At 43.3% G+C, this 130,124-nt stretch overlaps 1 protein-coding gene across 1 annotated transcript; it reads left to right on the plus strand.

The window, feature by feature from the left end:
- Positions 1-8,979: 8,979 nt before the first annotated feature.
- LOC117363669 (sodium- and chloride-dependent betaine transporter-like) lies at positions 8,980-117,403 on the plus strand. The gene is made up of 15 exons (XM_033951775.1): positions 8,980-9,082; positions 9,613-9,809; positions 33,898-34,032; positions 39,141-39,281; positions 56,484-56,556; positions 60,706-60,838; positions 63,330-63,464; positions 64,946-65,049; positions 81,348-81,472; positions 89,866-89,978; positions 92,810-92,947; positions 100,825-100,927; positions 104,113-104,213; positions 114,021-114,191; positions 116,026-117,403. The coding sequence occupies exons 2-15, from the start codon at positions 9,617-9,619 to the stop codon at positions 116,176-116,178; spliced, it is 1,818 nt and encodes a 605-aa protein (XP_033807666.1). The 5' UTR covers positions 8,980-9,082; positions 9,613-9,616; the 3' UTR covers positions 116,179-117,403.
- Positions 117,404-130,124: the final 12,721 nt, after the last annotated feature.

Here is a 130,124-nt window from a genome sequence, read left to right on the forward strand (position 1 = left end):
TATAGTATTGTCATCAAAGATGATTAACTCTTAAGCTCTCAGACGCCTGCGTTAGCTACCATATTGTATATTAGCCAACTTAAGCAGGAAAGTGGTATCTTTCATCGAGCTATAGAGTGTTCTAAAACTTTTTTTTAAAGAATTTTATAATGCAATGTGCACTGTGCAATAAACTTAATGTGCAACTTAAAATAATGTTGAGACGCAACTAAAACCGGCACTTAGCTTAATTGGTGTCTGTTGTCGGTATAGTATATAGTTGCGAATTCCAACCCAACGGGCCCTGTTTCACCCTATTAGGGGCTTCATCAGGGGTAAGTATTGCGCTGTTAAAGCTCTATCTTTAAAGTTGAAAAATGAAGCCCCTAATAGGGTGAAACGGGGCCCGTTGGGTTGGAATTCGCAACTATATACTATACCAACAACAGACACCAATTAAGCTAAGTGCTGGTTTTAGTTGCGTCTCAACATTATTTTAAGTTGCACATTAAGTTTATTGCACAGTGCACATTGCATTATAAAATTCTTTAAAAAAAAGTTTTAGAACACTCTATAGCTCGATGAAAGATACCACTTTCCTGCTTAAGTTGGCTAATATACAATATGGTAGCTAACGCAGGCGTCTGAGAGCTTAAGAGTTAATCATCTTTGATGACAATACTATAAGTCCTAGTTTTGTTCCATATGACAAAAAAACAGGGACATGAATGTCTGGCATCATTTTCAAAACTATAGCCACAGAGTTATCCCTGCAGAATAAATAAGTAGCCTAGTGGTTAGTACTGTATATTGGGCTGTAAACTAAGGGACACATGGTCAAACCCCACTAATTTATTTTTTTTTATGTGATCCCTTCAGAACCTGAAAATATCTGAATGTACACCACTTCAATAGCCTTCAGGACTGCAGGTAGCTTATATTTTTAGTTACAGTAGGTATTTTTTCTATTTCTGGAAAGCTCAGAATTATTTAAAACAAAAGAGTTGAAAGAGGATTTGGACCAGGGTCCCTGGGGTTACTACTTTGCTCAGAATAACCATAATACCTGCAGCTGGCATAGACCCTGGTTTTTCTTTCTAGTTTCACTTTCAGGAGAGAGACAGCAGGTCATAACCTTAATCCCTCTAGTGGTCAGTTGCTCAATTAAGGCACCTTTTGTGCACCTTGACTGTGACTGAACAGGTCTAGATCAGTGGTCTCAAACTCAAACCCTTTGCAGGGCCACATTTTGGATTTGTAGGTACTTGGAGGGCCGCAAAAAAATGATTAATGTCTTATTAGAGAAATTACAATTTTGCATGAGGTAAATTTCCTTATAGTTTATAAATCTTTCTTTTTGGCTAAGTCTTAATAATAATAATAATAATATAATTTATAGCTAAAGAGACATATGATCAAGAAACTGTTTTATTTTGTGATTATGATAAACATAACGAGGGCCTCAAAATAGTTCCTGGCGGGCCGCATGTGGCCCCCGGGCCACAAGTTTGAGACCACTGGTCTAGATAAAAGTGTCCCTTTTAGACAGGGACGTTTCTTCTCATTTGAAAATCCCTGTTGGATATCCAATATTTGGGTCCTCCCTAGTCTCCCCAAAAAATGCCCACAACAGGCCCCGATGCTATTTAGACGAACTGCAGTATGAAATATCCAAATACTGACTTTCCATAAACAGGATTTGAATATGGGGTTTGTTTGGTTTTTTTTTGGCTTTTTAAGACATTTATCTGCTTTGAAAATGAGCATCATATATAAAGTTAGACCAGTATAATAGTCTCACCTACAACTTGCTTTATGACTTTTCTTCCTAAAAGTACAGTGGTACCTCGGTTTGCGAGTGCACCGGTTTGCGAGTGTTTTGCAAGATGAGCAAAACATTCGCAAAATCGGTGTCTCGGAAACCAAGCGTGCCTCGATTTATGAGCGCCCCCCCCCCCCCACGATCCGGCAACCCCCACTCGCATCGCACCCCCTCCCCGCCGCGATCCGGCATCCCCCAGGCATCTACCCACCCACCCGATCACATTTCTTACCCCCATTTGGCACCAGCACCGGCACCAACGCACAGGACATGCTGGTACCGGTGCCCGAAGATCTGCCTGTTTCACGCTGGGCCTTGAGCATCTGTGCATGCTCAAGGCCTTCGGGTTCCCATTCTCTCTGAGAATCTCGGGTGGGTGGGTGGATCCTGGGGGATGCTGGATCGCGGCGGGGGGGGGTGCGACGCGAGCGGGGGGGTCACCGGATCGCAGGAGGGGTCGCCAGATCATGGGGGGGGGGCGAAATGAGCGGAGGATGGCGGATCATACAGGGGGGGCCTTCATGAGCGGGGGGAGCAATGCCAGTTCTTGGGGGGGTAGAGCAGAACCTCTGGCCTCGGGGGATGGGGGTGGGTGGGAACGAATCAAGCGAGTTTCCCTCAGTTCCTATGGGGAAACTCGCTTTGATATACGAGTATTTTGGTTTACGAGCATGCTTCTGGAACGAATTATGCTCGTAAACCAAGGTACCACTGTACCAAAAAAATATAAGCCATTGAGAAAAGGGCCCAATATTCAAAGGCAGGGGTGCCCAACGCTTCGATCGCGATCTACCAGTAGCTCAGGAAGGTAACGTGAGTCGATCGCAGAGCCCATCCCGGGCTCTGTGATAGACTCGTGTTGCCGTCCCGATCTACCGGGCCTATCAGCCTTCCTCTCCCCGACGTCAAAGACGCCGACGCCGGGTATTAGGCTGTTTTTGTCATTTGGGGGGGGGGGGGTTGTGTGGTGGCGTGGCGGCGGCAGCAACAGCCTGAAAAAGAAATCATCCTGGCCCGGGTCGGTGTCATACTCCGGAACTTCTACCTCTTCCAGCAGCCCTCTCCCTTCTACCTGTTTCCAGCCACACTCCCTGCTCCGCGGCTCTCTTCGGCAACTCAGCAGCAGCGATGACACAAGCTTCTGACGTCGGGGCCTACCCTCTGCAAGTCCCGCTTGTTTCAACTTCCTTTTTCCACAAAGGCGGGACTCGTAGAGGGAAGGCCTCGATGTCGGCAGCTTGTCTTCATCACCGCTGCTGACGAGTTGCTTAAGAGAGCCGCGGAGCAGGGGGATTTTGCCAGGTGCAGGTAGAAGGGAGAGGGCCAGATGCAGGACTCGTGGGTGAGGGAGGAGAAGAGAGAGAGAAAGAGAGAGGGGAGGGAAACAAAAGGAAATATTTCATATTGGGCTGGGCCGGAGTGGAGGGAGGGTAGAAAGATTCTGGCTACAGGGTGCATTAACAAAGGAAAAGGGGGGAAAGCTGAAAATGGAGATAGTGACACAAAGAAGAGAAAGAGTAAGCAGGACCTACTGAATAAGGATAGAGATACAGAGGGGACATGAAGAGGAGGTGAAATAGAGACATAGAAGTAATGCTGAAAAAGTGTGTGTGTGTGTGGGGGGGAGATAAAGACATTGAAAGGGCAAATGGTGAACATGGGGTAAAGACTAGGACAGAGACAAATGAAGATTCTGAAAAAGTGGTGAGATAGGGATATAGGTGAGATGGACACAAAGAAGGGTGATGCTGGAAAATAGGTGGAATGGTAATTCTGACAGACACAGAAGGGAAATGCTGGATCAAGGAAGAGATGGGGCTCAGGCTGGATGGAATGAGGAGAAATGCCTTGTTGGCCCGGAACTTCCTCTCCTATGTCAGAATTGATGTCAGGGAGCGGAATGCTGGTCAGCGCAACGCTTCTGCAGGGAAAGCTTGGGATGGCGGTGGCTTGGGGGCTGTTCCCCGATGGCGGTGGCAGCAAACCGAGTGGCTTGGGGAGGGCACGGAGAAAGAAAGAAAGGGGGCAGACAGGGAGACAGAAAGAAAAAGTTGGGGGAGAGAATGAGGTCTGGAGGAGAGGAAACATACAGGAGGCTGAAAGAAAGGAAGAAACATTGGATGCACAGTCAGAAGAAGAAAGTGCAACCAGAGACTCATGAAATCACCAAACAGCAAAGGTAGGAAAAATGATTTTATTTTCAATTTAGTGATCAAAATGTGTCAGTTTTGAGAATTTATATCTGCTGTCTATATTTTGCACTATGGCTCCCTTTTACTAAACCGCAATAGCGTTTTTTAGCGCAGGGAGCCTATGAGCATTGAGAGCAGCACGAGGCATTCAGCGTAACTCCCTGTGCTAAAACCTACTATTGTGGTTTAGTAAAAAGGGAGGGGGTGTATTTGTCTATTTTTGTATTTTGTTACTGAGGTGACATTGCATAGAGTCATCTGCCGTGAGCTCTTTGAAAAAACCCGGAATATGAATAATTAACATTTTCTCTGCCTTTCAGTGTGCTTTGTGTTTTTTTAAAATTTTATTGTTGGTAGATCATTTTGACTTAGTCATTATAAAAGTAGCTCGCAAGCCCATAAAGTGTGGGCACCCCTGTTCAAAGGGATTAAGAACATAAGGACATAACATAAAAATAGTTATACTGTGTCAGATCCATCTAGCCTAGACTCCTGTTTCCACAGTAACCAATCCAGATTACAAGTACCTAGCAAATACCCAAATAGTAACAACATTCTATGTTACTGATCACAGGGCAAGCAATGGCTTCTCCCATGTATGTCTCAATAGCAGATTGTGGACTTTTCCTCCATGAACTTGTCCAAACCTTTTTTAAACCCATCTACATTAACATCCTTCGGCAACATGCTCCAGAGTTTAATTATTCTCTAAGTGAAAAAATATTTCCTCCTATTGGTTTTAAAAGTATTTTCCTGTAACTTCAAGTGTCCCCTAGTTTTGTGCAGTGGTTAAAGGGGAGAGAGAGTGTGGTGCAGTGGTTAAAGCTACAGCCCCCAGCACCCTGAGGTTGTGGGTTCAAACCCACACTGCTCCTTGTGATCTTGAGCATATCACTTAATCCACCATTGCCCCAGCTACATTAGATAAATTGTGAACCTGCAGGGACAGACAGGAGAAATGCTTGAGTACCTGAATAAATTCATATAAACCATTCTGAGCTCCTTTGGGAGAACAGTATAAATAAATAAATTGATTCACTTGTACCTGTTTAATATCACTCATTATTCTATGGACACCAATCATATTTCCTCTTAGCCATCTCTCTTTCTTTTTTTTTTTAATATCTTTATTCATTTTGAAGCCAAAAATAAGTGCAACAATATTATACAATTATATTACACTATAATAGTACCTAAATTCAATCAAAATTGTAATCCATGACAAATACATATATCACCAGCCCCCCCCATCTTCATATTCAAAAATTACACTCAAATTAAAAATATTTTCCAGCCACCCACCCTAGACGTGCATGATCAAAGACCAAATTCAACAATCACTCTTTGCAAAATTTTGTCAATGGCTCCCAAATATCCAGAAACTTCTTATAATGCCCCCGTTGTATAGCCATAATACGTTCCATTTTAAAGACGTGACACAGAGACTCCCACCAAAAGGTATAGTTTAACCGATCCCAGTTTTTCCAGTTCCTTAAAATAAGTTGTATGGCAACCCCTGTCATAATAAAGAGAGGTTTGTTATTGTGAGATGATATTTCACTTTTAACTCTCACTAAAGTGCCAAATAGCACAGTGTCGTATGTTAGTGCCACTGGATTTTCCAGTACTTTGTTAACCTGATCCCTAATGGATCTCCAAAATCGAAGTATCAAGGGACAATAGTATAATAGATGATCTAATGTCCCAGGTTCAAGATGACAGTGCCAGCATCTATTAGACTTGGAACTATCTAATTTCTGTAATCTAACCGGAGTCCAAAATGTTCTATGTAATAAGAAAAACCAAGTTTGTCTCATAGATGCAGACACCGTACATCTCATCCTCCAAGTCCAGATTTGTGGCCATTGAGATGCAGTAATCTGATGCTTTATCTCAATGCACCAAATGTCACGAAGACCAGTTTTTGGTTTCTTATTCAAAAATCCAGATATTAATTTATAACACTGAGCGGCCTGGTGTCCCAGGAAATCCTTCTGGAAGCACAGGATTGGCAAACTATACTGATTTTTAAGAATTTTCCAATCAGGGAACCCCTCCTGAATGGCCTGCTTCAACTGCAACCACCTATAACTTTGAGTTTTAGTAATACCAAATGTTTGTTGCAATCGTGAAAATCAAGCAGCTTTCCATCAGAAATTACATCATCCAGTGCTTCCGGATAATCTTAAACACGCCAATTTGAATCTTGGAGTTCAGCCAAAGGGACTGACAGGTGGATTTATGAATTGGAATAGATGTTAAATTATTAATAAATTTTAATGTCTCCCAAGTGTCCAATAAAATTCTATTGTCCTTATACAACCTAGGCATCTTGATACTCAAAACGTGACACATGCAAATGAGGGAAAATGCTATGCATAAGTAGAAAGGCAGCAATCACTAAAACAGAAGAAGGAACACCGATTGGGGTTGCCAATCCAAATTGAAGCGACTGCTGAGGACCAGTTGCTCACACCCTTGCCAACTATCCTGCTCTCTGCCGCCCTGAAATCCCAGTATCAAAATAAAACCATCAAAATAAAAAACTGAAATCCCTGAAATCTCCCTGTTCTCTGCCTCTCTGCTCTCTGCCACCCTGCTCTTTGCGAGTCTGTGGTTTTAACCCGCGGGTTTAAAGCATGTTGTATTCTGTATCTCTTCCTGTTTTTTATTTATTTTCTGTCCTATGGGAGACTGCAGCTAAGCTTGAGAGAGAGGGAGGAGGAGTTAACTGAAGTGGGCCAGAGCCACAGGTAGCGTCTAACATGATTGGTTGCACAACGTTCTGTGGTGGAGGAACTCCTTCCCTCTGTAGCGCTGATTGGGTGGACATTCTATTCCAGTCTGCACAAATGGAAATGATTCCTGCACATGCATCTCGATCGCATGTCAAAGCTCGACTTTAGTGCAGGAAGAGGCAGTCGGAGCATACCTCGAGTGATTTCCTTCACTCGCTGGCGCTCTGGCTGCTCTCTCCTGCCTCTCCCACTGCCCTCTCCTTGTCAGCGGTTCGCGGTTGGAAAATACCACAAATGACCGGGATCGCGACCCACAGACCATGAACGACCGGGGGAACACTGTATAGGCATTTAGGTCAGCTAAAACCAGGCCTAAATTTCTCCATCTAGTTTGGGAATATTCTATAACAATGTGCATAACTTTTAGGAATGCCAGTGATCTATGTACAGTATATCTGCCTCGGCCATATCTCCTTTTCAAATTCATGCACTGCAACTGGTGTATACTTTTTATAGAATCACACATTCCGAGTTGTGTGCATAACTTAGTGTCAATTAGCATCACTTAGGAGATGTTAATTGTCGACTATTGGTGACAATTAGGCCCATTAACCTACTACAACGGCTTATCATTTCTAAAGCACTGCTAGGCGTATGCAGCAGAGATAATCCCTAATCAAGTTGTCTGCGCAAAACAGATGTGTGCACCGACTTCCACACGCAAAATAAGGCTCCATAGACAGAATTTAAGGGTAAGTACTAAATGTTCATTCAAAATTATAGAATGAGGGAGAATATGTGTTGAAAATTACCATTAACATATTAATATCAAAATGTTACAGGGTTTAATACAGGTCTCCTCTCCTCATTGTACTGACCTTGCCCCCTAAAATGTCTCCTCTGAATATAAGTAACCATATATGCGTTGTGGAACCTCGTGTTTAATTATATGCCTGGTTTGTAAATAGACTTTCACTTGTATAAGTATCCATGTTTATGGTTAAACTAGTGTTTAAGCCCGTTACATTAATGGGTGCTAGAATATATGCCTGTCTGTCTTTCTTTATTTATGTCTCTCTCCCTGCTCCTGTCTCTTTCTTCCTTTCTTTCTGTCTCTCTCCCTCCTGCTATTTTTCTCTCTCTCTCCCTGGCACCCTTTGTCTGTTTGTCTGTCTCTCTGGTCCCCTGTCTGTCTTTCTGTCTCTCTCCCTGGCCTCTTTGTCTGTCTGTATTTCTTTCTGTCTCTTCTCCCCCCCCCCCCCCCACTTTCCTTTGCAGAAGCAGCAGCGGTATTTCCCTTCCCTTCCAGGTCCCTGTGAAGTAGTAGCAGCATTTCCCCCCCCCACTCCCTTCTCCCCTCCCCCCACTTTCCTTTGCCGTAGCAGCAGCGGTATTTCCTTTCCCCTCCAGGTCCCTTTGAAGCAATTCCCTTCTCTTACCATGAGCTGTCCTGCTCCGTTCAGCCCCTTCCTTCTCTTAATGCGATCTGGCCTGCTCCGTTTGGCCCCTCCCCCTTCCCTTCCTGCTGGCCTGCTGCGGCTGAAGGTTTTTGTTTCAAGTTGTAAAAGTGCCGGCGGCGGCTCCTCTCACGCTGCTGATCCTCCTGTAAAGAGCAGCCTGCGATGGTGGCCGGCTTTAGCGAACCTCGCAGGCCGCTCTCCAGCCTCGGTAGCACGTTCCCTCTGACGCACGAGATCGCGTCAGAGGGAACGTGCTACCGAGTTGGAGAGCGGCCTGCGAGGTTCGCTAAAGCCGGCCACCATCGCAGGCTGCTCTTTACAGGAGGATCAGCATCAGCAGCGGTGGCAGCAGCGGCGAGTGAGGGCCGAGGTGTTCCCTGCCGAGGACGCGGGCAGGGAGAGAGCTTGCCTGGCTTCCAGGGTGAGTGAGGGCGGAAGGAGGGGAGTGGCCAGAATGTTCCCTGCCGCTGGGTTGGCTGCCACAGATCACACACCACAGCGGCAGGGAACACAAAATCCTAAGTGCGCATGTGCGCTTAGGGTTTAATTATATAGGATGGTTTACAAAATTGATCCCCTCTTTGCCCAATAATGATGTATTTCAATTATGAAATTTCTAATGCATATTTTATCAGGTGACATGGAATTTCATTCTAAAATATTGGGTTTGCACAACAAAAGAATATTTTATCTAATTCATTGTTTTAGTTTCATTTTCCTTTCATGTGCCAGGTATAATTTGGCAGAGAGAGGTTAATAAATGTTCAATTGTATTCCATTTTCCAAACAGGTATAGCACAGGCTTCGGCAGTTCCTGCCAGTTTCAAGTGCTATATTAAACCAGTTTGTCAAATAACTACAGTGAAAAATAGACTCATTACCAGTTGATGTGTAAGTATCAGTTGTAGATTTTGTTTTAGGAGCAGTTATAGGCTTTAGAAGTGAGTTGCAATGTTAACATTATTAGTGGCTAAGGGAAAAAAAATAAGGGTCTGCTATTCAAAGGGAACTATCTAAATAACTGTAGTATTTATCCAGAAGTTTCCTTTAGCTGTGGATTTCTGGAGCTATTCTGTATCACTATCCAGGTATAGTGCCAGGGTAATCTGTAGGCAGAGCTAGGAATAAGCGATCTGTTATCTAGTCAGTGACAATATTCAGCCTGCTATCTAGATTATTCTAGGACAGCAAAACTAATTTTGTAACTTTAACAAGATATGTGCTGCCATTTGGAATGAACAGATTTTTAAAAATAATAATTTTTATGTTAAACTGTATCTGCTGTACATAGCCTTGGGTAAATCTATTTAGAAAGACAGTTAATAAAGCTCAATAAATAAATGCCTGTAACTCAGCACTGGCACATTTGATAGATTTCACATATTCTATTCTTCCTTTCTCTCTATTTTTCTTTCCCACAGTGTCATGGAGACTATGGAGATTTCAGAGGTTCCCAATGATAATGTGAAGGACCAAAGGACAGAATCAGTTCAAGAGGATGAGAATGACAGAGGCCAATGGAACAACAGAGTGGAATTTCTGCTGGCAATGCTTGGGTCAATTGTTGGACTAGGAAATATCTGGAGGTTTCCTTACCTTTGCTACAAAAATGGTGGTGGTATGTTATATATGACTTTTTCTTTTCTTTTCTTTTTTATATCTTTATTCATTTTTAATACTTTCATTAAGTGAATATATGACTTTTTCAAATTTTAAAATTTCATTGATAGTATTTCTAACCTTCATAATAATAATAATGCATGTTATAAAACATATTACAGATTGAGGATATGGATTCATTTGAAACTACCCATGAAATATAAACATGTTGTTTCGTATTATTCCTACCTAAAATTTGAGGGGGGTTTCCCTAGTGTTACTAGCATTTCTTAGCAGTAGTTGACCTGAAATCAGTACTCTGTGTGGTTTGAAAGACGTCTTCTAAGAGGAACTATTCTGCTTCTTGGGAAGTGGGGCTCTAATAAACCCATTTCTGGTAATTAATCTCAGCTCCTACTTCCTGACTGAACTACTGAGACCAGCCCAATAGAGGTTTGGGCATTTATGTCCTACCTCTCAACTCATTCCCTGTTGGATCAATGTTCAGTCATGTTTTCTTGTCCGGCCCTGTATTTGGTTCCTGGTGTTTTGTTTTTCATTTGCTTCCTCAGGCCTCAACACTCCGGCTTTCTGTCAAGCACTTTGTTTCCTCTAATCATTGTTTACCCTTTTGTATTGGATCCAGTGACCTTAATACCTACCTTGACTAAACCTAATTCTGATCTTGTTCTTGTTTGGATTTTAAGTCAGGGAATTCCTTGTCTAGTTAGCCACTCATGCCCTGCTAGGGATTATCACTTCCACAGGAGTTTCTTACAAAAGAAGCCTAGATAGGTTTAATTTGCCTCCTCCTCAATGGAATAGCCTTAAACTGTTCAAAAGGATTTAATCTATAATATAGATAAAGCTTATCCATCACACCAATATACTTTTGGAATATAACTGTCTGCTGAACTTATAATTTTATATGAAGGAAAAGACTTCAAGTGCTCTAAAGTCTAAAGAAACAAGTTATAGATCTTATCTTGCTTTGTTCCTTGCTTATAGAGCCATCATTTGTCATAAAAACCTCCCTTTTCTTTGTGGCTTTATTTTTTTTGTATATATTTTTCCCAACATTCTTTGGTAAAATTCAAAAGTTTAATTATGCATTGAGCAAACAAATATTTTCTCTGATTTGTTTTAAATCTACTTTAGCAGCTTCATTGCAAGCCACCTAGTCCTTGTATTTTTGAAGCATAAACAAGTGATTTCCATATACATCTTCCACTCCATTTAGTATTTTATAGAGCTCTATCATATCTTCCCTCCACTGTATCTTCTCCAAGCTGAAGAGCCCTAGCCTCTTTAACCTTTCTTCATAGTGAAGTTGTCCCATCCCCCTTATCATTCTCAGCACCCTTCACTGTACCTTTTTTAATTCTGCTATATTTTTTAAATATATAAATGTCTGTATCCTATCCTCTTTATCCCTCCTTTCCTCTAGGGAATAGATATTGAGATCTTGTAGTCTCTTCTCATACATCTTTTGGCACAATCCCCTTATCATTTTGTAGGCTTCCTCTGAACTGTCTCAAGATTTTGGATGTCCAATATGCCTCTCTCTATGCAGCCTAGCATGTTTTTGTCTACAGCCACCTCCTTGTCGCATTGTTTCGCCTCCTTAAGATCTTCCAACACTATCATTCCAAGGTTCTTCTCCAGGTCTGTGCTTATCATCCTCACATCCCTTATCAAATATGACTCTTTTGGGTTTCTATATTCCACAGGCATTACTCAATACTTCCTTGCATTACATTTTAACTGCCAAACATTAGACCATTCTAATCTTTTTAAACTACTTCTCATGTTGTCCGCTCCCATTATTACTGTGTTAGCCAGTTTATTCACTTCCCTAGTTTCTGCTAAGATTTCTACATCTGTCTGTTCATCCTGGCTAGGTGGCGGTAGTATACTCCTATCACTACCCTTTTTCTCTTTCTAAATGGAATTTCTGTCCATAAAAATTTCAACATATATTTTGTGTCCTACAGAACTTGTAGTCTACAGATTATGAACGTCCAACTTATGTTGGACTCGTTCTTACGAACGGAGGTCCTGCCAACATGCCCCTATCCCTCCATTCTGTGTCCCAAGTTCATGCCTCCCTCCTGCAGGTGTTTACCTTCTTCTGGCTGGCTCCCTCTTCCTCCTCCTTCCAGCCACACTCATTCCTCTTCACAAAGCTACAGGCAGTGGCTTATATACATGGCCTGTGGCTGACTTGGAAGCCTTCCCCCTGACATCGGAGGGAGCTTCCTCTGATTTCCAAAGTGAAGGATTCTGGGTCAGCCACGGGCTGTGTGTAGGAGCTGCTGCCCATAGCTTTGTGAAGAGAAATGATTGCAGCTGGAAGGAGGAGAAGGAGGGAGCCAGCCAGAAGAAGGTAAACAACTGTGGGTGGGAGGCATGAACTTGGGACACAGAATGGAGGGAACGAGGGAGAGGGATGGGATAAGACATGGCAGGGAGGGAGAGGTGTGTGTTGAGACACAGAAGGAAGGGAAGAAGCACAAACTTTAGACATAGAATGAAAGGAAGAAAGAACATAAGAACATAAGAATTGCTGCTGCTGGGTCAGACCAGTGGTTCATCATGCCCAGCAGTCCGCTCACGCGGCAGCCCTCAAGTCAAAGACCAGCACCCTAACCGAGACTAGCCCTACCCGCGCCCGTTCTTGTTCAGCAGGAACTTGTCTAACTTTGTCTTGAATCCCTGGAGGGTGAACAACCTGTCCTTATCTACTAAGCCTATCCCCTGGAGAGTGTTTTCCCCTATAACAACCTCCGGAAGAGCGTTCCAGCTTTCTACCACTCTCTGGGTGAAGAAGAACTTCCTTAAATTTGTACGGAATCTATCCCCTTTCAACTTTAGAGAGTGCCCTCTCGTTCTCCCTACCTTGGAGAGTGTGAACAACCTGTCCTTATCTACTAAGTCTATCCCCTTCAGTACCTTGAAGGTTTCGATCATGTCCCCTCTCAATGTTCGAGGGAGAAAAGGCCCAGTTTCTCTAATCTTTTGCTTTACGGCAGCTCCTCCAACCCCTTAACCATATTAGTTGCTCTTCTCTGGACCCTTTCGAGTAGTACCGTGTCCTTCTTCATGTATGGCGACCAATTTTGGATGCAGTACTCCAGATGAGGGTGTACCATGGCCCGGTACAGCAGCACGATTACCTTCTCTGATCTGTTCGTGATCCCCTTCTTTATCATTCCCAGCATTCTGTTTGCCCTTTTTGCCGCCGCCGCGTGGACGGCTTCATCGACTTGTCAATCAGAACTCCCAAGTCTCTTTCCTGGGAGGTCTTTCCAAGTACTGCCCCGGACATCCTGTATTCATGCATAAGATTTTTGTTACTGACATGCATCATTTTACACTTATGCACGTTGAACCTCATCTGCCATGTCGATGCCCATTCCTCGAGCCTGATTATGTCACGTTGCAGATCTTCGCAATCCCCCTGCATCTTCACTACTCTGAATAACTTCATATTGTCCGCAAATTTAAACACCTCGCTCATCGTACCTATGTCCAGATCGTTTATAAAGATGTTAAAGAGCACGGGTCCAAGCACCGAGCCCTGCGGCACCCCACTGGTGACGCTCTTCCAGTCCGAGTATTGTCCATTTACCCCCACTCTCTGTTTCCTATGCTCCAGCCAATTTTTAATCCATGTGAGTATTTCACCCTCAATTCCATGGCTCGCAATTTTCCGAAGTAGTCGTTCATGCAGAACCTTGTCAAATGCCTTCTGAAAATCCAGATATACAATGTCGACCGGATCGCCCTTGTCTATCTGTCTGTTTACTCCCTCAAAGAAGTGCAGCAAGTTCGTCAAACATGATCTGCCTTTGCTGAATCTGTGCTGACTGGTCCTCATCAGCCTGTGTCCGTCAAGGTGATCAATGATGCTGTCCTTTATCAGTGACTCTACCATCTTTCTCGCATGAATTTGGGACACAGAATGGAGGAAGGGAGGGGAGTATGAATTTGGTACATAGGATGGAAGAATGGAGGGAGTGAGGAAAAGATGCTGAGGTGAGGAAGGAAATAGGGAGAACTGTTGGGCATGGGTATCTGAGTGAGAGAGAAAGAGATGATGCACATGAGGAAATGAAGAAAGAGGAGAATTGTTGGGCATAGGGAGGGAGAGAGAATTATTGGACATGGTGGTGGGAGAGGAGTGAGGTAGAAATGCAAGGAGAAGAGAAAGATGAGAGGGGAAAATGGGTGTGGTAGTGGCGAGGGAACAGTGGGATAGATGGAAAGGGATGCAAGAGGAGCCTCAAGGAGGTGGAGAAGGTGGGAAGAATACTAGGATCAGACTTTGGAAGGAAAAATGAATGTTTTCCACTACCCTATGCTCAGAGGTCAGCTGTGTGCAGAATGTAGGAAACGCTACCTACGGCTTTGTGAAGAGAAACAAGATCTGAGTTACATATTGTGGCCGGGTGTGGCTGGTGAAAGCCTGGCCCGGACCGCAGGCAAGATTTTTGCGCCTTTTTTATGGCTGGTTGGAAGGAAACCCAGGAAACTGGAATTGGTTCCAAAATGAGTCACTGGATTTTATTAAATCACATTCCAACTGAAACACTGTTTCATGCTGCAATCCTTTTTTACAGCCTAGTTCAAGATGTCATCATATTTATACAGTTCATAGGCAATGTATCACAGTTCCAAAAGTCAGGCAAAACACACACACAAAAAAAACTCTAGCATGTGACTTATTTGTTCAAAAAAATTGTAACTTGATCAGTGACTATGTCATAGTTTTTATACTGTAGTTTTATAAATGGAATATTGTATTGTGCCTTCTTAATGTGTTCTGTTTTATCACTGAAATGTTCAGTCCTCTTATTTTGTGAACCACCTAGAACTCTTTGGGTGTTGGCGGTATAGAAAAATAAAGTTATTATTATTATTATTTTTATGGAGGCTTCTAGCCCAGTAGGCCCCTGGCCTGCTGGCTGGTTCAAACCACAGTTCCTGCCAGCTGTGCTCTCACATTTCTCCAACTGAACAGGAAACTTTTCCTCCAAAAACCTTATTTTTGGCCAACTCTCTTTTCCTCTCAGGACACTCACAGAACTGCCTCCCAAACAAGCCTCCCAAATACAGTGTCCAGCTGATCTGTGACTGGGAAAGGCAGTCCCCTAGGACTCCTGGTGCCCCAAATCCTTAATTTTCTGGGCAGGTTTAAATCCAAATGTACCTCTGCCCTTCTCTCTCAGCACAGCTGTCACACACACTCATGTACTTTTCAACTTGTAACTCAGGATCAAAACTTAAACTCAAAATACAGCAAATTATGTTCCCATTACTTTTCCATACATTCTGCTTGCATAAAGAAGCCTGGCTCAGGAGTCTAGACCCCCCTCCCCCAAAGTATCACTGGGGCTGAAATCATAGGTCTCTGTTTCCATACACTCCCCGTTCACACTCTCTGCTTCTCCACCCCCTCCCTGGGAGTTAAAGGAATGTTTAGGGCTGGCTTCTATTGCCCTTTCAGAGAAGTACTCATTTTCCTTTTGAAAATGGTCAAATGGTCAATTTCCATACCTTTTTTTCATGCAGCTTTCTCCCTGTCCTGTCCTGTCCTGTGAGGCCCCCCTGTACAAGCCTCTGCCTGAAGTAAGAGCTTGTCTCCTGTGTGTCAGGGAAGCTGCATAGCCCTGGAGTCTGTGTTGCTTCTGATCTCTCCTGCTGGGATCAGCTGATGCTAATTTATCCACTTCAAAGATTGCTTCTGATCTCTTCTGCTAGAATCAGCTGAGGTTAATTTATTCACTTCAAGCTCTGGCTCTTTCACACCAGGTAGCTCAGCTCTGCTGGGGAAACAGACTCAGTTCTCTCCCTAGAGCTGGGGAAGGAATAATAATGCCTATTGTTAGCTTTGGGAGCCCCCACACACACACACACACACACCTGGATTCCTGGTTGTTGTAGTTTCTGAATCCCTTCCTTTTCCCCAGGCTGCTTTAAAGTCCTGTTTCCTGCTTTTAGCAAAGGCTGATTTTTGGTTTGTTCTGGCTTCAGAGCTTGACTTTTAACCGTGGTAGGTGCCTGACTGCCACAATACAAATTCATCTTAAGAACGGTTTTAAAAACGTAACTTGTTCTTAACCCGGGTCTGCCTATATTTGATTCAAGGCCCACTTTAATGTATAATGCTACCCCTCTACCAATTTGATCCACCCTATCACTGTGATATAATTTATAACTTGGTATGACAGTGTCTCATTGGTTTATTCCTTCCACCAGATGCCTATTTAGTCCAAAATATTCTCTCTCATCTTATTTTTTAGGCTTCTAACATTTTTATTCAGATCCTTCAATGTTTTTTTTTAACTCAACAAAGGTTTCCTTTGACTATTAGCTGTGCTCAACACTGATGCTGTAGTAAACATGGTCTAAAAGCAGAGGAGGGGCAATCCTGGAAACTATGCTACTGCCCACCTAGTTATCTGGCAACACAATAAAAAAAAAACCCCAATGTTTTGACATTTTAGGAGAATATTTAGATAGTGAGACAACATCTCAAATTCACTTACATAGAACTCTAGTCTCTATTTTAGGTATTCTGCTCTATTTAGGTACTCTGCTCAATTACATCACAAAAATGTATCATATATTTATATAATTAAATTACATTATATTACATTAGTGATTTCTATTTCCGCCAATACCTTGCGGTTCAAGGCGGATTACAAAAGAAGTTATCTGGCCATTTCCAGAGGAATTGAAGAGAAGAGCGAGTTGTTTCAGAGAATTGGGAAGAGTCTTGTGGTGTTAGTTTGTCTTCAAGGATTTCTTGAATAGTATGGTTTTTATTTCTTTTCTGAACGATTTGTAGTCTGGGGTCGTTATCAGTAAATTGGAGAGTTGGTGGTCCAGTTTTCCTGCTTGTGTGGCTAGAAGGCCATCGTACAGTTTTTTCTTTTGACGTCTCTGATTGGGGAATACGTGAACGGTTTGTGGGTTCTCCTATGTCTGGTTGAGGTAGTTTGGATTAGACGGTTGTTAAGGTAGGCTGGGCTGTCTCCGTTTATGGTTTTAAATAGCAGGCAGTAGAATTTGAATTGTACTCTTGCTTATATTGGGAGCCAGTGTGAGTCGAGGTATTCCGCCGTGATGTGGTCATGCTTCCTCAGTGAATAGATAAGTCTTAGTGCTGTGTTTTGAACTGTTTGTAGTTGTTTTATCATGGTTGCAGGGCAGGGGAGATAGAGTATGTTGCAGTAATCTAGAAGACCTAGGACTAGGGACTGGACCAATATTTAGAATATATTTAACTAAAAAGGAGGACCCATTGCCTTGCTGACATTGGCCATGTTTCAAAAGAACCACTTCCTGCTACAGGATGTGGTCCTAAAACAAACAGAAAAACTTATGGGTGAAAAACCTTCCATGCCTTCCATCCTTGATTACGTTCATCTATAATGTTGCCCACCTCCCTATCAGAACAATCCAGCATTATTTCATTCCATTCAGTATGCATTTGCTCATAAAATGACATCTCAGCACCTAGGGACACCTTTAAAGTGGTCATACTAAACTAAACTAAAACTTAAGTTTATAGACCGGGTCATCTCCATGGAAATGGAGCTCAACTTGGTTAACAATCATAAACTAATAATAGCAATAAACCAGCCAATAATATGACTGCACCCTCCCGTCCCATAAGAATGTAATATGATATCAGTCACACTATGGTCTTTCTCTATTCAATGTGACACACCAGAGGCAGAGATTGTAATTTTTCAGCAATGCACAATTTTTGTTCAGTCAGTCTGTTTTCAAGTTCAAGTTTAATATGGGCTTGCTACCCTGCACAATGGTCGATGCCTTCTAGATGGCTTAGATTCTAATATATGAGGGATATTGTGTACAAATTACATATACATGAAAGTGAGGGATGGATAGGATAGGAAGAGAGGGCATAAGAACATAAGCACATAAGAACATAAGCAATGCCTCTGTTGGGTTAGACCTGAGGTCCATCGTGCCCAGCAGTCCGCTCTCGTGGCGGCCCAACAGAGGCCTCTGAATAAGAAGGATTTTTGTTCTGATTTGAATTTTCCACAGGATATCTGATTCTTAAGTGGGATAGGTAATGTGTTCCAGAGGCTAGGCCCCTGGACAGAAAATATAGCACAGCAGATGTGTTCATGTATCAGTTCTTGGTAGGAGGGGATGACAAGTTGACTCTGGTTACTAGACCAAAGGTATCGAGAAGGTGTGTAGGGTGTGAGTAGGTGCATGAGATAAGCTGGTTCACCAGAATTTTGTCTTATATGTCAGTAATACTATCGTGTAAGTGATCCAGTGACTGATAGGTAGCCAATGTGCTTCTTGCAATAAAGGGGTAATGTGATCATATGTTTTGCCATTTTTAATTAATCTGATAGCTATGTTCTAGAGCAGTGGTCTTAAACTTGCGGCCCAGGGGCCACATGCGGCCCACCAGGTACTATTTTGAGGCCCTCAGTATGTCTCTTTAGCTATAAATTACACTATTATTATTAAGACTTAGCCAAAAGGAAAGATTTATAAACTATAAAGAGTTTTACCTCATGCAAAATTGTCATTTCTTTAGTAAGACATTAACTATTCTTTCTGAGGCCCTCCAAGTACCTACAAATCCAAAATATGACCCTACAAAGGGTTTGAGTTTGAGACCACTGCTCTAGAGTAACTGAGATCAACAGAGGTCCTTTTGTCATAGTCCTCCATAAAGGGTGCTACAAAAGTCAAGCTGTTGAATAATTAGTCAGTGTATTAGTATATTTAATGCTGAGGGGGAAGTAATTAACACATTTATTGTATCAGTCATAATTTTTAAAAGGAGTATTTAATTACTTGGGATAATTGCACACTAAAGGTAAGCTGGTTATCAAGTATAACGCCCAAAATGTGAACAGATGTAATTGAGATGCCCTGTAAGAGAATTGGTGTCATTAGAATAACCTGGCTTTGATTGGAGAAGAGAATATATTTGGATTTGTCTGGGTTGAGCTTTAATTTATGTTGGGTTAGCCATGTAGTGATGTGTGTCAAGTTATTATTTATTGTGGCAATTTCCTGTGATGTGCATAAATCAGTTGCATACAGTATCTGAATGTCATCCACATATATGATCATGGTAATCTAAGCGACTGCTAATGTAAGGAGTGGTGAAAGGAATATATTGAATAAAAGGAGTGATTGGATGGACCCCTGAGGTACACTCAAGCCTATGTTGAAGGGTATAGAACATGAGTCCCTGATGCCTATCTGTTGTAGGCAATTATCCCAAGTAATTAAATGCTCCTTTTTAAAATTATGACTGATACAATAAATATGTTCATTACTTCCCCCCTCAGCATTAAATATACTAATACACAACAGTTTGACTTTTGTAGCACCCTTTATGGAGGACTAAGACAAAAGGACCTCTGTCGACCTCAGTTACTATGTTTCAGTAAGGGTGGTAGATGCATGGAACAGTCTCCCAGAAGAGGTGGTGGAGACAGAGACTGTGTCTGAATTCAAAAGGGCCTGGGGTAGGCACATGATATTTCTCGTAGAGAGAAAGAGATAATGGTTACTGCGGATGGGCAGACTAGATGGGCCATTTGGCCTTTATCTGCCATCATGTTTCTATGTTTCTATGCGGTTGAAAGATCAAGTGATAGTGGTTATTAGCGCAGGGAGCCTATGAGTGTCAGGAGCTGCGAGGGTCATTCAGCGCAGCTCCCGGCACTAAAAACCACTATCGCCGTTTAGTAAAAGGGGAGGGGGTATATTTGTCTATTTTTGTATAGTTGTTGCTGAGGTGACATTGCATATTTTAAAGTCATCTGCCTTGAACTCTGAAAAAAAACGAATACAAATGATAATTAACATTTTCTCTGCGTACAGTATGCTATGTGTTTTTTAAAATTTTATTGTTGGTAGATCATTTTGACTTGGTCATTGTAAAAGTAGCTCACAAGCCAAAAAAGTGTGGGCACCCCTGCATTACAGCAAGGAGAGCATATGTTAAGATTATTGGGAATTTAAATGATAGAGAAGATTGATTGTGCGATTAAGGGAGATCGATACAACTCTAAAGTGTGGCAGGAGGTACATTAAAGGAACATAAGGGAAAGAGCACATACAACAGGAGAGCTAGCATAGTTAGAAGAAGCAGGTCATAAGATAGGTAGGGTGTGTTTTAGTCATTATTCAGCGTTAGCAGAGTACTTGGTTCCCTGGGGTAATAAGATGAAGAGTAGTGCCATACATGAGTCACTGAGCTGTGTTCCTTGTGTTAAAAGAGTCACTGCTGATGTCTTCAAAAAAATATTTTCAATTATGTAAGTGGATATTATGACAGACAAGACCCTGTCTCATTCAGTCTCTGCTGCTAACCCTATTCCTGGCAAACCAGTGCCTATTCCTAGAATAAGAAAGAAAACTGTAAGGTCTGGCAAGTAAACAGCTCACACATCAGAAAGGCAGAGAATAGATCAGAGTGCAGCAGCAGCTCAGAATTCCTTCATTTTACCTTATTATTCCTTATTCAAAACTGCAGAAGTAAAAACACCTTTTAAAACCTGCAGCTTTACAAGCTGACACACAGAGGGTTAAAGAAAGGGGAGGAGTCAGCAGGGCTGACGTGCATCAAGCAGGGCTAGAGACAAGGAAGAATAAAGCTTCCACAGCTGAGAGCTGGAGGGGGGAGTGGCAGGAACAGGAAGAGCCCTACTTCATTGTAAACTGCAGTCAGGAACTCCCAGGGAAGGCAAGAGTCCATTTCCCAGAGCAATGTTAGCATGGGAAAGAGAGGATTCTGAAGAGAAGTTTGAACAGGCTGGCTTTGAGAAACGAGGGCTTTTATAGAGTGGGGGAAGGGAGCCACATTGCAGAGAAGTAGCTCCTATGGAGGTGAATGAGCCAGGTTTTGATTATAATGCCTTAGACCAGGGGTATCCAACACACGGGCCGCATGCAGCCCAACAAGGAGTTTTGTGTGGTCCAGCTTCTCCCTCCCTCCCTTCTGTGCCAGCTTCCTTGCTGCAGTCATCCGTGGTAGGCGTCGTCTCCTCATGTGTGATCTGTGGCTGTGTCAGAAGCGTTCCCTCTGACATCACAATGTTAGAGAGAAGGCTTCCGAAGCAGCCATGAATCGAGCGTGAGGAGCTGACACCGACCACAGATGACTGTAGCAAGGGAGCTGGTCATAAAATAAACACTTGCCGGGAGACACAGAAGAAAGAGAATGCACAGGCGCGGATTGCTGACGGCCATAAAATAAACGTTTCCAGCACAGCCGTGGATCACGTGAGCAGCCAGCCACCGCTGCCTGCAACTTTCACCAGAATAACGATTGCAGCAAGGGAGCCAGCCAGAAGGTAAATACCCGCCGGAGGGAGATACAGAAGGGAGAGAGGGACTCATGAGGGAGGGAGCACAAATGATGGAAAGAAGGAGGTAGGGGCATGAACTTAGGACACAGAATGAAGGGAAAGAGGGAGGGGAGTATGAGCCATAGGATGGAATAATGGAGGGAGTGATGGAAAGAGATGCTGAGGCAAGGGAGAGAATAGAAAGAGAGAATTAGGTGTCTGAGAAATGAAGAGGAGAACTGTTGGGCAGAGAGAGGACGGAGGGAGAGAGAGAAAATTATTGGACATGGTGGTAGGAGAGGAGTGAGGTAGAGATGCATGGGCACAGAGAGAAGGGGAGAATATGCTGGGCTGAGGAAGCCTGCTGGAGTGGTTTGTTTGGTTGTTGTTTTTAAGTACAGAGGGGGAGGGTATTAAAAGAAATGCCAGATTAAGCATGGGGGGGAGCTTATGGGGCCAGAAACAGAGGACAGAGAGAGAGAGATGGTGGACAATGGTCTGAAGGGAGAGAAGTTGGACTTGGGGTGGTGTGGAGAAGGAGGGAAAGAGATACTTGAGGGACAACTGTTGGGAAGAGGAAGGGAGAAATGGTGGCCTGGGGGGAGGAAGGCAGGCAGGCAGGGGGAGAGATGTGATGGGGGGTGTTTGGGAAGAGAAAGGGAGAGAAGTTGGATCTGGGGATGGAAGGGAGGGAGGGTGAAATGTTAGGCCTGTGGATGGAAGGCAGAGAGATGCAGCATTTCTCTTTTTTTCCTCCATTTCATTGTTCAGCATCAAGTGGGGAGGGAAGAAGGAAAACAGAAAAGAGAGGGAGCAAAATATTGGCCCATGGGGTTAGAGAAGGAGAGATGGACCCATGGGAGGGCAGGAGGGAAGAGAGCTGGGCTAAGAAGATGCTAGGGGATAGAAAGAAAGGGACAGGGAGTTATAGCCTGACCAGTGGAGAGAGGGAGGGGGATTCTGAAAGTGGTGAGCCATGTGGATGAGGTCAAAAGGGAGATGACAAGATGAGTGAGAGAGCAGTGAGTACAGTGGTAGAAATGTGGCAATGGGGAGTAGATAGAAAGAAATAGGAGACTGGGAAAGGAGTGAGATGGGAAATGGGAGAGCTAGGGACTAAGAGAAGATGGAGAACATTTAAAAAGCTGAACATTTAAAAAGATGAAGGGTGAGAAAGAAGGCAAGATTTGAGTGGACAGAGGCAAAAAAGAAAAGAAAAAGTTAAGAAAGCTGAAAGGGAAAAAAATCAATACGTTGGAGACAGGGATAAGAAAGAAATGGAACAAGAGAGAAGAGGAGAAAAAAATGAACAGTAGACACTGGAAAGAGAATTAGTTGAAGATAAGACAAACAGCAGAAAGAGAAACTGGGACCAAGATGATGGAAAAACAAAATAACCAGACAACAAGGTAGAAAAAATTGTTTAATTTTGAATTTATTAACTGTAATATGTTAGCTTTGGGATATGTGCATCACAATTATTTTTGTATTCAGTGGCGTAGTCGTATACAGCTGATTTGGGGGAGGGATTGGAGCCCATAATTAGTGGATGGGCACCAAAGTTTCTCCCTGCCTGAGTGCAGTTTATAAATACTTGAGCCAGGGTGGGATTCCCAAGCCCTGCCAACTGAAGATATCTTCCTTCTGGCAACCCAAAATCTGCAAGCTTTGCAGCCAATGGCCAATATCCTCAAGCTGCCACTGCTTTCATGCATGCATGAAACCCGAGAAGGGAAGGCAGCAGCTTTGCAATATTGCTGTCAGCTGTAGAACTTGGGAAGTTGGAAGGGGAGGAGGTGGCTGTCAGGATAGGAGGTGATACAAACCTGAAGGAGCCTATTGAAGGTTTGTTTTCATTTTTTTTGTTCAATAAAGTATTCTTGAGAAATTGCACCTCTGACTCTGAACTGGTTGCTTTTTCATTATTCCAATACCAAGCTACCATTAGAACCTCGCATAACTGCTCGGCTGAGGTTTATGTGCTCCGGGTGAGGCCACTTGCTGAGCCCAGCTTGGCCGCGCCCGGTCACAATATGTACATCTTCTATATTAGTGATTACAAATTTGGGACCTGCTCAACCTTTTTTTATGTTCAGCAGCTAGTGTTAGTGTTTGTGTGGCCCCAGAAAATTTTTATTCATCCAATGCGGCACAGGGAAGCCATAATACACATAATACACATTCCTTCTGGATCACAACTGTAATCCATGTCATAGTCTAAGGCAAGGGTGTCCAACCTTTTGTTGGATCTTTTCTTGCTCTCTTTGTTCCTTTTATGGTTACCTTGTTGTTTGTAACTTCTTGTCTGGACCGTTTGCCATTTTCAATAAAAATATATTAAAAAAAAAAAAAAAGAAGGAATGTGTGATGAAATCATGTGTGAATAAACCTGATAAACCTGTTTGGAAAGTAAAGAGAGGATCCTGTGATTAAGGGATTTTGAAACAGAGATTTGACTGGTGTGTGCATGAGCTTTGGTCCAGTGGGGGAAGGAGAGCCCAGTACTCCTGAAGAATAAAGCCAGGTTTAAAACTACAGCCCAAAGTCTGCCCTGTCCTGAGACACTGATTAATTGGGAACACAGGAGGTGTACAGGGTCCATTTTCTGTATTTGGGTGGAGCATGTTCCCACACCTACTGGCCCCAGCTAGAGAATGTCAAGGCAGAACGGTGAGCGAGCTCTTTGGGAGCTAGGCCCGAAGGAGTGTCCATAATTTGACTGTGGATAGTAGTAGCAGTCTGAGAATTAGGTGCAGGCAGGAGCATTGCCTGGAGTTGCCTGTGGTCCCAGTTGCAAAGGCTGCTTGGACTGTGTTAAAGCTGTAAAATACGTTTGATGTTTTGAATGAAGAATATTGAAATCCTGAACTGTGGCCAATATTTGAAAAGTTTGCTGTATTTTTGAAGCATGGACTGTGTTGAAAGCAACAAAGGGGATTTTGCTGCCAGTTTCACCGCATAAAGAAATTTCAAGGAAAATAAATCTTTTGGTTTTAAAAGTGCAAAAAGAAAAACAACAAAAAAAAAGACTTTATTTTGTGAAACCTGCACACCTCATTGGCACTCTGTGGGAACTAGATCCAAGCATGCGTGGTGGGGCTTGACTCTGCCACAAAATCTTGAATAAGGAGCTCCATATATAATTGAATCTAAATATTCTCATAGAATGTCAAAACATTAGGTTTTGTTTGTGTTTTCTAATATACTCTCATTTTGTGGAAACACAAAGATAATTGGGCAAGTAAGACCTTTCAAAAGGCAGTACCCCTATAACTTTTTTTAAAAATTCATTCCATTTTGAAAATTATATGAAATAGCAGGAAATTTGTTGACCGCACATGACTGCACATCGCTAAAATAGTATGGGTAGACTTCCCCCCTCTACAGATACCAGTGAATCTTCAAAATAAAAGGGTGTGTATAAATCTACATTGAAAGCTACACCAGAGGACTTGTATGCTTACATTTACACTCCAGTCTTTGATATACACACATTTTATTGGTCAGTCAGCACATAGGCGTGTATGTTTTTTAAAAGTATGCACATAAATTCAAACTCATACCCCAGAGCACACTACTAATCTGTCTACATAAATAAAACCAGACAGACCTACAATGCATTCTGTAAATCTATCAAAACCACTCTGTTTGATAAATTCATCATCTAAACAGACCAATCCGCGCTCTCTACGCTTTTTCCCCCCACAAACCCTAAGCAATCTTCAGGCAATTCCTACCCCTCTCACTCCCGCCCCCCTTTCACCCCCCCCCTCTTACTTTCCCTCCCCTACAACCCTTTTCTTCTGTAACATTCCCCTCATGCATTTGTAATTTGCTGAATGTCCAGCCTTCTTTCGATGTGAACCGCCTAGAAGTCGACTGACTATGGCGGTATAGAAAAATTAAGTTATTATTATTATTATTCTAGGTAGTGTTTTATGCAATACAGCTTTTACACATGTAACTTCATGCACAGAACTGTATAAGAACCTACTTCTGCAAGTAAAACACTGCTTTATATGTGATAATTACTTTTAAAATTGCTCTCTCCATAACTCTTCAGTGTACAGTACATCTCACTTAAAGGAACTAAACCTGGCTTCTTCCTATGACCTCTAAGAGCAGCCCCTGCTCACCTTGCCTAAATTTATTTATTTATTGGGATTTATTATCCACCTTTATGAACATTTTCTCTCAAGGCAGGTATAATTCTACATAAAATAATTTTGTTACCAGCATAACAGTAATAAAAAGAACAAATATACTGTACTAGTGTTTTAGCCCGTTACATTAACGGGTGCTAGAGTAGATGTCTGTCTGTCTGTTTTGTTTTTTTTAATTTGTCTCTCTCTCCTTGGACGCTGTCATTCTTTCTGTCTGTGTCTTTCCCTGGCCCCCTGTCTGTCTATCTTTATTTCTAACTCTATCCTCTTCCCTCAATCCTGCATGTGGCCTTTTTTCTTTCTCCTCCCCACTTCCTTCCAACGTCTGCTCCCCCTGTCCTCCACACTTCCATTCGGTGTGTCTCCCTCTCTCTACCCCTTCCATCTACTGTTCACCCTCTGTCTTGCCCCTCTCTTCTCTTTCCATCCAGTGTCCGCCCTCTCTCTCTCTGTTCCATATGGCCTCTCTCCATCTCCTCCTTCCTTTTCCCTTGGTCTGGCATACCTTCCTCCTTCCCTCCAAGCCATTCTCTCCCCCTCTGCTCCCTTTCCTCATTTAACTACTTCATTGGGCAGCAGCAGCATTCACAATTCATTGCTGTTGCTGGCTTCAGGTCTTTCTCTCTGGCCGGTCCTGTCTTCATGAAAACAGGAAGTAGGCAGGACCGGCCAGAGAGGAAGGCCTGAAGCCAGCAACAGCAGCGAATTGTAAACGCTGCTGCTGCCTGAAGCATCCGAGGCAGACGCTTCTCTCCCCTCCCAGCCCAATCCCCGCTGACTCTGCAACCCTCCCAGCAAGATGACTTTAATATCAAACCTCCCTCCAGCGTTGGCAGCCGCAGCACGCTAAACAAGCTGCTTTGCGGCTTTCTTCTGCCGTTGAGTCCCTCTATCATCAGTGACGCGGCAGAGGGACTCAACTGCAGGAGAAAGCCCGAAGCAGCCTGTTTAGCGTGCTGCGGCTGCCAACGCTGGAGGGAGGTTTGTGCCGGTATGTGCAGAACTGGTATGTCCCTCCCCCTCCAGTACGTGTGCAGCACTTTGCGTGGCGCATCCTCCCACGATCCTGGGTCGGCCACAGCGCTCCAGTGTGGGCCCTAACCGCGCATCTGCTCTACTGCCTGCCACAGACCTACGGATCATGGAAGCATGCAGGCAGGAGTGCGCATGCGCGGCTAGCGTTTTATTATATAGGATACATAAATACAATGACTGAGGTAAAGTCAAAATCAGTAAACTGAAACTTAGGAGTCCTTTTATCAAGCCGCGCTAGCGGGGTTAGCGCGTTGGACATTTCATCATGCACTAACCCCTGCGGCAAGCAAAAAAACTAAAGCCTGATCAATGGAGGCATTAGCGACTAGTGCAGCAGGAGTTTAATGCGTGGTATTCCGCGTATTAAACCTCTACTGCGCCTTGATAAAAGGACCCCTTAATAATAGGACTACCATGAAACAGTTTCAAAAATATATTTATTAAAAACTCTGAAATTCAAATCAGAGAGCTATAATAAATACTAAAAGGGAGACAAATTACTTATGCAGCATCTAATAAGCACAAATCAGAACATTCAAATAGCATAAATATGACAGTAATACTTTTCTATAATATAACTTGTCCTATAGCTGAGGGCAGGCCCAGATTAAAGGGTAGGCCCAGTAGGTATGTACCTCGAGCCCAAAAACATCAGGGGGCCCACCGTTGGCGTGGTGCTTTGACTAGGGTTGTTGTTAGGGGAGGGCAAACAGGACAGCTGCCCTGGGTCCCACAGTTCCAGGAGGTCCCGCGATCCAGGCATTTCTTCCCCTAGTTGGCCAATCTTCCTCCCTTCCCCTCACCTTCGTGGGCGCCTTTCTATTTCAAATTCAATGTTTTCTTTTACAGACGGGCCTGGCGTCAGTAACCGTTGCAAGCGGCTATTCAGTCTAAAGCTTCCCCTCTGACGCTGCTTCCTGTTTCTACCTAGCTGGCTCAAATCAAAGGGGAAGCTTTGGGCCGAGCAGCTGCTTGCAAGAGAAACAGCTGCCAATGCCACTTGCAAGAGAAACAGCTGCCAATGCCCATCTGAAAAAGAAAATGTTTTGATTTTGAAATGGAAATGTGATTGCGAAGGTGAGGGGAAGGTGGGAGATAGACAAATAAGTGGAAGAGGTTAAGCGGTGCTTGAGGTTTGTCTTCTGCCATCAAGAGCGTGTGGGAAAGCAGTAAGTGATGGAGGTGTGGAGGTGATGGGGCAGGAAAACTCAATGGAATTGGGCTGGAGGGAGAGAGAGAGAGAGAGAGAGAGAAGGGGGGGCCGGATATTCAATTGAATTGGATTGGAGGGAGAGAAAGAGAGAAGGGGGCAGATGATGGAAGTGGGGTGAAGTGAGAGAGAGAAGAGGACAGACATTAGATGTCAGTTGGGAGGGGAGAGAGGGGGAAGAAAATGCTGAATGGAAGTGGAGAAAGAGAACATATACTAGATGGAATGAGGGGATAAAGAAAAAGGGCATATGATGGATAGGGGAAGAGAATAGAGTTAGTGAGATACTGGAGGGGGTGAAGGAAAGAGGTGGCAAGCTGTAGGTAGACACAGTGAAAAGAAGGAAATGGAGGACTGGAAAATAAGAAAGAATTTAATTTAGACAGAGGCAGGCCAGGGAAGACCAGGGAAGAAAAGGAAAGGGAAGAGAGAGGAAGGAGAGATGCCAGCAGTGGCGTACCAAGGGGAGGGCGGAGGGTGCGGTCCGCCCTGGGTGCCAGCCCTGAGGGGGTGCTCCCGGCCTTGCCGTTCAGTCCCCCCCCACCCCCGAAGGACTGCTCGCCCCACTGACCTTCCTGCACCACCTGTGAAGCAACCCGCAGCAGGATCGCGACGTCAGCGATCCCTGAGCTGCTTGGGCGCTGCTTCCTGCGCCGCAGTCCCACCCCTCCTCTGACGTCAGAGGAGGGGCGGGACCGCGGCGCAAGAAGCAGCGCCTAATCAGCGCAGGGATTGCTGATGTCGCGATCCTGCTGCGGCTGCTTCATAGGTGGTGCGGGGAGGCCAGGGGGGCGAGCGGTCCTTTGGGGTGGGTTGGGGCATCAGGCTTTCAGGGTGGGGTGGGCGGGCAGGCAGGCAGGCTTTCAAGGGGGAGGGGGTGACAGGCAGGCAGGCAGGCCTTCAAGGGGGGACAGGCCTTCAAGGGGGGGGACAGGCAGGCCTTCAAGGGGTGCAGGCCTTCAAGGGTGGGACAGGCCTACAAGGGGGTGGGGCAGGCCTTCAAGGGGGGGACAGGCCTTCGGGGGGGTGCAGGACTTCGGGGGGGGGTGCAGGCCTTCGGGAGGGGGTGCAGGCCTTCAAGGGGGGGACAGGCCTTCAAGGGGGGGACAGGCCTTCAAGGGGGGGAGAGGCCTTCAAGGGGGGAAAGGCAGGCAGGCCTTCAAGGGGGGGACAGGCCTACAAGGGGGGGACAGGCCTACAAGGGGGTGGGACAGGCCTTCGGGGGGGTGCAGCCCTTCGGGGGGGTGCAGGCCTTCAAGGGGGGGTGCAGGCCTTCGGGGGGGTGCAGGCCTTCAGGGGCTGCAGACCTTCAAGGGGGGGACAGGCCTTCAAGGGGGGACAGGCAGGCAGGCCTACAAGGGGGGGACAGGCTACAAGGGGGTGGGACAGGCCTTCAAGGGGGGGACAGGCCTTTGGGGGGGTGCAGGCCTTCGGGGGGGGTGCAGACCTTCAAGGGGGTGCAGGCCTTCAAGGGGGGGGGACAGGCCTTCAAGGGGGGGACAGGCAGGCAGGCCTTCAAGGGGGGTCAGGCCTACAAGGGGGGGGGGACAGGCCTCCAAGGGGGGGGGACAGGCCTTCAAGGGGGGTGCAGGCCTTCAAGGGGGGACAGGCAGATCTTTAAGGGGGTACAGGCCTTTGGGGGGGACCCTGTTTTAGAAGTACACGGAGGGAAGGGGGTGTTCAAAGATACGTGCATATGCCAAACTTTGGGGGGGGGAAAGAAATAATGGGTCTGAAAATAGAGGAGAGGCGGAGAGATGATGGACCATGGGATTTAGGGAGGGAAGGAACAGAAAGGGAGAGAAATTGGACACAAGGGATGGTGTGGAGAAGGGATAGAGATACTGGATAGGAGGGTAGTTAAGAAAAGGTGGATGAAAAAAAGGAAAGATACCTGACTTCCTGGAGAGGGAAGGGAAATGGAAAGAGAGGACAGAGTTGGCAGATGGATGGTTAGCATGAAGAAAGAAGGAGACCCTGGCAAGCAAGTTTTCAGAAGAAAACCAGAGCCTTGGACCAACAAGATTTGAAATATAACCAGACAACAAAAGGTAGAAAAATTAATTTTATTTTCTGTTTTGTGATTATAATATGTCAGATTTGAAATGTGTATCCTGACAGAGCTGGTGTTGGACTGCAAACGTGAGCTAGGATTTAACAGAGAGAGGAAAAGTCCTTTTTGTTTCTTTATTTTATTTACACCACAGCGCCAGTGTGGTTAGGAGAAGCCAAAGGGGGTGAAAAAGCTATAAAACCCACCAGGAGTTTTGAAAAAAATCACCCAACTGGGCAGGAAAATCGAATTGAAAAACCAATTCAATAGGCTAAATCGAATCGAAATTTTTTTTCCTGAATCTGGCAGCATTAGTTTGCGCTACTGTCTTAGACTTTAGGACCTGGGATTGGGGAGAGATGGCATCCATAGTATTTTATAATGCAAGTGAAACGAGGATTTGGTCAGACTTTTGAAGGGTCTGCAGAAAAAAAATATTGTATAGGCCGGGGACATAAAACAGCAGGAAATGGGAACTTTTCTTCCTTCTATTTTTGTGAATGGAAAGGCTGAGGATGTCAGAGAGTTCAGTTAAAATATGTGCTTTATAAGAAAATATAATAATGTGTTTTATAAAGTTTATAGCATAGCTGGCCTACCCAGTGAGGTGTTCCTAGTGGTGGTAGTGGCAGCGTGTCAATGTGTTGAGAGGAAGAGGTGGTCTGGGAAATTCTGCTGAGCAAACTCCGGGCCCATTTCCACCCCCCAGTTAGTCCACTCCACTCAACTGGTTCACACACTGAGTGGGTCTTTGGTTGTTGTTTTGGGATCTCTTCCAGTGGTTTATCAGTATCTCCTTCTGGTCCAAGGAAGGAAACTTTGTTATCCATAGCATTGACCTACAGAATATGTTTGTAACAGCGCTGCTTGTGTGGCATTAGGCTATGTAGTGATCGAAAGAAAAAAACAGACCTTTGCACATTTTTGCACTAAATGGTGGGTGTATGAGGAGATTCACATTTCCTGCACAGCTAAGTCCATGTGAAGTTACCTTGTGCCGTATTTGACATCTAGCAAGGTCTCTGTTTGAAAGGAAAGATCTAAACTTAAAAATGAAGTGGCCAGAAGTTATGGTAAAAGCAGATAGTGTAGCTGGTTTTAAGAAAGATTTGGACAAATTCCTGGAGGAAAAGTCCATAATCTGTTATTAAGACATGGGGTAAGTGTCTGCTTGCCCTGGATCGGTAGCATGGAATGTTGCTACTCTTTGTGTTTTGAACAGGTATTAGTGTCCTGGATTGGCTACCATGAGAATGGGCTACTGGGCATGATGGACCATTGGTCTGACCCAGTTAGGCTATTCTTATGTTATGTAGAGGCCTTTGTTTTCACTTCTTATTTTAATGTATTTTTTTTCTGGGAACTTATCAGTGTTTTTTATAATGGGAACAAAAATGGAAGAGAATTAATGTGTGTGGGATGAGGGGGTAACTAATTTCTTCAGCTAAATAATTCAATCCACTTCAAACAGACATAGGAGAACTCACGCACCATTCACACACCCTCCAACCAAAAACGTCAAAAGGAAAAAAGTGTTCGGCAACCTCCTAGCCATTCGAGCTGCAACACTCGACCCCCAACTCTACAACCAATTGACATCGACCACAGACTACAAAACCTTCAAAAAGAAATAAAAACTCTTCTATTGAAAAAACACATAAAACCGAACTAACACAATCAGAACTGTCCCAAGCATCACCTGTAACTACTCCATATGTACTTCTGATGTCATGACAATTCAGACATAATTTATGTTATGTTATGTTTGGAATATTAGAAAATTTTCACTGCCTGTTTCTATTCTGACTATTTATTCCGTTTCATGGTCATTACAAAAAATATTTTTTTACATGGGGGGTGTCAAAAAATGATGGGCCCCGGGTGCCACATACCCTAGGTACACCACTGGATGCCAGTGCATGGGGGAAGGGTCGAAGGAGACAGAGATATCAGATCTGAGTGGAGGAAATGAGAAGAGAGAAATGCTAAAAAGGGGGGGGAAGGAGAGAGATGCCAGGCCATGGCCCAATGCTGCTTAGTGAGGTAAGTAAGGCTTGCGGCGGGTTTCTGATGCGTGGGTGGAAAGGATTGGGATTCGGCTGCGTGGCGGGTGCAGGTGCTAGGTGGGGCAGTGCTTGCTCAAGGGTTCTGCTGCACAAGGGATGGGAGGGAAGGGAAGCTGGGTAAGGGTCCTGCTGCACAAGGGATGGGAGGGAGGGAAGGGAAGCTGGGCAAGGGTCCTGCTGCATGAGGGATGGGAGGGAGAGTATGATAGAAGCTGGACAAGGGTTCTGCTGCACAAGGGATGGGAGGGAGGGTAGGATAAAAGCTGCATGTGGGGGAGAGAAAGGAAAGAGGAAGAATTGGGTGAAGGAGAGGAAGGGAGAGATGATCATGTACATACCACGAAAATAAGACCTAGTGCCTTTTTTGGTGATGGGACAAAAGCACGCGTCGACAATCGAGCGCCGACAATTCAGCGCATAGACTTCAGTGCGCCACAGGAAAACCTTCCCCTTACTTCTCTGACCTCCGAGATAAAGATTCATCTATCATCCATTCTACATGAAATCGAAAGATGGATGACCGAATTCAAATTGAAGCTCAACACCAACAAAACTAAATTTTTCCTGGCATGCCCTAATGACAAAATCAAAGACTCCTTGATCTCCCTGAATGGTCAGGACTTCCCTATTGTCCACTCCATTAAAATCCTGGGAGGCACCTTGGACTGCCACCTCACTCTAAATGCACACACAGACTTACTAGTTAAAAAATGCTTTTCGGTTCTATGGAAACTCAGAACCATCAGAAAATACTTTGATGCACCATCCTTCCGCTTACTGGTTCAATCATCCATCCTGAGCTTGCTCGATTATTGCAATATTATTTACTTGGGTTCCTTCAAAAAAACCATTCTAAGACTCAGAATTATTCAAAATTCAGCAGTTCGACTGATCTTTAGGCTGAAAAAATGGGAACACATAAGCCCCTACTATCAAAGACTCCATTGGCTGCCCCTAGAGGCGCGAATCCTGTTTAAGTTCGCTTGTCTATGTTATAAATCAATATTTGGTCTGGCTCCCACTTACCTGGTTTCCCACTTCAATCTGGCAAATTATCTTAGGCCCACACGAAGAATTCATCTGTTCACCTATCCGACAATAAAAGCCTGCCACTACAAAAGATTCTTGGACAGAACTCTTGCCTTCCAGGCAGGCAAATGGAACGACTGGCTTAGTAACATTTTCGCGCACTCTTCATCCTACTTCAATTTTAGAAAACTATTAAAAACAAGTCTGTTTAATCGATTTGTTAACTAAGAATCTACTCACCACTTCTTACTCAATCCTGTAACCCTATGAACCTTTTAGCTTTCATATTCTTTATTATGTAAGATTGTATTGCTGACTTTGATTGTAACCTCTTCGCTGATTGTCCAGCGCCTCTTGCTGTAAACCGCCTCAAACTTATATGACTTTGGCGGTATATAAGAATAAAATTATTATTATTATTATTCTTTTAAAGGGCTCCGATGGGGGGTGTGGGGGAAATCCCCCACTCTACTTAATAGGGATCGCGCTGCCTCACGCTGCCATGTTGGGGGTGTGAGGGGGGTGTAACCCCCCACATTATACTGAAAACTTAACTTTTTCCCTAAAAAATAGGGAAAAGTTAAGTTTCCAGTATAATGTGGGGTTACAATCCTCCAACCCCCCCAACGCCAGCACAATCACTATTGCGTAAAGTGGAGGATTCCCCACCAACACCCCATGTCGGAGCCCTTTAAAAGAAGATTTTCCTGCGGCGCAATGAAATCTTGCACTGAATTGTCGGTGCATGTTTGTCTCGCACGCTTAAGACTATGAACCCCTTTTTTGGGCCTAAAATTAATATAATCCACTGTCTTATTTTCGGGGAAACACAGTATGTATGTGTTTCAGATAGTATTGCTGCTTTACAGTGCATTTGAACAATGTGAAAAATTCTAGTTATAGACCTGATTGATGTCCAGAATGACTTTGACATGTAAGCGTGGGGGGGGGGGGGGGGGCTCTCTAAGAATTAATCCTGCCCTGGCTGAGGGGTCAAATGTAGATATTAGATGGGAACAAGACGGGTGGTACAGAGTACGTTGGGATAAACAGATGGGAGGTTAAGCTCAAATGAAGTTCTTTATATAGTTAAGCAATGTATATGGAATTGATTTAATTAGTGTGTGTGGCAAGCTAATCCTGGAGCAGAATGAGTGTTTCTCACTTTCTTATTTTCCTCAGGTGCTTTCCTGATCCCCTTCATCATCTTCATGTGTGCCTGTGGAATACCACTGTTTTTTCTGGAGACAGTACTTGGGCAGTATACCAACCAGGGTGGGGTCACAGCGTGGGTGAAAATTTGCCCTGTCTTTAAAGGTGAGGCCTTAATGCTGGTGGAAAGCATGAAGGTAATTTTTTTATATATTTAGAATTTGTCTACATAATTCACAAATTAATATCAATATATCTACCATTTTCCATTTCTGTTTTCCATGTCTTTATTTTTCTATCAGAAAAATACAATACTGTACAATCAGATGTCAGTATCACTTTGAAAGTAAGATATTCTCTCCTTAAGAAAGTTTCATGTTCAACAGTGGATCAAAAAGCATAATAAAAGTTGTAAAGCACTCATGCATGTTAATATTATCAGAAGTAGCTTCTAAAGTAGTTTTTATTCTATAGTCTAGATGACCTAAGTTTCAAACCCCTCTAAAGCTGTTCAATGTAGACTCATGTAAATGTCAAATAGAGGTTCTCAGCTTCATTCATAACTACTCAAGGATTTACCATCAATTTTTCTCACTCTTTTCTACAACGTACCTTCTGTAGGTACTGCTATGACAGTCCTGCAGCTAGGATCCATGAAACAGAAGTCTTTTTGTCACTCTGCATTTATAGGCCTTAAATCCAGCTAGTAGGTTAGGACTGTAAACCAGATGTGGATGTTATAATAAAAATACTGTAGTGGAAACCCAGACCAGTTGCATTCCACCTAATAGCAAAGGTAGAAAGAAAAGGGAATGAGAGCCGGCGTGGTTAAATGATGAAGTGAAAGAGGCTAGTAGAGCCAAAAAAAAACCATACTTTAAAGAATGGGAAAAAAATCTGAATGAAGAAAATAGGAAGAAACACAAACACTGGCAAGTTACATGCAAAGCATTGATAGAGACAGCTAACAAAGAATATAAAGAGAAACTTGCAAAAGAGGCAAAAACCCATAGCAAATTTTTTTAGGTACATCAGAAGCAGAAAACCTGTGAGGGAATCTGTGGGACTGTTGAATGATCAAGGAGTGAAAGGGGCACTCAAGGAGGATAAGGCCATAGTGGAAAGGCTGAATGAATTCTTTGCTTCAGTCTTCAGTCCTGAACCGGAAATGGTTTTCAAGGGTGATGATGCGGAGGAACTGAAAGAAATCTCGATGAACCTGGAAGATGTACTAAGCCAAATCGACAAGTTAAAAAGTGATAAAATTCCAGGACCAGATGGTATACTTCCCAGGGTATTAAAAGAACTCAGAAATAAAATTGCTGACCTGCTGTTAGTGATCTGTAACCTGTCACTAAAATAGTCTATAGTACCTGAAGATTGGAGGATGGCTACTGTTATGCCAATTTTTAAAAAGGGCTCCAGGGGAGATCCGGGAAATTACAGATCGGTAAGATTCACTTCGGTGCCAGGCAAAATGGTAGAAACAATTATAAAAAAAATAAAATTGTGGAACACGCAGTCAAACATGATTTAATGAGATGGAGTCAGCATGGGTTCAGCCAAGGGAGATCTTGCCTCCCAAATTTACTCGACTTCTTTGAAGGTGAACATAGCATAAGAACATAAGAATTGCCACTGCTGAGTCAGACCACTGGTCCATCAGTCCGCTCACGTGGCGGCCCTCTGGTCTAAGACCAGCACCCTAACTGAGACTAGCCCTACCAGCGCACGTTCTTGTTCAGCAGAAACTTGTCTAACTTTGTCTTGAATTCTTGGAGGGTGTTTTCCCTTATAACAGTTTCTGGAAGAGCGTTCCAGCTTTCTACCACTCTCTGGGTGAAGAAGAACTTCCTTAGATTTGTACGGAATCTATCCCCTTTCAACTTTAGAGAGTGCCCTCTTGTTCTCCCTACCTTGGAGAGGGTGAACAACCTGTCCTTATCTACTAAGTTTATCCCCTTCAGTACCTTGAATGTTTCGATCATGTCCCCTCTCAATCTCCTCTGTTCGAAGGAGAAGAGGCCCAGTTTCTCTAATCTTTCGCTGTACGGCAGCTCCTCCAGCCCCTTAACCATCTTAGTCGCTCTTCTCTGGACCCTGTGGATAAAGCTCAGCCGGTTGATATAGTATATCTAGATTTTCAGAAAGCTTTTGATAAAGTTCCTCACGAGAGGCTCCTGAGAAAATTAAAGTGTCATGGGATAGGTGGCAAAATTCAATTGTGGATTAGGAATTGGTTATCGGATAGAAAACAGATGGTAGGGTTAAATGGTTATTTTTCTCAATGGAGGAGAGTAAACAGTGGACTGCCGCAGGGATCTGTACTAGGACCGGTGCTATTTAACTTATTTATAAATGATCTGGAAATTGGAACGACAAGTGAGGTGATTAAATTTGCAGATGACACTAAACTGTTCAAAGTTGTTAAAACGCATGCGGATTGTGAAAAATTGCAGGAGGACCTTAGGAAATTTGAAGACTGGGCGTCCAAATGGCAGATGAAATTTAGTGTGGACAAATACAAAGTGATGCAGATTGGGAAAAATAACCTGAATCACAGTTACCGGATGATAGGGTCCACCTTGGGGGTTAGCACCCAAGAAAAGGATCTGGGTATTATCGTAGACAATCTTCTGCCCAATGTGCGGTGGCAGCTAAATAAACAAATAGGGTGCTAGGAATTATTAAAAAAGAGATGGTTAACAAGACTAAGAATGTTATAATGCCCCTTTATCGCTCCATGGTGCGACTTCAATTGGAGTATTGCGTTCAATTCTGTTCTCCTTATCTCAAGAAAGATATAGTGGCGCTAGAAAAGGTTCAAAGAAGAGCAACCAAGATAGTAAAGGGGATGGAACTCCTCTTGTATGAGGAAAGACTAAAACAGTTAGGGCTCTTCAGCTTGGAAAATAGATGGCTGAGAGGAGATATGATTGAAGTCTATAAAATCCTGTTTGGAGTAGAACGGGTACAAGTGGATCGATTTTCACTCCGTCAAAAATTACAAAGACTAGGGGACACTCAATGAAGTTACAGAGAAATACTTTTAAAACCAATAGAAGGAAAAAAATGTTTCACTCAGAGAATAGTTAAGCTCTGGAACGCGTTGCTATAGGATGTGGTAAGAGAGGATAGCGTAGCTGGTTTTAAAAAAGGTTTGGACAAGTTCCTGGAGAAAAAGTCCATAGTCTGTCAAAGGAAAGATTTATAAACTATAAAGAGTTTTACCTCATGCAAAATTGTCATTTCTTTAATAAGACATTAACTATTTTTTCTGCGGCTCTCCAAGTACCTACAATCCAAAATGTGGCCTCACAAAGGGTTGAGTTTGAGACTACTGGTTTAATACAACAGCAACAAAGATTGCATTACAACAAGCCTGAAAAGAGAGATGAAACCTGTCTGCCTGTGTGGAGCCAAGTTCCATTGCCTGCAGCAATCACAACCTGAAATTTCCAAAATATAGTCACTATTTGATCAGAATTTGGCTGATCAGAACATTCTATACTTAGTGCACTTCTCTATTAGAGCTAATCCAAAAATATAACTTTTGAATTTATTTTTAATTTTTAAACAAAATGCACCATTTGTTCATTATTTGGTCTGACAGGACATTTTATTAAATACGGGTTATAGCAAAGTTGACTATTAGGGCCTAATTTAGCTGGTGGCAGTCAGTGTTTAATAAAATTCTAACTGCCATCAGCTGAATATTGACCAGGTAATCTCTTAGACATATTTATATTTTATGTTGGTGTTTGTTTTTGTATATCATTTTGATTGGTCTCTGACTACAGAGAGGGTATATAAAGTTTTTATTTATTTTTGGATGAATAAATGAGTCAGTTATGTGACTGGAAGAGAAAGAGGGAATGGGTGGGGCACATTGGAGACCGAATGTAGGGAGAAGGAAAGATAGCAAATGGCTGGGTTAGATAGCAAGTGGCTGGGGAAAGAGAGGGAGTGGGAGGGAGAGGGAAAGAGTGAGTGGCTGGTTCAGGTTGGGGACCAGGAGGGATGAAGAGGTAAAAAGAGTGATTGGCAGAGGGAAAGAGAGCAAGTGACTGGATTGGTTTGGGGGACCGGGAGGAGCTAGGAGAGGGAAGAAAGCAAGTAATGTAGCTGGTTGGGGACCTGAATGGAGTGAGAGAGAAAAAAGTGAGTGAATGAGTGAATTGGGTTGGTGGGAAACTTTGAGGGAGAGAAAGGGAATGAGAGTGGGTTGGGTTAGGTTGATAAAATTGTCTCTTTAGTATGGAAAATGCTCTTATGTTTGAGTTATAGTGTTTCTAGTCCTAGCTGTGTAAACTACAGGCATCTACCTAGGGCAGCATGCTTCAGAGGTCAATACTGTAGTCCTTCTGTAAAGCAAGCAGCCACTAGACACATCCTTCAAGCCCAGAAACAGCCTCCCCCATGTCCCTCGCCTTACCCTGCCCTTGGTACCATATGACCACTGTGGCCACATTTTCTGTGATGCTCCAGTCCCCCCCATTCAGAGTACCCAATGCATGCCACAAATTCACAGCCTATGCCTTAGCACTGCAAGGTTCAACTTCCTACTCAAGGTTACTCTAAGAATTGCCTGGGTAAGAAGAGGCCCCACCCTGGGTTGCCCTGAACAAAATCTAAAGAGGGTATAGCATTGTGTTTCTACAGGCAGAAGTAAATGATTCCAGTTTCTCTCTAAGGTATTCAGATGGACACAAAGGGGTAGGGAACAAAGGGGAATGGTTGGCCACTTAGTGGTAGGGAGAGAAGGAAAGATAGCCATCTGGAGGGTAGGATGCAAGAGGAGGTGTTGGACTATTAAGAGGGTAATTCTGGGGGGATGAGAAAGGAAAGAGAAAGGGAAATGCTGGGTCATGGGAGGAGGATAAGGCCTTGAACTACTCTTGTTGGGGGGGGGGGATGCATGGCTGAAGGTTCACCTAAGGTGACAGATACCCATTGGCTGGTCTTGTAGCTGACATTCTTAGACATATTTTACATAAGGTTTCATATTCAGCAGAGGCCTTTGTAAAATATTGAGGAAATGGGAATGTCCTGACCTGAACAACCCATTTCCCATGTTCAGTCCCTATTAAAAATGGGGGAATTTAAACTAAAAAAATGGTGGCACATGTCTTTGATCATGACTTTTGAATTCAGAAGTCTCTCCAAAGTGACCTCCAAACTTACCCTTTTTATGGCTGTGTCAATAGCTATAAACTTAAGGTCAATTTAAGGTTAAATCCTTTGATGAAATAATATCTCTTTCTCTCTCACAGGTATTGGATTTGCCTCATATATTGTCGCATTTTACACTGCCATCTATTATATTGTTATCCTGGCCTGGTCCTTACTTTACCTGTTCAGCTCGTTTACTGCTGTGCTCCCTTGGTCCCACTGTAATAACACTTGGAACACAGGTAAGACACAATATCTACAGCATATTCAACAGATTTGGAAGGGAAATGTGTTTGTTTGTTTTTTGGTTCATTCGTTGTCTTACTCATTTTTCATCTAGAATATTCTGAATTTCCTCCCACTGCCTTCATAATATATTTCATTTTTCTACTGGCACATCACTTCTTGTACAATGAAGCATGAACTCTGCATTTATTCACTTGTTCGATTATCGCTCTTTATAATCTGCCTTTCCAAACAAAGTATGAAGTGTTCACATTTCCAATGACTCCCCTCATTCTACCATACACAAAGTGGGATTTGACGCCACAATATCAGGATAAAAACAAACAATTTTAATGTAGGAACAAATCTTTTTTTTTTTTTTTTAATTCTTTATTCATTTTTATAACTTACATCAAGTGCATCAAAAAGTAACATCATTTTGACTTAAATACATCACTTGAAACTCTACAATTCTTTAAATTACATAGAATTATCCCTTTCCCTCCCTTCAATACCTCATAACGCATACACCATATAATAAAGTCCCCCCTCCCCCCACCCCATTCTTTCATTTGTACATATCAGGGAAAATAATACATATTCATTACAATAATTTGTTAATGGCCCCCACACATCTTGAAAGTTATTAAAATTTCCTTTCTGAATAGCTAACGTTCTTTCCATTTTATAAATATGACACACTGAATTCCACTAAAAACTGTAGTTTAATCTATTCCAATTTTTCCAATTACAAGTTATTTGATGTATGGCGACATCTGTTAAAATAAGTAAGAGTTTATTATTTTTGGAAGATATTTGGCTCTTAACCCTCATAGACATACCAAATAATACTGTATCATACGATAATGCCACATGATTTTCTAATAAACAAATCTAAGGAACAAATCTTGATTGCAGTAATTCCAAGACAATTCTCAGGTGTGAATGGTGGTCAAAGATGTGACAGAAGGACTCAACATAGTCATTGTTTTGGCACTGGCTGCCTTCCTCAGGAGTCCAATAAAGTCACTGTTCAATCAGACATAATTGAGATATAGGGCTCCTTTTACTAAGCAGCGGTAGCGTGATTAGCGCCCGCTAATCCCCGCACTATGAGAAAAAATTAACACCAGCTTTATGGAGGCGTTAGCATCAGCACACGCTAAACATTCGCTAAAACCGCTAGCACAGCTTAGTAAAAGGAGCCCAAAGTGTTGGTGTGTTTCTCTCTCATCATGGCTGTGTGATCCCAAGAATCGTGACTTGGAAAGTTCAAATTGTTATTTCACAAGATAAGTGGTGTTTATATTTTCACAAAGCATTTAAAGTTGGGAGGTTCTTCAGTGGGCCTATTAGGCATTTGTCCTTTTCAAATCATCGACAAGTTTGATCATTTTGACTTGGTCTCTGAAGTCGTTTTCCTTCCTTATGTTTATGGAATATTTACAGAAAGTTATAGGGCACTCAATTTGTTTACGTGGGATTCTATTGTTGAATAGACACAAAGAATCCCTAAATAGAAAAATGAAAGTTTCAAATCAAACCAAACCTTAACATATCAACTAGGAATCACAGGACATGTCCTACAATAGTTCCAAGATGTAATCTACTCTGACTACCACAATGATCCCTCATTTCACTGCTACTATACAACTTCTTCATGACCACCCTAAATACAATTATACTAAAACCCGGGGAATGGATGTTGTCATGTGCATGTTGCTTGTAATTCCTGTGGATTCAGATTTAACTAACCTCACTACCAAACTATCCTGAGCCTTAATTAGAGTACAAGAATGGGCAACAAAACACTACCTTAAAGTAAACGCTGGAAAAACTAAACTACTATGGTAACGGTAACAGACACATCTGATTCTATCCTCTATCACAGTGACAAATGGCATTCACCTCATTACTGAGAATTTTTCCAAGGTCCTGAGAGCCATCCTAGACAGGTCATTGGCATTCGGAAATCATGTCAATAACCTAGTTCGGACATCATTTGCCACACTACAACAGCTGAGAAGGGTTAGATCATATTTTCTTTGCCAACACCTATCTTATCATTACTAGACTTGAAGGACTATCGGGGTCACCAATGAAGGACTGGCTGCTTAGCCCTTCACAGTTTTTAAATAACCTCACTGACAAACACTTTTGCTGTGGTTATAGAATATAAGTTTAATAAGAAGTAAAGCAAAAAGGCAGCATACAAGATTGGCAGTGAAATAGTGATACAGCAAACATGCTAGCTGAGGGAACTCTTAGATGCTAGCTTGTCTGGAAGAGAACATAAGAACATAAGAAGTTGCCTCCGCTGAGGCAGACCAGAGGTCCATCTCGCCCAGCGGTCCGCTCCCGCGGCGGCCCATCAGGCCCATTGCCTGATCAGTGGTCCCTGATTATTCCTATACTTGCCTCTCACTCCTATCCCTGTACCTAACTCTACTCTTATCTGTACCCCTCAATCCCTTTGTCCTCTAGGAACCTATCTAAACCTTCTTTGAAGCCCTGCAACGTGCTCCTGCTTATCACAGCCTCCGGAAGCGCGTTCCATGTATCCACCACTCTGAGTGAAAAAGAACTTCCTAGCGTTTGTTCTAAACCTGTCCACTTTCAACTTCTCCGAGTGCCCCCTTGTACTTGTGGTTCCCCATAATTTGAAAAATCTGTCCCTGTCTACGTTTTCTATGCCCTTCATGATCTTGAAGGTTTCTTTCATGTCTCCTCTAAGTCTCCGCTTTTCCAGAGAGAACAGCCCCAGCTCTTTCAGCCTGTCAATATATGAGAGGTTTTCCATACCCTTTATTAGCTTTGTTGCTCTTCTTTGGACTCCTTCAAGTACTGCCATGTCCTTCTTGAGATACGGCGACCAGTACTGGACACAGTACTCCAGATGCGGGCGCACTATTGCACGATATAGTGGCAAGAGCTCCAAATCTGCTCTAAAATACTTCCTCATTTTACAGTTTCTTTTATCCTTTTTTCATATTTGCTTGTAAAATTTACTAAGTTTAATTTGATTGGCAAGAGGCATTGGCATTTTATTTGATTGGCTACTGTTACATACATGGAGGGGCATAATCGAAAGGAATGTCTAAGTCTGTTTTTGTCCAAGTCACAAGTCGTCCAGAGTAAAACACAGGTTAGGACACATTTTCGAAAAGTACATCCAGATTATTTTCCGTTTCGAAAATCGTATAACTATACGTCCTGCCAATCTAATCGTCCAAGCTGCTAAATCATCCATCTTTATATCACATTTTCGTCCAACTTTTCATCCAAGGCAAAAACGCCTAGAAACAGACCTTTTGGATGTGGGAGGGATCTACAAAGTGATGGACTGGACAACCAGACATGGCATCTAAATAGTGGGGTACCTTACAGGGTACTTCTGTGAACTTCACAAAAAGGATGCCATGTCTTCATCTCACAACAGCTCCCTTATAGCTCATGGTGAGCCCCCCAAACCACCTCCAGAATGCCCTAGACCCACTTATCTACCACCCCAATTGCCCTTATGGCTGCAGGAGCCACCATCATGCCAGTACAAAAGGGTTTTGGGGGTGTATAGGGCAGTGCACATGTTTCAGTATCAATGCAGTGATTACAGGGGCTTATGGACATGGGTCCTCCTCTCCATGGGTCCCTAACACACCCCCAAGATGGCTTAAGACGCCTCTGTGCAGCACGACTAGGCTTTCCTATGCCAGGCTGCCAGGTGATGATGTTCTGGAGGCACAATTTTCATGTTGTGATTAATATTTTTATGGGGGGGGGGGTCAGTGATCACTGGGGTAGTGTGTGGGGGACTTTATTATGTGTTTGCAGTGCTTATCTGGTCACTTTAGGTGGGCTTTTGTGACTTAGACCATGTTTTACATGGTCTAAGTCACAACGTCCAAGTTCCGTCGATCTTGGGCAGTATAACTTTCGGTTATACATGCTGTACGACTAAGTCTAAGCTGGCCCACATCCCATCCAACTTCCTCCCTTGACACTCCTCCTGAAATGCCCCGTTTAGCTTTGGTTGTTTAGTTGCACAATGAAGGCCTAGGTCGTTTAGAAATACGTCCAAACCCCGTTTTCATTATCGGCACTTGGACTTATTTTGACTTAGGCCGGTTTTTGGATGTTTTTCTCTTTCAATTATGAGCCCCTTACTCTCTAATTGGTCACTTATCATATTACCTTAATTCATTTCAAGACTTTGGGTGTTGTCCAAAGAACAGGTCTTATCTACCATGACAGCTTGTCCCCTAGAGCTGGCCACAAACCCCTTGAGCATGACCTTCACCTTTCTCAGTGGTCCCCACTCTCTTCTCTTTCCTCTTTCTTCATTTTCTTAAGTGCTGCGGTCAGTGGATACGTGCTCAAGTATTTCTCTGGGGCATTGCCCTGCAACTGGCTTTTCCATGGAATTATAGTACAACAACTTTCTTCTGCTTTTTAGTGTGCTGCTTCTAGTTCTTATCTGATGGCAAGTACAGCACCTCTCTGTAGAAATGTCCTTAGCCCTGTAGAAATGTTCTCAGCCCTTGCAAAGCTGACAGGCTGTAGTATCACAGTATCCATCTTGTCTTATGCCTCCCTTTTTTCCTTGTAGGCAGTTCTTCGGCCCTGTATCTCAGGGCTAATTGCTGAAGGGTCTCCTTGAGGGTATCTCAGACTATAGTAATGCATTTCTCTCAGGACTCTTGAAGAAGTTAATAAAAAAAACTTCAACTAATACAAAACACAGTGGCAAGACTTATATTCAACAAATCGAGATTCAGCCACGTCACACCACTACTAATAGGGTTACACTGGCTCCCAGTTGACAAATGGGTCAAATTCAAACTATACTGTTTAACTTCCAAGATCTTACATGGAAAATTTCCCAATAATTCCTCAGATTTGCAGAGTTACTAGGAAGATCTGTCAAACATCGCCACACCAACCATCTGATATTATCTTTTCCATCCCTGAAAGGAGTAAAATATAAGAGGATTCACTATAACTCTTTCAAACAAGAAACCACTAAAACATGAAATGCATTATCCATGGAGATTCACACTTCCATCATGAATGCTCTATTTCAAAAAAACCTGAAAACATGGGTCTTCCAAACTCATGGCTGGGAGTTTAGTTTTCAACCTTAATTTTGCACTGTGTGCTTATTATGAAGAAACTAGTCGTTAAGCCCTATACATTAACGGGTGCTAGAATATATGTCTGTCTGTCTTTTTCTTTCTGTCTCTCTCCCCCTCCATTTCCCTGTGTAGCGCTGTCTCTGCTTTTTTCCTCACTCTGCACTCTCCAGCTGTAACATTACTGCCTCGCTTTTTCTCCCTGCTCCTGATCCTGTGTTTCCTTGTAGGTGTCTCTTCCTTTTTTTTTATTCCTTCTTCAGTCTCAGTTCTTTATCTGAACATTCCCTTCCTCATTCTCTCCAACTGCAGCTCTCTTGCCCTCTAAGCCCCTGCTGTGCATGTAGCTCCTGATCCCCTTTCATTGGCCCTTGCCACTGCATAATTTTTGTTATGCTGGCTGGGTTTCCATGGCAACCCTGCTCGCTAATGCCCTGAACGCTTGCTCACAGTGATCATGGTCTCTTTGCCACCTTGGGGGTCTGTGAGTGTGGGGCCATCTTCTTATTTCCTCGTGGGCAGCTGTTTTGCAGGCTAGTGGGTGTGAGCGGCCGGGATCGTGAGCAATGCCCAATGTTCTGTTGCCGACCGTTACAATTGGGGCCTTTGGAGCCATGACTCCCTTAGTTCTGGCCGAAGTTCTTTTTAAGTTCTAAGCCGCGGCAGTGGCTTCTCTCACGATCCCTGCCTGCGTCGGAAGCCTTCTCCGACGCAGGTGCGGCTCGTGAGAGGAGCCGCAGCCGCGGCTTAGAACTTAAAAAGAACTTCGGTCAGAACATTACCTTGGGTTCCGCGAGTGTGGTACAATTTTTCCTGGTCTCTGATCGGTTCCTGTTTGGTCTGCCACTGCCTGGAGGAGCTGAAGAGCAGGGAGGCCCACGTACAGATTCTCTGCCAGCCACTGTCATAGCTAGGTGCACATGCGCACTCCTGCGGCCACAGACCATGGAAGCACGCAGTTAAGAGTGCGCATGCGCGGCTAGGGTTTTATTATATAGGATATGCTATCCACAAACTCACTGTACCAGAAGTCTATGTTAGGAGCACAACTGGGACTCTCCTACACTATGGGGCTCATTTTCAAAGGAGACACATATCCAAAAATGGCGTAAACTGGCACTTGGACATTTTAATTACCAAAATGTCCAAGTGCTGATTTTCAAAAAATAATTTTTTTAGAAGTATTGCAGGGCAGTCACCCATTTCTAAATATTAAGGAGGCATGTAATAGGTGTGATTTGGGCAGGATATAGGTGGGCTTAGCACTTGGACATCTTGCAGGGATAATTAGACCTTTTCAAGACGTCCAGGATGTCATTTAGACGTTCAGAGATAGACCTGTTTTAAAAGCGAGTAAGGACCAAAAAAAGTACCCAAACTGACCAGATGATCATAAGTTAGATGAAAGTATGGTCTTCCCATCCTCCCTGAGTGGTCACTGATCCCCCCTCCCACCCCTCAAAAATGTAAACAAAACAATACATACCTGTCTCTAGAACGCACCTAGTATGGGAAAGCCTAGCAGAGCAGCACACAGGTGTCTTAAGTAGACTGGTGGGTGGGCTAGTGAACCATAGAGAGGAGGACCCAGGCCCATAAACCAAAGTATGAGCCTACCAAAGCTCATCAAAATCCTACTATACTGCCATATAGGTGTCACCTGCAGCCATAATGGCTATTGGAGTGGTAGACAGATGGGTACAGTAAGTTTTGGGGGAGTTTGGGAGGGTTCACCATACATTAGAAGGGGGTTATGGTGAAATATACTTCTGGTACCCATTATGTGACATTCACAGCAGTGTCCTTTAAGGTGCCCCACTGCTCTCTTGGTATGTCTATATGGCCAGTCCATTATAATGCTGACCCCTCCCACATCTAAATGGACTGGATTTGGATGCTTTGAACTTGGATGGTTTTATGACTGAAAATAGCAAATAAAGTTAAAAATCCTGGTAGTCAAATTGTCTTAAGTAGGTGATTTTTTTTTTTTTTTAAAGTGGATGTCTTACAGAGTTGCCAGTTTTGAAAATAGCCGTTTCTCTGCCTCTGACTTTGGACATTTTGCTGGAAATGTCCAAAGTCAGACTTAGACATCCTATCAAATATACCCCTCCATGGCTGATCAAGTTAATACACTGCCCAGGGAGAGTCGGGAGGCAGGAGAACCCAGGGCAGAGGAGAGCCATGAGGCAGAGGGAGAAGGCAGGAGACAGTGAGGGGCAGCGGCGAGAGTTAGCTCCGCCCACCCCTCCGACGTCACCAGAGCAGGATCGGAGCTCCTCCTTAAAAGGGGAGGTACCTCAAGACAATCACTGCAGGGAGAGCAGGGCAGCAGGAGAGAAGCCAGGAGTGAACAATGCCCAGGGAGTGGGGAGGCAGGAGAACCCAGGGCAGAGGAGAGCCGCGAGGCAGAGGGAGAAGGCAGGAGACAGTGAGGGGCAGTGGCGAGAGTTAGCTCCGCCCACCCCTCCGACGTCACCAGAGCAGGATCGGAGCTCCTCCTTAAAAGGGGAGGGGCCAACGGCGCACAGCCGTTCGGCGCACATCGAAGGCGAGCGTCAAAGGCGCTCACCTTAGCGAGAGCGCCTTCGCGAAGGAGCCTTGTGAAGGAGCCCAGGCAGCCCAGCAGCAAATCTAACTTCTAACTACTAAAAAAAAAAAAAAATAAATTTAAAACCAAGGTACTTTTCTTATCTTCTCATTCTTTTCTCTCTCTGCTTTTTCAGCCAGCTGCAAGCCAGGCACCACTCCCAATCACCGAGGAGCAAGGATAAAGAAATGGAGGCTACAGGAACCCAGGGGAGCTACCCAGTATACTGCATCGAATGTCATATGTATGACTACCTCCCCTCCGGGAGGCAGGCGTACATATGCAGTCGATGTCAGGAACTGGATAGCCTGAAGAAGGAGGTCGGGAGACTGCAGGCTCGAGTACAGGAACTGGAGGGACTTTGCACCATGGAGGAACAGTGCTGGGCAATTGAGGACACCGCCAGAGAGGACCACATCACGGAACAAGTTAGAGAGCTCGAGAAATTCATCGAGGAGGCCTGCAGGATGGTGGAGGCACAGGACCACCAGCACATCAGGGGAGAACTAACAGTCGGACGACAAAATCCACCAGACACCACGGGAGTGGGACCTTGCAGAGAATCTGGACAGGCAGATGAGGAGGAGACCCAACAGAACCCGGAGGAAAGACTAGAGGACACAGACCTGAGACCAAAGAGACAGCTGAGGAAGGGGAAATCTGCTATCTTAGTGGGAGACTCAATCCTGAGAGGATTGGACAGTCACATAGCTGGAGGGAGAGAGGACCGACTAGTGACATGTCTCCCGGGGGCAAGAACGAAGGATGTCATCGACAGAATTGAGAGGATCCTGGAAGAGGCCGAGACGGAGGAGACAGCTGTAGTAATCCATGTTGGAACCAATGACGTCAGCAGGAGGAGCTACAACAGGACTGCACTAACTGATCAGTTCAGGACCCTGGGGAGGAAACTGAAACTGAGGGCAAGGAAGATAGCCTTCTCAGAGATCCTGCCAGTACCGAGAGCGGATGCAAGGAGGCAGAGTGAACTACAAGCAATAAACGGTTGGCTCAGGAGATTCAAGTTTCAAGTTTATTAGGATTTTTATATACCGCCTATCAAGGTTATCTAAGCGGTTTTTACAATCAGGTACTCAAGTATTTTCCCTCTCTGTCCCGGTGGCTCACAATCTATCTAATGTACCTGGGGCTATGGAGGATTAAGTGACTTGCCCAGGGTCACAAGGAGCCCAGGGTGCTGAGGCTGTAGATCCAACCACTGCGCCACAGTGCGAGGAGGAGGGTTTCCTTTTTGTTCGGAACTGGACAACTTTCTTGGGAAAGAATAAGCTCTACAGGAGAGACGAACTGCACCTGAGCACGACTGGGATGAGGATGCTGTCACGCAACGTCCAGAGCGTCATAGATTTGGCTTTAAACTAAGGAAGAGGTGAAAGCCGACAGTCGATCTGACACATCGGACAAAAGTATCCAATGAGGATACTGGGAAAGGACATTGTAAAAGTGGGCTCAGTACTGAGAAAGGACATTGTAAAGGAGGGCTTGCGATTAAGTGGGAAATTTTGGAAAAAGGACCTAAGGATGCAATACAGGGGCCCAGGGCCAAGGACAATGAGCAAGGACATTGTAAAAAAGGGATCGGGACTGAGTGGGAAGTTTTGGGACAAGGACCTAAGGACGCAATGCAGATGCCCAGGGCCAAGGACATTGAACAAGGACACTGTAAAGGAGGGCTCAGGACTGAGTGGGAATTTTTTGAAGAAGGACCTAAGGACAAATTGCAGGGGTCTAGAGCACAAATGAAATTGGCAAACAGGACTAACAGAGAACAACAGAACCCAGAAGGACAACCAAAAATGGGGAAACAGGCTGAGGACGAAACAGACACACCACAGGAGGAGGATGACCGAGACGAGGCTTGGGGACTGGCAACTCACGAGGGGGGTCGCCAGGAGCGCCAAATCACGAGGAAAACCAGCAAGAAAGGAGAACAACCGGGACTTACATTGCCTATACACAAATGCTAGGAGCCTAAGGGCTAAAATGGGAGAGTTGGAAGTCCTAGCCAACAAAAAGGGCCTGGACATAATCGGAGTCACAGAAATGTGGTGGACCGATGACAGTAAATGGGATGTGGCTTTACCAGGGTTCAAACTCTACAGGAGAGATAGGCCATGCAAAAAAGGTGGAGGAATAGCACTATATATAAAGGATTCCATACCTTCAACCAAGATGGAAACAACAGCAAGGGCGGATGACTTGGAATCACTATGGGTTAAGCTATCCATAGGAACTGGAGCAGGCATAAAATTGGGTCTGTACTATTGCCCACCGGGACAAACGGAAGAAATCGACCAGGATCTGGAGGCTGAACTGGGGCAGATATGCAAAAGCGGAAATGTGGTGGTGATGGGAGACTTCAACTACCCGGGAATAGACTGGAGTATAGGACACTCAAACTGCATGAGGGAGACCAAATTCCTGGAGGTCACGAGGGACTGTTTCATGGAACAACTGGCCACGGAGCCAACACGGGGAGATGCCACTCTTGACCTAATCTTCACCGGACATGGGGGACCCGCTAAAGAGGTTGCGGTACTAGCCCCACTAGGAAACAGCGATCACAACACGATCCAGTACAGGCTAGAAATTGGATCATCAAAGGTGAAAAGAACTACAACGACAGCACTGAACTTCAAAAAAGGGAATTATGATGCCATGAGGAAAATGGTGGGAAAGAAACTCATGGACATCGCAAGGAAGATGGAGTCCATAGAAAAAGCCTGGACCTTACTCAAGGGCACGGTGCACGAAGCACAAAACCTGTGCGTCCCCAAGTTCAGGAAAGGGTGCAAAAAAAAATAGAACAAAAAACCCAGTGTGGATAACAAATGCAGTGAAAAAGGCGATAAGTGACAAGAAGGCATCATTCAAAAAATGGAAAAAGGACAAATCAGAGGTCAACCAAAAGGAGCACAAAAAACACCAAAAGGAATGTCACCGAGTGGTTAGGAAAGCAAAAAGAGATTATGAAGAGAGACTGGCGGGGGAAGCAACAAACTTCAAATCATTCTTCAGGTACGTTAAGGGGAAGCAACCAGCTAGGGAGGAAGTGGGACCCTTGGATGATGGAGACAGAAAAGGAGTAGTAAAAGAAGAAAAGGAGATAGCTGACAGGCTAAATGAGTTCTTCACTTCAGTTTTCACAAAGGAGGACACAACCAACATTCCGGAACCCGAGGAGATCGTAAAAGGAGATCAGGATGAAAATCTGGTCCAACTAGAGGTGAGCAAAGTGGATGTCCTCAGGCAGATAGACAGGCTAAAGAGCAACAAATCATCAGGTCCGGACAGCATTCACCCAAGGGTACTCAAGGAACTAAGGAACGAAATAGCTGAGCCACTTAGACAAATATGCAACCTATCCTTAAAAACTGGAGAGATTCCGGAAGACTGGAAAATAGCAAATGTCACGCCCATCTTCAAGAAAGGCTCAAGGGGAGACCCAGGAAACTACAGGCCGGTGAGCTTGACCTCGGTCCCGGGAAAGATGATGGAAGCGCTGATTAAAGACAGCGTCTGGGAACACATGGAAAACACTGGGCAGCTAAAGCCGAGCCAGCATGGCTTCTGCAAGGGCAGGTCATGCCTCACTAACTTATTATACTTCTTTGAGGGGGTAAATAGCCAGGTGGATAAAGGGGAATCAATAGACATCATTTACCTTGACTTCCAAAAAGCCTTTGACAAGGTACCACATGAAAGACTGCTAAGGAAGCTATGGAACCACGGGGTGCAAGGGGAGGTCCACCGATGGATCAAAAACTGGCTAGCGGACAGGAAACAGAGGGTTGGAATAAAGGGCCATTACTCAGACTGGTAATGGGTCACGAGCGGAGTTCCGCAGGGGTCGGTGCTGGGACCACTCCTGTTCAATATATTTATTAACAACCTGGAGGCAGGAACCAAATGTGAGGTTATTAAATTTGCGGATGACACCAAACTATACAGCAGGGTTGAAAACAAGGAAGACTGCATAAATCTCCAAAAAAATCTGACAGCGCTGGAAGAATGGGCCAAAAAGTGGCAAATGAGCTTCAACATAGGGAAATGCAAGGTCATGCATGTAGGGAAAAAGAACCCGATGTTCACTTACAAAATGGGGGGATCACCGCTAGGGGTAAGTAACCTTGAAAGAGACCTGGGAGTGATGGTAGACACATCATTGAAGGCGTCGGCGCAGTGCGCCACAGCCTCAAGGAAGGCAAACAGAATGTTGGGTATCATTAAGAAGGGTATCACGACCAGGACGAAGGAAGTCATCCTGCCACTGTATCGTGCAATGGTGCGCCCGCACCTGGAGTACTGTGTTCAGTACTGGTCGCCGTACCTCAAGAAGGACATGGCGGTACTTGAGAGAGTCCAGAGAAGAGCAACTAAGCTAATAAAGGGTATGGAAGACCTCTCATATACTGACAGACTGAAGAAGCTGGGGCTTTTCTCCCTGGAAAAGCGGAGGCTTAGAGGAGACATGATAGAAACCTTCAAGATCATGAAGGGCATAGAAAGAGTAGACAGGGACAGATTTTTCAAATTATGGGGAACCACAAGTACAAGGGGACACTCAGAGAAATTGAAAGGAGAAAGGTTTAGAACAAACGCCAGGAAGTTCTTTTTCACCCAGAGGGTGGTGGATACATGGAACGCGCTACCGGAGGATGTGATAAGCAGAAGCACGCTACAGGGCTTCAAAGAAGGTCTGGACAGGTACCTGGAGGACAAAGGGATTGAGGGGTACAGATAGGAGTAGAGGTAGGTACAGATAGGAGTAGAGGTAGGAAATAGGGATAGGATTAGAGGCAGTTACAAAATTAGTCAGGGACACTGTTCAGGCAATTATGGCCTGAGGGGCTGCCACGGGAGCAGACCGCTGGGCAGGTTGGACCTCTGGTCTGACTCAGCGGAGGCAACTTCTTATGTTCTTAAGAAGAGTTCGTAAGTATATACAAATTGGTCAGTTTAGATTGGTTGTACAGTCATTTATATGAAGGGCTCCTTTTATCAAGCCACGCTAGCGGGGTTAACGCGCGTGACTTTTAATCATGCGTTACCCCCCGCGCTGGCCTAAAAACTACCACCTGCTCAAGAGGAGGCGGTAAGCGGCTAGCACGGCCAGCGGTTTAGCACGCGGTATTACGGGCATTAAACCACCAACGCACCTTTGTAAAAGGAGCCCTAAATAAATGTGATTACTGTAATGTGGTGTACTGGAGCATATCTAAAGATCTTTAGAAATGGATGCTGTTCATTTAATCTATTCTTTAAGATTTTCTGATCTTGTTACTCCATATTACAGTATATAATTTTGCACTGGCTACCAATAAAAGCCCATGTTTTGTTTAAGCTGGCATGTTTGCCTTTTAGGACATTATGTGGTTTAAGTTTGATATAAACAGAGCAGATCAGCAGGCCAATTGTTATTAGATTACATTTTATCTGCCATTGGAACTTAATATTTATTTATTTATTTCTAAAAATTCTAGACCGCCTATACCTAAGCGGTTAGCCATAAAACATTCATAATAGTTCAAGACAGCATACATGATCAATATGTTCAGTTACATAGACTAACATAGCCCCCTCAAAGTTATCTCCAAAACTAGAGGAAGTGAAAATCAATCTTCCCTAAGTCAGATCACAATGATCACAATTAAAGGTATAATAACCAACTCTACAAAGTTCAGAGGAAGGCCTCAACATATAGTTCCATCTTTAACATTTTCCTGAACTTTAACTGGTCACAACAGGTCCTCAGGATGCCAGGGAGGTAATTCCACAGTTTTACTCCCGCCACGGACATCATTGCTATTCTAGATTTAACATACCGAACAGTATTCTCCTTCATAGAGGTCAGCCTCATAGTACCTTCTGACCTCAAGGCCCTCCTCGACTGGTACCCAAGTTTTAGGAATGTGTGACTTCAGAAAAAATTTCAATCCTCTTTTCATTATACAGCTCCCTCTTTTTGGTCATCACTCGCTATAGAGAGAAGAGGAGACAGCTCAGGGGTAATATGATAGAGGTCTATAAAATATTCAGTGGAGTGAAAAGGGTAGATGTGAATCACTTGTTCACTCTTTCCAAAAATACTCGGACTAGGGGGCATGCAATGAAGGTACTTAGTAGTAGATTTAAAACAAACCGGAGAAAATACAAGTATTTCTTCACACAATATGTAATTAAACTCTGGAGTTTGCTGCCAAAGAATGTGGTGTGATCACTTAGTTTGGCAAGGTTTAAAAAAGGCTTGGATAATTTCCTAAGAGAAGTTAATAGGCCATTATTGAGATGGCTTGGGGAAATCCATTGCTTATTCCTAGGATAAGCAGCATAAAATCTGTTTTACTACTTGGGATCTAGCTAGGTACTTGGGACCAGTGGCGTAGTAAGGAGGGTGCGGTCCTCCCCTGGCGTGGTCTTCCTCGGACTGGCATCTCCTGCTTTCTGCCCCCCTGATGCGCATGCCCCTTCCCTTCCGTACCTTCTTATTTTCGGTGTGAGCAACCACAGGCCTAGGAAGTGACATCAGACAGCACTGAAGCTGACGCGAGCAGCAACTTTGTAGCTCTATGCGCCGAAGATAAAAAGGTACAGGGAAGGGGCACCCGCGCACATGGTGGGGAGGGCGGGGAAGAGGGTGGAAGAGGGGCACCATCGCTCCGGGTGCTACTCATCCCTCTATACTGGTGGTTCTCAACCCTGTCCTGGAGGACCACCAGGCCAATCGGGTTTTCAGGCTAGCTCTAATGAATATGCATGAGAGATATTTGCATATAATGGAACTGACAGGCATGAAAATCTGCTCCATGCATATTCAATAGGGCTATCCTGAAAACTCGATTGGCCTGGTGGTCCTCCAGGAAAGGATTGGGAACCACTACTCTATACCACTGCTTGGAATCTGGATTGGCCAATGTTGGAAACAGGATACTGGGCTTGATGGCCCTTCGGTCTGCCCAGTACTGCAATCCTTATCTTATGTCTATCTTTGACTGCTATAAGAAGGCAGTTCAAATTTATTTATTTAAGATATTTGTTTTGTCTTAAAAAGTTGCTCTATATTGTATTTATACTTAAGAATATATGACTGTAACTAATCAGCTCCCTACATGATTTTCAGTGACACTGAAGTAGGTAGTGCCATTGTGTATCATGTGTGACTACCAAAGCACTATGGTCCATATTCCTTAAATGGTACCCCCTGGTAGGTGCCTAGATCAGGGGTGCCTACTGAATTAGATGCCTAACTTAATTTTTTAATTGGATCAATTGGTGCTGTTAATTGAACCATAAAACAAATAAGAGAAGAACTGTTTACATAAACAAACTCTAAAGTCCAACTGCTGAGAGTAAACGCATATAATACAGGCCTCATATGCTATTTATATGTTTGAACAAGTACAATGGACCTCATATACTCGGTACACTAATTAGGTATTTTCATATCCTTAATGGGGTAGTGTATTCATCATTGATCCTTCATGTACCGTCTGAAATTTTTCCATATTTATTTACTGTATGCATGTGCGAAGGCAGCTTAACTGTTTCGCAGCGCTGTTTCCTCAGGGGCAGCACTGCTTTCTCTGTGCTCGATTCTGTAACATGACACTAACAACAGCCATCTGCTGATTTTCTTTTCAAAGTGAAAGCGTTGCCTAAAAAAGAAGCCATATTATAAAAACATTTTTAAACCAAAATATTGCAAAGATTGAAAGTACTGTATAGCATAAACATTATTTTTTTTCCCTTTGGTTCATATACGTCCAGGGTGGGGTGGGGGATGGGATTATTTTTTTTTCTTTGGTTTCTTTTAATTATGAATAAATATAGGATACAAGGGAGAGGGATTATTCGATATAGTTTAAAATTTGATGATATGTTAAGTGTGATTTAAATATAAATGATTGTATTATATGTTACACTTAGTGGGAGCTTTAAAAATGAATAAAGAATAATTAATATAATAAGCTATAAGGAGGGGGGGAAATGATTGTTTTTATGTATTAATTGTGTATTTAAAGTGCCTTCTTTGTAGTGTTTATATCTAAATTAATTGTATGGCACTGTCAAAGTTTGAAAACCAATAAAGATTAATTTAAAAAAAAAACTCAACATTTTTAAATGGGAAAAACTTTGCGAAACTGTCTACCTGCTTCTTAATTGAAACAGGATGGCACTTCTTTTTAAATAGAACGCTTTCATTAATAACCAATGAAAAAGCTGGGCTGAAGAATGTAAGTTTTACATCTGCAATTTGGCTGTATTATATGTGTTTACTCTCAGCAGTTGGATGTTAATAGAACAGTGCCATTAAAAGCCAATTTAAAAAAGATTCATTTTCAGGTAGGCTACCTGAAAAGGCCCCCTACCTGAAAGTGGGCGTGGTTATAGGTGGAGTTTGGGTGTGGATTGCCATATGGAATATGCCAGCAAAATCCTAGCCTAATATATCAGTACCTAAGTTAGAGATATCTAGACGCGTCAAATTAGAGTTAGGTGCCGCTAGGCGTGATAAACGGTGCCCTATCCAATTAGTGTCAGAACAGTTCAGATGCAGAGCAGAAGTTTCCTGGGCACCACTAATATTCAGTATTGGTTGTCCAGATAGCTATCTGGGCTAGCAGGTCCACATACCTACAAAGTTGTCCTAATTTGCCTGGATAGCTATCCAGATACTGCACTGAATATCAGCAGTGCCTGGATAATTTCCAAGAGCCGCCAATGACCTAGTCTAAAATAATACTGCCCGTGGCAAGATGCTTATGGCCTGCATTCTTAAGATGAGGCTTTCCTTCATAAATGTGATTCGATAATGTGCTATTTTCATGTGACTCTTGCTATTTCTCCTGAATAGGGAGAAAATCTCATGTATATAGTTCTCACTGATACAGAATTCCTGTTTTGGAAATCCATATGGGGTCAAATAAATAATTTACTGTACTTGAAAACCCAGTAGCGTTATCATATGATACGATATTATTTGGAACAGCAATGAGGGCTAAGAGTCAAATTTCCTCTAATAATAATAAACTTTTACTCATAGTGATAGGAGTTGCAATTCAATATATCACGAATAATTGGAAAAACTATGATCGATTAAGTTATAGTTTTTGGTGGAATTCATTGTGCCACATTTTTAAAATGGAAAGAGTAATAGCTATTCAGCAAGGAAGCTTTAAAAAATTTAATGATGTTTGGGAGCCATTAACAAAATATTGTGTTGATTGAATAATTAATAATTATATTTTCCCCTTTTTTATATATTAAAGTCCAGGGTGGGGGGGAAGGGAGAGGTTATTCTAATGTTATATGATGGTTATAAAGAAGGGAGGGTAATTGATGTTGTTTAATCTCTGATGGATTAGTAAGTGATGTTAATTGTATATGATTGTATATTTTTTGCACTTAATGAAAGTTTTAAAATGAATAAAGATTATGGAAAAAAAAAAAAAAAGAATTCCTGTTTTTCTTTCCCACAGAGCACTGTATGGATTTTACAAGAAACTGGACGAATGTAATGAACGGCACATCACCTGTCACTGAGTTCTGGGAGTAAGTTTGCTGACTTCAAATTCTTGTCTAGTATAATTTCTCTGATCTGAATCAGAAAAGGGCATATGCAACTGTCTAATACAGATGCACATTAAACACATATTGAATGGATGCAGAGAATTAATTTTTAGATATCTGTGAGTCTAATCTAATCTAATCTAAACCTTAAGTTTATATACCGCACCATCTCCGTATCTGAATATTGACCAGCTGGTACATGTGTATAGGCCTTCATGGAGGATAATTTTATAAGAGAGCACCTAAGTTAATTGGACATGACAATGTCTATTTTGACACTATTTTATATAGATTCATGGATGTCTTTATAAAATACTAGCACAAATCATGCAGAAATAATGCCTAGCTTGAAGGGTTGGACTTTTACAAGTGCTCTGAAGCAGGTGTAAATACCGTGTTTCCCCAAAAATAAGAGTGTCTTATATTCATTTGGGGCCCTAAAAAAGGGTATGCACATGACCATCTCTCCCTACCTCTCCTTCACCCCAATTCTTCCTCTTTCCTTTCTCTCCCCCAAGTGTGCAGCATCTTTCCTACCCTCCCTCCCTCTGTCATCAGTAATGCGGCAGCATAAAATTCCTGACGGACAAGGACAAGCAGCCCGTTTAGAGTGCTGCCAGACCGATGCTGCTTTGGCTGAAGGTAGGGCTCGCTCGTGGTCAGCAGAGAGGAAGGATGGAGGGTTAGCAGGGGTTTAGCTGCGGGGGAGGGTGCAGCGGCAGTGGGGGGCTTGGTTGAAGAGTTGCCAGTGAATCCCGGGACTAGGGCTTATTTTTGGAGTAGGTCTTATTTTCAGGGAAACATGGTAATAGCACGTAAAATAAAAATACAATCTCATAAAGATGGTTAATACAATCTATCACTGCTGCAGTCCCGTAATGTGTGTTCCAACGGGAACCCGTTTCGCCGCCGTGAAACGGCTTCCTCAGGGTTTTTTGTACGGGTTGTAGCAATGACTGTCAGGTTGTTATTTTCAGGGAAACACGGTAATAGCACGTAAAGTATACACACTCTCATAAAGATGGTTAATAAACACTAATAAATAAATTGAGTATATTTTATAAAATAAGGGAGAAATTCTAAAAGTAGGTGCATGCTTATAGGCATACCAGTTCTGCATAAGGACTGCCTGTTCTATAACAGTATCCGGGCACCTTAATTCCTTTATAGGATACTAGCGTAATCTGATAGTGGCACGCCTAAATGGAGACACACCCATTTATGCCAGGTCAATGAAAGCCATAAGTGGGTGTGCCTAAACGCAGTATTTAATGGGCCCCATATATTCAGCCCATGGGAGGCAATCCAGCTACTTCCTGCAGGCCACTGCACTCCTGGATATTCAATGCTGGGGTCCTATCTGGTCCTGGCATTGAACATCCAGGGCAAAGTTTAGCAGCTCACACTTAGCCGACTAAGTTGATTTTCATTCGCTGGCTGGCTAAGGCAAAACGACTAAAGATTGACCTGCTTTGTAGGCGGCTCTATCTGGTCGTGTGTCTTAGAAGGCCAGCTGATGAAAATTGATGATGACTGGCTATGTCACTAGGCTAGCTGGCGAGCCTGATATTCAGTGGGAGATATTTCCGGATAGTAAAGGGGAGCGGGGGGAGGGTGCTGGCAGTTCTCCACCCCCTCACACCATGCTCGCGCCCTCCCTCCCTCCCTCACCTCTTTAAAGCTTCACCAGCGCAAGCAACTTTTCCAGCCTGTTGCTTGTGCCAGCCTGGGTTGTGGGGCCAGGAAGTGGCGTCAGAGGGAAAGCCAATGCCAGCGCGAGCAGCAGGCAGAAGCTTCTCATGTGGGCAAAGATTTAAAAGAGGTACAGGGGAAAGGAGGGCGCGAGTATGGTGTGAGGGGCAGGGGTGGGGACGGGGAAGGAGCAGTGAGGCAGAGAGGAGGATGTGGGGGTGCCGGTGCTTCCTACCCTCACTAAGCCTCTGGCTGGCCAGGAGCCGTTGCCAGCCAGCTATGTCCTGCTGAATATTGGGGGGTATGTGTGTAAGTTAAAGCGTTCTATAAGTTCTGCACATAAGCGGCAGCCCTGTCCATGCCCTGCCAATTCATCATCTATGTGTGCAGCCCTTGCAGCTATGCACTATAGTATTTACATGCACCCTTATCGAAAAGTGCATAATGCACTTAAGCATGTAATTGAACATAAGAACATAAGAATAGCCTTACTGGGTCAGACCAATGGTCCATCAAGCCCAGTAGCCCATTCTCACGGTGGCCAAACCAGGTCTCTAGTACCTGGCCAAAACCCAAGGTGTAGCAACATTCCAGCATCTCAAAGAATAGCAACAACCCCAATGAGAGCAACATTCCAGAGCTGAGATTGTGATGTCATAATGCCTCAGTCCACAGTGCCTCAGAGCCAACCTCATCAGTGATGTTACAATGGCTTAATCCTATATAATAAAACCCTAAGCGCGCATGTGCACTTAGGGTTTTGTGTTCCCTGCCGCCATGTTTTCTGATAATCGTCCTATACTTGGCTCACGTAAGACCATAAGAATAGCCTTACTGAGTCAGACCAGTGGTCCATCAAGCCCAGTAGCCCGTTCTCACGGTGGCCAATCCAGGTCCCTAGTACCTGGCCAAAACCCAAACAGTAGCAACATTCCAGCATCTCAAAGAATAGTAAGATTCCAGAACCCCAATGAGAGCAACATTCCAGAGCTGAGATTGTGATGTCATAATGCCTCAGTCCACAGTGCCTCAGAGTCAACCTCATCAGTGATGGTACAATGGCTTAATTGTCCTATACTTGGCTCACGTAAGACCATAAGAATAGCCTTACTGAGTCAGACCAATGGTCCATCAAGCCCAGTAGCCCGTTCTCATGGTGGCCAATCCAGGTCACTAGTACCTGGATTGACACTTTTCTGTGCACTTACATGCACAAAGAGCACATAAGTGCAAGCGCTCAGTTATAGAACTGCCTTTGCATCACTTGTATTTTTGTAAAAGCGCATTTACATGAGAAAATGGTTTATAAAATTATCCTCATTATGTCGCACATTCATTCCTTAGGGCACAAGGTAACAGGATAGACAAAACTACTATGGGAAGCAGAGAAATGGGTTCAAAATTTAGATAACACAACTATCAGCACAATTTTGGTTTAATTAATTTTTTAAGCTTCAGTAAAAGTCTGTAATGACACCCAAAACATATACTGAGGCTTATGTAGGTCTTAATTAGTAGACAAGAAGGAAATACAACCATGGAGTCTGTAAAGGAGGTAGGACAAGAACAGGAGCAACTGGAAAAGGGGGACTTGATTAGGGATCAGAGTAGCTATTCTCTGCTCAGCTCCAGGTTCACTCCCTCCTCTCTCCCCTGCAGACGGCCTGGAAGGGAGAGGCTAGAACACAATACTCCTGCCACTCTGGCTTTGGAATCTGAGAAGAAATGGCGAAACTGTGCTCAAGAACATTTCCCAGAAATTAAGAGCTGGACTTAAATAAAATTTCCTTCAATTATCCTTCATCTAGGCATCTTCATTTGTAAAAACTCTTCAGGCATGATTAACTGCTCAAATAGTGCTTTCCTTAGGAAATAATAACCTAGAATCTTTGAAATTTTGAGAAAGCAAGCAAGGAATGTTTTGTATTCTATGTATTAATTGAACTTTGCAGTATTTCTACAAATATGCTATCGGCTTAAATATATATATTTTTTTTACTTCTTTATTCATTTTTTATATCAAATACAAATTGCAAACACATGAATATTCAAGTAAAACTAGCCTGTCTATATGGGAAGCTTAAAGAGCCCCTATTAGACACTGAGGTCTTTTCTCCCTTTTTGTAAAGAAAGGTGACTTTTTTGTCCTGTATTTTGGAGGGTGCAATTTCTTGTGATTTATTCAAGTAACGTACCATATTGCACTCTATTCCAACAATAAAATATAAAACTGTTTTATCCCCCCTTCCCACCCAAACCCCCCCCAACCTGGATATGTATAATGTTCATTCATGAAACAAAGGGAAATAATAGTAGTAATAATAATGATATTAGTTCATATTCATATCATACAATATTTTGTTAACGGGCCCCAAATTTCCTTAAATTTACTATGATGTTCCAACTGTAAAGAATTAATATTTTCCTTACAATTGATAGACGTCGGATCCTGAAAATCACAGATGGCATTCACAATCTGGGTACTGTGAGATGGGAACTGGCTCTGTGTCTCCTGCTGGCCTGGATTATGTGCTACTTTTGTGTCTGGAAAGGAGTCAGTTCAACAGGCAAGGTGAGTAAGATTCATTTAAACTAATAAAAGCATAGGTCATATTAGATCAGACATTAAAGTCTATTAGACCCAGCATTCTGTCTTCAGCAGTAGACAATCCAGATCACAAGTACCCAGAAGGATCCAAAACAGTAGATTCATTCTTTTTGCTTATTTCCTAGGATAAGCAGTGGCTTTCTTAAATCCCTTCCTTTAGTTTCCTTTTCAGGTCACCATGGGTCCAGTTTTCAAAGTCTTTATTTATTCATCTGTGTTTAGCTGCCATCATCATAGTGATTAATTCAGGTTCTACTATTATTGGCGTTTCCTTGTCTTCAGATGGCTTATAATCTAATTTTGTGCCTGAAGCAATGGAGAGTTAAATGACAAGCCCAAAATCACAAGGAATGGGATTGTTTGATTCATTCACAAAGTCTAGTCCAACAACCCAGTTTTCATATCATCTGTGACACCTATCACACCTGTAAATTCCAGGAATTCTTCAACAAAACTTTGGCTTCCTTGGTTGTTAACACATTGCTCTAACTACTAGGCTGCTCTTTTCGGAGTTAGTCATCTAAATTAACTTATTTGAATATTGCCCAGATATATTCAGTGGCACTTTTACCATTCTGAATAACTAGGTAAAATCTCTGTCTCCTTGTTCTGTAAGGGAGATCTTGAGACAGCTGTGCAATTTCCTTTGTAGCGCTGGAGACTGAGCCTTGCTGGAAGCTTTCAGAGTCATCACATCATACCAAATCACACCGTTCAGAGTGTGGCAAGCATTTGCTGTTCTCACATAAACTCCCTGGCTGTCTGATCTGTAATCATGCTGAGGGTGATGTCAACATCCTGTACTCAGAGCTCTTTTTTGGTGACTTTTTGCGAACATCTTTGGTTTCCAGTACTTAATGGTTCTCCCTACAAATATGTCAATGATGTGGAGGTACGTGCCAGTAGAACAACAAAAAAATAAAAACAAAAACGTACCCAAAAACCTATGCCTTACATTGTGTGTCTTCTTTTTGAACCAAAAGCAGAGCTAAAGTTTCCCAAGTTCTTCCAATAGGTGATCATTTAAAGGCAGAGATATGAAATTAGCAGGAAAGAGGGAAAAAAGTAATGGGACAACAGAGGGATCAGAATGGCAACTGTCATGGAACAACTGAGAAGTTAGAGTGAGGAAGAAGGAGTTGGGATACTGAGAGAATAAAAGAGTAGCCAGACGATGAAGCAGGTAAGGAAGAGAAATTAGATAAGGAGAGGTTGTCGGAATTACAGTAAAGGACAAGATTGAGAATGTGACCCACTATATGGGTCGGGAAATGAATATGTTGGTAAAGTTCAAGATCTTCAAGTAATGAAAGAAAGTCTCTATCCTGAGGCCTAGTGGGATTATCAAGGTGAAAACTGAAGTCTTCAAATATGAGAACGTTTGTGAAGAGAGCCACAGTGTCAGACAGAGTCTGAGTTAAGGAATCAAGAAAGGCAGTGCCATTGGCAGGGTGAAAATAAAATAGAAGGGGAGAGTAGAATTAGAAAGAAGGAGAGAGGATTTGGGCTAAATTCAGTTAAGAGAAGTAAGGTAAGTGCATACAAAGCTACACCTCTCCATTTTTGGAGGCATGATAAGCAAGGAAACCATATAGTTTGTGGGGAGGCATTGGGAGAGGAATGCTTCCTTACCGCTCCCAAGAGGGAAGGGGGATTGGTCTCAATAAAATCTTGGATAAGGGTGGTTTGGGAGCATAAATATTTACAGTATAAGAAAAAAAAAGAGAGGATGGTTAAATCCCGCAGGTTAGCAGTAGAAGAGGAACTGGAATTTTGCAGAAGTGCAGAGGTACGGCAGAGAACAAGATATCGGGGCCTAGAAGGAATGAAAGATAGAAAGGACAAAGAGGACCAAGGCCATAAACTACTGCAGGGGTAGGGAACTCCGGTCCTCGAGAGCCGTATTTCAGTCGGGTTTTCAGGATTTCCCCAATGAATATGCATGAGATCTATTTGCATATACTGCATGTCTTTTTTGACTCCTATTTATCATTTGAGTATAGAAACATAGAAAATGACGGCAGAAAAGGGCTATAGCCCACCAAGTCTGCCCATTCCAATTATCCGCCCCCCAGAGTTCACTCCCCTAGAGATCCCACGTGAATATCCCATTTCCTCTTAAAATCCATATGTCTGCTAGCTCAGTAGTTCAGGGGTAGGGAACTCCGGTCCTCGAGAGCCGTATTCCAGTTGGGTTTTTAGGATCTCCCCAATGAATAAGCATGAGATCTATTTGCATACACTGCTTTCAATGCATAGTCATTGGGGAAATCCTGAAAACGGAGGTGGAACAGATAGACAGATAAGATGGAGTAACAGGAGCTAGATACAAAATGTGGGAACTAGCTTAAAGAAAATAGCATGTGAAGTCAGAAAGATGCATGAATATGATCTCCGAGATGATGTTCCACAATGTGAGATTTTCAACTTCTGAAAGAGTTTCTTCTGGCTGTAGGTTGTCTATTTCACGGCCACTTTCCCTTATGTGATGCTTGTTATCCTACTGGTCAGAGGAGTCACATTGCCTGGGGCCTATGAAGGAATTATGTTCTACCTGAAACCTGATATCTCAAGGCTCAAAGACCCAGAGGTAGGCTCAGTAACTGACAAATGCAAGAATATTGATAAAGTGAAATGCATTAATCAAGTAACTATGCCATAGATCGCAAATGACCCAGTTTCTGAAGGGATACTTTGGGCCATTTGCTAGGTTTCTTTTTCTACTCTGATATCCATTGTCCTACATCTTCCATTTTAGCATTAAAGATACTAAAACATATCAAGGGGCCCTTCCACTAAAGTGAGTTACCCAGTTAACACATAAGCGTGGACTACAGCATTACCACAGTGGCATGACAGCATGTGCTAATTTATATGTTAATTGCATGTTGTGTTAGGGGGGTAGAAAATAGGTAAGTTATGGGTGAATGTCACTTGTGCAGTTAGTTTAGGTGCACTTAATGCTTCCTCAAGAGGAGAAGTTAAGTGCATCCACACTAATTGCAATCTTAATGCATGGGTAAAGAATTTCAGTGTGGTAACTGGAAAGGACATGCTCAGCATGCCTACAACAATTATCAAAAATCTAAAACCCTCCCTCACCCCAAGAAGGAAAAATGATTAAGGGAAAGAGATGAGGACTACTAATTGCTCGAACTAGCCAACTGTGTATTAGACTTTAATTTTTAACGGGAGAACCCTCAGTCACACAGCAACCCCTGGAACATCCAGGGACAAGCTGCCGCGGGTTTACACTCAAAAGGTGTTAACTGCGAAACATCCCCGGGCTCTCTCCGTGTGAATAACTAATGTGCACAACAAAAAGTGCTATGTGTGAAAAACAATATATGAAAAAACACACATCAAATATAAATAAAGATAGAATTCATCTCTTTCCCCTAATCTGGGGGCCAAAAGGAAAATTAGTGTCCAAATCTAACCAAGCAAAAAAACACAACTGGAAGAACTTAGCTTCTCCGTGTGTGTGCAGTCAGCAGGCAGTATCTTCGTCCAACGGGACTCCGTTTCGGGGGTGTACACCCCCTTCCTCAGGAACTGGACTGCGCTGGATAATTCAAGTTTGTTGATAAAGCTGGTAAGGCAAGGAGGAAATGGCCAGGGGTTGCTGTGTGACTGAGGGTTCTCCCGTTAAAAATTAAAGTCTAATACACAGTTGGCTAGTTCGAGCAATTAGTAGTCCTCATCTCTTTCCCTTAATCATTTTTCCTTCTTGGGGTGAGGGAGGGTTTTAGATTTTTGCGTATTTACACCTCCACTCTTTACAGTTTTTGTTCCAACAATTATCACACAGCCATTGCACTTACCATGCATTATTTTTTGCAATAGCGGCCTTAGGACCCGCCTTGGCGCATCATCTGATGCACGGGGAGAGGCCTAAGGCCCTGATTGACTGAGGCGCCTCAGGCTCCTCCCTTTGGAGGGGCCTGGAGCACCTCAGCCAATCAGGGACTTCCTTAGGGAGTAGTCTAGGGAAGTCCCTGATTGACCAAAACTTTTTCCTAATTTCTTCATGTATTCATTTTTAGAAATATTTTTCTATTTTTTTTCCAGGTCTGGTTGGATGCTGGATCCCAGATATTTTATTCCTATAGTATTTGCATGGGGATCAATGTAGCATTTGGCAGCTATAACAAGTACCATTACAGGTGTTACAGGTATGATCTACAATGACCTCTTAAAGGTATGATCCATGTTATAGGTATGATCCATGTAAATGACCTCTTATAAAATACTGATTGTGCAAATTGTGCACTTTGAAATGATGGCATGTACTTTGCCGATGATGAGTGTGCACAGTGGTGGAGTATTGGAGAGGATGAATGGAGTATGAAAGTGTCTGCTCAGGTTATAAAATACTGTACTATATAATTCACTCATGCACTTGACATATATTAATGCAGACATTTGCCCCAGCTTTAGGGTCCCCACCTGCCACTTATACTAGTGTTTCATAAAGACAAGTACTGTAGGTGTGTGCAATTCTGGTTACTGCATCTCAAAGAAGATATAGTGGAATTAGAAAAGGTACAGAGAAGGGTGACGAAAATGATAAAGAGGATAGGATGACTTTCCTATGAGGAAAAGCAAAAGTGGCTAGGGCTCTTCACCATGGAAAAAAAGATAGCATAGGGGAGATATGATAGAGGTATATAAAATACTGAGTGGAATGGAATGGGTAGACATGAAATGCTTGTTTATTTTTTCCCAAAATACAAGGACTAGGGGCATGCAATGAACCTACTAAGCAGGAAAATTAAAACAAACCAGAGAAAATATTTCTTCACGCAACATGTAATTAAATCTGGAATTCACTGCCAATAATATGGTGAAAGCAGTTAGCTTAGCAGGATTTGAAAAAGGTATGGATAATTTCCTAAAAGAAAATTCCATAAGCCATTATTAAGATGGACTTGGGAAAATCTACCGCTTATTTCTAGGATAAGCAGTACAAAATTTTGGGATCTTGCCAGGCACTTGTGATCTGGATCAGCCACTGTTGGAAAGTCTGTCCAGCTGGCAATTCTTACGCTCTTATATCTCTATAAAGCAGACTTCATTTAGGTGACTTGAAAATTTGCTTTAACTAGGCATCACCTCCTAAGAACATAACAATAGTCGCTTCTGGGTCAGAGCAGTGATCCATCGTGCTCACGTAGCAGCCCTTAGGTCAAAGACCAGTGCCCTAACTAAGTCTAGCATTACCTGCGTAAGTTCTGGTTCAGCAGGAACTTGTATAACTTTGTCTTGAATCCCTGGAGGGTGCTTTCCCCTATAACAGCCTCCGGAAGAGTGTTCAAGTTTTCTGGGTGAAGAAAAACTTCCTTACGTTTGTACGGAATCTATCCCCTTATAACTTTAGAGAGAGCCCTCTCGTTCTCTCTGCCTTGGAGAGGATGAACAACCTGTCTTTATCTACTAAGTCTATTCTCTTCATTATCTTGAATGTTTCGATCATGTCCCCTCTCAGTCCTCTTTTCAAGGGAGAAGAGGCCCTGTTTCTCTAATCAAGCACTGTAGGGCAACTCCTCCAGCCCCTTAACCATTTTAGTCACTCTTCTCTGGACCCTTTCAAGTAGTACTGTGTCCTTCTTCATGTATGGTGATCAGTATTCCAGGTGGGGGCATACCATGGCTCAGTACAGCAGCATGATAACCTTCTCCGATCTGTTCATGGTCCCCTTCTTAATCATTCCTAGCATTCTGTTTGCCCTTTTTGCCGCCGCCACACATTGCACGGACAGCTTCATTGATTTGTCAACCAGTACTCCCAAGTCTCTTTCCTGGGGGGTCTCTCCAAGTGCTGCACCGGACATCCTGTATTCGTGTATAAGATTTTTGTTATCGACATGCATCACCTTACACTTATCCATGTTAAACCTCATTTGCCATGTCACAGCTCATTTCTCGAGCGTGTTTATGTCACATTGCAGGTCTTCGCAATCCTTCTGTGTCTTCACTACTCTGAATAACTTTGTATCATTTACAAATTTAATCACCTCGCTTGTCATACCAATTGCCAGGTCATTTATAAATTATGTTGAAGAGTACGGGTCCAAGCACCGAACCCTGCGGCACTCCACTCATGACGCTTTTCCAGTCTGAGTATTGTCCATTTACCCCCACTCTCTGTTTCCTATCCACCAACCAGTTTTTAATCCACGTGAGTATTTCACCCTCGATTTCATGGCTCGCAATTTTTCGAAGTATCATTCATGCGGGACCTTGTTGAACGCCTTCTGAAAATCCAGATATATAATGTCGACCGGGTCACCCTTATCTATCTGCCTATTTACTCCCTCGAAGAAGTACAGCAAGTTCGTCAAGCAAGATCTTCCTTTGCTGAAGTCATGCTGGCTGGTCCTCATCAGATTGTGTCCATCAAGTTGATCAATGATGCGGTCCTTTATCAGTGCCTCTACTATCTTTCCTGATACCGAGGTCAGACTCACCGGTCTGTAGTTTCCTGGATCTCCCCTTCAACCTTTCTTGAAGATCGGAGTAACATTTGCCACTTTCCAATCTTCCGGAATCCTTCCTGGTTTGATTGATAGATTGGCTATTAGTTGAAGCAGTTCAGCTATAATCCATTTCAGTTCCTTGATTACCTTCGGATGGATGCCATCCAGTCCTGGAGATTTATCATTTTTAAGCCTAGCAATCTGCCTGCATACCTCTTCTAGACACAGTGACCCTGTAAAATAAGAAAACACGAGCCACAGTGAGAGAAGGCATGAAGTTTAGAACTGAGTCTAGCGCAGAGCGTCGAAAACACAACTTCTTGGCTCCACGGAAAACAGAGAACTGAGGAGATGTGCGCCCTTGCGTGGGCGGGAAAGCACTCATGCATGTGCGGTGCGGCAGTCGCAAACTTTCTAAGTTCTGCAAGCAAATCAGCTTGGGAAGCTGTCCGCATCAGGGCTCCGTGGATGACGTCACTCACAGGTTGAGAATAGGCTGCCTGCTTGTCCTGGGATAAAAAATTTACCCACATTTATACAAACATAAATTCATTCACTTTATAGTTTAGGATGCACATTCATGCACTTTCTACCAATACTCCCATTCAAACTCCAGCCCTGTGCACACCTATCAGCAAAGTACATTACATTACATTAGTGACTTCTATTCTGCCAGTACTTTGCAGTTCTAGGCAGATTACAAAAGAAGTTAACTGGACATTTCCAGGAAAATTACAATTTAGGGTTCTGTTTACATGGTTGAGTCTTTGAAGTGAAAGTTAGGGTGCTGTTTACGTGATTGAGTCTTTGAAGTGGAAGTTAGGGTGCTGTTTACGTGATTGAGTCTTTGAAGTGAAAGTTAGGGTTCTGTTTACTTGGTTGAGTCTTTGAAGTGGAAGTTAGGGTGCTGTTTACATGGTTGAGTCTTTGGAGTGAAAATACAATAGTTGTAGAGACTTTGGAGGGAAATTTACAAGAAAGGGGAAGGACAAGGGGATGAGAATTATTATGTCGATGCTCATATTTTTAGGCTAGCTGGTATTTTATAAGAGGTCATTTATGACCACATATGTAAAAAAAATGACTATAAAAGTATTATCTAAAAGGTAAATGTTAACAGTGGCCCAATATCTGGTTTATTTTTTCAAAAATACTAGGACTAGGGTCATGCAATGAACCTACTAAGTAGGAAAATTAAAATAGATTGGAGAAAATATTTCTTCACGCAACATGTAATTAAATCTGGAATTCACTGCTGATAATATGGTGAAATCCAGTAGAATAATCACGGTTCACGGAAGTTTCGCCCCCCACATTTCGCCCCCAGCAATTCGCCCCTCACATTTCGCCCCCCACATTTCGCCCCCAGACACATTTCGCCCCCACACATTTCGCCCCCCGGATGTTTTGCCCCCACACATTTCGCCCCCGCACATTTCGCCCCCACACATTTCGCCCCTGCATTCAACTAATATTTATACTTTGTTTAAAAAACAAAGTCCAACACCGAAGCCCTGCTGCCGGCCCTCAAAACATGCTGCTCTTGACGAGTGCCGTCTTGGGGATGCCGGGTCTCTGCAGCGAGGACAGCACGCTGGCAAAGGGGCCTCCCAGCGAGTCCGGGATGGATGTGATGCTGGCCCCGGGGCCCCCGGCCCAACCCTGGCTGCCACCGCCGCCAGCTCCTACTGCTGCCACAGCCGCTGCCGTCAAGCCGCCTGGTCCCGGAGCTACCTTGACCTGCTCGAGGGGTGAGCGGAAGGGAGGTCGCCCTTTCGTTATGGCGATCCCAAGAGAGAGGCAGCTTCCCTTCCTCCCCCCTCGACTGTTACTTCACCTTTGCGGCCGCCGGCTCCCGCGGCGATCAGGTCCTGTGTCCTCTCCTACGGCTGCTCGCTGGAGTGTGGGACCGCCGCCCGCGGGATGCCTGCATGGGGGAGTTGGGCCGCTGCCGGGTAGGAAGTCGCCGGCCGGTGCAGGCTGTGCCGTGGGCCGCTGGCCCCGACGTGGTCGGGGGGTGGGTTGCGCCTTGGGGGCTGTGGGTGGGTCCTGGTCCTCCCTGTGGATCCTGCTGGATCTGGAGCGCTCCGTTGGTAGAATGGGTGGTCCCTGGTCCTCCCGTTAGATCCAAAGGGGCGAAATGTGCGGGGGCGAAATGTGCGGGGGCGAAATGTGTGGGGGCGAAACATCCGGGGGGCGAAATGTGCGGGGGCGAAATGTGTGGGGGCGAAACATCCGGGGGGCGAAATGTGCGGGGGCGAAATGTGAGGGGCGAATTGCTGGGGGCGAAATGTGGGGGGCGAACCTTCCGGATCCCAATAATCACTCCTATTCAATTCAAAATTTGCTATTTCAGAAGTGCATCAATTGCTAATAGAACTTATGCTGAGACTTGGAGGCAATAACAGGGGAAGAACCCCAACACTACTGCCTCACCACCCAATCATCGCATGTTCAAAAGACTTTTGTTGGTTATAAAGTTGTTGGATGTTTAACATAATATGCCACTCAGGCTATACTGTTTGCTCTATGCACTTGTAAATTTGAAACTTAAACAGCAAACTTATCTTTTAGTTTGCGGGTTCCAACATGACACATTTCATTCCTGCTTCAGGGAACCAACAGTGCATTGCAAAAAGTTTTATAATTTGGGGCGATGTAGTCTCAATGAAGTTAGACACGTCTTACACAGTAGCAAAAAAAATTTTTAAGCTTCCTCCTATCGTTTCGCTATGGTGAAAGCAGTTAGCTTAGCAGGGTTTGAAAAAGGTATGGATAATAAGTTATCTAGTTAACTTTATCTGGACATTCTTTTTTATCTAGTAATGTTGCCACTGAATATACTCACCTAAAATTAACAGAATATTGTCATATGCTACATAGATCAGTGCCTAGGATGACACATTTTGAAGATGCCGGATATCTGGGTGTCTGCTCTCCTTTGCTATAGGGCCATTCACTTCAAAGTAGTGATCTTTTCAGGGGGCTTTATTTTCCCTAGCCCTTAAAGCCTGCCTGCTCACCCAGCACTCCTTTTCCCCCACTCCTCTTTTAATGCACTCTGCCCAACATACCTTTCTCCTTTTCCTCATCTTAGTCTATTAAATGCCCCTGCCCAGAATCCTTGATTTCTCTCTTACCTCAAAGCTCTCTGCCCAGTACCAAATTCTACCTACTACCACTAACCATGGAAACTACATACCCAGAATTCCTACGATTAGGAATGTAAGTCGAGGGGGGCGTGGCTTGACGATCATGGCGGACGTATGTGCCGACTAAACTCTCCCCACAATAGTGCGTGTATCTGATTGAATCTAATCTACATTGCGGTTTTAAAATTGCCTCTGCTGTTTACTTGAACTGCTAGATCACATCTACATCGTGCAATGTCTGCTAACAAGACAAACAAAACTGAGCAGTCCGGCGCGGGCCCTACGAGCGGCAAGAGGCCTAAACATGAGGTAGCCTCACCAGAGAAGTTGCCGCTGAAGTCAGTAGAATTGCAACTTGAGCTGTTGCTTATCGAAATGCGGGCCTTCAAAGGTCTTTTATCTAAACAAGTTGAAGAGTCTCAGCTTATAAGAACCGAAATTGAGGCTTTGAATGCTCAATTCACCGACGTAAGACACAGAATTGATGCTCTAGAAGTTTTTAAGACGCAGCACGTGGCGAATGTCTCTCTCATACCACAACATAGTAAAGACATCGCGGCTCTGCGCCTAGAGCTCGAAGATTTGGCGAACAGAAGTCGTCGCTGTAATGTGCGTGTTTTGGGAATCCCAGAATCTTCAGAAGGCTCAGATACCATCGCCTTTCTGCAAACCCTGATTCCTTCCTTGCTGGGCATAACTTTTGATCCACCATTAGAACTGGAGCGTGCACATCGAGTCCCCTCCAGGCCCATCTCGAGCCAAAAACCACCACGGCCTATAGTAGCAAAATTGCTACGATACCAGCACGCCTTGAAAATTCTGACCGCAGCTAAAGAAAAGAAGCAACTTCTTTACCAAGGAAAGAGGATCCTTTTTGTCCCTGATTTGGCAAAAAGCACAGCGGCTAAACGGAAGCTTTTTCTACAACAAAGGCAGGACTTAAAAGATATCGGAGCCAGATTTGGCCTGCTTTACCCTGCTAAGATGCTCATCACTCACAACAACAAAACCATAATGTATCTTGAACCAGCTGAATTGCAACTTTACATAGAATCCATTAAAATGCACTGATTTTGCTTCATTTCATTACCTTGATGCACTATTTGCAATATCCTAGACAATGCAACTGCACTGACACTCTCATAATTATCTATATTCATTGAAATGTTTTTCTGTTCCCTTGAACGCGCACTGTAGGGGCAACATAGTCGTCAACGGACGTCTGCTGTTGGAGTTTCAATCCCACCCGAGAGCTTTTTTTCTTGCTTTACCTTGTCATTCCCCTGGCACAGTTTGCCTTTTATGGGTCTGACATTGTGTTGTTATTTACAGGTTCAGAATTGGCGTGATTTCTTGAGAACATCCAAGCTCAGGTTTATATTTGTATATTTTCTGCATTATACTACTTTTTTCAATATGACACTTTTTTGTTATGACTAGACAACACATATTAACTTTCAATGTCAATGGGCTTAATCACTGTATTAAGAGGAAGAAAGTATCCAATTATCTGAGATCCTTAAATCCAGATATTGCTTTAGTCCAAGAAACCCATCTTTCTAATGCTGACACACTGAAAACCAAAATACTGGGTTATAATGTTCCTATATTCTCTCCAGCAAAAAATAAAAAAATAGTGTTTCCATCTATATTAGATCCTCTTTACCCGTAATTGTACATTTCAACAGTGCTGATCTAGATGGAAGGTGGTGTTTATTGCATATCTCAGTATATGATACTCGCTTTACTTTATTGAATGTGTATGCTCCGGTATCTGATTCTCCTGAGTTTTATCGCTCTCTCCAATCAGTACTCTTACCTTTCTCTCAGTATCCCCTCATTGTTGGAGGTGATCATAACCAACCGCTAGATTATATAATGGATAGAACTTCCACCTGTAGGCCTACGAAATCCAAAACTCTTGCAGAAATTAAATCTTTGATTATTAATTTCGCCCTTCTAGATCCCTGGAGACTCCTACATCCCACTCAGAGAGAATACACACATTTTTCAGTTCCACACAACTCCTACACAAGACTGGATTATTTCTTACTCTCCTCCTCCCTTGCTCCAAATATAACAAAGGTTAAGATACACCCTATTCTAATATCAGACCATGCTCCTGTATTTTTATATATAAATCTGGTGGGTCCCGAAAAACCCTCAAACACTTGGAGACTAAATAACGGCATCCTCACTGACGAAGAAGTCATATGCAAAATTAACACGTTTACTGAAGAATTTTTTTTTGCACAATTCCACTCCGGATATCTCCCCCACCACGCTATGGGAAGCATATAAAGCTACCCTGCGGGCCAAATTATCAGCTTGATGGCTTGGAAAAAGAAACAATTAACTCAACGTCTTAACACCCTAGAATCCGTTAACAAATCCCTGGAATTGCAACATGCTACTGACATCTCTAACAACATCATACGCACACACTTGATAAAGCACAAATATGAATACAATTCCATAACATCTAGCCTTGCTAATAGGGACATTTTCCTTATGAAATAAGGCCAATATATTGGGGGGAATAAAACGGGGAGACCTTTAGCTCAGTACCTTAAAGGTAAAAACAAAAAACGTACGCATATCTCCTCAATTTCACACCAAATGGCACCTCACTAACAGACAAACGAGCGATAGCAGCTGAATTTGAGAAATTCTACCTTCAACTTTTTAAATCAGAAGTTTCCTATACAGCTGCAGAAATATCTGAATATCTGAACACTATTCGCCATCCGAAACTGTCCCCTAATTTGCAAGGGCTTCTAAATGACCCGATTACTACTCAAGAAATCCAAGCTACTATTAAAATAATAATAATAATAATAATTTTATTCTTATATACCGCCATACCCAGCGAGTTCTAGGCGGTTTACAATAAATTAGATTAGGATCCGCATAGACTTGTAGATTTACAACAAATTTATCGGATTTATATAAAACGCTAGCCCCCAACAAATCACTGGGCCCAGACGGCATCACTAGCGAGTTTTATAAAATCTTTTCCTTGATTCTCTCTCCCCATCTAAATAATTATTTTAATTTTATTCAAAAATCATCCTGATCTCCAAAGAAATTTTGCAGAAGCCCATATTGTAATTTTCCCTAAACCGGGTAGGATCCCACCCCACCCAAAAATTACAGACCAATTTCACTGCTTAATTCTGATTATAAAATATTAACCAAAATCTTATCCAACAGATTAAATAAAGTAATAGAACATCTCATATCCCCAGATCAAGTGGGATTTATGAAGCACAGATACATTGGAGACAACTTATGCATCTTTCATACTGTTAATGATTTTGCCAAGACCACCTCGGACCCTGTGATAGGTCTTGCTATAGATGCAGAAAAAGCCTTTGATAGAGTCGAATGGAAATTCTTGCTCCAGGTTCTGCGATGGTTTGATTTAGGAGAATCCTTTATCTCCTGGATTCGGGTCATATACTGGGCGCCATCATCCAGAATTCTCATCAATGGATCTCTTACTGCACCTATAGCACTAAAACATGGCATGAGACAGGGCTGCTCTCTCTCCCCGCTTCTATTTAATCTATTCCTGGAACCTCTCCTTCTAGCGATCAATCAGGGTTCTGCATTACAAGGTATACCGTTACTCTCTAGAGAACTAAAGGTGGCGGCTTATGCTGATGATATCATGCTTTTTGTTCGAAATCCTTTGACTTCCCTCCCATCCTTTGTACAATTAGCTGACACCTACTCCAATTATTCAGGATATAGAGTCAATTGGGAAAAATCAGTCATAATTCCTCTTAATAATCAGGTCTCGCAGACGGAACTTTCTTCTTTTCAATTTGCATGGTCCACTTCCCCAATTAAATATCTAGGGGTGCACATACATAAAGACCGAGATGTTATTATGGATACTAATATTGCCAAAATTAAAGAATTAATTATATTTTCTACAACTAAATGGTAACCTCTATTTTTGTCTTGGTGGGGACGTGTATCCTCTCTCAAAATGACATTAGCCCCACAGATCACGTACATCTTAACTCTCCTACCTTGTTTGGGCAAACCCTCTCTTTATAAATGGATCGACAAGCACATTTCCGAATTCATTTGGAAAAATAAGAAACCGAAAATAGCCTTGCACACTTTAAAGACTCCCAGAACGTCCGGTGGAGTCAATCTCCCTGATTTCCGCAGCTATCATATTGCATCACTGGCAAAATATGGAGCAAGATGGATCACACATACTTATTCTCATCTCTCCTCCAATACTCCCACTTGGCTAGATTTAGAAATTTCAATGTGTAACCCCATCCCCATCAACATCATTCCCACCATGTCCATTCCTCCCAGACTTAAGCCATATTCTCTTTTCTCTGCAACGAAATCAGCACTTTGCGCACTAGATCACACTGCTACGCACTCAATTTTTACACAGAGAGAAATGGCCCTTTGGAATAATCCAGTCATAAAACACAAATAAAGATCTTTCCATTGGACATCCTGGAGTAAACTGGGCATTTGGCAGGTTCATCAGCTTTTTCATAATGATATTATATACTCTTTCTCAGAACTAGTTGCACAATATCCATCCTTCTCTGGCAAACGAGCTCAATGGGAATTATTAACCTCCTTACTTTCTTCCATGCAACTCTCTGACACCTCTTGCATTAAGCAATGGAGCTCACTAATTGAGTCACAAGGCAAAGCAATCTCATATTTTTACAAAATATTGCTGAAACCTCAATCCGTATCTGACATTGTAATTCATCGCAAATGGTCACAAGATTTAAATATCCAATTATCAGATAATGATTGGATGCGATTCTGGACAAAAGTAAACAGACCTCTCCTTTCTGCAAGTATGATTCAGTCCTTATATTTCCTGATGTGGAGAGTGGTGTGGACCCCTTGTAGAATGAAACTTGCCCATTTGAAAACTGATGATCTGTGTTGGCACTGTTTACAATGTACTGGTACCTTAGCTCATATGATGTATGAATGTCCCAAAGTTTTACCTTTTTGGACACAAATATGGTCTCTTATTTGTTCTATTACGCACTGTACTGCTGACCTGTCATTTGAAATTATTATAATGAGATCTCTCCATCCTTGCTTTGACACTTGCTCAAGTGAACCCCAACTTTTTGACATCCTTCTATCAGTATACAGCAAGTTTTGCAAAATTGGAAATCCACTTCCTTGTTAAACTTTACTTTTTGGTGGAATTACGTTTGCCTGTATAAGAGATATGAGCAACATGCTCTTGATAAAAGGAGATCTACCCTCTTAATGCCAGCATGTGATATTTGGATGCCCGTTGACAACTACTTGCAGTCTATTTGATTCAACGACTCTTGTATCATCCTATTACTGTACCTTTGGATGTTTATATTCTGTAATGATATGCTATCTAATGCCAATCTTCTGTACACTGTTTTCGTTGTATGATGTTCTTTGTTCCTTTTTTTCCTTACTCCAATAAACAAATTGAACTTTAAAAAAAAAAAAAGGAATGTAAGTCGCTTTGAGTTTAAATTTGGAAAGGCAAATAATTAAATGTTAAAAATCTCATGCACCCCCTCCCCTCCCCATTAAAGCTTACTCCCTGATATTTATTTTAATTATACATTTATTTGGCATTTCTATTCCATCTAGCAACTTAGCAGATTTACAATTCACATACATAAAAATACAAAATAAAACACAAATACAAGCCCATCACAATCATCAATTGTACTCACCATTTACATTTCAGTGGCATACCAAGGGGGGCGGTCCGCCCCGGGTGCAGCCTTAGGAGGGGTGCACAGCCAGCCCGGTCCGGAAAATTCCCGGGCTGCAACGGCGATGGCACTTAGTGGCATCGGCAACGGCACTCGGCGGCATCAGCGCCCCCACTCCGCAACGGCACTCAGCAGCATCGGCGCCCGCCCCCCGCGACAGCACTCAAGTTTGGCCTCCTTCTCCCAGCATCAACAGAACTTCAGATCAGCAACAGATGCTCAGTCAAAAGCTTCCCCTGACTCAGCTTCCTGTTTCTGCCCAGGCAGTTCAGTCAGAGGGAAGCTTTTGACTGAGCACCTATTGCTGATCTGAAGTTCTGTTGATGCCGGGTGAAGGAGGCTGAACTTGAGTGATGTCGCGGGGGGGGGGGGCGCCGATGCCGCTGAGGGGGGGCCTTGCCAATCTTGTTGCCAAAATTGGAAAGGTGAGGAAGGAAGAAAGATGGGCCTGTGGTGGATGGAGAAATTGAGAGGAGGACAGATGATGGAAGTGGGGGGAAAGAGAGAGAAGGGGCAGATGATGGAAGTGGGGAGAAGGGGCAGATGATGGAAGTGGGGAGAAGGGAGATCAAATGCTGAATGGAAGTGGAGAAAGAGAACACATACTGGATGGAAGGAGGGATAAAGAAAAAGGACATATGCTGGATGGGGGAAAAGATAGAGTTAGTGAGATAGTGGATGGGTGAAGGAAAGGGGTGGCATGCTGTGGGTAGACAGTGAAAAGAGGGAATTTGAGGACTGCATAGTAAGAACGAATTTAATTTAGATGGACGCAGAAAATAAAGAAGGAAGACCAGAGAAGGAAAGGGAACAGAGAGAGAAGAGAGAGATGCCAGAGGACGGGGAAGGAGCAGAGACATCAGATCTGAGCTGAGGAAATGAGAAGAGAGAGATGCTAAAAACCACAGGGGGAGGGAAAGAGAGATGAAAGGAGAAAGATGATAGATGCCAGACCAAACGGGGGGGGGTCTAGAGATGGCAGGGGGAGACAGACAGTTTCTGGAAGGGGCAGACAGTGGATGGAATGGGCAGATGCTGGATTGAAGAGACAGGGCAGATGCTGGAAGAAAAAGAGTGAAAAGAAGATAAAAGCAGAAACCAGAGACAACAAAAGGTAGAAAAAAATCATTTTATTTCTATTTTATCATTAGAATATATCAGATTTGAAATATGTATCTTGCTAGAGACATAACCGGGGACTGCAAAGCCCAGGCAGTGATTCTTTAGCTTCCAGCTGGCTTAGGGCTCTCTCGGACCAGGGGGCATTTCCCTAACACTATTCCTAACACTATGTGTGACTGCAGTATTCTGTTAGCATGATATTTTTGTGTAGCATTCTATACTAATTTGGCTTGTTCAGTTTTCTTGATAGTAGAGGGGATATATGTGAAGGGGAGGGGAGACAGGGGTTTTGTTGGTCCTTGATCTGTATATTTATATTTATAAAATGACAATTGTACAGAATATTGTTTCTTTTTTTACTTTAATAAAATATGTACAATATAAAATCATAACTGAGACTTATGCGGATGAGATCAGATGGTTTGCGGGGACTGAGCTTGCGGAAATTGTTTTTTTAATTTCAGTCTTAGTAGTTTTCCGGTCCACAAAATAATTCTTTTATTTCTGCCGGTCCATGGGTGTAAAAAGGTTGAAAAACACTGCTCTAGAGCAGAGTCGGCAGCTGCGCTGAGGTGCAGGAAGATCCCCCGATGACTCATCTGCCGGCTTTGCTATGGAAGAAGTAAGTTATGTTAGAGGGAGTGGACCCGGCAGACGCAGTCATCACGGGTCCTTGCTGCAACTCCCTGCGTCTGCCGGGTCAACCCCATCCAATGTAACTTACTTCTTCCAGAGCAAAGCCTGGAGTCATCGCGGGACCTTCCAGCACGCGGTTGCTGACTCTGCTCCAGAACTAGTACGTCAGAGTGGGGTGGACCGGCAGCCGGCATCTACAGTCATCGTGAGAAAGGAGAAGGACTGCTGGAATGAAAGAGTGATGCAGGGAGAGAAAGGGGGCAGGGTGGAATGGAAGAGTGGTGCTGTTGGAATTGATATACAGGGAAATGGAAGAGAGACATAAGGGGGAAGGATACTGGATGGAATTGGATTGGAGGGAAAGAAAGGGGGCAGATGCTGATTGAAGAAGGATGGATGGAGAGAGAAAGGGCAGACATTGGATGGTAGTGTGGCGGGTAGAAGGGGAGCCTATGCTGAATGGAAGTGCAGATGGGAAAGATAAGGGAGCAAATGCAGGAAGGAAATGGGAGGAGAGAAAGAGGGGAGCAGACGATGGAAGTGGACAGAGAGATGAGAAGGTACTAGATGAAAGGGGTAGAGAAAGAGGGCACATGATGGAAGGAGGGAATAAATAAAAGGAGGGCACATGATGGGGAAAAGGACTGAGTTAGGGAAATACTGGAGGGGGTGAGGGAAAGAGGTGGCGAGCTGTAGGTAGACAGTAAAAAAGGAAATTGATGAGAGGGTAGTAAGAACATAATCTAGATGGATGCAGAAAATAAATTGAAAAGGAAAATGAGAGAAGAAAGGGATTGCAGAAGAGAAGAGTGGGATAGGGAAGGAGAGGAGAGAGATGCCAGACCAATGGGGGTGAAAGGAGAGATGGAAAGGGGAGGCATACAGTTTCTGGAAGGGGCATAGAAGGAGAGAAGATGCCATATAGGGGCAGAGATATGGCAGACAGTGGATGGAAGGAAGAGAGTAACAAGAAGATGAGGAAAGCAGAAACCAGAAAAGACAAAGGTAGAAAAATTTTTCTATTTATTTATTGCTTTAGGAGACATGTGTCACTGTTTCTGTGGTGTTGCATTGTATGGAGAGTCCAGCTTCTTGCTGGTTCAATTTAACCTTTGTCTATGTATTTCTATTTTATCCCCCCTTTTACAAAACTGTGGAGTGTTTTTTAACGCCAGCTGTGGTGGTAGCAGCTCTGATGCTCAGAATTCTCTGAGCGTCAGAACTGTTACCACTGTGGCTAAAATCCACACTACAGTTTTGTAAAAGGGGGAGGGGTTAGTTTGTGATGACATATTCCATACTAGGCGAAGGTGTTTTCTGTGTTCTGTGTGTTCGAAAGACATGGTTTTCTGTTAGGATTGACAGTGTAGGATTGATCTGTACTAGTCTGGCTTGTTTAGTTTTACAATGGGTATATTGATGTTGTACTGCTCACTGCATATGTAAGATGCTGCGTTTTCCTAGGTACTCATGTGTGACGTGTGGCTTGTTATTAAAAATCATGTTTTTTCGTACAGATGGGAGGGTGCCAAAAAATGATGGGCCCTGGGTGTCACATATGCTAGGTACGCCACTGCCTGGGTTTACAATAGTTTATAACTTGTTTTTTATTTTTAACATGTATTATCTTTAGTATTCCTTAACATCATGCAATTTAAAAAAAATGCTCACTTTCTAGCCTTCATTAAAGTATCCTTCCTGGTAGCTCTCTCTATCTTCTCTTTCCTTAAAGCCCCTTCTCCACTCAGGATTTCAACTTTTCTTTCTCCTGGACCCTCTCACACATTTTTGTCTTTTTCTTTCCCATTTATTCTCTTTTCTATCGCATCTCATCCAAATCTTCCCCCTCCTGCCACCATCCCATAATCCTGCTCTTTCTATTCTTTCTTCTCCCATAGTCCCATCAATCAATTTCTTTCTTTCCTCCACTTACCAGTGATTTTTCAGTCTCAATCTATTGTATGAAATTGGCTAACATGGATAGGGACACGAGTGTTCCTTTAGGTAAAGCAAGCAGGGACTGCACTAACAGAACTCTGTGGACTTCTTCTTGGAGTCCTGTATTTGTCCATTCTATAGAGCAGGGCTGCCCAAGTCCAGTCCTAGAGATCTACTGGCAGGCTAGATTTTCAGGATATCCACAATGAATATGCATGAGAGAGATTTGCCTGCACTGCCTTCTTGGTATGCAAATCTCTCTCATGCAAGTTCATTGTGGATATCCTGAAAACCTGGCCTGCCAGTAGATCTCGAGGACCAGACTTGGGCAGCCCTGCTGGTAGAGTTTTGCTGTAATTGCACTCCTTTTCTGTGTCACTACTATGATGGCATGGCTTACAAGCTACAGCACAGGTGGAGCCATATTTGGCTCCATAGCCCTCCCCTCACCCACCCTCATTCTCTTGAGTCTGACAGTAGTCACACACAAAAAAGATGACAATGGTAGTGCTGCAGGAAGCAAGCTGAAAATGATGCTGGGGAAATGTGGAAGAGGATGTGTATGAAGAATAGACATGTTTGTATCAGGACTCGAGGTATTAATCATCATGCCACATACTGCAGAGACAGAAAATAATTAGCTTTGTCATTAAGATGCTACCACTCAGCACCATCTTGATGTTGGTCCTGGAGCAAACTGCTTTGGTATTGATGTTGGTCCTGTTCATATCAAAGCTGCTCTGATACAACTGCTGCTTCTTCTGGCTCCACATGGCAGTTGATGAGTTATGGAGTACCCATAATCCTATGCTCTTCTCACAGTCTCAGAAGAAGAGCATGAGATGTATGGACGATATCAGTCAAGATTACTGAGTTGCATAGGTTCAAAAGTGGCATCAGCTACAGAAAGGCATCATCAGTGGCAGGAGATCAAGCAGTGGAGCAAGGGGTAAGACAGAGTGAACAAGAATGGGAATTGAGAAGTTGGTGGAGCTAGACTTGAAAGAAGGGGATTGGGGCAGGAAAGGGGAGGGAGTGATGGAGAAGGACTAGAGAGATGATTATGAAAACATGTTGAGGAGAGATAATAGTAGAAACAGACTAGGCTGGAGGGGGGTTTATTGAGAAGTCACTTTAAGTATAGAAGAAGCTGAAAATCAGTGAACACTATCTTCCATACACTTATCAAATGTGCTCAATCAATGCTTAAACTATTATATGAAATGTCTCTTCAGCCTCCCTGCCCAACCCACTCCCCCCCCCAATATTTTTTTTCTTTCTAGGAACTTGGCATTTGGTAATCTTAATTGTGATTGTGGTTATGCATCATTGCAGTGCATAATCTTCTCTTCTGATCTTTTTTTGACCATAGAGATTGTGTTGGCCTCTGTGTGGTTAACAGCTTGACAAGCTTTGGTGCTGGGTTTGCCATCTTTTCGGTACTGGGCTTCATGGCCAAAGAGCAAGGAGTTTCTATTGACTCTGTGGTAGAGTCAGGTAAGTTCCTTGTGACTAAATGTCTAGATATTTAAAGTTACACAATTTTATTTATTTGGCCTTTGTACTAAGGGTGATATCCAACTCTCCTTTAGTTTCCCCTTATATACCTCCAATTCAATAAGTTCAAATTATCTTTAAAATTAAATTTAGTCATATATTTTCATCCATTCAATATAATAATCATATTTCGATTATTATCTGCTTCAATGATGAACAGTATATGATTTACTTTAGTCCACATTCCAATTTTTTATTCCTTTTGAATGATCCTACTAAAATGTACATATTACATTTTCGCTCAGCAAATTGTATTTCTATACTATTGCCTCCTGAGGTCTCTGATCTCTGTATTTCCTCTGAATATCTACTTATTGTATTTCGCTGAATGTCCAGCACTCTTGATTGTAAACCGCCTAGAAGTCGCAAGATTGTGGCGGTATAGAAGAATAAAATTATTATTATTATTATTATTATCCATGGTAGTTTTACATTTTAGATATTTAAAAGGGTGGTGAATATGTGGAATATGAGCCTCTTAGTGGAGGTGATGGATATGAAGATAGTATCTAAATTCAAGAAAACTTTGGACAAGTACATAGGATCTCTAATGGAGACAAAGAGATAGTAGATGGTTTGGATGGGCAGACTAGATAGGTTATATGGTCTTTGTCTTCATTTTTCTAGTTCTATGTTTCCCACCTATGTTTACAGGAACTTGCTTTCTTTGCCTCTTCATTCACGGGGTAATTTTACAAATTATTACACCAATCCTCAGAAAACCTTCGTTGGCCCTTACCCAGTCTTCTATCTCCCTCCTCCTATTCTTAATTCTTATATAGCTACTTGAAAATGCAGTTCACCATCACTGTCTTTAATTTCAGTCTATTCATGATCCACTTCAATCTGGCTTTCACCCTCTACATTCTAAAGAAACAGTTCTTACCAAAGTCTCCAGTACTCTGTTCCTGGCCAGATCCAAGGGCCGTTATTCAATTCTCATCCTATGTTGACCCCATCTACTACTTTTGACCGTGTTGATTGCCCTCTGCTCCTTGATACACTGTCATGGAATAGAAGGGGATATACTAAGATGGATAGGCGGATGGCTGGAAAACAGATTGCAGAGAGTGGGCATAAATGGGAAGTTCTCGGACTGGGAGAAGGTAACAAGCGGTGTGCCCCAGTGTTCGGTTCTTGGGCCAATCTTGTTCAATATCTTCATAAACGACTTAGAAGAAGAAACAACAAGTAATTTAATCAAGTTTACAGACGACACAAAACTATGTAGGGCAGTTGGGTCACAAAAGGACAGAGAAGAACTCCAGAGAGATTTGAACCAGCTAGAGAAATGGGCGGAAAAGTGGCAGATGAAGTTTAATATAGAAAAATGCAAAGTGATGCACCTGGGTAAGAAAAACAAGGAACATGAATACAAAATGTTAGGTGCAACATTGGGCAAGAGCGAACAAGAAAGGGATCTGGGGGTACTGATAGACAAGACCCTGAAGACGTCGGCTCAATGTGCAGCGGCGGCAAAGAAAGCAAACAGGATGTTGGGCATGATAAAGAAGGGAATCATGAGTAGATCGGAGGACGTCATAATGCCGCTTTACAGAGCAATGGTCAGACCACACTTGGAATACTGTATCCAACACTGGTCTCCCTACCTAAAGAAGGATATAACCCTGCTGGAGAGGGTGCAGAGGCGAGCCACGAAGCTAGTAAAAGGCATCGAGAATTTGAGCTACAAAGAACGCCTTGGAAAACTGGGATTGTTCACCCTCGAGGGGATATGATAGAGATTTTCAAAATACTAAAAGGATTCGACAAAATAGAGCAAGAAACATCGTTATTCACATTATCAAATGTGACTCGGACAAGGGGTCATGGACTGAACTGAGGGGCAACAGGCCCAGGACAAATATCAGGAAGTTCTGTTTCACACAGCGAGTGGTGGACGCTTGGAATGCTCTCCCGGAGGAGGTTGTGTCGGAGACCACCATTCCAGGATTCAAGGGCAAGTTGGATGCACACCTTCTTGCAAAACACATTGAGAGATACGGTTAAACAAGGTCTTCAGCAGGGAACACCTGGATTGGCCTCTGCGTGTGCGGGTCGCCGGACTAGATGGACCTGGGGTCTGATCCGGTAAAGGCATTTCTTATGTTATGTTCTTATGTCATTTGGGGGCTATGTTCTGTCTTGGATTTCTTATTTCTCTCTTCCCACTCCAATCAACATAAGAGTAGAGAATGACACGGGGACAAATTTGTGTCCAGCCCCATGGGATCTGTCTCCATCCCCATCCCGCAAGCTCTGTTTCTGTCCCTGTCCCCAGAGCAGGATTAATTCTTCGAGGGCCTCTACTACTACTACTACTATTAATTATTTCTATAGCACTACCAGTGGTTCTCTGCAGAGATCTCAGACCTTGTAAAAAAGAAGAAAAGAGCATTTATCTCCTGCAAACAATCAGGAAAATGAGAGACTAAGGAAGAATATCTGGCCAAATCTAAAGTTGTCAAAACAGCAGTCAGAGAGGCCAAACTCCGAATGGAAGAGAATCTGGCAAAGAACATTAAGAAGGGGGATAAATCCTTTTTCAGGTACATTAGTGACAGAAAAAGAAACACAGATGGGATAGTACGCCTTACGAAACCAGACGGGAATTATGTAGTATTGGATCCCAATAAAGCCGAACTACTACGAGGGTTGAGTTAAGGAACTAGGTCACTAGCACTCATATTTAATGGGGTGGGTCAGTAGAGTGGGCAGACTTGATGGGCTATAGCCCTTTTCTGCCGTCATCTTTCTATGTTTCTATGTTTCTATACTAAATGAATACTTCTGCTCAGTCTTTACCTGCGAGGCGCCGGGGTCCGGTCCACAGTTGCAGACAAGGAAAAGCTCGGAAGATCCATTTCAAAATTTTGAGTTTACGCCCAGCAGCGTCTACTGTGAACTATCTAGACTCAAAATGAACAAAGCCATGGGACCAGACAATCTACACCTCAGGGTGCTTAGGGAGTTGAGTGATGTCCTGGCAGAACCATTATCCGCGCTCTTCAATCTCTCCCTAAGTACAGGAAGAGTCCCGTTGGACTGGAAAACAGCTAATGTCATTCCACTCCACAAAAAGGGAAGCAGGACGGAGGCTGCGAATTATAGGCCGGTGAGTCTCACCTTGATAGTGAGTAAACTTATGGAAACACTAATCAAACACAAGTTAGATACGATCCTGAACGAGGAGAATCTGCGAGATCCCCATCAACATAGATTTACAAAGGGAAGGTCCTGCCAATCCAATCTAATTAGCTTCTTTGATTGGGTAACAAGAAAGCTGGATATGGGGGAGTCCCTGGATGTCGTGTACTTGGACTTCAGTAAAGCTTTTGATAGCGTCCCACACCACAGATTATTGAGCAAAATGAGTTCGATGGGATTAGGTGAAACATTAACTGCTTGGGTTAAAGACTGGCTTAGAGGTAGACTTCAGAGAGTGGTGGTGAACAGTACCCTCTCCGAAACGTCGGAGGTGATCAGTGGAGTGCCACAGGGCTCAGTCTTGGGCCCGATCCTATTTAACATCTTCGTAAGCGACCTGGCTCAGGGGCTTCGAGGTAAAATTACATTATTCGCCGATGATGCCAAACTATGCAACATAGTGGGCGAAAGCACAGTGCCAGACAGTATGACACAGGACCTACTCTTACTGGAACATTGGTCCACGACTTGGCAACTAAGCTTCAATGCCAAAAAGTGTAAGGTCATGCACCTTGGCAGCAGAAATCCATGCAGATCTTACACCCTAAATGATGAGACCTTAGCAAGGACTACAGCAGAACGATACTTGGGGGAAATCATTAGTGAAGACATGAAGACGGCCAATCAAGTGGAGAAAGCTTCATCCAAGGCTAGGTGAGTCAGTTCAGCGAATGGCAACCAGGATGGTCTCAGGACTCAAGAATCTCCCGTATAAGGAACGGCTGGGTAAGTTGCAGCTATACTCACTCGAGGAGCGCAGAGAGAGGGGAAACATGATTGAGACGTTCAAATATGTCACGGGCCGTATTGAGGTAGAAGAAGATATCTTTTTACTTAAAGGATCCACGGCAACAAGAGGGCATCCGTTGAAAATCAGGGGTGGGGAACTTCAAGGCGACACCAGGAAGTATTTCTTCACCGAAAGAGTGGCTGATCATTGGAATGATCTTCCACTGCAGGTAATCGAGGCCAGCAGCGTGCCAGATTTTAAGAAAAAATGGGATAAGCATGTGGGATCTCTTCATGGAAGAAATTAGGGGGGTGGGTCATTAGAGTGGGCAGACTTGGTGGGTGAAATTGAAAGAAGCCAAGAGAGAAATACGTTTGGCGAAGGCACAGGCGGAAGAACAAATGGCTAAAAATGTAAAAAAGGGAGATAAAAATTTTTTCAGATATATTAGTGAAAGGAGGAAGATAAAAAATGGAATTGCTAGGCTAAAAGATGCTGGGAACAAATATGTGGAGAGTGATGAGGAGAAAGCAAATGTGCTAAACAAATACTTCTGTTCTGTGTTCACAGAAGAAAATCCTGGAGAAGGACCGAGATTGTCCGGCAAAGTTACACGAGAAAATGGAGTAGATTCTGCGCCGTTCACGGAGGAGGGTGTTTATGAGCAACTTGAAAAACTGAAGGTGGACAAAGCGATGGGACCAGACGGGATCCATCCCAGGATACTAAGGGAACTCAGAGAGGTTCTGGCGAGTCCTATTAAAAACTTGTTCAACAAATCTCTGGAGACCGGAGTGATTCCTGGGGATTGGAGGAGAGCGGATGTGGTTCCTATTCATAAAAGTGGTCACAAGGATGAAGCAGGAAACTACAGGCCGGTGAGCCTCACTTCAGTTGTTGGAAAAATAATGGAAGTGTTGCTGAAAGAAAGGATAGTATATTTTCTTGAATCTAATGGGTTACAGGATCCGAGGCAACATGGCTTTACAAAAGGTAAATCGTGCCAAACGAACCTGATTGAATTTTTTGATTGGGTGACCAGAGAGCTGGATCGAGGACATATGCTAGATGTAATTTACTTGGATTTCAGCAAAGCCTTTGATACAGTTCCTCATAGGAGGCTGTTGAACAAACTTGAAGGGCTGAAGTTAGGACCCAAAGTGGTGAACTGGGTCAGAAACTGGCTGTCGGACAGACGCCAGAGGGTGGTGGTTAATGGAAGTCGCTCGAAGGAAGGAAAGGTGACTAGTGGAGTCCCTCAGGGTTCGGTGCTGGGGCCAATCCTGTTCAATATGTATGTAAGTGACATTGCTGAAGGGTTAGAAGGAAAAGTGTGCCTTTTTGCAGATGATGCCAAGATTTGTAACAGAGTAGACACCGTAGAGGGAGTGGAAAATATGAAAAAGGATCTGCAAAAGTTAGAGGAATGGTCTAATGCCTGGCAACTAAAATTCAATGCAAAGAAATGCAGAGTAATGCATTTGGGGATTAATAATAGGAAGGAACCGTATATGCTGGGAGGAGAGAAGCTGATATGCACGGACGGGGAGAGGGACCTTGGGGTGATAGTGTCCGAAGATCTAAAGGCGAAAAAACAATGTGACAAGGCAGTGGCTGCTGCCAGAAGGATTCTGGGCTGTATAAAGAGAGGCGTAGTCAGTAGAAGGAAGAAGGTGTTGATGCCCCTGTACAGGTCATTGGTGAGGCCCCACTTGGAGTATTGTGTTCAGTTTTGGAGACCGTATCTGGCGAAAGACGTAAGAAGACTTGAGGCGGTCCAGAGGAGGGCGACGAAAATGATAGGAGGCTTGCGCCAGAAGACGTATGAGGAGAGACTGGAAGCCCTGAATATGTATACCCTAGAGCGGGGGTCGGCAACCTGCGGCTCTTTTCCACCTTTGCTGCGGCTCCGCAGGACTCAAGCGGGACTCGCAGAGGGTAGGCCCCGACGTCAGAAGCTTGTGTCGATCGCTGCTGCTGAGTTGCCGAAGAGAGCCGCGGAGCAGGGGATGTGGCCGGAAGCAGGTAGAAGGGAGAGGGAGATAGGAAGGCTGTAGATCTCCGGAGCATGACACCGACCCCAGCCAGGATGATTTCTTTTTCAGGCACCTTACAAGTCCAGCGTCGCGGCGGGAAATAGCCATGCTGAGCAGTGAGCTCAGCACTACACAGATGAAAGCCTTGCTTGCTGATTGGTCCGGCGGCCCCGCCCCGCCGTGCCGCCGGACCAATCAGCAAGCAAGGCTTTCATCTGTGTAGTGCTGAGCTCACTGCTCAGCATGGCTATTTCCCGCCGCGACGCTGGACTTGTAAGGTGCCTGAAAAAGAAATCATCCTGGCCGGGGTCGGTGTCATGCTCCGGAGATCTACAGCCTTCCTATCTCCCTCTCCCTTCTACCTGCTTCCGGCCACATCCCCTGCTCTGCGGCTCTCTTCGGCAACTCAGCAGCAGCGATCGACACAAGCTTCTGACGTCGGAGCCTACCCTCTGCGAGTCCCGCTTGTTTCAACTTCCTTTTTCCACAAAGGCGGGACTCGTAGAGGGAAGGCCTCGATGTCGGCAGCTTGTCTTGATCACTGCTGCTGACGAGTTGCTGAAGAGAGCCGCGGAGCAGGGGGGTGTTGCCAGGTGCAGGTAGAAGGGAGAGGGCCAGATGCAGGACTCGTGGGTGAGGGAGGAGAAGAGAGAGAGAAAGAGAGAGGGGAGGGAAACAAAAGGAAATCTTTCATACTGGGCTGGGCCGGAGTGGAGGGAGGGTGGAAAGATTCTAGCTACAGGGTGCAGTAACAAAGGAAAAGGGGGGGAAAGCTGAAAATGGAGATAGTGACACAAAGAAGAGAAAGGGTAAGCAGGACCTACTGAATAAGGATAGAGATACAGAGGGGACATGAAGAGGAGGTGAAATAGAGACATAGAAGTAATGCTGAAAAAGTGGGGAGGGGGGGAGATAAAGACATTGAAAGGGCAAATGGTGAACATGGCGTAAAGATAAGGACAGAGACAAATGAAGATTCTGAAAAAGTGGTGAGATAGGGATATAGGTGAGATGGACACAAAGAAGGGTGATGCTGGAAAATAGGTGGAATGGTAATTCTGACAGACACAGAAGGGAAATGCTGGATCAAGGAGAGATGGGGCTCAGGCTGGATGGAATGAGGAGAAATGCCTTGTTGGCCCAGAACTTCCTCTCCTACGTCAGAATTGACGTCAGGGAGCGGAATGCTGGTCAGCGCAACACTTCTGCAGGGAAAGCTTGGGACGGCGGTGGCTTGGGGGCTGTTCCCCGATTGCGGTGGCAGCAAACTGAGTGGCTTGGGGGAGGGCACGGAGACAGAAAGAAGGGGGAACAGGGAGACAGAAAGAAAAAGTTGGGGGAGAGAATGAGGTCTGGAGGAGAGGAAACATACAGGAGGCTGAAAGAAAGGAAGAAAGATTGGATGCATAGTCAGAAGAAGAAAGTGCAACCAGAGACTCATGAAATCACCAAATAGCAAAGGTAGGAAAAATGATTTTATTTTCAATTTAGTGATCCTGTATATAGCATTAAGATAAGAAACAATATATGCAGTGTTAGATTTGTTTTATAATGGTTTTGCGGCTCCAAGTTTTTTTTTCTTTTTGAAAACGGGTCCAAGTGGCTCTTTATGTCTTAAAGGTTGCAGACCCCTGCCCTAGAGGAAAGGAGAGACAGGGGAGATATGATTCAGACGTTCAAATACTTAAAGGGTATTAACGTAGAACAAAATCTTTTCCAGAGAAAGGAAAATGGTAAAACCAGAGGACATAATTTGAGGTTGAGGGGTGGTAGATTCAGGGGCAATGTTAGGAAATTCTACTTTACGGAGAGGGTGGTGGATGCCTGGAATGCGCTCCCGAGAGAGGTGGTGGAGAGTAAAACTGTGACTGAGTTCAAAGAAGCGTGGGATGAACACAGAAGATTTAGAATCAGAAAATAATATTAAAGATTGAACTAGGCCAGTTACTGGGCAGACTTGTATGGTCTGTGTCTGTGCATGGCCGTTTGGAGGAGGATGGGCAGGGGAGGGCTTCAATGGCTGGGAGGGTGTAGATGGGCTGGAGTAAGTCTTAACAGAGATTTCGGCAGTTGGAACCCAAGCACAGTACCGGGAAAAGCTTTGGATTCTCGCCCAGAAATAGCTAAGAAGAAAAAAAAAAAAAAAATTTAAATTGAATCAGGTTGGGCAGACTGGATGGACCATTCGGGTCTTTATCTGCCGTCATCTACTATGTTACTATGTTACTATTTTCTATGTTTCTGTTACCAGACACATGCAGTGCTGCACAGAGTCACAGTCCAAAACCTCAGAGTACCTTAGTAAACAGGGGTCTCAGTATTTTAAAAAAATCAATTTCTATGTCTCTTCTTATGTGCAGGTCCTGGCTTAGCATTTATTGTTTACCCAAGGTCTGTAACGATGATGCCGATACCTCCGCTCTGGTCCTGCTTCTTTTTCCTTATGTTGATCATCATAGGACTGGATAGTGAGGTGAGCAAATATTTCACTGGAAATAAAAACTGTGGGGCTGACATTCAGACTGCGAGAAATAGCCGGGCTGAGCCCAGATATTCAAAGCCAGGTCATTTCCAGTGACCGGAATTGAATACCTGGTCTATTTTTAGTTGCTATAAACTTAGCCGGATAAGTCGATATTCTGCGCTAGCTGGCTAAGTTTATAGTTTAAGCAGCTTGATTTGAATGCTAAACATAGCTGGCTAGCGCTTTAAATTTCACAGATAACTGGCTAAATCACGTGATATAGCAGGTTTATCATCTTCTAGCCTCTAAGCGTTAATATTTAGTGGCTATCTTGCTCTGAATATTAGCGCTTTAATTTAATTTTTTTTAAAAAAATTCTTATATACTGCAAATCTACAAATCTAAGCCAAGTCAAAGCGATTTGCAAAATAAATAAAATCAATAAGAGCTTAGAAAAGAACTCCAATGGTAACAGAAAAGAAAAAAATTGCTCATTCAGGGAAGGGGAAGATTAGAAAAAGACATTTATGTAGCGATTGTTGCCATTTTCTCATTTATTTAAGAAGAAAATGCTTTGGAAAATAAAAGGTGTTTATGTAATTATTAAAAAAACACCTATGTGTGTTATAGCTAGACTGCTCACTAAAAACTCAGTGGTAGACATGCCTCGGGCCTGATTCTCTAATCATGTGTCCCAATTTTAGGTGGCGGTAGGTGTCCTACCACCCGCTGTTTGGCAGCCAAACAGGATGCACGTTTAAAAAACAAACAAACTTGGGCGAGAAAGGACACCTACATTGTAGGTATCTGTCATGGGTCTATGGCACTTAAGCATGCCCAAAGCGGGGCATGGGCATGGTTTCACCCAGAGGTGGCCTTCAGGGTGTTTAAGCTTCCCTATGCATCCCCATAGACCCACTTCAGATGCCTGAAATGTAGGTCTGTAAAATGCTGGCCTACATTTTCCAGTTGTGAAAGTAGATGCCACAGCCAGCTGAGCTGATCGCGGCATGGGAAACCCCGATCAGCTGAGCCAATAGGACTCCCCAAAACTGTGGCTCTGCTGATTGGTAGGCAGAGAACTACTTGACAACCCCCCCCCCCCCGATATTGGCAGGAGGGATGCCTGAAACCCCACCAAAACCCCCACCCTCAAGATCAGCAGGAGGAATGCCCACTCCCTCCTGCCTGACACCCCCCAACAACAACCCTCAAGATTGGCAGGAGGGATGTCCACTCCCTCCTGCCACCAGGCCCCCTTGAACCCCCAACACCCCACCACAACCCCTCAACATCCTCCTCTCCCCTATATCCCCCCATACCTGTAGAGGAAGACTGTCAAAAAGGTTTGGATAATTTCCTAAAAAAGAAGTCCTTAGGCCATTTTTGAGATGGCTTGGGGAAATCCACTGCTTATTCCTAGGATAAGCATCATATAAACTGTTTTGCTACTTGGGATCTAGTTAGGTATTTGGGACCTGGGTTAGCCACTATTGGAAACAGGATACTGGGCTTGATGGATCTTCGGTCTGTCACAGTATGGCAATTCTTATGTTCTAAGGATGCCTACTCCCTCCTGCCAGAAGGCCCGCCTCTTCAAAATGGCGGGCCTTCCCTTTCCCAGTGTATCCTGGGATGCACTGGGAGGAGTCTAAGACTCCAATTGGTTCAGATATAAAAGGCCCCTCCTATGGGTGGGGCCTTAGGTATCTGGGCCTATCATGGCCTTTGGCCCCTTCCCAGTATATCCCAGGATGCATCAGGAAGGGAAAAGCCCATTTTGAAGAGGCAGGCCCTCTTGGGCAGGCTCATACAGCTTGCCTAGTTGTTCATCATACTACTGTTTCCAGTTGTTATCCATAAGATTTCCTTGTATATGATATACTTTTGGACCCCTGAGGAAGGAGTGTTTCTTCGAAACATGGACTGTGTCGGGTCCCGGTTCACCAATCCTTTTGGATACAAACTGTTTTATGACCATATTTATGTTTAGGTTTGTTCATTAAAGACTTGGCATCATGTACACCATTCATGCAGTTTTTGCTTTTGTTCTTCGATTCAATATTTTTACTGCAGTTTTGTTGCATTCTTTGTTTGTTGTAGACACATCTTTCTTCCCACTTCCCTGGGGTGTTCCACTGGGGCCCATTCTCTCCCCTACTTTATTGAATCTGTCCTCAGCCTGCTTGCTTCTCATGTCCAGTTTGGGATTTTTGCAGCTATTGGAAGTTATCTAGAACCAGCTGATATTCAGCACTGGTACTCAGATTACTATCTGTCCAAGTTGGGACTGTTCTTTATGTAGTCCTACTTGCCTGAATAGATATTGAAGCATCGGCAGTGAATATTGACTGGGCCCTGACAACTTCCAGGTGCACCCTGACGGTAATCTTTCCTGCCTGTTAAACCATGCTGAATATCGGCATCATAGTTGTTTCCAGGGTTGAAATTAGGAGCTTTGGCTTTTGCAGTACCATACTCTAAGCACCGGAGGTAACCAACTATCCTATCTTTATGAAAAAGATAGGAAGATAGGAGAAAAGTGAGGGATCAAATATACTTTTTTATTAGATTGCCAAGAAAGCAAAAAGTATACATATTCTTAACAACATCTAACAAACTATGTGATACGTTAAAGAATGGAATATGTAATGTACATGAAGTATAGTGGCAAATCTGTGCAACGGTGTCCAAATATGATTACATCTTTGCAAACAGCTGTCTTTCTCAGCAGCCTCAATTTCATATTTATATGAATTAGCTATCATCCACTGAAGAAAGTGAGAGATCCCAACAGATGTAAAATCCTGGATTATAAATGTGATTTTTTTTTCCTGCAGTTTGTCTCTGTCGAGACCCTGGCTACAGCTACGTTGGACTTGTTCCCAAGTCTTTCCCAAAAACGTTATAGCCGAGAGATCCTGATCTTGGTATTCTGTATCATATGTTTTCTGCTAGGATTGCTCTTAATCACAGAGGTAAGAAGCTTATGTCTTCTATTATTCTTTTTTTCTCAATATAGAAATGTCTTGATAATGTCTACATTATTGAAGGGTTTGAGAGTAAATTAGGCACTAACATTTATTCCTGCATTATGAAATCAAATATTTAGAATAGTATATGATAGCATATCACCTGCAAATATCCTCATAGCTTCCATAGCATGTATTTGCAAGGAAGGCATATACAGGGGTAGAGAAAGAGTGGAGAGGTGGCCTAGTGGTTAGAGCTACTGGCTCAACACCCTGAGGTTGTGAGTTCAAGCCCAGCCTGCTTCTTGTGACTCTGGGCAAGTCACTTAGCACTCAGTTGCCCCAAGTACCATACTTAGTGTGTGAACCTGCTGACACAGATAGGGAAAAATACTTAAGAATCCCTGATTACTATTCAATATATTGAAAACCACTTTGGGTGCAGTGGCATAGCTAGGGAGGTTGGCACCCAGCATTGCTGCCCCATGCGCCTACCCTGCTCTTCCCCATTGCATGAGTACTCCCTGCCCTTCATCGCTTGAGTGCGCACCCCCACACACCTTTGCAATAAGTTCGCTGTTTTTCTTCAATTTGACCTTTCTTTGGCTTTTGATATTGTCCATCATGATATACTAATTCTCCAACTTTCTGAAATTGGCATAAACTCAACAGTCCTAGATTGGTTCTCAAAATTCTTACGTTACCGCTCCTACTTCGTTAACATGAATGGCTCCTCATCCCTTCCTTGGAAACCGATTTGTGGAGTTCCCCAGGGTTCACCTCTATCTCCAATTCTTTTCAATGTTTATATGTCCTCCCTGAAACTCCTCCAACTCTCCCACTTGGAAACACTTTACACTTACGCTGATGACATCCTTGTCCTCCTCGAGACCGACTCTAACCTCACCAATCTCTCTGAGAACATCTCTTCATGTATATCAAACCTCCAATCCTGGGCCCTCACCGTACAAATGAAACTAAACGAGACCAAAACAAAACTACTATGACTCGGCCCAAAATTAGATCAGCTACCCACCCTCATCCCACTTTCCTCTGGCACCACTTTGCAGCTTGAACATTCAAGCAAAGTTCTGGGCATCATCATTGATTCTACACTGTCCTTTAACGACCACCTTAACTCCCTAGTAAAAAAAAATGCTTTTTCAATCTTCACATGTTAAGGAAAATGAGATCCTGCTTCCATCAACAACACTTTGCTGTCTTCGTTCAATCCATCATTCTTTCCAGACTGGATTACTGTAACTCCATCTACCTAAGCCTAACAAAAAAAAGCCTTCATAGACTCCAGCGGATTCAGAACACCGCGGTTAAACTAATCATAGCAAAAAGCAAATTCGACCACGTCTCCCCGCTTCTGTCTAAGCTTCACTGGCTCCCAGTAATACTTAGAGTTCACTACAAATGTGCCTACCTAACCTTCAAGTCTCTACATGGCATCCTTCCTCCCCTTTTTCCACTATTTTGGAACTCCTCGAATCCCAACACCACCACATCTACTCAAAAATTCAAACTATCCTTCCCCTCTTTAAAGGGCATATCCCATGCAGGAAAATTAGGGACATCCCTCTTCTTCAGGATCACCGAACTCTGGAACAGCTTTACTATCCCGCTTCGGAGTCTGACCTCCCTCCAACTCTTCCGAAAACATTTAAAAACATGGCTTTTCTCTAAAATGTAACGACCTCTCCCTCTTCGATATACTAAGTTTCTCTAAACTTCTCTGTACCAAGTTCTTCTACTTTTCTTTGGAGTTCCTTTCTATATCAATTCCTGTAAACCATGCCGAGCTCCACTTCTGTGGAGATGATGCGATATACAAACTTAAGGTTTAGTTTAGTTTAGTTTGAAACATTCACTGGTGCGAGCAACATCTTCCACCTGCTGCATGTGCGGGCCTCGGCTCCCTTCTGACATCACATCATGGTTCCATGACCAGGAAGTGGCGTCAGAAGGAAACCAAGGCTAGTGCGAGCAGCAGGTAGAAGATGCTGCTCACTATAGTGAACATTTGAAGTGGAGTGGGGAGGGGGAGCAGAGAGGAGAGTCGCCAGTGTCCCCATTTTCCATTATTCCCATTAATAGCCACACACTAAATTCCTCATTAGTGTGTGAACTCTTATCGACTCCTATTCTCTAGGTGGAAAGGGCTCACGTGCTAACCAAACGCTAATTCGTTAGTGCATGGTAACGTCACCGCCCTAACCAATTAGCACAAAACACACCTACTCTCCACCCTCAGTGCTAAAAAATGAATTCTTTTTTGTAGCACGCAAAAACTGCACGCCAATCCCAAAACTACCATAGGATGACTGAGTGTGCCCCGCTGCAGTACTTTTTAAACGGCGATAAGCACGCATTAATGCTTACTGCAGCTTAGTAAAGGGCCCCAGAGTTAGAACCTTTTTGCTATTAGAGGACTGAACATCGCCACTAACCAGATAACTCAAAGGACTGCCCATAGACCACTCTGGTGCGATGCAGATGGTGCTGCGGTGGTCTATAAGGATATTCAATGACACAATCCAGAATGATTGTTGCAGTTTTCCGTGTCGCGCCATGTCTGGGCAGGTAGAACCAATGTTTCAGCCATCATGCTGTGGCTTTCTTCAGAGTATGCTGGGAGGTCTGCAGTTTGTCTTTATATAAACAGCAGAAGAAAGCCTCAGCATGAAGGCTGATATGTCGGCTCTACTTGCTCAGATGCGGCAAGACCCAGAAGACTGTACTTGTGACTTGGATTTTGTCAGATACTTGTGACTTGGATTCTCCTCCGTGAAGACGGGATACTGGGCTGGATGGACCATTGGTCTGACCCAGTAAGGCTATTCTTATGACACCAGCCGTAGAAGCCTAAAAACCGTGCTACAGTTTTGAAAAGGGGGGGGTGGCAGGGTAAATTATTTTAAATTATTCTTCATTATAATAATTTTAACAAAAAGAATATAAATTACAATGATCTCGGTGCAAGATATGTTACATTTTAACATGATTCATAACCTTGATAGATAGTAAAATAACATGTCTTGTCATACAAACAATTAAAAGAATCCCACTCCCTCCCCTCCCCCCCCCCCACCCCCTCAGGAGGCCTGGACTCTCTCTTCATAAGGGTAGGATAATATACAATTTATATCTTTCAAAAATCCTCTTTTTCAAAATTCAATATGTTCAAATCTATTTTATTAAGCAACAGTAAATATTTCTCCCATATATCTTTAAACTTCGCCCATTGATTTGATAGAAGGGCCGACAATCTATATTTTTCACATACTATTCCTTAATGATCTCTCATATCTCTTATTGTGGGTATATGTGGAGTACGCCATTGCTGAGCCAATATTAATCGAGCAGCTAGAAATGCCAAATCTACAAGTTTAAATTGGGAGGATGATAGGTCCTCTACTCAAATTCCCAACAATGCCCTTTCAGCACTCATAGCAGGAGGAATCTGGATTAACTTATTCACATAATGAAATACTTGCTCCCAATATTTCTGAACCTTATGACATTCCCGCCACATATGAAAGAATGTACCTCTTTCCCCATATCCTTTTCCAACAAGCATCATTTCTCTCCTTAGTACATGTACTAATTAGAACCGGAGTAATATACCATCGTACTAAAAGTTTAATAGCATTTTCCACCAAAGTGGCTGCTCTGGCTGTATGGAAAAGATGTGATGCAATTGCCTCCTACTCATCAGTTGACCATGCCTTCCCCAAATCTTTTTCCCATGCTTTCATATATACTTCTCCCTCTGAATCCGCGGTTTCAGCATCCGTGGATTCAGTTATTCGTGATTTATCTTTTTTTTAATCCATTTTAATTTGGGGGGCTATTTTTAAGCCCTCTTAGACCCCCTGGATCCTTATCTGGTGGTTTAGCGGGTTTTCAGGGCAGGAGCCCTGCCCTGTGCAGATCACTCATAGGAAATGGCTGCCGTGAGCTCCCGTCATAGTCTCGAGAAACTACAGGAGCTCACGGCAGCCATTTCCCATGAATGATCTGCACGGGGCAGGAGTGTAGGAAGATCGCTCCTGCCCCAAAAACCAGCTAGACCACCAGGTAAGGCTTAAGGGATGCCAGGGGAAGCAGGGGATGGGTCAGAACCGGCCTGAATATTATTCGCAGTTTTTTCATATTCGCGGGCCGGCTCTTCCCCTAACCCCCGTGGATTCGGAGGGAGAAGTGTAAGATATTTTCATATTCTTATCATCATTTATAATTTTATATAACCAAGAAATATATCCTTTAGCAACTGGATTCCCTAACCCCTTTTCAAATTCAGATTTCTTTAAAATTTCTTTTCCCATCCCCTTACATGTCATAATATAATTTTTCACCTGTAAATAGGGGAAAAAATCTCTCGCTTCCAGTTGATATTGATCCTGAAGATCTACAAATGCTTTAACCTCCCCTTCCTCAATAAGTTGACCAAAACACCTCAAACCTTTTTCCTCCCACTTCTTAAAAATTCCCCCCTCCCTACCTGGTATAAAATCTTGTACATACAATACAGTATAGGAGAAAAATAAATATTTTTTTCTTTTCCCAGAAGTTCTTTTTCCCATACTTTTCCATATTCCTATAGAACATCTACTAAAAGGATTACTTTTATTAATTAATTCTTCCCCCAAGATAAATATTTCAAATCCTTAATACCCTCTAGCCCTTCCAACATTTCTTGGTCTACCCTTACTCATAATTTGAGTGGATATGATTGCCATTCAACTATCGCTCTCAACTGAGCAGTTCTATAGTAATTCTCTAAAGAAGGTAAACCTAATCCTCCTTCCGCCTTAGACTTAAACATTGCATATCGTCCAACCCTTGGCTATGCTGCGATCCACCCCCCACCTCCCAACAAGATCGGGCAGGAGGGAGCTCAACATCTCCTGCCCCGACGCAGCCCCGCAATTGGCTGGGGCAGGAGGGAGCCCAACCCCTCCTGCCCGACGACCCCCCCCCCCCCCGACACGATATGGGCAGGAGGGAGCCCAACCCCTCCTGCCCGGCGACCCCCCCCTGACTTGACATGGGCAAGATGGAGCCCAATCCATCCTAACCCAATGACCCCCCCAATCAGATCGGACAAGAGGGAACCTAACCCTTCCTGCCCTGATGACCCCCCTACCCCCCACCCCCACTAAGATATGGGCAGGAGGGATCCCAGGCCCTCCTGCCCCAATGCAGCCCCCCCAACTGCCCACCTGAACTCCTGATCAGCCCCCGAATACCCTCCACCTGCCGACCCGCAAGACCCCCTGCCAATCCTATGACACCCCACCCCCACCTGCGACACCCCCCTTACCTTAAAAATGTTAGACGGATGGATGGGTCCTAAGCCTGTCCATCCGGCAGGTCTGCCATCCGCAGAATGGCAGGCCTTAGGGCCTGATTGGCTCAGGTGCCTCAAACCCAACCTACAGGAGGGGCCTTAGGTACCTGGGCCAACCGGAATTGGCCCATTTGCCTTAGGACCCTCCTGTGGGCGGCACTTATACCTGTTTTGACTTGGTCTAAGATGGTTTTAGATACATCTAAAACCAGCTTTGGTTATGGGTACTTGGATGATCAGGCTTTTTGATCATCCAAGAACCCATTTAGGCCACTTTGTAGACTTTTTATTATTATTATTATTACTAGTGTTTAAGCCCGTTAGATTAACGGGTGTTAGAATATATGTGAAAATTACTGAAAACTTAATGTGAGAGCTTTAATATCCATCATATGGTTGATTTATTTAAAGTTTTTATATTTTTCCTATTTGTTGCATACTTTGTGCTTAATAAATTGTTTTTTTGTCCATTTTTTCTGCAAATCTGTATAAGTCTGAGTGTCTGTGTGTCTCTCTCTCCTTGTCCAGTGTTTCTTGTGGTTTTTTTTTTCAATGTCTCTTTAGATCCCTGTCCAGAAATTCTGAGTGTCTTTGTTTCTCTCTCTCCTTGTCCACTGTATTTTTTTTTTTTTTTTTCAATCTGTCTCTTTAGCCCCCTGTCCTTCTGTGAGTGTCTGTGTGTCTCTCTGTCCTTGTCCTCTGTGGTGTTTGTTTGTTTTTTTTAAATCTGTCTCTTTAGCCCCCTGTCCTTCTGTGAGTGTCTGTGTGTCTCTCTCTCCTTGTCCAGTGTTCCTGTCCTTCTGTGAGTGTCTGAAATTTGTTTTGACAACTGTGGAAGCAAAGAAGAACGTACATACCTCTTTACTTCCATTCAGGTTAGGTTGAGCTGCCACATTTGTTCTGGGAACATCACAAAGCTGTCTGCCTGTATTTCTCCCCAGCCAATTTCCCTCCCTCTCAAGTCCCTGTGCACCACTTGCCAGGGCGCATCCTCCCACGACCCTGCATGTTTAGGTGTGGCTGTGAGTTCGGGCTCTTCAAATGAGCTGACAATTAGGTGTGTGTGGAGTTTGGGCAAGTTCGGGAGGACCTGGCGCTTAGTTGTGCCTGTGATTTCGAGCAAGGTCGGTGCATAGTCGGCCTGGAGGAGTCGATCGGGCTGGGGCTCCCGTGTGCGATTGTAAGGTGGCCTGCGTGGGAGTTTGGCTTGTGTGAACAGCGGGCGTAGGGCTTTGTGTGGGGAAGAGTCCCGCCTCCTTTTTCAGTTTTTGTATCGCTGGTACTGTCGGCTTGGGCCAAGTGCAGGAAGAGTTAAAAGCAGCGCTGGGGGCTCGGTAGGTGTTGGAAGAAGGCTGTGGAGCCTCTCGATGGATCGCTAAAAAAGGAGGTGGGGTGGGCACTGTGAGAATATCTGTTGGGAGACTGTCGCCGCAAGGGAGCCGTTTTCAAAGCCGCCGCCACCGCGGTTCCTCTCATGAGCTGCACTTGCGTCGGAAGATGAGAGAGGAGCTGCGGTGGCTTTGGGGGTCCATAGTCCGAAGCTTTAGAGGGACTGAAGGGGACGGAGAAAAACAAATCGCGGATGCTGGGAAGTAAGGCTGGCGAGTCGCGCATGCGCACTCCTGCGGCCACGGAACTACTGATCATGGAAGCACGCAAATAGGAGTGCGCATGCGCGAATTAGCCTTTTATTATATAGGATGAGCTCCATAATGTTTAAGTCTAAAGCGGTTTAGATTAAATTGAATAGCTTCATCTTCCATTTTTCCAAAGCCATACGAATCTCTTTTATTTGAGTCCTAAGCTGTTCCCCCCCCCCCACCTCCTTCTTATGTTGTGTTACTAAACCCATCAATTTCTCTCAATTTTTTTTCTCCCTTTTTCAAGTCTTTTTCTTATATGAGGCTGTAGAGATTAATTCTCCCCTTAAAACAGTTTTTAGGAATTCCCAAATTGTAACAGGTGAATAATGATCGATACTGTTATTATCCCAAACATTTCTGATAGTCTGTTTTATCTTCTGAACTACTTTAAAATCTTTTTAATAAATTATCATTTAATTTCCAGTACCGTATCCCAATCTTAAAATGTCCCCATGCTCTACACAATAAAACATTACTCTATCACGCAGAGCTCGCAAGCAGGACTTTGATCCATGTTCTTTGACTTAGGACTCTTAGGGACCCCTGAGGAAGACAGGGTCGTTGAAACACGGACCGTGTTGGGTCCACAGTTCCCATCTTATGGGTCCTAGACATTTTATTATGTGAATTTTATGACTGTATCTTCAATAAAGCCTGCATCTTGGACATCTTTTCCACAGTGTTTTTATTTTACAGACATTGTACTTCATTTTTAAACATTCAGCTACTGGAGCTCTTCAATACCCTCATTAAATTTACCTCCATGATTTCTATAGGAAAATAATGTCATTTCCTTCCATAATAAAATAATTTTATCAAGACATTTAAATTTAATCTATGGTTAATTTCAGTTCACAGCCTTTATTTTCTACCCATTACAGGGTGGAATGTATATCTTCCAACTCATTGACTCTTACGCAGTCAGTGGTTTTTGTCTATTCTTTGTGGGAACATTTGAAACTGTCTGTATTGGCTGGGTATATGGTAAGTAGAATTTACTGATTGTGGTTGACAAGATTTGGGGCAATTTTATAAGGTACTAAAGCTTGTAGAGTTGTCTTTTGTATACTCAAGTAAGCTCTTATGAAATTACTGTATTTTTCACTCTATAAGACATACTTTTTTCCCCAAAAAAATTGGTTGGAAATAAGGGTGCGTCTTATAGAGAGAGAAGACAAAGGTAGAAAAACTTTTTATTTTTTTTATTTTTTACTTTAGGGGACATGAATCAATTTAACCTTTGTCTGCATCTTTCTATTTTATCCCCCTCCTCCCCCTTTTACAAAACTGTAGAGCGTTTTTTTAGCGCCAGCTTTGGTGGTAACAGCTCTGATGCTCAGAATTCTATGAGCATCTGAGCTGTTACCACTGAGGCTATAAACCACATTACAATTTTGTAAAAGGGGGAGGGGTTAGTTTGTGATTACATATTCCATGCTAGGCAAAGGTGTTTTCTGTGTTCTGTGTGTTCGAAAGACATGGTTTTCTGTTAGGATTGACTGTGCAGGATTGATCTGTACTAGTCTGGCTTGTTTAGTTTTACAATGTGGTATTGATGTTGTACTGCTCACTGCAGTTTGTAAGATGCTGCCTTTTCCTAAGTACACTCTTGTGTGACGTGTAGATTCTTGCTAAAAATCAAGTTTTTCATGGGCCCTGAGTGTCACATATGTGTGAAGAAGTCATTTAAAATAGTTTTATATGTATACGGTGGGTGTGGAAATTGGGAGAGGGGCCCCTCCTTTATTTCTGCCCTGGGCCCTGGGCAGGATTAACCAATAGGCCAAGTAGCAAGTGCCTAGGGCCTGAAATGGTCAGGGAGGCCTGATGAAGGAGGGCATCAACATTGTTTTTTCCAAACGGCGATGGGCCCCTCCAGCATCGATTGGCAACACGGGCCCCTCCAGCATCGATTGGCAACACGGGCCCCCCGGACCCCTCCCCCCGGGCCAGCCCCCCCCCCCCCGGAATCCCCCCCCAATCGATGGAAAGTAAGACAAGCAAGCAACGCGGGTAAGAAAGGCAACGGGAACTGTAATTGTGTAAGCGGTGCTGCTTGCCCAAAGCTTCCCTCTAACGCAGCTTCCTGTTTCCGCCTGGGCGCATGGTGGAGTGGGGCGGGGCAGGGGGCCCAGTGTACTTGTGTGCCTAGGGGCCCTCGATGAATTAATCCTGCTCTGCCTGGGCCCCAACATGTCTAAAACCAGCCCTGATTATTGGGGGTAGTGTTGTAGCAGAAATAGATGACCTGGTAAGCTCACAACAGACATCAGACCTCAGACCTTTCAGCCATGCAAAAGGGAGACATAGGGCTTAACTTGGCTTGACAAGGTGGGCTCTTAATGGAATCCTGGTGAATGTTTACTCCCAACTAAAATACAGTGCAGTGAACATATGCCTAGATTCACTAACCTGCCCGATTCTGTCCGATCAGAGGCATGCCCCCCACCGACCACACGGATTGCTGGAGGGCGATCCTTGAGCATGCGCAGACCATCTTCTTTGTCTGTAAATGATCTGCGCATGCTCACCTCAAAGGAAGAGCTGGAAACTTTTTTTTTTTTTTTAGAGCTGGAAACTTTCACAAGCCCGTGGTTTTAACCCACGGGTTGAAAGCGGGGCTGCACTGCGGGTTAAAATCATGGAATCGGGGCAGAGAGCAGGAAAAGCAGAATCGGGGCGGAGAGCAGGTTGTTTGCACAAGCGACTGGTCCTCAGCAGTCGCTTGTTTTTTGATCGGGCAGCCAAGTCCTGAAATTGTTTTGTGAATCGCGTCCTTCCTACTTTGCATGAGCGGATCGGAGACTGATTGACAGAGAGTTTAGTGAATCGGGGCGGAGGAAAATTGAATTGGTACACGATCTCAAACACGATCGATGGGCTTAGTGAATCTAGCCCATAGACTACAACAATACTGATGACACTGGCTTAGATAGATGGCCAAACCTGTGATCCCCTTTTATCTATGTTGTGCAAATAAAATAAAGGCCTTTATATTCCAAAGCTCTCATGTGTTGTCTAAGTTAACTTTCTACATAAAGGAGTAACCAGTAGGTGGTCCTGCCTGCCTTGTTATAGGCATACCTCTCTTTTATTTGAGGGGCGGCAAGCTGCCTTCTATACAAAGGAACCTAAGGTAACATGTCACAGGGAAAACTGGTGGGAGGAGGGGAAGAAGAATAGCAAAAAAATATATATTCAAAAATACACATTAAGAAAAGGGCAGCTTCCTTTGAGACTCTGTTTTTGTAAATGTCACACATATGTAAGCTGTGGATTTTGCAATTTGCACATGTAAGTGCCAGCATCCTTTTTATTTATGTATGCATTGTGAACATTTGTTATACTTCCAAATCATCAGGTTGACATTGAGGCCATTTATATAGTACTATAGAGGGAACAGACCAGAAAACAAAACTGCATATCCAAGGGGAGACAATTAAGGCACCAAGTTCCAAAATGCTTTTTTTCTGTTTGAGGTACTTTTGAATACCATGGATATAAGCATAATTCTTGCCTCAAGTACTCCTCGGAACCCAGGTCAACAATAGCATTTAGTTGGTACTTTTGTATGGTTAGGAAAGAGTAAATACCAACAGGGAACTTTTTTTTAAAAGAATATGTATTTCTGTTGCAAAATAGAAAATACATGTATACGTTTTAGGCCAGGGATCTCAAAGTCCCTCCTTGAGGGCCGCAATCCAGTCGTGTTTTCAGGATTTCCCCAATGAATATGCATGAGATCTATGTGCATGCACTGCTTTCAATGCATATTTATTGGGGAAATCCTGAAAACCCGACTGGATTGCGGCCCTCAAGGAGGGACTTTGAGATCCATATTTTAGGCCTACCCAAATCATGCTTAGATAGAACATTCCCTCTTTGAAGCAGAATGGGCTTCTAATAAATAAATACACATATGTAGCAACTTTCTAAAAAATTCATTTATACATATTGTGAATGTTAAATCGGTTGTTAGTATATCTGTCATAATTATTTTATTGTCAGTGGTTTCTTTAAGTTCGCATAAAGTTTTAAAGTTTGATTTGTGAAATTCAAAATTTTGATACATAAATATTCTTTTTGAACTAATTTTAAGACTGTAATTTTAAGACTGTACTCTTTTTGAACTAATTTTAAGACTGTCCTCTTTTTTTGTCATGTTCAAGGTGTGAATCGTTTCTATGACAATATTGAAGATATGTTTGGCTATAGAATATGGCCTTTGATGAAATATTGTTGGATCGCTATCACCCCTATTGGTTGCACAGTAAGTATAGAGATCTGCTGTTGCACTCTGACTCAGCAAGTGCTGGAGATGCAGGAAAAATTGCATTCACTGCTCCTTGTGAATTTGGGAGGGAGTCATTGTGGAAGGAAAGATATGATGACTGGTCTAAGAGCCTATGACACAGGATTCTAGAAGGCATCCTGGTGCATGGCTTCCTGTATCACAGTTATTGATGCAATGACCAGACTAGAAAGTCTATTAAAATTAAGGGAAAAAATCCAAAATGAAGACTTATGGTCTCAACCATGGCTTCAACCAAGTTCAAAGATAAAGGAGAAAAGAGAAGCTATAAGGTCTAAAACAAAAAACCTTCATTGAGCCTTATCTGGCCCTCCAACTATTGCCCACCTCCCTTCTCCCTTTCTTATCCAAGTTACTTGAAAGTGCTGTTCACTGCCATTGTCTTGACTTTCTTTCATCTCAATCTATTCTTGATCCACTTCAATATGGCTTTTACCCTCTACATTTAACTGAAAAAGACCTTGCTAAAGTATCTTGTGACCTGGTCCTGGCCAGATCCAAAGACCTTTATTCTATCCTCATCATTCTCAATCTACCAACTGCTTTTGACACTGTTGATCACCACCTGCTTCTCAATTTCAGGGCTTTGTTCTTTCTTGGTTTTCTTCTTATTTCACTCATTGCACTTTTAGTGTACGATCTAGTGCAGTGTTTTTCAACCTTTTTACACCCGTGGACTGGCAGAAATAAAAGAATTCTTTTGTGGACCGGCAAACTACTAGGACTATAATTTAAAAACCCCGTTTCCGCCCCATCTCCGAGAGCTCGGTCACCTCAATAACTATAGAAAAATAGACAAATATAGTGCAAAATATAGACAGCAGATATAAATTCTCAAAACTGACACGTTTTGATCACTAAATTGAAAATAAAATCACTTTTCCTACCTTTGTTGTCTGGTGATATCATGAGTCTCTGGTTGCGTTTCCTTCTGTCTGTGTATCTTTTCTTTCATTTCTTTCTTTCTGCACTCAGGCCCAAGAATTGTCCCTTTCTATTCCCTCCCCAGTGGCGTACCAAGGGGGGGGAGGTCCGCCCTGGGTACAGCCTTAGGGGGGGTGCACAGCCGGCCAGGTCCGGAAAACTCTACCGGCCCAATCAGCCTGCCTCTCCCCGACGTCAATTCTGCCATCGGAGAGGAAGTTTGGGCCAGGCAATCGCTGCCTAGCTGGGCGGAACTTCCTCTCCGACGGCAGAATTGACGTCGGGGAGAGGAATGCTGGTCGGCCCGAAGCAGGGAAGACGAGCTTGGGGTGGCGGCGGCTTTAGAAGGGCAAACAAATGTATCACTGAAAAAAAAACAAAAGGAAGCCAGAACTGATCAGGAAATGAGGAACCACAGAGCAGCAAAGCCCCTAGCACAGCGATGACGAACCTATGGCACGCGTGCCAACTGTGGCACGTGAAGGCCTTGCAGCTGGCACGCGCAGGGCCGCCATCAGGGCAGTACTACCAGGGGGTGCACAGGAGAGAGAGCTGAACGGGGACGATGGGGGACCCGCGGGGTTAAATATAACTCGACTGCCCTGCCGCTCACACAGCCGATCGGAAATCTTCCCCGACGTCAGCGCTGACATCGGAGGGAGGGCTTAAGCAAAGCCCGCCCTCCGACATCAGCACTGAAGTCGGGGAAGATTTCCGATCGGCTATGTGTGCGCGGCGGGACAGGCAGGAAATAGAAGACAAGCCTACGCGGCTCGAGCTACATTTTGCTGAGAAAGTTGCTAAGATGGGCTGGGAGACAAACGGGGAACACAAAAGGGGGAGGGAGTGCGTTTTGGACACAAGGCATGAACTTGGGAGAAAGGAAGGGAGGGAAAGAAATGCTGAGGTGGGGGAGGGAATGGGTTTTTGCACACAGAAGGCATGGACTTGGGAGAGAGGAAGGGAGGGAAAGAGATGCTGAGGTGGGGGAGGGAATGGTTTTTTGCACACAGAAAGCATGGACTTGGGAGAGAGGAAGGGAGGGAAAGAGATGCTGAGGTGGGGGAGGGAATGATTTTTTGCACACAGAAGGCATGGACTTGGGAGAGAGGAAGGGAGGGAAAGAGATGCTGAGGTGGGGGAGGGAATGGTTTTTTGCACACAGAAGGCATGGACTTGGGAGAGAGGAAGGGAGGGAAAGAGATGCTGAGGTGGGGGAGGGAATGATTTTTTGCACACAGAAGGCATGGACTTGGGAGAGAGGAAGGGAGGGAAAGAGATGCTGAGGTGGGGGAGGGAATGGGTTTTTGCACACAGAAGGCATGGACTTGGGAGAGAGGAAGGGAGGGAAATAGATGCTGAGGTGGGGGAGGGAATGGGTTTTTGGACACAAGGCATGGACTTGGGAGAGAGGAAGGGAGGGAAAGAGATGCTGAGGTGGGGGAGGGAATGATTTTTTGCACACAGAAGGCATGGACTTGGGAGAGAGGAAGGGAGGGAAAGAGATGCTGAGGTGGGGGAGGGAATGGGTTTTTGCACACAGAAGGCATGGACTTGGGAGAGAGGAAGGGAGGGAAAGAGATGCTGAGGTGGGGGAGGGAATGGGTTTTTGGACACAAGGCATGAACTTGGGAGAGAGGAAGGGAGGGAAAGAGATGCTGAAATGCGGGAGGGAATGGGTTTTTGGACACAAGGCATGGACTTGGGAGAGAGGAAGGGAGGGAAATAGATGCTGAGGTGGGGAAGGGAATGTGTTTTTGGACACAAGGCATGGACTTGGGAGAGAGGAAGGGAGGGAAAGAGATGCTGAGGTGGGGGAGGGAATGTGTTTTTGGATACAGAAGGCAAGGACTTGGGAGAGAGGAAGGGAGGGAAAGAGATGGTTGTGTACACGGGGAATAGAAGAAAGGAGAATTTTTGGTCATAGGGAGGGAGTGAGATACAGACAGTGGCATACCAAGGTGGGGGTGGGGGCGGTCTGCCCCAGTTTTACGCCCCAAGGGGGTGCACAGCTGGCCACCCTCCAGTGTTCTCCCTAGGCTGGCAAACTGCGTCTCTTTAGCCACTTGAGTGCCACCGCCGCCATTGGGAACAGGCCGGTGCCAAGTTCTCCCTGCTTTTCCCTGTGGGGCCGACCAATTCTCGCCACCCGCGTCAATTCTGATGTTGGAGAGGACATTCTGGGCCAGCCAATTGCTGCCTGGCTGGCCCAGAACGTCCTCTGATGTTGAGAGTTGGTCGGCCCCGTGGGGAAGAGAAGCAGGGCGAACTCGGTGCCAGCCTGTTCCCAATAGCGGCAGTGGCAGCCTATTCCCCAGTGGCGGTGGCAGCATTTTCCCAATGGTGGTGGCATAGGGGAGGGCAAGGAGAAAGAAAGAAAGGGGGGGGACAGGGAGCCAAAAAAAAAAAAAAAGAAAGAGGGCTGGGTGAAACAAAGAAAAATGGGGCACGGAGAGAGAGAAAGACAGACATACAGAATGAAAGGGGGTATGGAGAGAGAGAAAAAGAAAGAAGGGGGTAGGGTGAAACAAAGAAAAAGTTTGGGGAGGGAATGAGGTCTGGAGGAGAGAAAGCATACAGGAGGCTGAAAAAACGGAAGAAATATTGGATGCACAGTCAGAAGAATAAAGTGCAACCAGAGACTGATGAAATTACCAAAGGTAGGAAAATGATTTTATTTTCAATTTAGTGATCAAAATGTATCCGTTTTGAGAATTTATATATGCTGTCTATATTTTGCACTATGGCCCCCTTTTACTAAACCGCAATAACATTTTTTAGCGCAGGGAGCCTATGAGCTTCAAGAGCAGCGTGGGGCATTCAGCGCAGGTCCCTGCGCTAAAAACACTATCGCGGTTTAGTAAAAAGGGAGGGGGAATATTTGTCTATTTTTGTATAGTTGTTACTGAGGTGACATTGCATAAAGTCATCTGCCTTGACCTCTTTGAAAACCCGCGGAATATAAATGATAATTAACATTTTCTCTGCGTACAGCGTGCTTTGTGTTTTTAAAATTTTATTGTTGGTAGATCATTTTGACTTGGCCACAAAGGTAAGGGGGAGGGAGGGGAGCTGCTGAAAGAGTCTACCTTGACATGGTTGCAGGCTTACAAATCTTTTGGTCAAAGAGTGCGGCGACAGAGAAAAGTATGTGTGTATTCGGCGCATGAATGAAATCATTAAAACATTATAAATTGCCAATAAATTGAAATGAAAACCAAAGGATTGTGAATCAAATTGATTCTCTGACAATACAAAGATTCCAACCTTTAAAAATGATGTTACATAGTTCAGGCAACTTTATAAAGAGTTTTTAGATACTAAAATCTTGTTATTAAGGTTTTATTTGTCTATTTTTGTATGGTTGTTACTGAGGTGACAGTGCATAGAGTCATCTGCCTTGACCTCTATGAAAAAACCCCAGAAAAGGAATGATAATTAACATTTTCTCAGCGTACAGTGTGCTTTGTGTTTTTTAAAAATTTTTTATTGTTGATAGATCATTTTGACTTGGTCATTTTAAATGTAGCTCGCAAGCCCAAAAAGTGTGGGCACCCCTGAGCTAGAGCGTTGAAGTTGCATGTTTCTGCCGTAAAGGTCATCTCTGATGCAACCGGAAGTTGCATCAAAGACGACCTTTACAGCAGCCATATGCAACTACAACGCTCCGGCTGCTGTAAGAAGGCAGTTTAGACATCGCTGGCCACAGGGCAGGGAGGTTTGTCGGACCGGACCTGTTGTCCGGGCCGGGGTGGGGGGAGAAAGCACCATGAAGGTAAGGGGCAGGGAGGGAGAAAGGAAGAAAAGGTGGGGTGGAGAGGAAAACAGGGTAAAACAGAGGGGGGAGAAGGTCTCTGAAAGCACATGGGGAAGACAGAGGGGGGAGAAGGACGCTGAAAGCACATGGGGAAGACAGAGTGGGAAGAAGATGCTGAATGGAAATGGGGAACAGAGAGTGGGGAGAAGATGCTTAAGGGAAATGAGGAACAAAGAATGGGGAGAAGATGCTGCAGGAAAATGGGGAAGAGAGCGTGGGGAGAAGACGCTGAAGGGAAATGGGAAAGAGAGAGTTGGGAAAAGATGCTGGCAGGGAAGAAGACAAAGATGCCAGACTATGGGAGGAGCGGAGGGAAGAAGATGAGTGCCAGACCAATTTGGAAGGAGTGAGAAAGGGAGAGGCACAGTAACAGAGCAAATGGAAGATGCAGAGAGAAGAGGGACAGTGGATGGAAGGAAGAGATTAACAAGAAGATGAGGAAACCAGAAACCAAAGAAGACAAAGGTAGAACAAAAATTTTCTATTTATTTATTGCTTTAGGAGACATATGTCACTGTTTCTGTGGTGTTGCATTGTATGCAGAGTCCAGCTTCTTGCTGGTTCAATTTAACCTTTGTCTATATATTTCTATTTTATTCCCCCTTTTACAAAACTGTGGAGCATTTTTTATCGCCAGCCATGGTGGTAGCAGCTCTGATGCTCAGAATTCTATGAGCGTCAGAGCTGTTACCACTGTGGCTAAAATCTACACTACAGTTTTGTAAAAGGGGGAGGGGTTAGTTTGTGATGACATATTCCATACTAGGCGAAGGTGTTTTCTGTGTTCTGTGTGTTCGAAAGACATGGTTTTCTGTTAGGATTGACGGTGTAGGATTGATCTGTACTAGTCTGGCTTGTTTAGTTTTACAATGAGTGTATTGATGTTGTACTGCTCACTGCAGTATGTAAGATGCTGCCTTTTCCTAGGTACTCATGTGTGACATGTGGCTTGTTACTAAAAATCATGTTTTTGTACAGATGGGGGGGGGTGCCAAAAAATGATGGGCCCCGGGTGTCACATATGCTAGGTACGCCACTGTCCCTCCGTCTTTCCTTCCTATGTCCTTAGTGCCCCCGGTGCCTCCTTCCTATGTCCTTAGTGCCCCTTCCCATGTTCTTAGTGCCCCCAGTGCATCCTTCCCATGTCTTTAGTTCCCCCAGTGCCTCCTTCCTTTGTCCCTCTCACTGCCTTCCAGACTTTGTCCCACCCCCACCCCCAAAGCCTGCCTGTCTACGTCCTTCCCTTCCTGCCACGCAAAATAAACAAAAAAAGCCTCCCTCCTTCCTTTCCCCGGTCTGCTGCTTTCTTACTGCCCTGCTGCTGCTACTGCTAAAGCCGACACGAAGTCTTCTTTCTGACGTCAATTCTGACGTAGGAGAGGACGCTCTGGGCAAGCCAGGCAGTGATTGGCTGACCCAGAATGTCCTCTCCAATGTCAGAATTGACGTCGGAAAGAAGACTTCCTGTCGACTTTAGCAGCAGCAGGGCGGTAAGATAGCAGCAGACTGGGGAAAGGAAGGAGGGAGGCTTTTTTTGTTTTTTTCGTGGCAGGTAGGGACAGGAAATGATCGCCTGTCCTGTTGTCCCCGAGTACAGCTTCGGGACGCTGTCCCTAAAAACGGGACATTTCGGCGTCCCAAAACTGTGTGTGGGGACAACGGGACAGGAGGTCTGAAAACGGGACCTATGGTCACCTTAATCGTGCCGGCCCTGCACAAACTGGCAGAAATTTCCTGCAGACTGGCATCGGTCCGCGGACCGGCAGTTGAAGAACAGTGATCTAGTGGATCCTCCTCCAATGCTATCCCACTATCAGTTGGTATTCTTCAGGGCTCTGTCTTGGGAACTCTTTTTATCTCCATCTATACTTAATCCCTTGGTGCTCTGATCTCCTCACATGGTTTTCAATATCATATTTATGCTGATGACTCTGAAAATCTACTTCTTCATACCAAACATTTCAGCTGGAATCCAGACCCATGTCTCAGCTTGCCTGTCTGGCATTGTTGCTGGATGTCTCACCGCCATTTGAAACTAAGCATGGCCAAGACTGAGCTTCTTATCTTTCTCCCTAAACCCACCTCTCCTCTTCTCCCATTCTCTATTTCTGTAGATAACACTCTCATTCTTCCTATCTCATCAGCTCAAAATTTTGGGGTCATCTTTGACTCTTCTCTCTCTTTTACTGCACATATCCAACAGATTGCTAAAACCTGTCATTTCTTTCTCTATACTATCACTGAAATGCGTCCCTTTCTTTCTGAGCATACTACCCAAAACCTTATCCAACCTCTTATCACCTCAAACTTAGACTACTCTAATTTGCTTCCCACAGGTCTCCCACTAACCTCTCTCCCCCTTCAATCCGTTCAATCCAAATTATATTCTGCCAGTGTCGCTATGCTCATATTAGCCCTCTCTTTAAGTTACATTATTGGCTTCATTTCCACATTCCATTCAAACTCTTCTTATTGACTTACAAATGCATTCATTCTGCAGCTCCTCAGTATATCTCCACTCTTATCTCACCCTACATTCCTCCTTGTGAACTCTGTTTATCAGGTACATCTCTCTTATCTGTACCCTTCTCCTTCACTGCCAGCTCCAAACTCCATTCCTTTTTATTTGTTGCACCATATGCCTGGAATAGACTTCCTGAATCATTACATCAAGCTTCATCTCTGGCTGCATTTAAATTTAGACTAGAGACCTCACCTTTTTGAGGCTACTTTTAACTCCTAACTGCTATTTGTTTATTCAGTACCCTTGTCTGTTTTATCATTCCTATCATAAGTAATTCCTTAATCCTTATTCTTTAGCAACTCTCCAGACCGGCATAGGTTAATCTTACAAGCGGGTTATATCTCATCATGACCAGCAGGTGGAGACGGAAATAAAACTGTGGAATAGTACATAATAGGTGCCTTTCCCTATTCTTATCAGTCTTCTTTCAGTCTCCAGCAGATGTGAGTGAGCTGTACCTATCTCCCTTGGTAGGGCTATTGGAATTTGTTTACATAGTAACATAGTAGATGACGGCAGATAAAGACCCGAATGGTCCATCCAGTCTGCCCAACCTGATTCAATTTTAAATGTTTTAAATTTACATTTTTTCTTCTTAGCTATTTCTGGGCAAGAATCCAAAGCTCTATCCAGTACTGTGCTTGGGTTCCAACTGTCAAAGTCTCCATCAAATCTCACTCCAGCCCACTCCCTGCCATTGAAGCCCTCCCCAGCCCATCCTCAACCAAAAGGCCATATACAAACACATACCATGCAAGTCTGTCCAGTACTGACCTTAGTTCAATATTTATTATTATTTTCTGATTGTAGATCTTCTGTGTTCATCCCACGCTTCTTTGAACTCCGTCACCATTTTCCTCTCCAACACCTCTCTCGTGAGCGCATTCCAGGCATCCACCACCCTCTCCGTAAAGTAAAATTTCCTAACATTGCTCTTGAATCTACCACCCCTGAACCTCAAATTATGTCCTCTTGTTTTACCATTTTCCTTTCTCTGGAAAAGATTTTGTTCTACATTAATACCCTTCAAGTATTTGAACGTCTGAATCATATCTCCCCTGTCCCTCCTTTCCTCTAGGGTATACATATTCAAGGCTTCCTGTCTCTCCTCATACGTTGTCTGGCACAAACCTCCTATCATTTTCGTCGCTCTCCTCTGGACCGCTTCAAGTCTTCTTACGTCCTTCACCAGATACAGTCTCCAAAACTGAACACAATACTCCAAGTGGGGCCTCACCGACCTGTACAGGGGCATCAACATCTTCTTCCTTTTACTGGCTACGCCTCTCTTTATACAATCTAGCATTCTTCCGGCAGCAGCCACTGCCTTGTCACACTGTTTTTTCGCCTTTAGATCTTCAGACACTATCACCTCAAGGTATCTCTCCCCATCTGTGCATATCAGCCTCTCACCTCCCTGGTGCCCATTTTTGTGCCAGATTGAGCTTGGATGGGCCCTGTTTTGGGGTCCGTCCAACCATGGGTGTGTTACACCCGGTGGGTCTCATGCTGGGTCCCTCTCCCCTTTTCCTCCACCTCCCCAACATTTTTGTAGAGGTGCCTCAGCAGTAAGCCATGTCCCTAGTTCAGGCAAGGCATACTGCTTTGAGTGCCAGTTCTGTGAAAAAAAAAAAATTCCTGAGGTAGTGTCGGTCTGAAGGGTTGTTTTCCCTTTAAATTTGCTGTATTTTACTGTATTTTTCAACTAACTGGCACTTTTCTTCTAGCTAGGTTGCATATGGAGCAATGAGCACTTTACAAGGGAAAAAGCGAGTCGGCAGGGAGGGATTTCCTCAGTCGCCGACCTTTTTTATATAGCCTTCAATCTATAACCCTAGCCAGCAGATTAACCATGCCCCTTAATTGTAACCATGGTATCCTGTTTGTCTTGTTTAGATTGGTAAGCTCCTTCAAGCAAGGACTGTCTTCTTCGTGACTCTCTTCAGTGCTGAGTACATCTGATAGCATTATAGAAATAATTAATAGTAGTAGTCGTATACATTCATTCCAATTGTGCCATTTACATAGTACATTGGCACACACTCCAAAATATCTACCAAACCTTCACATTGCTGGATGCCACTTTTAGATAGTCCATGATGTACTTAGGGGTGGACACAGGAGCTTTAAGGCATAAGCAGGGATCATTAAACAAGCAATGTTTCTAGGGTCCTTTTCTTCTATGGCAGGGGAGAATTTTTCAAGGTTGTATGTTGTACATACAATAAGTCAATATTGATGCAAAAGAATGATTTCATAAGCAGTACATTTATGTCTGGCATAATCCATACAGAAAATAAAAAGTGAGACGAGTCCAAACATCCTTATCACTTTTGTTGTCTTTTTAATTAGGTTATGTGTAAAGTGGGGCATTTAGTTCCATGAGTTTGTGCTCTCTAGAAAAAATAAATGGTCATAATCCATGCTATCTCCTAGATCTTTTTCTGATGCGCCATTTGCCCTCATTTAATTCTGATTTTTTTTCTCTCTCTCTTCCCAGGCAATTTTCTTATTTACATTGATCAAGTACACCCCCTTAGTGTATAATGACTGGTATGTGTACCCTCCATGGGGATATGCTATTGGCTGGCTTTTAGCAATCTCATCGATGATTTGCATTCCTATCTATGCAATCTACATTTTTCTGGTAACCAAGGGATCCTTTATGGAGGTAAGAGGCTACATGAATGAGCAGAGATAGAGGAGAATTCATTCTGAAACTCACAAAAAGAATTATAGAGCCCGAGTCCTAGCTGCTGTATCAGGACATCTCATATCCTAACGTCTGAACAGGCTGCGCTTATATTCTCTCGAAGAGCGCAGAGAAAGGGGGGACATGATAGAAACATTCAAATACGTCACGGGCCGCATTGAGGTGGAGGAAGAAATCTTTTATCCTATGGGTCCCACGGCAACAAGAGGGCACCCGCTAAAACTCAGGGGGGGGGAGATTTCATGGGGACACCAGGAAATACTTCTTCACCAAAAGGGTAATTGATCGATGGAATGGTCTTCCACGTCAGGTAATTGAGGCCAGTACCACGCTCGACTTCAAGGGACGATGGGACCGTCTGGTGGGGTCGCTCCAGAGGAATGCTTAAAAAAATGGATTCTCGAGGAGGGAGGGTTCTTGAGTGGGCAGACTTGTTGGTTCCATCAATGATCTGAAACAATGTCAAAACATAGAATTTTGATTCTGCAAATTGGCACTTAATGAAATAAGATAACACTCTTTTCAGCTACAGTGGTGAAATAACGCTTAGAATTTAGAAAGTTGGTTGGTTGGGCTGAGAATTTTCCAGCACCCCCTCGCAGGCGCAACCATTTACGAGTATGCCAATGAAAAACAGGCCTAAAAGTTTTGTGTGGGTTGGGCATATTCTATAACAGTGCACCTAACCAAGGTTTCTGGAATGAGAGTATGATGGCCGACTACTGCTGGATGTTGTGCCGTGACAATCCAGACACAACTCACAAAAAGAAATCATACTTGTAAGCATTTTTGAAGAAATATTGCTAAGTGACACAGTCCAGTATAATTATGCTATGCTGTGTGCTTATTTGATTTTGGACCGAAGATACTGCAACATTTCTTTAAGTTGATGCTGCAATTATTATAACCCTAAATGCTATAAACTAACACTAGTCATAACTTTAAACGTTTATGTGACTGAAAAAAAACCTAATAACAGATTTGAAATCAGCATGAGAAACTGATTTAGAAAAATGTGCTGTGTTGTCAGATGATTCCCCCCCAAATTTTTTTTGTTGGCTTGTATTATTATTGCTTTGTAACTATCATTGAACTATCTATAGAGCCAGGTAGTGGGTACTTTAGGTGAACTTGAACCTTCCCCCCTCCCCAATTAACTTTTAGGATCCTACCCTATAGCCCCCCCTTCAAGATTTTGATACTTAAACTGAACAATCATGATCATCACACAAAAGTCCTATTAAAAAATACAGGTTAAAACATGTTCTGATTTTTCAGTGAATTTATGTGGCTATTGTTATGCTTTGAGTATAGTTGTTCTTTGCTGCGCCCAAGAAGCTGCTATTCTAGGCAACCATCTAGTTTTGCCTAATGGTTGGGCTGGCCTTGACTATCTAGTGTCAAGATAGGCAGGTATCCTTGTAACTTCAAAGAATCTTCAGAAAGGAACTAACCAGTTTCTTTCTCTCTGAAAATTTAGTAAAATTGCACAAACATAGAAGCACCCACATCTCTCCTACTGTCTGGAGACAGAAGTGGGTAACGGAACCTACACATGTATGAATGTATGTATGCATGTATGAATATTCAGTGTGCATTGGTAGTTTTCTCCCTATATGCTCTCAGGGATTCCTAGTATGTGGCAAAGAGTATATCTGCACTTTGTGGGAATCATTTGTCTGTCATATTTAGCCATCTAATTCTAGAAGAGATGGCTAGATTCATTTGAAAATTATGCTCCAAACCAACAGTGGTTCAATTACCATAAATGTTGTTGCCTGTTTTTCCACAGAGGATGCGTAAAATCACTACTCCATCAGATGATCTTCCGCAGCCAATGAAGAACCGCCACCAGCCACCTCCATATTCAATGGAGGACACTGTGCACCCAGATATGAATCTTCCAGAACTCAATACTACACCATACTTCATTACCGTTACCTAATAATGAGGTGTTTTCACATCTAAAAACAGTCCTACCCTCTATGTCTTAAACAACTGAAGAAAAAATTTCTGGAGATATTTCATCTTCCACATTTTGGAAATTCACTCATGAAATTCTATCACTCATGAAGAGCTTCAAGCCATATCTGAAACCATAATCTACAAAAGCAATATCTGAAATTCACTCCCTGAGTTCCTACAATAGAGCTATAAGAACATAAGAAGTTGCCTCCACTGGGTCAGACCAGAGGTCCATCACGCCCAGCGGTCCGCTCCCACGGCGGCCCATCAGCCCATCAGCTCTATACTTATCTTGAATATCTCAAATGCATTCACCTCAGATTCGAAACCTACAACTTTGCTCATCTACATAGACAATTGTTAATATCAATAACTGAGACAACGGGATCCAAGATGGCTGCTGCTAAGACTTGCTGAGAAGTATGTTCCTACCCGCTCTGCTCTACAACTTTTTTTTCCTGATTCAGAGGCTTGTGTGGCTGAATTTCTTCTGTTATGCTGAAGAGGAGAGGCAGCAGCGCTGCTGGCGCCTCGCAGCGCTCTATAGTGCCCACTCTTGGCAGTATCGAAGAGCTGCTGCAGCGGATGCAGGGAGTCACGACTCCGATGTCTGAAGTTGGTCCACGGAGGGCACCGGGGCTGCACCTCTTGGGCCAGATACCACCCTCAGCCCAGATGTCCGTGCACTACCCCCGCAGCCCCAGATTGCCAGTTCTCCAAGGGGTGAGGTAACCCCGGAGTTGGGGGCGGTCCTTTCCCCTGAGGCAGTTTCCACTACCATAGAGAGCATGGAGGCAGAAATCCCAGTTCAGGGTGTCTCTGCTGAAAAACCTGGGGCTTGTTTGACAACCGGAGGAGGAGCAAACCAGACGGAGCAAAACCAGGGGAATTTCTTGGAGAATGGGCATTTCTACCCTCAACAAAAATTTCCTATATGGGAGAAGCCCACTCAGGTGACTCTTGAGTCCCTTTGGGACTTAGTGGCTAATTTTGCTAAAACTATTAGCCCCAATTTCCAATACATTGAAAATAAACTGATTCAACATACCAAGGAGCTCAAGGAATTAAAGGAAGATCTGACTGTTTTAAAAACCCCTATTCAAAGGCTTGATCAAAATTTACTAGGGTCTAAACATTTGCAAGAGGCCCTAGTTAAGGATAATGTAAATCTCAGAAGGAAATTAGAAACACTTGAGAATAACTCACGAAATAATAACTTGAGACATTAATTTTCCTAGACTGACAATGGTAACTCCTAGGAAAATGCTTAGGAGATACCTGGTAGAAATCTTACAAGTCCCAGAAGAATCATTGCCCCCAATTTCTCAAGTATACTATTTGCTGAATAAAATGGACCTCAATTACAGAAAAAAACTGACCAAGCAATGTTGAATATTTCAGAGATTTTTGAAATGTCGGACAAAGATATAGTAACACCTTCTACATTGATATTTACTGTAGCTCTTTCAATTGACAAAATTTGGTTATTGAGGCTTTTCTTCAAAAATAAACAGAAAGATTTTCATGGACTTAAAATCCAAATGTTTCCTGACCTTTCAAGAGAAACCCAAAGACGCTGTCGAGAATTTCTTCTTTTCAGACCAGGGGTCACTTTATTGGGGGCTACATTCCATCTGAGATATCCCTGCAAGTGTATTATTTGCCACCGCTCAGATAAATATGTTTTTTTTTTAACCTCAGCAGTTAACCGCTTTCTTGGCTTTGTCCCGAACATTAATTGCTCTATAATTTTAATAAGTTACTCCTACCTCAGCATTATGTATAGCATATTCCTAATCGATTTAGATTTCTAATTTTTTTTTTTCTCTCGCTTATGTGTACTCTTGGATCCAAACTTGAGGACTTGAGTTGAGTTAGTCAATCTATTGGTTTCTTGTTTCGTTTTAAGGAATAACAGGGTGTAAATGTTTTATACTTTGAGGAATTAATTTCCTGTCTTACCAACTTTCTGTAAAAGTTTATACTCGATATGTAATTTGAAAATTTATAAAGAAATAAAGAAAAAAGTAACTGAGACAATTGCTTCAAAGACACATGGTATACTGTGGAGCTCTTGGTTAATAAACCCTTCCCTGCCTGATTATTACTTAGTTTTATAAATAAAACTAGTTTTATAAATAAACTCTTCCCTGATTATACTTAGTTTTATAAATAAAAATAAATTTCAGTGACCTTTAGAGAATCTGCCATAAAATATATTATTAGTCTAATAGAAAGAAAACAAGGTGATATCTTTCTATTAGACTAACAATATATTTTATGGCAGATTCTATAAAGGTCACTGAAATTTGGACACCCACATTTATGTGTGATCCTGAGTTGTGTGCACAACTGAATTAGGGTTTTTTTTTTTCTTATTTATTTGAAACTTTCAAAAAGATATACAAGAAAATACTTGATACAGAATAATTAAACTAATGTGCAGCAATCCACATTATAGTGAACCATTATGTCTACAATAGAGACTATATCAACAGAATTCAAGAGGGTGAACAAAAAATTGAAATTAACAAAAGTTAAAAAGCAGTTGATTAAACATATGTATATTCTTAAATCCCGAATTCCCTACCCTATAACTCCAGAATCAATCTATGAAGGCAGTTCAATTTGTAATGGAAACTTATTATCCAGAAATGTGGATAATGGATGGGTAAAAAAATTTATATTCTACACCTTGAATCCTAATGAAACGTTTTACAGAAAATCTTAAAAAGAAAGGAATCTTTTCCAGATAAGCCCCGCCACTAATGGAAAAAGTGGACGCGCCGAAAGTTAAGCCCCGCCACCTTTTGCCAACGCACGCAACCTTAACCAGTGAAGTTCTCAGCACAACGGCCTCACAACGCGGCACGATGTGTATAAAGTAAAGTGGGGGGTCCCCCCCCCCGTCCCCCCCCCGCCCCCCCGTCCCCCCCCCCCGCCCCCCCCCCGTCGGAGCACCCAAAAAAGATTATAAAAAAGAGGATATGAAACTTAACATTATAAAAAAATAGGATAAACTGTCGACCATTTTTTAAGGGCTCCGACGGGGTGTGGGGGTGTGGGGGGGAATCCCCCTACTTTACTTTCTACAGATCGCGCCTCTTTTTTATAATTTTTTTTGGGTGGCGGGGGTTAACTTTTTGGCGGGGCTTATCTGGAAAAGATCCAAAGAAAGTACCACTGTTATATGCAAAACATCAACAGCATTCCTTGCCACAACTGAATTAGTTAATGAGCAATTAATACTCAATAATTGGCTGCTGACAAGTGAAAGGGAAAATGGGACTTGTATACTGCTTTTATATGGTTATACATTAAAAATGGTAACATAAATGTGTGAGCAATGGAATCCTTTACATCTTTCTTGGTGGGGGAGAGATCAAATTATCAAAATGTGCATTTTCACACTTATGCACTATCTGTTGCATAGAGCATTCTGGACCCCTGTTCGTTTACAAAAATTAGATTGCTCTAAGTCTGATAGATGTTGGCATTATCATCTTGAGGCAGAGACTTTAGATCATTTATTGTTCTATTGTCCATTTATTATGGATTTTTGGAAATCAATTTGGAGCCAAATTAATAGTTTATTAGAAAATCATGTGGCATTATCGTATGACACAGTATTATTTAGCATGACTATGAGGGTTAAGAGCCAAATTTCTTCTAAAAATAATAAACTCTTACTTATTTTAACAGGAGTTACCATACAACAAATAACTTGTAATTGGAAAAATTGGAATAAATTAAACTACAGTTTTTGGTGGAATTCAGTGTGTCATTTTTATAAAATGACAAGAACATTAGCTATTCAGAAAGGGGATTTTAATAAATTTCAAGATGTGTAGAGGCCATTAGCAAAATATTGCAATGAATAGGTATTATTTCCCTGTTTTGTACAAATGAAAGAATGAGGTGGGGGAAGGGGGGAATTTATTATATGGTATATGTGTTATGAGATACTGAAGAGATGGGGGGAAAGGGATAATTCTATTTAATATGAAGAATGTAGAATTTCAAGTGATGTACTTAAGTTAAAATGGTGTAACTTTTTGATGCACTTGATGTAAGTGTAAAAATGAATAAAGAATTTATATTTAAAAAAATAGTTTACATATATAAAGATACTTATTTTGTACCTGGAGCAACGGAAGATTATGTGACTTGCTCAGGGTCACAAGGAACAGCAATGGGACTTCATCCCACAACCCCAGGGTACTGAGGCAACAGCTCTTTCACTAGGCCACTACTCATTGGCATTGATTGGCACCAATTTGGATTTTCACATGGAATTGCCTAGGCACAATTCTATAAGAACTGTATCTAAATCTCATACGCAACTCAAAAGAGGGCATGGACATGAGTGAGTCAGGGGTATTCTAGAAAGTTGAGCACATGCAGTATTATTGAATTGGGAGGTTACATGCCCATGTTGCGTGTCAGGTATCAGTTGGTGTAAGTTCTCAAGCCCAAAGTTGAGTGCAGTAACCCACAATAAGGGCCAGATTCTGTAAACGGTGCTTAAATTGGCAGGCACCTAGAGAAAAGGCCCTGGCCACGTGTTAGTCACACTTATGCACTATTTGCAGAATCGCACCTAACGGTGCCTATCAAAAAACTTAGGCCCCAGTAAAGTAAGCCAGGGTTTACTGGCCTACATTGCAGGCACATACAGTATGTCCTTTAGAGCAGTGGTCCCCAACCCTGTCCTGGAGGACTACCAGGCCAATCGGGTTTTCAGGCTAGCCCTAATGAATATGCATGAGAGAGATTTGCATATAATGGAAGTGAGAGGCATGCAAATCTGCTTCATGCATATTCATTAGGGCTATCCTGAAAACCCGATTGGCCTGGTGGTCCTCCAGGACAGGGTTGGGAACCACTGCTTTAGAGAATTGCACCTAGCTGTGTCTATGTCTGTCTCTGTCCCCAAACACGCCCACTTAGACGTTAGATGCCGCTAGGCACCATGCAATAGGGGCTTATCTTTTATAGAATTGGGTAGGTGCCTATTGGCCAATTAAACATTTTATTTTTAATTATGAGCTTCCTAAAGCTCATAATTGAATCTATTAAAGTGGTTTGGGTTAATTAAGGTAGGAGCCTAAATCAGCACTTCATACCAAATCTAGTCCTAAATGCTGTTCTATAATCAACAGTCAGCCCAGAGCACCTTCATAGAGTAGCAAAAAGCACAGATTTTTCCTGGCACCTAATTTTCACTATTATGAACCAGAGAATAAATTCATAAGTTGCATTGACTTACCAGACCTCAAATACCCAAGGCATTACTTAAATAATTTTTCATGCCCTTACTAGGGTGGTGTATTCATCATTGGTCTTGGTAAAATGACCTGTGCTGTACTTTTTAAAATTATTTTTAATATCAATTTCAATAAATATAAAGTGTATAAGGTGCTGTAAGAAGGAAAGCACAAAAGATTAAGCATCAAATTACTGCGTCTCAATGGCCACGAATTTGGTCTTGGAGGATGAGATGTACGATGTCTGCATCTATGAGACAAACATGGTTTTTCCTGTTGCATAGAGCATTCTGGACCCCTGTTCATTTAAAAAAATTAGATTGCTCTAAGTCGGATAGATTTTGGCATTGTCATCTTGAAGCAGGGACTTTAGATCATTTATTGTTCTATTGTCCATTTATTATGGCTTTCTGGAAATCAATTTGGGGCCAAATTAACAGTATGTTAGAAAATCATGTGGCATTATCGTACGATAAAATATTATTTGGTATGCCTATGAGGGCTAAGAGCCAAATATCTTCCCAAAATAATAAACTCTTACTTATTTTAACAAGGATTGCCATAAAACAAATAACATATAATTGGAAAAATTGGAGTAGACTAAACTATAGTTTTTGGTGGAATTCAGTATGTCATATTTATAAAATGAAAAAAACATTAGCTATTCAGACTAACTTTCAAGATGTGTGGGGGCCATTAACAAAGTATTGCAATGAATAATTATCATTTCCCTGATTTGTATAAATGAAGTAATAGGGGGGAGGGGTGATTTTTGAAGATTTCATTGTTTGTTATGAAAGGAAAGGATAATCTTTATTATATGGTTTATATATTGTGACATATTGAAAGGTAGGGAGGGAATGAGATAAATGATATTGAATATGAATAAGTATAGAATTTCAAGTGATGTTTTTAAGTTAAAATGATGTTACTTTTTATTCCACTTGATGTAAGTTATAAAAATGAATAAAGAATTTATTTTTTTTAAAAAAAGGTTTTTCAAAGGATAGTTCCACCACTTGGCTTATAACATTTTGCAACAATTTTTTTGCTGCAGTAATTTACTTAAGATTATTTTGTTAGTATTGTTTCTAGAGAGGCATTTAAATACCTATGTGGTATAAATGCACATGAGGCGAGTCTCTTTCATTTGAAAGAAAGCTCTGGAATAGGAGCATAGGATGAAGTTAAGAGGTGACAGGCTTCAGAGTAATCTAAGGAAATACTTTTTTACAGAAAGAATGGTAGATGCGTGGAACAGTCTCCTGGAAGAAGTACTGGAGATTAAGGACGCGGGTTGCGAATCGCACCTCAACATACAGGGTATTTCGTGCTAATAACTCATACACAGACATGCAATTTAATCAAAATAATATTTATTCAATTTATATTCAATTAAGCTTGAGGTTCAAATTAGAACTAAGATTACATTGCCAATTAATTATATGCTTTGCATAAATTGCCAACTCCATAAAACATTCTGTGTGTGAGGGAGTGGGTCCGTCTCTCCCAGGCTACCAGGCCCCCTGAGCAGAAGCTGGTTCTTGCTTATGAACCCTCGTAATGACCAGTCGTCACTCCAGTCTACCAATGTCTAGCTAGCACATCACTGTACAAGGCTGGACTTATTTGAACAAAGGAATTCCCAAGCACCACTGCGATCAGTTTATTAACAAATTGCAAAACTCGCATTTTCTAGAAAGCAAGAATATATTTTTACCAGTATTCTTCTTATGTCTTAAAGGACGAATCAAATGTAGCCCTCTGACTAACTTTAACTGTGTTTGTAAAACTGACAGCCTGATCTTTTTCTGTGTCTGTGAAGCTGACAGTTTCACAGGCACTGAACCCCAACAGCCCCCTTCAGAGATGTGTTTAGAAGTAAACCAACACAATTAAACAGACTTCTTGCATTCCTACTTTGTTTCACTTGCTTAATTGTTATGAAGAAGAAAACCCAAAGATTATCTTCCTAAAATCTAATACAGGATTATAAAATTAAGGAAAGTTACAATATCCAAAATAAAAACAATCCAACCCCCTCCCATATTCCTAATCCAGAGGTCAAACTAGCTGACCTTTCTTTATCCTGAGCCTCTCAAAGACTGGCATTTCCATGGTAACAGTGTCCCTGGCTTTAACTTAACAATTTCCACACTCTCTCATATTTCATTCATATTCAATAATTCTTAGGGCTCCTTTTACTAAGGTGCGTTAGGGCCTTAACCCGTGGAATAGCCCTTGCATGCTAGACCTTAACGCCAGCATTAAGCTGGCGTTATTCTAGAAGCGTACCATGCGATTTAGCGTGTGGTAATTTCATTCATGCGCTAAAGCGCCCCTTAGTAAAAGGAGCCCTTAGAGTACATTTAAGAGATTTAGGCTTCACTCTCTACTAAATAATGCAAGATCAAATATCTTCTAAGCCAGTCAGTTCAGGGATGTGAAATCAAATATCCTCTGAGATAACCAGGCCAGAAGCCATATGTTATTAATTAAGCCATGAGGGTTTTAGGCGTGAAACTGAAATGTTTTAGACAAAGAAAAAGGAGAACAAAGAATCCTTACAATTTTTCCTTCACCTCTATAAATATTTATATATTTATTTTCCCTAAATCCAGTTTAACCCACAAACTATAGAAATAACATATTATTATGCCCTTCTCAATATATAATTTCCTGATTGCTGATATATAAATCCTGATATGGATTTATTATAAGAACATAAAAATTGCCGCTGCTGGGTCAAAGACCAGTGCTCTAAAATGAGTCCAGCCTCACCTGTGTACGTCCCAGTTTAGCAGGAACTTGTCCAGCTTAGTCTTGAAACCCTGGAAGGTGTTTTCCCCTACAACAGACTCCGGAAGAGCGTTCCAGCTCTCCACCATGCTCTGGGTGAAGAACTTCCTTATGTTTGTACGGAATCTATCCCCTTTCAACTTTAGAGAGTGCCCTCTCATTCTCCCTAACTTGGAGAGGGTGAACAACCTGTCCTTATCTACTAAGTCTTTTCCCATCAGTATTTTGAATGTTTTGATCATGTCCCCTCTTTGTCTCCTCTTTTCAAGGGAGAAAAAGCCCAGTTTCTCTAATTTCTCACTGTATGGCAACTCCTCCAGCGCTCTTCTCTGGACCCTTTCGAGTAGTACCGTGTCTTTCTTCATGTACGGCGACTAGTGCTGGACGCAGTACTCCAGGTGAAGACGCACCATGGCCCGGTACAACAGTATGATAACCTTCTCTGATCTGTTTGTGATCCACTTCTTTATCATTCCTAGCATTCTGTTTGCCCTTTTTGCCGCCGCAGCACATTGTGGAGACGGCTTCATCGACTTGTCGATCAGAACTCCCAAGTCTCTTTCCTGGGAGGTCTCGCCAAGTACCGCCCTGGACATCCTGTATTCGTGCATGAGATTTTTGTTACCAACATGCATCACTTTGCACTTATCCATGTTGAACCTCATTTGCCATGTCGCTGCCCATTTCTCGAGCTTGATTATGTCACTTTGTAGATCTTCGCAATCCCCCTTATGTTCGCTTATAACACTCTGTCCAGACTCAGAAAGGTCTTTCACGCCCTGCTATTTGTTCTGCGCTGTTCACGCCTTGCTCAAGACAGAGACTGTGTCTGAATTCAAGAAGGTGTGGGATAGGCACGTGGGATCTCATAGAGAGAGAAAGAGATAATGGTTACTTCAGATGGGCAGACTGGATGGGCAAATTGGATTTTATCTGCCATCATGTTTCTAAATCAAAATGAAGTCTGAGCAACATCAGCACATGCAAACCCACTTCTGTTTTTATTTGGAAGGTGCCTTGGAAAAGTTTGTGGAAAAGAAGAAGTGGTTAGATAAACATCCGTTTAGAAAGGGACAAGGGGTTGAGACATTGATGATATCAACTTTGGATGTGCTCTGATGAGGGTTAGATATGGGGAAAGCATTTTGTATGGTGTCATTGGAATGTGTCAGCAGCTTTCAGCATAGTGAATATGAGAATACTGTTACTACTACTACTATTTATAATTTCTTTAGCACTGAAAGGCATGTGCAACACTGTACATTTAACATACAATAGACAGTCCCTGCTCAGAAGACAGATAGGACATCTCAAGGTTGGGTAGATTATGGTAGAGGAAATGATGCAGTGGGTATAGGTATCTGACAGCAGTGGGTGGGAATTAAGAGTTGAAAGCAGTTTCAAAAAAAGTGGGCTTTTAGCTTGGATTTGAATACTACTAGGGATGGAGCATGACATATTGATTCAGGTAGCCTGTTCTAGGCATGCTGTGTGGCAAGAAAGAAGGGACGGAGTCTGGAATTGGCAGTGGAAGAGAAGGGTACAGATAAGAGGGGCTTGCCCGATGAATGGAGTTCACAGGGAGGAGCATAGGAGACAGAGATATTGGGGGGCTTCAGAGTGAATGCACTTGTAAGTCAGTAAGAGGAGTTTGAACTGTATTTGAAAATGGATGGGGAGCCAATGAAGTGACTTGAGGAGAGGAGAATAGCAGCTTTCACAGAATATGAGTCATGCAGCAGCATTTTGAATGGATTGAAAAGGTGAGAGAGGTGTGCATGGGAGGCCTGAGAGAAGTACGTTGCAGTAGTCTAAGCATGAGGTGATAAGAGCGTGGATAAGGGTTTTGGTAGTGTGTTCAGAGAGGAGAGGACAGATTTTGGTAATATTATAGAGGAGGAAGTGACAGGTTTTGGCAGTTTGTTGGATCTGAGCAGAGAGGAGTCAAAGATCATCCCAAGGTTGCGAGCTGACGAGACAGGGAGGAGGATAGTGTTATCCACAGAAATAGAGAATGGTGAGAGGAGGGAGGTGAATTTGGGTGGAAAGATAAGGAGTTCAGTTATAGCCATATTCATTTGAGACATCCAAGCGGCAACGTCGGATAGGCAGGCTGAGATTTGGGCCTGAATTCCTGTAGAGATATCTGGTGTGGTGAGGTAGATCTGGGAGTCATCAGCATAGAGGTGATTTTGAAAAGTATGAGAGGAGATCAGTGTACCAAGAGAGCAGGTATATATTGTGACCAGTCAGACTCTGTGCCTGAAGTGTTCACAGCTAGAAACCCAATGAGAGGCAGAGACAGGGCTAAGAAAGTTGTTCCCTAGCCCCGCAGAGCCCAGGAGCCTAGGTTCCAGGAGTACACTGGGAGGAATCTGCTTCAGTTGAAGTCCTATCTGACTATTCAGAAGCTGAGGAGATGGAAACTCTGCCCAGCTCTGCTAGGTTTGTCTCCAAACCAGTGAATATTAGGTTTAGACAGAATGCTACTATGAGAAAACCCTGCATTTACCACAACATCCACAGGAGGAGCCCAAGAGAGCCCCAGAACAGCACAGGCACACTGAGAGCAGGGCGTGGCTTTCCCCCTGAAAAGCCAGCTGCTTTCCCTTCAGAATCAGAGAGGCCAAGGAAGAGAAAAAGTCCTCTCTCCTGTGCTCAGCAGTCAGCCAGACCAGAGCAACTAAATAGCCTGGAACCCATGGAAGTGGAGAATGTAGCTCCTTGCCAGGAAGCTGAGGCCACACCTCAAGGGGAAGCAATGGAGGTTTGTGAACAAATATTTCCAGAACCTGAAGCAATGGAAATTGATATTGCCTGCAAGGTTAGCAACTGAAAAACTGTGTTTCCTTTTTTTGTGAAGTTTTTTCAAGTAAGCCACTGTTTTGAATAGAACTGTTTTGAATGCTGTTTTTGTAGTTTTGCTTGGATAATTCTCAAGGCTTGTGTTGCAGCCTGCAGCTTAGAAAGGAAGAGGGTTTTTTTCACCTTTTCTTTTTTCTGCTTCCTGGCCTCACAACTCTAGTGAGGCTCAATGAAAGGCCCCAGGTGGGGGCAGGACTCTGTGGCTGGAAGGTTATAAAGGACTGTTGCTTTCACAGTTTGTTCCACTGAAGAAATGTTTTGTTTTTCTTTTGTTTTAACTGCATTGCTTTTGGGTTTGGATGCAGTAGCATGGAGGGATTGAGAGCTGTTTCAATGAGGGAGAAGTTTGTCAAGACCTCAGGTGGGAATATTTGAATGTTTTGAATATTTGTATGAAGACAAACTTGGCAGTTCTCCTGCCCCAGCTCAGGAGCAGAGAGCTGAGGGCCTCCTGAATGTTTTCCTTTTGCATTTATGTTTTGTGGAAGTAATGAAATGAAGGTTATTGCACTGTGCTAAGTGAACTTAACTCTCTTTTGAGCAAGACCCAGTTCTAGGGCCAGAACAAGGCCTAGGCCCCAGGTGGGGCCTAGCTACAGAAAGCTGTGCTGTATTGCTAAGGCACAGGGACTTTGTATATCTTGATTCGCTGACCAGGATTTTTGCTTTGAGTTTTTCCTTTTTGTTTCTTGTTTGCCATTCTGATTTTTAGAGAAATAAAGAACCCTGGACAGGATTTTGATTAATTACCTGGTTTCCACTTGACTGTTTTATTTGATATTTTGCCTGTGGGGACTATCTCCCTTATTGAACAGTACGCCAGTGCAATTTACCTGTGGTCTACCCGGGGTGCTATTCGCCTAGTCCAGGGCCCGGTGGCCACAATATGGAAAAGAGGAGAGGCCCAGGACGGAGCCTTGGGGTATACCAGTAGACAGTGGGATGGCTACAAATGGGAAATGTGGGAGGTGTAGTGCTGAGATGGTTTCATTCATTATTGAATGATCATAAATTTGTGGTAAAGAGTGGAAGTAGGTTATCTTCAGTGATGTCAGTGAGAAAAGAGTCCGCTATGTTGATCTTACTACTTAACGTCTATGTAGCATTGTTACGGCAGGTATTAGAGGATGATATACAGTTTCTTTTTCCAGTGTAGACGAGGATTGAATCTGTGGTTGAAAAACTGAAAATTGGTGAATAAATTGGTCTTGACTGCAAAAATCAGAAGTTATGTTAATTGGAAAAGATCAACTGTTATTGCAAGTACAGGAAGTACAGTTGAAAAATGTGAAATTTTTAATACTGCCACACATGAGATTGTCAGGGGTTCATCTAGACACTTGCTCTACAATGCAGGAACATATATTACAGGTTATCAAGGGAGCTTTCTTTCAATTACAGATTCTTTCAAGAGTAAAACCAATGCTATCAGTATCCAGTTTTTAGATAGCGCTGCAGAGCCTGGAAATTTCTAAATTAGATTTTTGCAATGCACCTTGGTATTTGACTCAGATTCTGAAGAAATATTTGGCAAGTTTATCTTTGCGATCACAGTCGGAAATGAGATTAGCCATTGCATCAGTGAATGAGGTACATGAAATGAAATCATGGTCTACAGCAGGGATCTCAAAGTGCATTTCTGATAACTTATGAAAAGCGTTGAACGATACTTTGAGATATAGATTAAGTAACAAAATTCAAAAAAATTAAAAATACTAAATTAAATTTGAAATTAAGAAAAAACAGTTAAGAAGAAGGAGCATGGAGCATTGAAAACTATGCTGATTATCTCAGTCTATGATAAGACTGTGCGTAGTCTCCAATTCTGAGGTCTTTTTCCCTGAGTAGAAAAGAGATGGCACAATAATGTAGGAATGGTATATGCACTATCCTGATTGAGTGGATTATAGTATATTGTGTTCTATTGAATATTTATGCCACTCGGGTTGGTAAACTTCAAACTCTTTAGATTACACAATTTATCCATGTAGCCTATGCTAGTTCATTCTGTGCTGTTTCTTGGTTGCATCTGTATTCATGTGAGATTCAGTACTTTGTGCAATAAGCATTTTTGTTTACAAAATTTGGCTCAGCATACTCCATAAGCAAAGAAAAGATACTTTATATATCACAAATACAAATACATCTCTAAGGATACAAAATTAAGAGCATGACTGTTAAAAAAGAACACTGTACAGACAGCAGTGTGTCTAAACATATCCAGTGCTGTGGGTGTTTGGGCACCCCCAATATTTTTATGATGTACTTTATTAGGGTTACCAAATTTCCAGAACTAAAATCCGGACCCATGGCCTCACCCTCAGGCCCGCCCAGTTCTGGCCCCCAGCCTTGCTTCCTCAACCTAAGAACATAAGAATAGGCTTTACTGAGTCAGACCAAAGGTCCATCTAGCCCAGTAGCCCGTTCAATCCAGGTCACTAATACCTGCCATAAAACCAAAGAGTAGCAACATTCCATTATCTTACAGTAAGCAAGATTCTGGACCCCCAAAGAGTGCAACATTCCATGTGGAATCTCCAAAGAGTAACAACATTCCATGCCACCGATCCAGGGCAAGCAGTGGCATCCCCCATGTCTTTCTCAATAACAGACTATTCTCTGAGTGAAAATATATTTCCTCCTAGAAACACAGAAGAAACATGATGGCAGATAAAGGCCAAATGGAGATACTTGAGAGGGTTCAGAGAAGAGCGACAAGAATGATAAAAGGTATGGAAAACCTTTCATACGCAGAGAGGCTAGAAAGGCTGGGGCTCTTCACCCTGGAGAAGCGAAGACTCAGAGGAGACATGATAGAAACTTACAAGATCATGAAGGGCATAGAGAACGTAGAAAGGGACAGATTCTTCAGCCTATTGGGAACTACAAGAACAAGGGGGCACTCGGAGAAATTGAAAGGGGACAGGTTTAGAATCAATGCTAGGAAATTTTTCTTCACTAGGGGGGTGGTGGACACCTGGAATGCGCATCCGGA

The sequence above is a fragment of the Geotrypetes seraphini genome, chromosome 7, assembly GCF_902459505.1.
Source record: "Geotrypetes seraphini chromosome 7, aGeoSer1.1, whole genome shotgun sequence".
Lineage (NCBI taxonomy): Eukaryota > Metazoa > Chordata > Amphibia > Gymnophiona > Dermophiidae > Geotrypetes > Geotrypetes seraphini.

What these genes read in the sequence shown, in the direction of transcription:
- LOC117363669 (XM_033951775.1), top strand. Translation starts at nt 9,617, where the DNA reads ATGGAGACTATGGAGATTTCAGAGGTTCCCAATGATAATGTGAAGGAC. An exon ending in CAAGGCTCAAAGACCCAGAG is followed by an intron (nt 63,465 to 64,945) that starts GTAGGCTCAGTA and finishes TTTTTTTTCCAG; the next exon opens with GTCTGGTTGGATGCTGGATC. An exon ending in TACCATTACAGGTGTTACAG is followed by an intron (nt 65,050 to 81,347) that starts GTATGATCTACA and finishes TTTTGACCATAG; the next exon opens with AGATTGTGTTGGCCTCTGTG.